This window comes from Xenopus laevis, chromosome 7L (genome assembly GCF_017654675.1).
Source record: "Xenopus laevis strain J_2021 chromosome 7L, Xenopus_laevis_v10.1, whole genome shotgun sequence".
Lineage (NCBI taxonomy): Eukaryota > Metazoa > Chordata > Amphibia > Anura > Pipidae > Xenopus > Xenopus laevis.
Genome location: NC_054383.1, coordinates 37,035,927 through 37,151,650, shown reverse-complemented (window position 1 = coordinate 37,151,650; position 115,724 = coordinate 37,035,927). Strand labels below are relative to the sequence as shown.

The 115,724-nt window shown below is 38.7% G+C and overlaps 2 protein-coding genes across 4 annotated transcripts; both read right to left on the bottom strand.

Moving 5' to 3' along the window:
- Nucleotides 1-8,314: 8,314 nt before the first annotated feature.
- tm9sf3.L (transmembrane 9 superfamily member 3 L homeolog) lies at nucleotides 8,315-47,823 on the bottom strand. Its single transcript, XM_018225371.2, has 15 exons — nucleotides 47,456-47,823; nucleotides 34,147-34,342; nucleotides 31,289-31,411; nucleotides 29,303-29,463; nucleotides 28,160-28,237; nucleotides 24,397-24,528; nucleotides 23,488-23,654; nucleotides 22,770-22,864; nucleotides 19,302-19,432; nucleotides 17,830-17,969; nucleotides 16,918-16,986; nucleotides 16,177-16,323; nucleotides 13,059-13,142; nucleotides 12,450-12,526; nucleotides 8,315-10,733 (listed from the first exon to the last, which is right to left on the bottom strand). Exons 1-15 carry the CDS (start codon nucleotides 47,525-47,527, stop codon nucleotides 10,666-10,668), a joined length of 1,740 nt encoding a protein of 579 aa, XP_018080860.1. The 5' UTR covers nucleotides 47,528-47,823; the 3' UTR covers nucleotides 8,315-10,665.
- Nucleotides 47,824-60,430: 12,607 nt separating this feature from the next.
- pik3ap1.L (phosphoinositide-3-kinase adaptor protein 1 L homeolog) lies at nucleotides 60,431-110,398 on the bottom strand. Of its 3 annotated transcripts, none has more exons than XM_018225369.2 (17): nucleotides 110,068-110,398; nucleotides 98,399-98,803; nucleotides 84,669-84,814; nucleotides 83,373-83,517; nucleotides 82,801-82,943; nucleotides 80,278-80,410; nucleotides 79,588-79,784; nucleotides 78,865-79,057; nucleotides 74,911-74,997; nucleotides 73,587-73,760; nucleotides 72,934-72,999; nucleotides 70,514-70,719; nucleotides 69,577-69,646; nucleotides 66,645-66,797; nucleotides 64,493-64,563; nucleotides 63,226-63,323; nucleotides 60,431-62,864 (listed from the first exon to the last, which is right to left on the bottom strand). In XM_018225369.2, exons 1-17 carry the CDS (start codon nucleotides 110,078-110,080, stop codon nucleotides 62,801-62,803), a joined length of 2,364 nt encoding a protein of 787 aa, XP_018080858.1. In that variant the 5' UTR covers nucleotides 110,081-110,398; the 3' UTR covers nucleotides 60,431-62,800. The 3 variants fall into 3 exon arrangements, with proteins under 3 accessions (XP_018080858.1, XP_018080859.1, XP_041424730.1); XM_018225370.2 differs by having other exon boundaries at nucleotides 84,669-84,790; XM_041568796.1 differs by lacking the exons at nucleotides 98,399-98,803; nucleotides 110,068-110,398 and adding an exon at nucleotides 88,245-88,338.
- Between the last annotated feature and the right edge of the window lie 5,326 nt (nucleotides 110,399-115,724).

The following is a 115,724-nucleotide window of genomic DNA, read 5'->3' as shown; positions in this document are numbered from 1 at the left end:
ATATATATATATATATATATATATATATATATATATTCATTCCCCCACAATCACAGCACTCACGTTTAAGGATCTCTTCTTGGCCTGGGTGCGTGTCCAATGTAAACTGTAGTCCTCCAAAGGACAAAGGCTGGTACGCAGCCGAAACGTTAGTTTTTTCTAATAAAATAATTTATATTCTCATAAGCCCTGAGAGTGCAGTCTCTGCTTTGGAGGACTATATATATATATATATATATATATATATATATATATATATATATATATAAAACCTATTGGCTTTATTTAATGTTTAAATTATTTTTAGTAGACTTATGGGTTTATTTATCAAAAATCCAATTTGTGGGGTTTTGGAGGTCTTTTCTGCTTCAAATTAGGAATGCACCGAATCCACTTTTTTGGATTCCGGCCAAACCCTCGAATCCTTCATGAAAGATTTGTCCGAATACCGAACCCTAATTTGCATATGCAAACAGGCCCAGATTTGTGGAAAGGCCATCTAGGCCCGGGCCTAGGGTGGCAGGATTTTAGGGGGCGGCATGCTACCCAACCACACCCACATTGGTTCAAAAACACTGGGGATGCACAGAAGATAAAATAATTTTGTAAATTTCCCGTGCCCAATCCACATTGCTCCGATTATGAAAATTTGCATGAATAAAGGGGGGGCACGGGCGACCAATGGAAGTTACCCTAGGGGCGCCCGCTATGTACATCCGGCCCTGTATGCACATCAGTGAGGGGGAGGGAATTTTTTTTTTACTTCCTTGTTTTGTGACAAAAAGTCACATTATTCTAAGGATTCGTTTCGGCCAGGCACAAGTATTCGACCGAATCCATGCTGAAAATGGCCGAATACCGAACCGAATCCTGGATTCGGTGCATCCCTACTTCAAATAAACGCCAATGTTTGCTTAGTTATTGATAAAAAATCGAAAGATAAAAACTTGATGAGTTTGCAAGCTCAAAAAAACTCGAATTTGTAAGTTTACAAATTGACAACTCGCACTGACTTCTACATAAACTCAGAAGCTTTTAGATGGCAAAGCTTTACATTCAGGTTTTCTATTGATTATCTATAGGGGAAGCAGACCCCATGGTCCGGGGCTCCCTTTTCCTCAGGCAATCCCTGCAACTACGGGGTGCTGCCTCTATAGTTACACCGCTGATGGTGGAGCTGAACACTGGGAACAAGAGCCTCAGAGGGGGTTTTGCTCTAAATTGGAAATTCCAAGATAGTGCTGTGTTGGCAATCCCTGCTGATTCACACCCTATTCTCCCTTACCCACCTGCACTGCAGTGACCCAGCTACATCCCAGGAGCTTTACATGGGCGTTTTTACAAGCATTCCTGTGTGGTGGGATTTTTTTGTGTTAGTCTGCACCTGAATAAATGACTTAACTAATCCAATTCATTCCTATTGTGCCTGTACCCAAAAAAATGACATCCAATGATCTGGGGTATTTCTGGTCTTTGTGCTGCCCCAAGGTGGCCTTCCCAAAAAGCCCTCTCCCCTTCTTTTTAAGCTTTGGAGTGAATGGGGTAGTGCATTGCAAGTGCAGAGAGCACAATACCCAATTTTGGAGTGGATTTTTGCTGCCCCCATTAACTTATCAAGTGCTGCCACCGAAGGTAAGCTTCTCAACTTGCCTCATGGCTGCAGAGCCCCTGCCTATAATAAGAGTTGTAGGGTAAAAACAGCTGGGGGAATGCAGGTTGCACCTCCTCTTCTGTTAAATTATGATTTTACTAATTATTTCTCCAATTTTCAACCAGCGAATATCATGAATATGAATATGTATTACAATTCTCAAAATCAAATCAAAGCAAAAAAAACTAGAAAGATGTATATTTCCTTATATACGGCAACAGGGTTTGTCCTCGGCACTGTGATAATTACTGTGATTAAATAGGCTTTGCCTGTCCTCCCCAGTGCTCCCCGTCTAACTGTGCCTAACAAGTTAAAGCAAGTTGATTTGCAAGCAGAATAAGCTCTCACAATTACTTTGGATGCCTTCCAGAAACATAAAATGCCCTGCTGAAAGAGTGCTTTTCTTAGAATAAGAAATAATCCTTGCTTGACCTGAGATAACATATAAAATGAAGAATTGCCCTCTAGAATAGACATGCAGTTGTGTCGTTAAATACAAGGGAGATTTAAAAGAGCCGCAGGACCCAAAGAAGCCTTTAATGCAGGTGGAATGCCATTCAGTCAGCATTCTGTGAATCAGATTATTACCAAGGAATCTAATAAAGGGGAAAACGCAGCTTCAGCAGATCAAAGATTGGCTTTGTAAGCCTGACAGGAGCAGAGATTCCTCCTAGCGTTGTGCATTCAAACCCCACTGAATTGCATATGGACTAAAAACTTGTGCATGATGACTAATTAAAGAAAAGAAGATTTATATAATTGGTATAAATATTAGGGATAATATTTGGGCTTATGGAGATGTAAGAATATTTTTTAACTTTGACTAATAAAGTCCAATGCCGGATACCCCTGTTTTTCTTGTACATAAATATTAGAGAGCCAGAATTTTTAGGCACAAACAACCAAACATATTAGGAATTTTCCCAGCCTATTTACTGGTGGGGCTGCATTTATTAGGGATGCACCGAATCCAGGATTCGATTCGGCCAGGATTCGGCCTGTATCAGCAGGATTGGGATTCAGCCTAATCCTTCTGCCCGGCCGAACCAAATCCTAATTTGCATATGCAAATTAGGAGTGGCGAGGGAAATAACGTGACTTATTGTCACAAAACAAGGAAGTTAAAAAAGTTTCCCCTGCCCATGCCTAATTTGCATATTCAAATTAGGATTCTGATTTGGTTCGGTATTCGGCCAAATCTTTTGCGCAAGATTCTAGGGTTCGACCGAAACCAAAATAGTGTATTTGGTGCATCACTAGTATTTATATATAGGCACATGCCTGCTCCTATGGCGTCAACTTAAGCAGATGGCTCTCGGGTACCTATTTATTCACTTTTCTTTTTATTTTTGTAGAAAGATAAAAAACCTGCCCAGCCTAGCTACACAAATCCGGAGGCAGAGATGGGGGCCTGTAGGCCTTCCACAAACGGAGGGGCGCTGTTGCACTGCTTACTGGAAGGGGTTTCTTTAGCTGTGCAAGAAAGGAAATGTAAAGTTTAACCGGGGTCCCCTCCACTGGCCCCCCAACCCATTCACCATCTGTAGCAAAGAAATCTGGAAGAAAGGCTTGTTCCCCCATACCACTCTTGAGAATGCAGGTGTGCAGCAAAGTTGGCAACCACCACGACTGGCCACTCGACTTCGGCCCATCTGCTCTCTGATGGCAATCGCTGACCATTATAGTGCGTGTACATTTGAAGCAATGACAGTTGTTATCCAAGTGTGCACATGTGTCCTGGTTGCACCAGCCAGCAGAGGACACAAGAAAAATGTCTGTCATCAAACTGGTGCCTTACAGTGAATGTAGGTAGTGTATCTCCTGGTACCACCTCATACAGAAGTGATGGGAGTGTTTTTTACTAGATGGCATGCAATGCCATCTAGTGGCTGCAATCTGAAAACAATATATGCTGAGGCGTATAAACGATATTACCATTACATACAAGTAATACAAGAGGTAAAGTGGATCCTGCTCAATAGACAATGGTCAGACACCTGCCTGTCCAACATCTTCTACCCATAGTAAACTTATTAGTATGAAGTTGGCCCTGCCTTTGCTGCTATAACATATTCTTCTCTCCTTAGTTCATTTGGGCAGTGATGAAGCCTTGTTCTCAGTCAGTGCTCTAATTCATCCCACAAGTTGGGTTGAGGTCAGGACTCTGTGCAGGGCAATAAGGTTTCTTTTTATTTCCATCCCATGAAACGGATTCACGTAAAGGCATTGCTTTGTGCATGGGGGCATTATTGTGCTGAAACAAGAAAATGGCCTACCCAAAAGGCATGAGAATGCTCATGTTAGTTGATCATGAGGTTCCAGTAAGGCAGATGCCAACGTGCTTCTTCCCACCCGCCCCTCATCAATGCATTGTTGCAGAATGCAGCCACGTGTCTCTACATTCAGAAACAGGGACCTACAGCAATTTTTGCAACAGTGTTTTTCGCACACTGCCCTGGAGGTTTTCGACTACCTAGTGCTGAGCCAGGCCGACCAGATGTCCCAGTCTGGTCATGTCGCCCCCCCCCCCATGGGCATACGAGAGAGCACGTCGGCACACTTTTGACTTTTCTTTTCAGTGAGTTAACACTTGCCGGATTAGGGGTAGGCGGCAGGCAAGGTATGTGCCTGTTGCCCCGCAAGTGTTGCGCCCTAGGCACAGGCCTCTTCTACCTACCCCTAATTCTGGCCCTGTAGCACTGAATATCTGTGAGAATTCCCCCAGTAGCTCCCCATCTTCTCCTTTTCTGATTCACTGCCATGGGCGAGTATTGCCTTTTGCAAAGCCATGCTTGCACCGGAAGTGGTTTGGGTAGGCTGCATCACTAGCTCAGAGAATGCAACTGAGCTCTTTGCAGTAGAAGAGCCAAATCTCCGGTTTGCTGCAGCTTTGTCAAGCTCTGTTATACTAAAAAATCAAAGGAGTCCACTTGGAGGGAACCCCATAAAGCACTTTTAATTTACTATTCCACTTGCGGGCAGTTTCAGATTTGCTTTCATGCATTTGTTGGCATTTTAGATGACCATTATATACATATTCAGATGGAATCTGAGCCCATGACTTCTTTAGCTCTTCACAGAAGACTGACTGCATGTTCCTCTGACCTTATGGAGAAGTCCACGCTACAAAAGGTAAATAAGAGTTCCAGTGGTGATTGCACTGTTCAGTCCATCAAAGACATTACTCCAACATCCCATCTCTTCCCCAAATAGGTTTGGCATAGCTTAGAAGTGAGCTTTGTATCGTTGTCCTGCTGCAGGATGAAACTGGCACCAGTCAAGTGCTAAACACAAGGAATGGTGTGATACTTTAAAACACATACAGTACAAACTTCCAGCAGATTCCAAACCTGTTACCACTAGGGTATGAAGCTACTGTAAATGATTAGACACCGCAGCACTGTGCACGTAGGCACAATACTAAAAGACCTACAAGTTAGGATCTCTTAACTTTCTCCAGCTTTTCCAAGGTCTCCTGCAAGGGAAAGTTGAGTCTCAGTTTAAAGGTTTGGTGCCACTGAAATCCCAGAAGCCTGAATTGAAGGGATAGAATGACTAACAGTGTTGGTAACTAGGCATTAATGGCAATTAAAGTCCCATTTATCCCACAAAAGTAATAAAATTCTGTGATTTTTTTCCAGCTTTTTGTATCTATAAAACTCCTGCTGCAATCTAGACGTTTGGTTTTTTGACATATTTCTTAAACGCCAGGATTCTTTTCAGGAACTGAATTTGTTCTCTGGCAAAGACTTAGCAAAATCACATTATTTCCTACGAAAACTTGTTTTTTTCTCTCCCCTTTTAACAGTGAAATCGTCAAAAATGTCATGTACATTGATAAATGTTGATTGATAAATTAGATTAAGTTGCCATCTGCCTTAAAGTAATGCCGACACATTATGGGTTTCTACATTACCATAGTGTCACTTTAAAAAGATTATTGGCACTAATCCAGAATGTTAAAACTCTGCCTCCACCCACTTAGCCCCTTATTATTTACATGTATTGGGCTCTGGCATCTCTTCAGTCTTGAGTGCTGCAGCAGTAGTTTAGGATTGGGAATGGAGCAGTCATAAACAGTGACCCAGCCTACTAGATTTTTGCTCCATTACTGTAGTTACTATGGCTGAAAAGTAGGTGCTGGAATTGTTACTTCTAATTCATTAGCATAGTGCCAGCATATTGAAGCAAGCTCCCAGGCAGCTGTACCTACTAGAATTAAAACAAAGGAGAACTTGTATACTAGAAGCCTCTTGACCTCAGTGGTGGTCCAGGTAGGATACATTTACTCCCAGATGCATCAACATGTCACGACACAGAATTACTGTCACCATGTTCCAATGCCTCTCTGTTGCTAGTTAGCAATACAAGCTCCAATCAGCAATTGTAGGTAGGTTTACCACCTTTTTGGGAAAAAGCAGCCTCTCAGAATTAAAGTATCTGACTCACAGAGTGACAAACTATTCCAAAATAACCGTGTTGGATGCAATGTGTGCACCAGATGTATGAATAAAGCCTGCTACATCTGTGTATATTAACATGAGCATTTTTTGAGCATTAGACCCAAAAGTAGTCATAAAAATAAGATGTTTTTTTTCCTGGTAAAAGATTTCTCTTCTGCCCTCTTTAAAAGGGGACATATATAGAAGACTGTGCCGTTGCACAAAAGTAAAAATAGAAGAAATGTGATTAAAATTGTGTTTCAGGTGGCTTTATTGAACATTTCTGCACAAAATCCTACTAGTCTCACTTCCTGCTGCCTCCTTTCCCAGGCTGTGCAGGGGAGCTGGCGGAACTCAGCACACTGCACTGTAGGATAGGAACCAATCAGCAGCTAGGCTGACCTGATAGGGAACTGAAGCCTGTCTTTGCTTGTGTGACTTGTAGAGACTGCTAGAACACGCCCACTCTTAATTTTAAACGGGGAAATGGGGCATAGCGGATATGCGGAGCTCCAATAAAGGGGCCATTTTAAAATAATGGTAATTGTTAGTCTAGAGAATTGGAGGGTAGTTTGGGGTTACCAAATTTACCAAGAAAACCTTAGAATAGTAGTAGAAGAACTTTCTTAACCAAATTTAGATTGGTGCTCTAGATTATATTGTACGCACCACTACAGAGAGGCTAGTCTGTGCCAGTTATCCATAAATGAATAGAATATGTTACTAGTTTGATTCTTATTGTATATTAAGACTAAAAAGGTTAATGTGAAACTGGCTGATAATCACAGGAAGGCTCATGGTACTTGTATGGAATAGCAAGTATAGTGGTGCCGGTAAAGTTGGTCTGTTTGATGCCCAGTCTCAATAGATGCTCCCAGGTGCCCCAGTGAAAGCAACAAAAGGTTTGTAATGTATTCCCCTTGTGGAAACACCTGCTCACAAAGCATTTGTGTTTTGAAATATCATGTACAAGAGTGGGGCCAGAAACACTGCTGTGTTGGGACTAGGGCTGTGGTGACTTTTAATTTGCACCTGTCTCACTATATTAAATAAATCCAGTACTCACAGACTTTTAAAACAGCCATTAATGAGCATCAAATGATCATAAATCTGGCATACCCTCTTGTTGTTCTGGCTACTAGCTGCTTAAAGGAAAACTATACCCCCCAAACAATGTAGGTCTCTATAAAAAGATATTACATTAAACAGCTCATATGTAAAACCCTGCTTCATGTAAATAAACCATTTTCATAATAATATACTTTTTTTCAGTAGTATGTGCCATTGGGTAATCACAAATAAAAATTTTGCCATTTAAAAAAAAAAAAAAAAAAAAAAAAGGGCCGCCCTCTGGGATCGTAAGATTCACGGTGCACACAAACATACCATACGTTAGGTCACATGAACCAATTAACAAACAGAGTTGTGTCTTTTGCAGTTACAGTTAGAGTCATATCTCTGAGGCAGCACACAGACCATCACAAAGTGGTGGTTCAAGGCAAGAGATGTAAATGGGCAATATTTACATGTGGATCTCTTCCCATTACCAGGGAGTAATCAGTCCAAAGCACAGGGAAAGATGATACTACAGGCTGCCCCCTTTACAGCAAAATCAGAAGATCTCAACCATAATTTTGAGTCTAGATTATAGCACAGGGATTCTGTACCATTTCTTAGGAGCCACCAACCTTTTTTTTTTATATGTGAAAATAGTTGGGGAGCAACTGAACCATGAAAAAATTTGTGGATGCCTAATAAGGGTTGTGATTGGCTACTTGGTAGCCCCATGTGTGGACTGAAAGCCTGCAAGAGGCTCTGTTTAGCCTTACCCTTGTTTTTTATTCAACCAAAACTTGTCTTCAAGCTCAGCATTCAATAATAAGCACCTGCTTCAAGGTCCCTGGAAGCAAAATGTTGCTTGCGAACCACTGGTTGGGAATCTTAGATCTAGACTAAGTGGTTATGTTAGGGAGTTAGTTGCTCATTATCAAAATAATGTATAAAATAAATGCATTTTATTTCCTGCTAGAATCCATGGTGCTGGTTTCCTCCTTCAGGGTAGCATTGGAACCTTACTAGGAAAATTAGGTTTTTTCCCTAATAAAGTTAAACTTGAAAATAACCAGTGATCCCATGTATTCCAACAGTGGAAAATAATTATGAACATATCAGGTCATATTGGCGTCAATTGAACTTTAAAAGAAAACCACTAGATACCACATTCAATCACATCCCTTATCTCAGGTTTATTTCTGTAGATAAGCATAATTAGAAATCAACTCAGGTATGGACAGAAACATTCAAATAGGTCAAAATCTTCGGTGTTAATGAGATTTTCTCTTAACTGTACAGAAATAAATGATTAGCGAGAGGTTAAATTGGAGCACAATTTGTCATTTGTCGAGTGTACGTTTTATTCCTTTTCTGTTGGAGGAATGGCCTGAAATAGGGAAATAAATATTACACTGTAACCTTCTGGAAGAGCATAAATGCAAATACGCATTCTTTAGTTGACTGTATCAGGATGGGCCATTAGAAACCTACAGGGACAAATGCAAACAATCTGGAAAATGAACGGTTACAATAGGATTTTAAAGGAGAAGGAAAGGCTAAAACTAAGTAAGCTCTTCAGAAAGGTTTATAAAAACACACCAGTAAACCCTCAAAGTAATGCTGCTCTGAGTCCTCTGTCAAAAGAAACACTTTTCTTTCCTTCTATTGTGTACACATGGGCTTCTGTATCAGACTTCCTGTTTTCAGCTTAAATCTCCAGGGCTAGGGCTTGAGCATGCTCAGTTTGCTCCTCTCTCCCATTCCCTTTCACCCCTCACTCCGCCTCTCCCTGCTGTAATCTGAGCTTAGTCCTATGAGTGAACAGGGAGAGACTCAGGCAGGAAGTGATGTCACACCAAGCTAATATGGCTGCTGCTATCCTAAACAAACAGAGAGAGGTTCTAGAGCTGTTTAATTAGGTATGGTAAAGCATTCTGCAGAATAAATATAGTGTTATAGCTTGCACTATTGTGGCTAATTTATTGGCAATAAACTGCTTCGGTAGCTTTCTCTCTCTCCTTTAATGCAATCAGACCTTCAAAAAAGTGGAGTCTACAAGACTTGCTGTTGGACAACACTGAGCTTGAAGAAAAAAGGTGCAACTGTTAAGAACTTTGATCAAAGTTCTTTCCTTTATGCAGGCCGTGTCTGTGACATAAAACATACAAATGGAAGTACCGACTCCGAGAGTCTTGAAGAAAATATAAAAAGGGTCAAAGAAAGGGTTTGTCTGAAAATTTTATTTCAGCTTTCTGAACACTCCAAAGCCACAGCGCTTCAGATGTTACACAAGTGTCCAGACAAGATTAACAAAAAAAAAAATTCCTAAATTACAAATCTGACCAGCCTTGTGTAAGAGCTTCAGAAGGAAATAGAACAAAAAGAAATGCGACAGACACACATCATGGAAAGTAACAGATGTTTCATGCAAATGGCAGGCAAGATGGAAAAAGCCACCTGACTCCACAGATTTTGTACAATGAATAAAAAAAAAAAAAAAAAAAAAAAAAGGACTTCATAGTAAACCTGTACATCCAAATACATTTGGGATCTAACCCTAAGTTACATTATTTATTGTTATATACACTTATTTCCCCCATTATATTTTAAGGAAAGCCTTCATTAAACCCAAACTAAAAGAAAAATCGTATTTCAAAGTACTGAAACAGGATTAAAGTGAGAAGAAGGATGACGATTACTATAGGAATTCAGTTAAAATGCTTCCTTTTGTAAATCTAGACCTAAAAGGAGTCATAAAAACTAAAAATCTAGTCATTTTACATGGTTTTCTTTTAACTATACAGTAAATTGCAGTGCTGAGAACACCTGTTTTCAGCCCCCCTTTGGATGGATTCTTAAAATGCTGTGTTTTGTTTAATTGTCCATTTCAGTGATAAATACGTTGGGAGATTGGTCCAATTATATGGAAAGCCGTAATATTACATGCACTTTATTGTTTTTTTTATATATATATATAAAAACAGTGCAGATGTATTTGACACTGCAAACCAATGGACAACCACAGTCAAAATATAAACATACAACTTTAAAGTGGAGACAAAACTTAAGAGAAAAGAAGGTTTCCTGGAACAGCATTCCTAGAGCATTGAGAAGGTACCAAGAAGACTACTAATCAACTAGTTTCAGCAGCCAAGTTTCCCTCTTTTTATTTAATGGAACAAATGCTTTAAATAAACTGTTTGTCCTCTTCACTGAAGAGAGCTAGTCTATTCATCTTTAATGAGCTAGGTTTTTTTTTTTTTTTGGGAAGATTAGCCGTGTACTGTATTAATGCTTACTGCGTATAATCCAAGCATTTGCTGTGATGATTGGAAAGAGCAGTCAGTGAGAACCTAGGATCAATGAAAGTGATGCCATTTTTAAGCCTTCCACAAAAACGGAGACCAACACAGTACCCAGTGTTAAAACCCAATCTCTTCTGGCACTAATGTGCATATTTCTCCCCATCCCCAGAAAAAAGTAGTAACTGATCCACAGTTCCCATTTCCAATGGATTTCTCAGTCAATTTTCACATTCGTGTAAATTTTCCGAACAAAGGCACTTGTTCCCATGTAACCGATTGCTCCTAAAAGATATAAAAATAGAATTTGCATGAAAAGTGGTCAGTTCAGTTTAAAATGCATGATTATCAATTCAGTAGGATGCCAATAAAAAGTGTCATCTTAAAGGAGAACTAAACCCCCCAATAAGAATAGCCCCTACCTACTACCCTTAATAGTCCTCCCTCCCTGCTTCACCCTAAAAGTGCCCCTAACACAGTACTCTTGTATGAGTGCAGACTAAGCCTAGCAGAGCTCATGGTTGCCATCTTCTGGCTCTTCGGTGTTCTTCGGGTCGTCTTCCCTTCAGCAATTTCCAGCACTTTTGGCTTATGCACAGTTGCTACAAACTGGAAGACTGCTCCAACTGTGCATGCACCAATATGTAGATCCTATATGTACCCTAATTCCCTTGGACAAACTAATCATTTATGTATTAAGCATTCTGATTGGCTATCCAAAACTCTTCTCTGATCGGTGTGTTATTTAAATATCACTGGTTGTACAGAATATCCCTCGCCTATGACTAAGTGCCCATAAGGCACGAAACGCGTAAGGCCACCCTCTGAGATGTTCCTTTTTGCGTGATAAATAATTTTTATTTTGCATCATATTTTGGAGTGAAATCCAATTTTCAGTGCCAGCCTACAAGTGAACTGAAAATGCACCAATATGGCGTTCACTTAAGGAGCAATACCAAAGAGCCGGAAGATGGCGTCATGAGCTCCGCACTCTGTACTGATATGTAAGAAGGTAAAGCCCAAAATGATATGCTTGAAAATGTCTAGCATAAGGAACAGAACTGTTAATCCATTATATAAATGTACAGCAATACACATGCCACTTTGCCTCTTTTATTGCTATGATGTTGATAGGAAAGCATTTTAACCCATGTATGTATATAAAGAAAGTCTTAAAGGTTATCCATCTAACATGGAAGTCGCCTTCTCCCCCACTATCTTTCTCCTACATCTTTTGTAGTTGTATTATATCCCAAAAGACATTATTAAGCTGCTTTTTAATTCATCATTTTCTGCCTTGAAGACAGAGGAACTACAATATGTATTACAGTTTCCTTATATTGAACTGGCAATGTGTGTTTCCTTAAGGCTTTTTTTTTTTCACCCCCACCGAGTACCTAAAACACCTAGAATGTTGTATTATTCAAGTAGGCTGGGATGTAATGCAGCAATATGGGAGTGAGACAGAGAATTGGCTTTCTTGGGCAAAACCTTCTAATATAAAGAGTTATTCTTAAGGGCCCTGGAAACACAATAGTGTTATGGGATGGTTCATTGCAGAAATGGCAGTATATTGTGAATGGCAGCTATTCCTGTATAAAAAAAAGGTATAGTCAAGGGGCTCTCTTTGGGGATTCACATATTACCCACTATAGCCAGTAATTAAAAGTCCTTTTATATAAACTGATAAGATACAATGGGGTTCATTTATCAACCCTGGGCAAATTTGCCCATGGCAGTTACCTTTAGCAACCAATCAGTGATTAGCTTTTTAAAGCCAGCTGCAAGTAGAACAATGAAAGCAGCAATTTGATTGGGTGCCATGGGTTACTGCCCATGGACAAAGTTGTCCAGTGTTGATAAGTGACCCCCAATGTGTTTGCAGATACTCTTCGCATTTCCACTAATTTAATTTTATCTTGTTATTGTGGGTCACTGACAAATCACACATTCCAACATGATTCCAAGGACAAGGTGAACATTTTTTATACTAATACTTACCACACATAATCCCCAAAGTTGTGCTAAATACTGCCATATATCCAAAGTAAAATGATGTTTGAAACAATCCATACATCCTGATGAAAAGAAAACACACAGGATTAGAAAGTTTCAGAAAGGCCAATGTTATTGTTTACCAGTTATTAATATAATGGGGCCTGTTAATGCACAAGACCTGGCGTTTTCTGGATAAGGGATCTTTCTGTGATTTGGATCACCATACTTTAAGTCTACTAAAAATCATTTAAACATTAAATAACCCCAATAGGATTGTGTTGCCTACAATCATTAATTATATCTTATTTAGGATCAAGTACAATGTACTGTTTTATTTTCAAAGAAAAAGGAAATCATTTTTAAGAATGTGAATTTTTGAATAAAATAGGAGATGGCTTTCCCATAATTTGGATCCCATACCTGTATTTACTATGATAAAGATTAGTATAGAAATAGTAGTAATTATGACCACTTCCTTCAACCACTAAACTACACTAAAAAGCCAAGTTCACAATCACTAAAAAACATATAAACTACATTTGACCTCACTTTCACCTACAATTTATTTAAGTTTATGCCCTAGAAAAATAAAAAGAGCATCAACAAACTTACTTTGTTTTGAAAAAATAGTAGTAAAATGAATACATGTAAACATAGATAGAAGTCGATGCAGCAGAAAGGAAACTTGTCCATTGCCTGCAGAAATAAATACAGAGAGTTACTTGGAGAGGAATCCCAACACACAAGTAGTATAACCTCATGTTCTGGTACTTTCCATAGGGAAAGCACTGTATCCAAGATTCAGCAGAATCCTAAGCACTTTGTGTAGCAAGTAAGAGTTCAGCAAATCAGATGCAGACCCTTTGGGGGGGGGGGGCCTAATCATCACCAGTCTCATTTTCATGTTTTTTGAAACCATGACCAAACGTACAAATTCTAAGAAGGTTATTTATCAAAGTCCAAATTTATCAATATTTTCTGAAAAAGACCAAATCCGCACAGGTTTTTTGGGCTCATTTATTAATACATTGTGGGAGGAAAAAAATCGATATTCCATTGTTAGTAAATGACCACCTTAAATCATGTGACAAGGAAAGCTGTATTCACGGAGCGGCGCCTAAATGTTAGGCATACCCCAGCGAACAGAATAACAAAACGTATTCCCTTGGATGGTACCCCGTAACTGGCTGCAGAGCTACTTTACCTTGCTTACCCAGTTGCTGTCAGACTTTGACACACTTAGATTGGTGCATGCACAGCAGTCCTGAAGACTGGGAAAGCAATTCAAAAATTGATGCAGTTCATTTCCTACCTGGAGCCCCAGCCAGGGGAACAAACTTACATGATTCTGTTCACTGGATGGGGGGGGGGGGGGGTGTTTGCATAACATTCCTTATCCTTTAATGCATTTATGGTTTAGAATGCAGAATGTAAAGTTAGTAGTGATGCGCGAATCTGACCCGTTTCACTGAAAATCCGCAAAACGGAATAGAATGCATTGAAGTCTATGGGCAAAACTATTGTTATTTTTTAACCCATTGGAGTCTATGGGTGCCATTTTCGCAACGAAACTTGGCGACAAATTTCGCTCATTACTAAGGGTCCTATCAGCAGAAAACTGCACCGGCCCGGTGTTATACCAGTGAGCACCACGGAACGATTTGCTTCCGTCTTCCTCTTTCTTCGCGTGGCTGCACATGCGCAGTAGAGGGAAAAGCTGAACTTTAACTTAAAAGTTGCCTATTTAGTTCTACTGCACGAGTCTGCCCCGGGAAATTTGAAGAAAGAAGAAGCCGGAAGAGGATCGCTCCGTGGTGCTCACTGGAATAACCCCGGGCCGGTGCAGTTTTCTGCTAATAGGAGCATCGGCCTGGGGTTTCAGGTAAGTCAATACAATCACTTGGGGGTGCCTAACATTTGGGACCTCCAAGTGTAAGACGACTTTCCTTCTCCTTTAAAGGAGAAATGTTTTTTAATTCGAATGAGCTCAAAATTCAAATAGGTATTCAAGTTTTTTCTTAAATAAGATACTAAAACTCAAACGAATATTACTGACCCAAAAACTCGAATAGAATTGAATTAGACTAAACTATCATCTATTTTTTTCTCCGAAAAAACGTCAAATGTCAGGAAGGCTATTAACATCTTAAATTGGGTCACTGGACCTCTGCCATTGACTTCTTCATGAACTCGGCAGGTTTTAGGTGGTGAATAGTCGAATTAGAGTTGTTCCTAGGGTCCAGGTATGATAAATCTCGAATTTGAGTTTGGATTATTCCCAACTAGAATTTATGAGTTTTGACCAAAAATCCAACTTGAAAAATCGAATTTACAGTTTGAACTTAATAAATCTGCCCCTAAAAGTTAAACACTGCATTTCTAGGTATCTGATCGCTTTCAAAATCAGGGTTTACTAGTCAATGTAAGTCTGGGTTTTGCCTTTCAGGGTGCCAATGAATACAATGGTGCACTATAGATGCACTGACTGTTACAGAGCCAAATAACATGAGATCATACATCTTAAGAATTATTGCAGACTGTGGAGCATTGTAAAGTAAACCAAGTCTAATGCTCACAGCATGTCTAAACTTCATAGCAGTTTTTAGCGCAATGATACACATGGTGGTTTGATTGCTGCGGTGGTGTCTGTTATGGTAGAGAAGAGCGGTGAGAGTCTTAGTGCTTAGGAGCAATCATCTCAGCATTTAAAGGAATAGTAACAAAAAATTACCATTGACCTGCACTGGTAAAACTGATGTGTTTGCTTCAGAAACACTACTATAGTTTATATAAACAAGCTGCTGTGTATCAATGGCAGAAATTGAAAAAAAGGCTATATGGCACACGTTAAATAGTGGATAACAGAGAACACCATTATGTTCTACAGAGCTTATCTGCTGTGTAACCTGAGCCTTTTTGCTGCTACACAGCAGCTTATTTATATAAACAACAGTAGTGTTCGTGAAGCAAACACAACAGTTTTACCAGTGTATTATATAGCATTATATTTTTATTACTTTAAAACATTTTAATTTTTTGATGTTACTGTTCCTTTGAGTGGTTGCAGCCATGTCAGTCATACACAGTGTTTCTATGCTTTCCTCTGGGAAGTGGTGCCAGATGATTAATGGCTCAACATATGCCACATAGCTATGGGTCCTATAACTGATTTTTTTTTTATCCAGCACATATGTTCTATTTACTGATAAATACAGATCCATGAAAGTATGTTTTCAAATCTTCCCCTAAAGTCCACAAAGCTTCAACTGGCAATTGGAACTATAAACGAACATACCTAGCCAGAAGCTGCCCAAGCAAGTTTGAGAATATATGGACTCCATGGTTTGAATAACCAGCCACCGCCTTTAATTAATGGACACTAAATCCAGCCAATCTCCCCTCCCCTTCCTTTTACTTCTTTTAATTGTTAAAATTCAAATAAAAAGCATTTTATGAAAAAAAGTCCACAAAGCTGTAGGATGGGTCTGCTGACCATTGGGCTAGAGACAACGTTCAGGTGAGAATTAAGAAGAGGATGCAGTGCACCCGTGATTAAAAATAAGAGTAATGCAATGTATCAGTTAAAATATTTGGATCATTACATGACACTTAATGCTAACTCAAATGTATCAAACTATTTTTGACACAAAAGGGGTTAGTTGTACCTTGGGTATAAAAAGTGATAAATATTTGGAAAACAGGTCAATGGTTTATAAATAAGGATACTTACCACCTGTAGTCCTCTGCATTTAATAGGAAGTAGGTGCATACTATAGTCACACATACGGTCACAATGCAGAGTATAACCAGAACCAGCATCATAAATCCATAGACGTAATATATTTTGTAAGCCCAGAAGGAGGTGAAAATAAAATACCTGGGTAGAAGAAAAAGAAAGTTCAAATCAGCTGTAGGATATATAAACGTAAGAATGAGAACTTATCCAATAAGGCCCAGAGGCAAAACCAGGCAGTGAAATGTATGGACACACTTGTATAAAGGTGCAGCAGAGTATGAACGTGTGCTCTAATAATAGTCTGTTCCCTGCTGCTACATTCCACCACACGCAAAGTCTTACCGAAGGCTTTATGCAACAAAGGTTTGGCAACTGGGGGGGGGGGGTTCTCAGCTGCCATATTTCAGATGGTGGAGAAGTACAGAAATTTGCTGTTGCCACCACCACTGATTTCAGTGCAAACTTCCCAATACCCCCAGTTCCATCAGCAGATTTATGTTCTAAGTCCACTTTCCACCAGAGAATAAGTGGTGTGGCAGATACATCACCATAAAGGAGGGAGTATCAACCTACAATGATGAATCAGTCTGTACCATATTAACCATGGCTCTTTTTTTACACACTATTCCTTTTACACAATAAAAGGAAGTAAAAGCAAACTAACACAGGCACACAGAGTAAGTAGGGCTGCAACAGGAGTTTTTGACAGGCTATAATATTAAGAAGAATACTTACATTTCAATGAAAATTGATCCAAAAGGTAAAATTCCACCCAAGCAGACAATGACAGCTGGCTCCATGAACCTGTAAAACACAACATTTTGTTAACAATTTTAAATATGTAACTTTACAATTAAAAAAAAATAAATGTTACTAATGACTCCTGTTACAGCTCTTATGTCTTTACAATGGACATTATCAAATAACTTGTTCAAAAATATATGTTCAGCACACACCCTATTCATTGAGTTATGCTGTACAATAGAAGCCTCAGTTAGACAGAACCAGCACATGCTAAACTGAAAGTGGATTGATTTTCCAATCAATCTGCATACATCACTAATTGAAGAGAGACTTAAGGGCAGATTTATGAAGGGTCGAATTGAAATCTTTTTTTTTTTTTTTTTTGTCAAAACTCTCAAATTCGAATTGGGAATTATCCAAACCCGATACAACTTTTAATTAGAATTTCGAGATTTATCATACTCTGGCCCTTTAAGAATTCGCATTTGACTTTTCGTCGCCTTAAATCTGCCGAATTGCTGTTTAAGTCAATAGGAAAGGTCCAGGAATCATTTTGGCGACGATTGCAGGCTGACATTTGAGTTTTTTTCCCGAGAAAAAAACAAATTAATTTTTAAATTCGATAAAGAGTTTTTCTAATTCGAATTTGATTACAGGTTTTCTAATTTGAATCAAATTCGATTAGAGTTTTCAATTCAATTTATCCGAGCTGAGAAAATTCGATTTTATTAATACATTTCGAATTTATGGGAGTTAAAAACTCACATGAATTTGAAGATCGACCCTTGATAAATGTGCCTCTAATAGTACCGGCTTTATCTGTATCCATGTCTTTTTCTATACTCTTTGCATACCAAACAGGAGGGTAAAATATCAATAGCATTAGACCAAGAGTATACTTACCACTTCTTTTCAGGAATGGGCCGTGGAACAGCATTTACACGACAGGGGAAGTTGGGCTGCCCTGCCAAATTTCTCCCAAGAATTGTCCCAACCAGGTTCAGTGGAAGGATTACAAAGAAACAAATAGAACAAACGGCAACCTAAGGGTAACAAAGACTGGTTACTATATAGACAGTTACTTTGTGCTCTTGTTAAGAGCAGATTATTGTAAAACAAATAAGTGAGAATTCTAAATTTTACTTCTACAGCTTTTTGGGATACATTTTATATTGGAGCAAAAGCAGCTGCATGTTACAATGGCTTTGGAAACGTGCAGTAAGAATGCAGGTTACTGCAGTGTTTTCAGAAAATATGATTAACTTTCATGATGCACTGCCTTTTTTTTCAATTGAACTGAACTGAATAGCCACAGGCTCTTCCAGACTTTTCTTTAAATGCCAGAATAGCTGCACTGAATAACAGAACCAAACATCAGCCTCAGTTCAAGATTTTTCTTTTTTGGGACACAATCCTATCATTGCAATACAGCAGTTTTTTTGGAAATTCACATTTTTACATTTATACACAGAGGGCAACATTCATAGTCAAAAAACAGTTGGGCATCCTACAGATAAAGATGGCAGATTAAGTTTAACAGCAGCTAAACTATTTGAGTATTTCAGTTTATTCTAAGAAATAGCTGAGGAACTGAGAAAACATGTATTTTTAACACAAATAAAGGGCATTAATGCACATTAAACTATATGGAGTTGAAATTTTCCTGACTTTGTACTTCATACAAACTCATTTATCACAAAGTCAAGAATTTTGGGTGGCAGTGCCACCTGGTGACTGCAATGAGGCACAAAGAACATATTTTGTAAAAAAAAAAATATATATATATATATATATATATATATATATACATACATACATACACACCATTATTTATATTGCACTTCTAGGATATGCAGCACTGTACAATAAATATTATGCAGTGCTCTTGAATGCACCTAACTGTAACTGTAATAGAACAGGTGATATTATTGACTTTGCAGCAGCCCGGAAACCTTCACTTTGCAGCAATTCTAAAATAACAAGCAGTGACTTTATTCTTTTTCATTAGTCAGTGGTGCTATCAGATTAGAAAACCAAATTCTCTAACAGTTCGCTTATGGAAATTCTGTTTCTGTAGGTTAGTAAGAAGCTCATACACATTACTTGGTAGGAGAAATTAATTTTAAAGGATCAGTAAATGTTTAAAAGGCTGTGTATAAATATAATCTGTGGTTGTGTGGTGCTTGTAAAAACAAATTAAGGCTAATGTCACACCAGGAAGATTCTGTGATGGTGGAGAAATACCTTAAACGGCTGAAACCACCTCCCATATGTTTAATACAAGCTGCTTCTGAAACTTTATGAAACAGTTCAGAACACAGTTGAATCCTTGAAAATATCTGTTTTACTGTTACTTTAACAAGTTGCTGACTTACCATTGTTCCAAATGGTATTGCCCTTGATGCATGATAATAAATTGCAATAAAGTTGATGAAAAATGCAGTTCCGCAAACCATTGCTGGGATTAGAAAAGCTCCAATGAACATTTGCTTTATCCATCGTCGGCCTGAAATGATTTTAAAAATGTTAAATTAGGGGGGGGGAAGCACAAGAAGAAAAAAAAAAAACACATGGAAGTTAGACACGTAACAATACAGTTTTGGTTGACGCCATCCAGCTATGAAAAGAAACAAAGGTGAAACAACATACCTTTATTTTTCATTTAATTCGTCTGATGGGAATATATAGGATGAATGACACGTGCATCTTATTGGTGGCCATACTTGCATCAGAATGGCTGCCCATAGGTATATTTTAACCGTTTATGTTGGCCATTTCATTATGGCATATTTCCCTGTACTTCCATAAGATGGACTTGTCCAGGCTGTCAACCTGATGGCGGTGATCAATCAGATCCCCAGCATACAGATACCCCATATTATCCAACCAATTGCTAAGTAACCACTAATTTAGCTAAGAAAGGCCACCTGTAGTCAGGTTTAATCAGCTACTGCCTCATGCTGTCTGCAGAACCCTTAACTCCCACAGGCCACTTCCCTTAAAGGAGAATTCAATTCAACGTGGGGAAAAAAAACCCCACCCCAGGTAGACCCCCCCCCCCCTCCAGATGAACAACCCCCCCCGGAGAGATGCCCCATACTCCATACTTACCCCTCGCCACAGATTATCCCAGCGGAGTTCCACGCATTCATCTCCCGGCTCCTCGGTAAGCTGACAGAGATCGGCAATTTCCGTGTAATTCCACGCATGCGCAGTTGTCGCATACCGGCAAATTGCTCCAACTGCACATGCACAGAAATACTGATCTCTCAGTCATCTTACAGAGGACACGGAAGATGGATGTGTGGAACTCCGCTGGAAGAATCTGCGGCGAGGGGTAAGTATGGAGTATGGGGCATTTCCCCAGAGGGGGTCTATACCTGGGGGGGTGGTACAGGGTTTTTTCCCCACAGGTTGAAGTCTCCTTTAAGAAGAAGCCAGCAGGTAGGCTGATAAAATTGAAGTCTGTCTGGCAGTGAAATAATTCAGGGATATCTGTCTTTCTGCAAAGGACTGCTAGATGAATGTGTAGCAACAGCTGCCCTTTGTGAACTAATTAGTTCTAACCTTCTTGCATTGTAATATCCAAGTCAATGTTGAGATCATCAGTATGTTTGCAACACAATTTCACTATTTATTGCTTGGCTGCGCACTAAAAATGCTGCAGGGTAGTGATGTGCGGGTCAGATAAAATAAATTCGACCTGCCCTCGACCCTAACCCGCGCCCCGCAGTGCAAGGTGGCGGGCGGGCAGAGCAGGAAGAAGAGCTCAACCTGACAACCGCAAATGGGGGTGCGAGGTCGGCCTGAACCCGACTGGGTATCGGGCCGGCCACACATCACTACTGCAGGGAATCCAAGCAAAAGGCTAAGAACCTGTTATGAGGGCATATAGGTACAAGGGGCAATAATTCATTATAATACACAAAAGCCATGAATATCCTGTAAATTATATCCTTATAAACGGTGAGTTCTGATGTCATCAGTTATAAACGGTGAGTTCTGATGTCATTTCTGTCACATGACTCACTGAAACTTGTGTATTATAATAAATAAAGTACCCCCAGTTGCAAAATATGAGGATATTAGAAGTTACCTCGGAGTTCCATGACCTGTATAAAAACACTCGGCCTTCGGCCTCGTGTTTTTATATGGTCATGAAACTCCTCGGTAACTTATAATATCCTTATATTTTACAAGAGGGGGTACTTTATTCACTATATAATCTACAGTCTGGTCATTTCCCAATAGGACCAGACTGTAAATTATATCCTTTTAAACGGCGCGTTCTGACGTCAGAACGACAAAACGCGCCGTTTATGTGGGTCTGCACTTCCGCCGATGCTCAGTACTTCCGTCTCCCTGCAGCTGTACTGTACCTCCACTCTTGCCCGCACTCCCATCTGACTGCCAGGAATAAATGTTACCGGTACTTAAGCAGCACACGCAGCACAGAACGCTCCTCCTTTCCTGGGAGCTGTGCTGTTAAGACGTGACATCTAAGGAGGCTGGGTTTTCACCTTATATGGCGCAGATTCCCTTCCCCTCCTGTTAGGAGCAGCGCCGCCGCTTGTTTAGTGCAGAATGACTGCTGCAGCCTGACACAGTGCTCGGGCTGCCAAATAGCAGAAAGGCTGGTGCTCCAAAAGAAAATAATTGGGGGAATGATCAGTGCAGAGGTTGTTCCTGGGCACATTTGAGATAGGCTGGGATTAAGGGGGTCTTGCGGAATAGATGGAAGCGAACAAAACAAAGCCCTCTATCCCCTAGGCATGGAACCTTTCTCACTCCTCAGATACTGGCCCTCATTGCTTCAGTCTCATGTCTCACTCTGCCCCCGCACATCCACGTCTGCTCCCTCATCCTATGATGCCTTACTGCTCTCCCTTTCCTATTCCCATTATCTCTCTCGCACCCCGTCTCAAGTTTCGCTACCTGCCTCTCCATTTTCACTCTGTCTAGGCTCCCCTCTTCGAACTCCCTCCCCCTCACATGGTCTCTCTCTGTTCTTGCCCCCCCTTCTTTTCCACAGACCCTCCCAGTTTTTGCATAACCTCTCTCTCTCAACTCTTGTTCCCCCTCCCACCTTCAATCTCCCTCCTTCCCTGGCCTTTCTCCTATGATGTTACCCATGGCAGACAAGAAGGCAAGGAGAGAAAAAACTAGCAATTCAACTACAGGTACTGTTAAACAGGAAATGGGACAGAAGCAAAACAGACTAATTTTATAGTTCATAAAACAAAGCCAGACATCTTTAGGAATCACGACACTGCACCTAGAAATTGTAGATTATAATGCATAATGTACCCCCTGCTATAATTTATAAAGATATTAGAAGTCACCTCGGAGTTATGTGACCTGTATAAAAGCACTCAGCCTTCGGCCTCGTGCTTTTATATGGTCACATAACTCCTCGGTAACAGTAGGGGGTACATTATCCACTATTTGAAAATCTCCATCACATTATGACTAGGGTAGCACTGTGGCACAATGATCAGCATGGCTGCCGCCAAACTGTACAAATAGTGTGTGCCTTGCACAATATGACAGTGTACACACTCAATGCATTCAAGTAGTGATTCATTGAATCCATCATTTTTGAATAATGAATCCTCCAGAAATGGCTTGGCCATGTTTATACTTGAACAAAACCTATTTACCCATTACCTTTATTTGTCCAGAGCTTTAAATTTTAAGGATTTAGATTTAGTTAACCCCCCAAACTGAATCCTGGATTTAATGAATACCTACTTTAAGAAAAAGCATACTAACAAGTCAGCACAAGTGGACAGCATCCAAGGTTTTCACAAGTAAAGCAAAAATAAAAATAAAAAAAAACATACCTCCTTGTCTTGAATAAAGACTTCCTCCAAAATATCCATTCACCGGAGATGTTGCAGCATAGACAAAAATAGCAGTGCTCAACATGGAACCTCTCCTGCAATGTAAATGTATCAGATAAAGATCACAAGCTATAGCTGAATTCCTTTTAAGCTAAACCATAGAATGTCATGTTCTACAGAAATCGTTCAAATGCTCCTTTGAATTTCTTTTTTCGCAAAACAAAGAACAATTGCAGAATAATGGAAATAAATTTTTGAAACAGACAGCAAGGCGTTTGTACATTGTCCCTATGAGTGAATGAATTTTCTCTGTCTATTCCAGTTTCCTTCAACATTCTAAAAACACATACATGCAGGATAATTGACTCCTGATGAAACCTCTACAGGAACGGATGTGAATAATGAACTCTCATGTAAAGCACTGCATAGCATGCTGGTATTTTACCCCCCAATGCCCATCTGAAACTATTATTGACCGCTTTGCACAGCAGACTCAGCAGTACCAGACCTGCTACTAAAATGCCATGGTCGGGTACAAAAACCTATGTGGCAAAGGGATTTTTAAGAAAGAGATCGTGGGCTGTACAAGTATTACCACTAGCATTTTTTTTTTACCAAAAACAAGCCTCTTAGCCATGGGGGTATCCTTGTTGTTCAAAACAGGCGTCATTTATTGTTTTTAAAGCTTTAATTGTTACAGTGTCTCTTGAATACTCACTCTGTGTACAAATCCTCAATCATGGCAACAATAATTACAATGAGAGAGACGGCAAAGATCTGACAGCCAGATCCAATTAGAGATGAAAACATAAGAGGGTGACTTGACGGTCGGAAAACATCTCCATGGACTTGCTTCCAACCATACTCATCTCCCAAATCCCGGTCCTAAAATAAGAATTGAAAAAAAAAGTAAAAAGTAAAATAGGGGGCAGGAAGTACATTTTATTGTTTAGGAAACTAATTAATAATATTTTATCTTACATTAATGTACTATCATGCAGCGGATGTGCAATACCTTTAAAACAAATAGGTTTAAACAGATATAAATTGTTTTGTAGCGTGCTTCCTCAGCAAATTTTCTAGCCAACCATACTGTGTGTGAGTAATGCATTACAAACTACTAATTCATGCTGCAAAACATATATTCAAAACTATTAAATACTTATACAATGAAAAGTTTGTAAAATGTATTCTAGAATATCTTTTTTTTTTTTTTTTTTTTTTTTAAAATAGCAGTTTCCCTTTGAAGTGAGCACATTCCTGCATGTAGAAAGCAGTGTCCAAAAGTGACCTGATACACCAGTAAAACCAGAAGTGACTCGATACATGTAAAGAATGGCAAATGCACTCTCTCTCTAAACAGGCACCGATAGGACATCTTGCTCTATCCCCTGAGACCAAATGTGGATAAACATCAGAGTTTGTAAGCAAACAACTAAATGAATGTCTTTCAGATGCAAAAGAAGGTATACACAGTGCCTGTTAAAAGCAGTCCTACATGACTTGGGTCGCTATAATGGCCTGAATAAACCCATCTAATTAGAATGCATATGATAAATCTGCAGCTTGAGGACATTCCCTGGCATAATGCTACAATATGAGGTTACATTTGAAGGCATCTACTCACCATGTCATCCATTTCCTCCTCTTTACTGTATCGAGCATAATCCTTCCTTAGCGTTCGCATAAGAATCATGGACACCAATCCAACCAGGAATATAACCATCATAAATGAATTGAAAATTGAAAACCAATGTATCTAAAATGGAAAAAAAAAACACAGGTAATATCAGATATTTGAATAAAATAAGAGCAATAAGAGAAAAAAAGACAACACAAATAATCCAAAATATAAACCCAGGTGCAGCTGGAGGATACGGCAGATAATTAAGGCCTTAGTTGCTGAAATATGGCATTTAAAGGGATATCAAGATATACTTATGGCTGTTGCAGTGAACCTGTTGCTGAATAATATATATATATATATATATATATATATATATATATATATATATATATATATATATATATATATATATATATATATATATATATATATATATAATATCAAAACAGGGGGGTTGTGGGAGCACTCTAAAGGCTTTAAAGTATATATATATAAGTATAATAAATGCTATTGCATATGTACCCAAAACAGGGGTTATTTTGTTACAAAGTTATGATCATAAAATTGATAAGCCACCATACCACGTCAAGGTAAACCCCGAATGGCGGTCCCTAACTTGTTTTATATTTTATGTGCATTTTAGCATTACCTGTAATCAATGTCCGTTGAACGCTGTTTTTTCACTGAGGGCTAAATACCCCCCCTTTAAACTAGTGGTGATCCTATGCTTTTAAAATTGGGCGTTTGTTTTGGGAATATCTCTCCTTTAAAAGCCTGATTGCTGGCTGGGGAGGATTTAGCCCTCAGTGAAAAAACAGCGTTCAACGGACATTGATTACAGGTAATGCTAAAATGCACATAAAATATAAAACAAGTTAGGGACCGCCATTCGGGGTTTACCTTGACGTGGTATGGTGGCTTATCAATTTTATGATCATAACTTTGTAACAAAATAACCCCTGTTTTGGGTACATATGCAATAGCATTTATTATACTTATATATACTTTAAAGCCTTTAGAGTGCTCCCACAACCCCCCTGTTTTGATAATATATATATATATATATATATATATATATATATATATATATATATATATATATATATATATATATATATATATATATAGATAGATAATATAAAAGCCATGAATACATTGTAAATTATATCCTTATAAATGGTGAGTTCTGATGTAATTTCTGTCACATGACTCACTGAAACTTGTGTATTATAATAAATAAAGAACCCCCAGTTGCAAAATATGAAGATATTAGAAGTTACTTTGGAGTTCCATGACCTGTATAAAAATATGGTCATGAAACTTCTCGGTCACTTATAATATCCTTATATATTACAAGAGGGGGTACTTTATTCACTAAAATTATAAACATGATGTAATGCCCAGTTGTCCTGTAACACTAGATAGTAGTGACACCTTAGTACATTAATCTGTTACCTGCATAAATGAACTGACTGTAGCTTAATTAATAGATGGCAGAATTTTATTCATACAGGTATGGGATCTGTTATCCAGAATGCTCGGGACCTGGTGTTTTCCGGATAATGGATCTTTCCGTAATTTGGATGCTTATGCCCTAAGTCTACTAGAAAATCATGTAAACATTAAATAAACCCAATTATAATTATATATATATATATTAATTATATCTTAGTTTGGATCAAGTACAAGGTACTATATTATTATTACAGAGAAAAGGGAAAACACTTTCAAAAAATTGATTATTTCGATAAAATAAGAGTTTATGGGAGGTGGCCTTTCTGTAATTTGGCGCTTTCTGGATACCGGGTTTCCAGACAACGGATCCTATACCTGTACTATTTTTATGAACTGCGTTTTCTAGTTCCAGACTGATGGTCAGGTGCCTATGGTGTTAACACTTTCCCTGTACTGTAACAGACACTTTGGCAACCCGTGATATTACAGTTTAATATATAATTTACCAGACAACTGCGGATATATTTAATACAGTTTTATGCAGACTTTTATTTTCCAATAAACATTTTTGCAATTACACCTGGGTGGGTGTGGGTGTGGGTGTGTGTGTGTATATATAGTCCCACAGTACCAGCACTCTGATCATTAAGTTTGTCCATGGTGCACGATCAAATTAGCATAAATAGAGTCAGAAGGATCAGCACTCACTACACTGATGTGAAGAAAAATCGCTTTTTTATTTTTAAGATTTACATCATAATCCGACGTTTCAGTCCCAACTGGGGAACTTTTTCAAGTATATTGTGTAACAGTGATGTGATCATTAAATACCCCCCCCCCATCAGTGAAGAATGGCGCCAAAAATGATGTCATCAGTTCAAACTGAAGTGTCAGAACAACGTTTTTTTTCTTTTTTTGTCTCTCATCACCAAAAGAGACAAAAATAAAGAAAAAAACTTTGTTCTGGCACTTCAGTTTGAACTGATGACGTCACTGTTACACAATATCCTTGAAAAAGTTCCCCAGGTGGGACGGATGAAAGCAATTACCACACCCTGACTTTAGATGATCTCCCAATAGACAATCATTTAAATGAAGACAGCTACATGCATGTCAATCCTTGATGCTATCCAACTGATTGAATATTCAATACTGTGAGAGTGTACAGACACATTCACTGACAAGGAGAATTAACAGAAGACATTTTCATTTTGGAGAGCATTGGCTGGTCTACTAAAGCCAAATCCCAACCAGGCATTGATGCCCTGAAGGTAGGGCCAGACCAAATCTAAGCAGGTATAGCCAGTTTTACAGGAACAGAGGAGACAAAAAAAGTGCCTTATACACAGGATAATGTGCTGGTGTCTTGGAATATCAGTCTTTGGCTCTACTATATATTTCCTAACACCCATCAACTAAAACAAGCTATGATACGCCATTGCAAAATCTCATTTCTCTACACGTTGATGCAAACAATATGTTATACGTTGACAGTTAATTATATTCCACCCACAAAAATATATAACTTGACTGCATGCACTTTAGAAAACCATCTCTGGATGATGAGGTTTTAAAAGAATGTTGCCAATGCAAGTACTATCAACATCTCAAATTATGATGGAGTTTCAAAACAATGCTCCCCCTACAAACAAATCCCTTGCTTGTCATGCTATCTGACATTCTGGAATATAAAGTAGGCCCTACTGCTCTCAATTCAGCTTCAAAATAGTTTTAATAGTACAGGTATGGGACCCGTTATCCAGAATGCTGGGGACCAGGGGTTTTCTGGATAACTGATCTTTCTGTAATTTGGATCTTCATACCTTAAATCTATGAATTACGGAATTCAGTCTCCCATAGACTCCATTTTATCCAAATAATCCAAATTTTAATAAATAATAAAACAGTAGCTTGAACTTGATCCCAACTAAGACATAATTATTCCTTATTGGAAGCAAAACCAGCCTATTGGGTTTATTTAATGTTTAAATGAATTTCTAGTAGACTTAAGGCATAAAGACCCAAATTATGGAAAGATCCATTATCCGGAAAACCCCAGGTCCCGAGCATTCTGCATAACAGGTCCCATACCTGTACAAGGTACTATATCATTACTACAGAGAAAAAGGAAATCAGTTTTTCAAATTCAGATTATTTGGATAAATGGAGTCTATGGGAGATGGCCCTTACTTAATTTTGAGCTTTATGGATAACGGATCCCATACCTGTACTCAATTAAACAAAATCAGCATGTAAAGTGTTTTACGAGTATACACATGGATCTAACATTAACAATGAAATTACATACCCTGTGCTGAAAAAATGAAGGGTCGAGGTACTTGTCAAATCGAACTTCAAAGCGGACATCTGACTTTTTCCATTTCACCTTCAAAGAAATATTAAAATCATATTTACTAGTAGTATACAAAGGAACAACTAATTTTATATAATCAAACAACAAATAAGCAAAATACATGTATCTTTTTAGTACATAACATAAATGGATGGTGCTGGAAATGGTTATATAAATAATTAATATACTGTATGAATGTGTATGTGCAGAACACAGAAGCAAATCATATTAAAGGGGTTGTTCACCTTCCAAACACTTTTTTCAATTTAGTTGTTTTTAGATTGTTCCCTAGAAATAATGACTTTTGCCAATTACTTTCCATTATTTATTTTTTACGTTTTTTCCAAAATCTAAGTTTAAAGTTGAATGTTCCTGTCTCTGGTGTTTGAGTCTGGCAGCTCAGTGATCCAGGTGCAGATTCTGAACTGTTACAATTTTGCAACATTTAGTTGATACATTTCTCAGCAGCATCTCTGGAGTATTAGCAACAATTGTATCAATTCTAACAGCTGCCTGTAATGAAACCCAGAGATTCTGCTCAGCAGGGACAAAGATAAGAAATGTATCAACTAAATGTATCAATTTAGAACAGTTTACAGGATCGGCGACCCCCCTCCCAGAGCTGCTTCAGAAGGAGAGAAATGACACTTTATACTTCAATATTAGAAAAACCGTGACACATAGAAAATAGAAAGTCATTGGAAAAAGTCGTTATTTCTGGTGATCTATCTGATAACAACTAGTTGTTTGAAGGTGAACAACCCCTTTAATAAGGTGCTTAAAGAAGTGAAATTAAGAATAGGCAAAAATGGCCTTATCTTTATGACTTTTATAAACAAATAGCCTTACACTTCAAATGCCTTGACCTAGGAGCAAGTAAATAGCTACAAATCTGTTCTGTGGGGCCTTTGATCTTGAAGCTGGCAAATGATTCAGCTATGGACAACATCCAAATCAGATTTTTCATGTAGCTTTCAGCACATAATACCTATAAATATTTAACCCAAGTTCTAACCTGACACACAACTAAAATACAAATCCCACTCATTTCCCTATTATACGTTCAAGAAAACAAAATGCTTAGCTTAGGCTACTTACAGAGTAGGACATCTGAACTTTAGTGTTAGGGACCAGTTTTACTTTGCCCTCACTGGTAAGGTTCACATCCACAATGCGGTTTCCATTGTAACCAATTTCAAGTTTTTTGTAAGTCCAAAGAAAATAATCCTCTCCATTTTCATCAGCTTCACCTACAATACCTGCAATAAAAAGAATGTTCAACCAGTTATTTGCAAACCTACCAAATACTGAACAGAATCCAGAAACACATCTAATAGGTTAGCTTGCCCTTTCCCATATAAGCAATAAGGCTACATGGTTTTTAAGAAGAAAAAAAACAAACAAAAATCTTTTAAAATGGTGTTATTGTACAGACAGAAGATGGCAATGTATCTATAGCTATGTTTTAGAGAGTACTTTTTACTGTGAAGACCTGAAGGTGAATTTATTTTCACCTTCACTAATGTGGCAACCTAAAGGAGAACTAAAGCTTAACTAAGAAGTAGGGCAGAAATGTTGTACATTATGTTTTGGGCTTCTGTACCAGCCCAAGGCAACCACAGCATCTTAGCAGGGAAGATCTGTATCTCCAAAGATGCCCCAGTAGCTCCCCATCTTCTTTTCTGCGGATTCACTGCACATGCTCTGTGCTGATTTCACAGAGCTTAGGAACCATGTGTATGTATATTTTTAGTTGTATTGTACTCCTTGAGGGCAAAGCCCTATATAATATAAATGTCACAATACAAATCTGATTAGTAATTAATACAGATAATTACTACATAGTAGCACAGAAACCATTGCAACTAGCATCAGAATTTAATAATCAGCCTTGTAGTATCAACTTCTATTACAGGACAACCTCATCTCCTGCTTGATAATTAGTGACGACCCCTAAGATTAGCTTCTCAACAGCTGCTCAGAGCCCACTGAGCATGTGAGTGTCCCAGACACTTTCCAAGATGGTGACTCCCTGTGACAAGTCTGAAATCCTGGATCATTGCTGCTATTGAGAAGCTGAAACTTTAGGCTGGTGCAATAAGTTCATTATATAAAATGTTTTTTTTTTTTAGCCATTCGTTTTTAGGGTTTAGTTCTCCTTTAAGTGTGGCTCCATTCGTGTTAAAACAGCTGACCCACCCTGAGTTTTTCCTACAAGGAAAAACTCCTGAGACTCACAGGAGTCTTAAAGGGGAAGGAAACCTAGTCGGCGCAAGCCCCCCACCCCCCGTCCCATTTGTTGCCCACCCTCCCTCCTCCCCCCTGGGCAAAGCCCCCCACCCCCCTCCCGTTTGTTGCCCACCCTCCCTCCTCGTCCCACTGGGCAAATGCCCCTAACTTGTTACTTACCCTTCTGCGCAGGTCCAGTCCAGGGAGTTCACCGACGACATCTTCTTCCACGCGATCTTCTTCCTGCTTTGAACAGCGCATGCGAAGTAGGATCATTTCGCCGGTACGATCTACTGCGCATGCGCGTGACTTTTGGCGCATGCGCAGTAGATCCGTGCTAGCGAAATGATCCTACTGCGCATGCGCCAAAACGCAGTTCACAGCAGGAAGAAGATCGCGTCGAAGAAGATGTCGTCGGTGAACTCCCTGGACTGGACCTGCGCAGAAGGGCAAGTAACAAGTTAGGGGCATTTGCCCAGCGGGACGGGTAGGCCAGGGGGGAGGAAGGAGGGTGGGCAACAAACGGGAGGGGGGTGGGGGGTTTGCGCCGACTAGATTTCCTTCTCCTTTAAGTAAATATTGTGTCATGCAGTTTTCATGCGAATGGATCTTTTTGATGAGACTTGCTCATCCTGTGGGAAAAGGTTTAAGGGCAAGGGCACATGGAGCAGATAATCCTTCAAGTAGACCCATTGACAGTCATGGTCACTGTTAGCGAGTGTGGAACTTAGAGTGTATCTCGGCTAATAAAGTGAAAGCATTTTCGCACAAAATCCGCTCAATGTAGCCAACACAGGCCGACACCATGCCTTCTAGGAGGCTACATGTCAGCAGATCGGTGTTCTATAAACTTACCCCATATTGGTAAATCATCAATGTACATTTGATACCAATAGTGGTTCTTGATGGCATAAACAAAAGCCTCTTTCTTGCCTTTAGTCAAATCAATTTCACAATAAGAGGTTTGCAGGACATCGTCTGTTTAAAAAAAAAAAAAAGCAAACATGAGATATAAATTAAACAAATCTTCACTGAAATGTCCATAGAAATTATACAAGAAGATACTGAAACATGCATGGACAGGTATATAAGCTGAAAATAGCAACACAGATGCTCAAACAATTCTTTTTGATCAAGTGCTGAGCTAATTAGAGGTTTAAAAAATAAAACCTCAAGCTGTGGAGGGATCCATTTCTTAACATTAACACAGTGCCAGAGCTTTTAACAGTCTGATACTGCATTCAACTGATCAAGATTATATTTGATATAACATTTTGGTTATGAATTTGACCCAACTGTAGCCAGAATGAGTATCTGCTTGAGTGCTACTTAAGGAGAAAGCTCAATTAACTTCTAGAATTTGGAACCTTTAAAACTGTAAAAATTCATAGAGCTGTAAATTAATAGGATTCTGTCATGATTTTTATAATGTAGTTTTTATTTCTAAATTACATTGCAACTAATTGACACTACAAGTTTAACAGCACAGACCGATAATAGATCCTGCCTGTGCAAAACTGAAGCAGCAATCCTTTTAATTTGCTTATTTTTAATTCTAAAATAAACAAACACTAATGTACCCACCCATTGCATAAGTAGGCTTCTCACAGTGTAATATCAGAATATCAAAACTTTTGGGAGTTGTCTTTGCTATTCTTAAAGGGATTCTGTCATGATTTTTATGCTGTCGTTTTTATTTCTAAATTATTCTGTTTATACTGCAAATAATTCACTCGACAATATAAAATTTAATTTCTGAACCAGTAAGTATATATATATTTTTTTATTTTGTAATATTGGTGTGTAGGCAGCCACCTCAAGTCATTTTGCCTGGTCATGTGCTTTAAGAAAGAGCCAGCACTTTAGGGTCGAAGTGCTTTCTGGCACTGTCGCAGTGGGACCTGGATTTTACTTTTGAGTGTTGTTCTTAGATCTACCAGGCAGCTGTTCTTGTGTTAGGGAGCTGCTATCTAGTTACATTCCCATTGATCACTCCAATGTGCAATACAGCAATAAAGAGTGACTGAAGTTTATCAGAACACAAGTCACATAACTGGGGGCAGCTGGGAAACTGACAATATGCCTAGCCCCATGTCAGATTTCAAAATTGAATATAAAAAAACCTGTTTGCTCTTTTAAGAAATGGATTTCAGTGCAGAATTCAGCTGGAGCAGCACTAACTGATGCATTTTGATAAAAAAAAAATTTCCAATGACAAAATCTGTTTAAATATGTAAATGACTGGAAGGGGTAACCATAGGTGGTGTCAATTTTTAACTCTAAAGCACCTGCCTTGAAAGGCAAACAAACAGAAAATTTGTATTATTCTTACTATTTATCAAGATATAGCCCAAAACAGAGAAAAGCTTGAAAACCTTATACTTATAACAGATGCAAGAAAAGACATGTTAGGCTAATGTCACACTGAGCAGAAGAGAAACGTCCAAGTCTTCCATCCTTAACCTGCTCCCATGTGAGCAGATATTGACAGCGATGCTATTTACTCGTCACTGTGCACAAAGGCAGATTTGGCCAGAAAATGCACACATGCAAAAGTGTTTTCTGTCTAAAAGTCAAGCTGTGCGGGCAGTGAAAGGATGATATTGTTCCGGTCAGTGTCTGTACGTATGGGCAGCGAGCAGATAAACGATCTGGTGTGGCATTGGAAACCAGAACTAGTTGCAATTATGTGCAAGGAAAAACTATACAGTAACACATTGAGACACATTTGGTGTGTAAAATATTTTACAAAAAGAAATGGTCAAAAGCCGTGAAAAATTGTGTTAAACTAAGTAGAAGCACCATTAAAATGGCATGTTATTCGGCTATCAACATGAATTTATGCAAGCTTCATGAAAGGGGAACTCCACCCAAATACTAAAGAAAAAATGTAAATCTATACGCCTAAAACAATAATAAGCTGACCTAAAAGACAACTGGCTGTGGCTACATTGGTTCCAGAGTCAGGACCTGACAAGAGGAAGGGATACACAAATACAGCTATGGGACCTGTTATGCAGAATGCTTGGGACCCATTATGCAGAATGCTTGGGACATGGGGTTTTCTGGATAATGGATCTTTCTGTAATTTAGATCTTCATACCTTAAAGTCTACTAGAAAATCATATAAACATTAAACAAACCCAATAAGATGGTTTTGCCTCCAAATTATCTATATTTTTAATTATATCTTAGCTGGCATCAAGTACAAAGTACTGTTATATTATTACAAAGAAAAATGATTATTATTTGGAAAAATGGAATCTATGGAAGATGGCCTTTATGAAATTCGAAGCTTTCTGGATAACGGGTTTCCGGATAACGGATCCCCTGTACTGCTTTCAATAGCAATTACATCACAAATAACTTTAAAAAATTCTAATTACTATCTTACACTAAAAAATATTACTGGTGTGTTTTGGATTAGTGGGATGCAGAGCTTCTGAAAAGTAGATCACATACATGTATTTATAAAAGGTGTGCATTTATTTTACACTAAAATGAGTCATTTAGAACACCTTTTAACTGCCACAATTCCAATCTGGGGGTTATTTCAACACATTTTTTTTCCGGACATTTTTATAATTAATCAAATAAATCTTTAAGGCTACAGCTCTACAAACTTTACATACCTTGTGAACAGTAACTTTGTGTACAGTGATAGGTGAATTATGCCATACAGAATAATCATGACCCACATCTCATATACTCACCCTTAAATTTAATATCTAAGCCACTAAATTCTAGCTCCACCCCTTGCAGGGCTTCTCCTAAGGTTTCATGGTAATGGCTAATACTCTTCTTTGTTCCAACACAGAAAGGCAGTGAAAAGTATTTGTATGTCTCTTGCCGATTGTGATACGGTCCTACTGTGTTCATCCACAAAACAACCTCCTCTTTGTCATCATACTAGGAAGGAAAAGGGAAAAAAAAAGAAACTGTATTGAGTTACTGTGTATAAAATAACATATTTCTATAACACAAGTAGGTAAAGTTCTCTATTTAATAGCACCTGCTTGGAAAAGCTTGTTATAAACAATCAAAGGACAGAGGGAAAGGTGGATAGAAGAGAGAGAAGCACTGGTACTAAGGTACAAATAGCAACAAGTAGAAAAACTGATCTTTTGAGTACCAATAAAATAAAATCTCACTGATCACCTATGTGCAAAGAGAACCAGAAACATGCCAATGTTTGTATAGTGGTGCGTGCTGTAATCATCAACTCCATTTATCTTCAATCCATTAAGTCATCATTTTAGTTACATATTAAATCCCATGACAAGCTCAATGATGATGCAGGGTTGTCCATACCAAGACAATGTGTTTTTGAATTTACATGTTTGTGGACAAGCCCTATGCATAATTTCTGGATTCAGCCCAATACAAATTTGTTTAATAAATCTGTCCCGCTGTATAAATAATTTCATATATTACAGCACAGTACAACTCTGTTCTCCTTCAGCTTTAAAATTGCAGATATATCAGCCGAGAAGTAATCCATAAGGAGAGGATTCTAATGATGGTTTACTCTACATTATCTGTTACTGGCATAAGCATCTGTATTACATCACACAATATACAGAGGGGCTGTGTCCCCACTAACAATTTGCTACTTATGCTCGTATGCAAAAAAAAAAAATTATATATATATATATATATATATATATATATATATATATATATATATATATATATATATATATATATATATATATATATATATTTTATATATAGGGAATGCAAAGATCGAGAATCGCACTCTCAGGTCTTGTATGAATAAAGAAAATTATTTATTATGGAGACTTATGTTTAGGCTAAATTCCAAGCCTTAATCAAAGTAAAGGCTAGTTATCTAGCCGAAATGTTAGTCTCCATAATAAATTATTTTCTTTATTCGTACAAGACCTGCGAGTATGAGTCTCAATCTATGGATTTCCTATACTTACTTTCTTATTTTTCAGTCTGCACCCAGGCAATTTTTACGTGCATGCCAACCTTCACATATACTCAGTGTCAGACTGGGGGGGGGCTGAGACCACCAGGGATGCCTTATGAAGGGTCCCCCAACTCCCCCACCCCGCTAACTACAGTGATGCCCTTTCCACAGCTGCCCGCAACCTCCACCCCATCCAAACCAGAGCTTACCTGCAAATTTCTTCTAATATATTGTAGTGACTTAAGTGACATTAAATATGCTGTGAACAGGATTTGCCTTCTGTTGTGAATCTATAGGAAACTGGGTTTTGACATAGAGTGGTCTGTAAGAGTACCAAGAGCAGAACTTCTCAGATTTCACCCTTTCTGCATTTTTACTGTGCATTTCCCCCCAAAGTGTTTCCATGAGCGATACGTTCATGAATAGTATCTAGTGAGTTCTAATTTAATGTTCACCTAAAACAGAGGACAGATATGTACAGTAAGATTACACTAACTTGCAATGATGGGAAGTGCACATTATATTCACACTAAGAAGAAAGCATTGACTTCTTTAAAAAGACATGGAAACATATGGGCCTCTGAACTGGTATGTCACAGCTACAAATTGTACGAAAAAGGATTCTATGTTTGTTTACAAGTATGCCAACCCCAAAACAAAGACAACAGCTTAAAGGGCACCTGTCAGGCAAAAATTGTTTTCCCCAACAAAGGTTTGGACGAATAGAGCTTAGCAGCTGCAGGGGGCATTTAAAACAAAAATCTACGGTTTCCTTACACACATACATTTGGCGCTGCTGAGCAGAATCCCTGAGTTTCCTTAAAGGTGACATATTATGTAAAAAACAAGAATGTACTAGTGCATTAGATATAGAAGGAATGTGCTTTTTGGTTACTTTATTGAAATTTTCTGCTAAAACCCTACTAGTCCCGCCCATCTGTTCCACTTCCTGCTGCCTCCTTTCCCAGGCTGTGCAGGGGAGCTGACAGCACTCATCACATTGCACTATAGCAGTGGTCCCCAAACAGTAGCTCGCGAGCAACATGTTGCTCTCCAACCCCTTAGATGTTGCTCCCAGTGGCCTCAAAGCAGAAGCTTATTTTTGAATTCCAGGCTTGGAGGCAAGTTTTGGTTGTATAAAAACCAGGTGTACAGCCAAACAGAGCCTCCTGTAGGCTACCAGTTCACATAGGGGGTACCAAACAGCCAATCACAGCCCTTATTTGACATCCCCATGGACTTTCTCATGCTTGAGTTGCTCTCCAACTCTTTTTACATTTAAATGTGGCTCACGAGTAAAAAAGGTTGGGGACCCCTGCACTATAGGATAGGAACCAATCAGCAGCTATGCTGACCTGATAGAGAACTGAACCCTGCCTTTGCTGGTGTGACTGCAGGACTGTGATTGGCTATCCCCCTCCTACTGTGCTTCTGGCAGGGACCATTCGGACACACCAACCCCTCATTTGAAACAGGGACAGGGACTAGTGAACATCTATAGGAAGCTCCAGTAAAGAGTCCATGTTTAAAGACTATTAATTTACACCCAAAAGCAAAACCAGCACCATATAGTATACATCATTGCCTACAAAATTAGTTTTTTTTTAAAATTTACCCTACACATCTCCTTTGAAGGCAGCTGTTACAATTGATACAATAGTTGCTAATATTCAATAGAAGCTGTTGAAAAATGTATCCATAGCAAATTGTAACAGTTCAGAGTCTGCTCATGGATTACTGAGCTGCCAGACAGACACCAGAGAGGAGCATTCATATGTAAACTTCAATTTTAGAGAAATGGTCCAAAACAGGAAGCAGTTGAAAAAGTCTATTTCTGGTTAACTACCCCTTTAACTAAACATTATTAAAGGAACATCCAAAAGTAAAGCCGTTTGTATGCTTCAGAAACACTACTATAATTTATATGAATAAGCTGGTGTAGCTACGAGTTCAGCCAAGCTGAAAAAGGAGAAAAGGCACAGGGTTACATAGTGGGTATTACGGTTTCTTTAACAAAGGATCAACTAAAGAGAAGGTGCAATTAAACAGCAGCATGTGTTACTAGAAACAAAAGGGAAGGCTTGCCTATAACTGTTAAACAGTCCAACTGAAAGTCTAAACTCAGCTGAAATGTTCTCACTTGAGTCATGCAAAAGACTGACATGGCCCTGAAATAAAAACAAAAGTCCATGTTCTACTGAGATCCTATTATTTTGAATGTCTGAAGGAACACACATTCCTATGAAACAAGTAAATACCAAATTCACTGCTAGGGCAGAGTGGAGTTAATGCCCATTTTCTAACCCAATCTTATCCAGAGAAAATATTCCTTAATGTGCTCCATGGGCTAGCTTTGGACAATACTAGCACTGAAATTCTCCTATGGATATTATGATCCATACAGGTATGATGGAGTTTCAAAACAATGCACCCGCCCTCTCCAAACAAATCCAGTGCATGTCTTGCTATCTGACATTCTGGAATATAAACCAAGCATGCTCTACGGCTCTCATTTCAGCTTGGGACCTGTAATCCAGAATTTGCAGGACCTGGAGTTTTTTGGATAACAGATCATTACTTAATTTGGATCTTCCTGACTTAAGTCCACTAGAAAATCACAGAAACACTAAAGGGGTTTTAGTATGATTTTATGAGAATATTTGCAATTGGTTTTAATTTTTTGTTTTTTTGAATTATTTAGCATTTTATTCAGCAGCTCTCCAGATTACAATTTTAGCAATCTGGTTGCTGGGGCAAAATACCCTAGCAACCACATACTGATGTGAATGAGAGACTGAATATGAATAGGAGAGAGCCTAAATAGAAAAATGAGTTATAAAAACTAGCAATAATAATGCCTTTGTAGCCTTAGTATTGTAGCATTTGTTTTTAGAGGGGGTCAGTGACCCCCATTTGAAAGCTAAAAGAGTTAGAAATTGAAGGCAATTAACTTAAAAAAAAACTATGGAAAATAAATAATGAAGACCTGTTTCACAGAAGGTTGAATGTTTAATCATTTGCCCCGGTCGCACAATTTTGATCTATTTTCCTGCCACATACATACACACTGGTCCATGTTACACAAAGTGAATGAAAGGACAAGTAAAGTGTAGGCTGCTGGCACACAAGCCGGCGACCAGCAGCACCTTCTAACCTTGTAAGAAACAAGTTAAAGGGGTTGTGCACCTTTGAGTTAACTTTCAGTATGATGTAGAGAGTGATATTCCATGACAATTTGAAATTGGTTTTATTTTTTAATATGTGGGTTTTTGAGTCATTTAGCTTTTTAGTCAGCAGCATTCCAGTTTGCAATTTCAGCAATCTGGTTGCTAGGGGGTCCACATTTCCCTAGCAACCATGCATTGATTTGAATAAGAAAATGGAATATGAATAGGAGAGGGCCTGAATAGAAAGATGACTAATAAAGTACCGTATATACTCGTGTATAAGCCGAGGTACCTAATTTTACCTACAAAAACTGGGAAAACTTATTGACTCGCGTATAAGCCTAGACACAACTAAGACCCTTTATGCTACAATCACTACAGCGCAAACTAAATCACTGAAAATTTGTCCCCCCCCAGTGGATTTATATTACAGATATTTTTCAGCTGAGACAAAATATACTTTCCACTAGCAATTATACACACATAGACACACATATACTTTACACACACACTCTTCCCACAAAATAATCACACACACATACTATACACACAAACTCCCCACACATATACTATATACACACACACAAACTCTCTACCCACACCATCATACACTATATACACTCACCACACAATAATGAAATTGCGGGGAAACGCGAGGGGTGTCCGGCTGCTGCTCGAGCTGTGGACTTCCAGGGGAGTAGACGGGAGGAGGAGGCTGGGTCACTGGGGAAGGAAAGACTCGTCCCCGGATTAGACACAAGGGACTCGGTGTGAGCAAATAACGAGGCGAATTCCCTGGCTGGATCGGCTGATGATTCATCGCTCCTTCCGCCCAATGCCACACTCATCCGCAGCACGAGCGGCTCCCCCGGGGGAGGAATGGGCTGATCGGGCGGGGGAAGGAGCGGACTGTGGATAAAGGGAGAGTCCATGTGTCCGAGGGAGGAAGGTCGGGTAGAGGGAAGACTCCCGGGGAGCGGATTCCCCACAGGTTGGAGGGACTGGCGGTCAGTTCCGGTTAGAGGAGCCGCTTGTGCCCGGGGTTCGATAATTCCTTATTAGCCCAACACAGACCCCCGGCTCACAGCCAGTTCTTCCGCCCTTTGCGCCTGCTCTTTCCGGATCCTGTCCCCTCCCGGTGCTGGGCGGGTGCTACGGACAGAGGGAGCCCCCTGCAGGCAGCGCGGACACGTCGAGCCCCGGGGAGGGAAGTGTCACATTAGGCAGGAGCCCCTCGCGTATACTTACCCGCGTATAAGCCGAGGTCAATTTTTTCAGCACATTTTGGGTGCTGAAAAACTCGGCTTATACACGAGTATATACGGTAGCCATCACAATAAATGTGTAGCCTTACAAAGCATTTGTTTTTTTAGATTGGACCAGTGACCCCCATTCGAAAGCTGGAAAGAGTCTAAATAGTAATTCTAAAACAATAGAAATTTAATAATGAAGACCAATTCAAATGTTTCTTAGAATTGGCCATTCTATAGCATAAAAAAAGTGAACCAGCCTATGGCACATAGGGGTTTTTCACCACCACTGCTGTCCAGAGAAGAGCATCGGTGCTCATAACAACCCTCTCTAGCCTGTCCATATCACTAATGTTAATGTATTGGAACCTACAATATTTAGAACCTCAGAAGGCAGTGTCATTCCCTACTATGGAAATAACCTGAAATCATATGTAAATACCTTCAGGTGAGGGAGCTGCTTAGAAATGCAGTCACCTGACAAGCAATAGGGGAAAATTTCAGATAATTTTGGGATGCCTCCTGAGCTACTAAAAACTGCAGCTGCCAAAGTCTCTGAAATTGCTCTGAAAAAGGGGGGGGGGTGCAGGTCTTACAGAACCATTTCGTAGTGACAGCATTGCTTGTCAGCCATCATTAAGAACAAACAGTAACTGTGGCAGAAATACTCAAGAGGAGCACAATAGTTAGTTCAGATCTGCCCACGTTTCTACAACTGAAGCACAGAACTGGTAAATCTCATGCTGCCTCGCCAGGCATTTTCAGGCGACTGTTGAAAAGCGCATCGCCTCGTGTGGTTAGCACAGGCGTTTTTACATAGGCGCCCATACAAAACTGTCGCCTGCGCCGGTCGCGGCGACTGGCGCGGCGCTTTGTCGCCGCGACCGCAAACGCAAGGCTATCTCCCCGTGTGGAATAGCCCTTAGGGAGTGGAAGGGAAACTCAGAAATCAATATAGAGAAAAGTTGTTAACACTAAAGATTTATTTGCAAGAGTTTTGCAAAAGAGCGCCATGTAATGGCCCACAGACTGCAACAGGCAAATAGAATTAAGCGAAAAAATAATTTAAACATTAATTAAACTCAATAGGATTGTTTTGCCTCCAATAAGGATGAATTATGTTAGTTTGAATCAAGTACAAGGTACTGTTTTATTATTATAGAGAAAAAATTATTTTTTTTTTCTAATCTAAATTATTTGATTAAAATAGAGTCTATGGGAAGATAGATAACAGGTTTCCGGATAACGGGTCCCATACCTGTACACATAAAGGCACACAGTACGTTTTGTCCACTGGCAGAAACAGCAGCGTACAAAGTGCTCTTTATTGACCCGTCATCGCTCCTGATAGTAGTAAATGAAAACTCCATTACTCACCAGAACCTCATGGATAGCAGGATGAAATGCTTCATGAAAATATACATTAACTCTTGCTGGTTTCAACCAAAGCATAAAATGGTCGTATTTCAAAGGATCTTGTCATTAAAATACATGAGGTTCCTTTATTGTAATTAAGTGATCAACCGCACCAAATCCAGTTCAGCCTGTTTCAGGAGAATTCGGCCGAATCCAAGTGTCTGGCCAAACTGAATCCAAACAATCACATGGCTTTTCATCAAACAAACAAGGTTCTTTTTGCCCTTCATTTCCCTAATTTACATATGCAAATTAGGGTTCGGATTCAGTTCAGTTTTCAGCGAATCTTTCACAAAGGATTCTGCTGAATCCTAAAATAGCGGATTCTGTGCATTCATAATTAATTTTTGTTCAGAAACGTAACAAGAGGGGGGCGGGCCCTGGCGCAGGACGCGCAGCCGGGCCCCCCGCCCCCCTCCGTACACCCGGAACTGGCCGGGAATATGCGGCGCAAAGTGGCGCGCGGACTGCCGGGGGGCCCTGAGGGGGTGCGGGCACCCCCTGCTCCCCCGGTTGTTCCGCCACTGTTTTTGTTAGTTTATCTGGATATATGTGCAGCTTCAATTTAATACAATTAAAGGAAGAGTATAACCCCTTTTTAAACACAATCACCCTTTGCTGAAAAGATTTCTTAATTACAATGGGCCAAAAGTATGAATTTTGGTACTTCTCCACTAAACATGAGTAACAACTGAAATTTGTAAGCATTCCAACGTGTTTTACCAGCTGCAAAAATTAAATCAGCAGTCCACAAAAAGCCCTTCTGTATAGACAAAGCCCATCCTTCCCCCAGCTGTAGCATTTTCTCTTTGAGATAAGAAACAGGAGATCACATAGAGGGTTTCTTAATAGACTAGTGATTTGTTTTAACCAGCTCTTTAAAACAGGACATTAGAATGGGACTTTCTATCAGGTTGCATTTTTGGCCAGTTTAGAGCAGGAAACATTCCACTAAGAAAAATGTAATGCACAGCAAATTTCAAAACAAACCTATACATGAATACAGTTATTTGTAAATGTAATTGTTAATAAGAGCAGCATCTGTCTGTTTATATTCTTATATTGTGTCTGTTTACATAGTTTCAAGACCTAAAGCCATAGAACAGAAAGGGGTAACAAAGCTGCTTTCAATTGCAATTATACTTACAAATAACAATTAAACATTAGTTATTCATGTACAATGCAATGCTGCTTAGAATTCCATTTTAAAAAAATCAATTTTGGGTGGAGGACCCTTGTAATTATGGAACAAAAAGTATGTTTAACCCAAGCCCTGTTCTTTGAGTTAATGTTGAAAAAGACACACTGACAAAGAGGGAAAGGGTGTGTAGGAGTTAGAGGCATTCCTTTGACCTGAAATCCTGAATTACATCATGCAAGGTGACTTAAAATAAACAAGAAAGTCCAATACACACACAGTATATGAACCGCAGTTGTGGTATCTCAAAAAAAGAGCATTTTTAAAAAGATGACATGCAAATTTGACTTTTTCTTTTTTTTACTGAGGCTGTATTCCTTTCTAAGTAAATTAAAGGACATGTAAACCTCCCACACAAAAATTAAAATCACTGAAGAGCCTCTCTGAAATCTCTAAATACCTGCCACTCTGGTTGTTCAAAGGTTAACAATAAGGCTGCAGCATCCCCTTAATCACCCAAGATTCCTTCTACTCCTCTAACCCATTCATCCTCCTCGCTCGGGAATTTCTTTTGGCTGTTGGCTCATGAGCATGCTCAGTTCTTCTCAACTCACATTTATAAACACACCCTTCAGTCTAGCAGCCAATGAAGAGATGGTTCCCATAGAAACTCTGCTCTAGCCGTCTGCTCCTATGTTTAAATAATAGTGCATTACAGTGCTCAATCCAAGCAGGACTTGTCATCATAGTAAATTATGCCTGTGTTAACCTGCCTTCTTCAATTGCATGAACTTTACAACATATATGTGCTGTTGGCAGCCATAAATGCACTGATGATGTGTCAGAGGGAAAATGGCCCCCTGGTGAAAGCTGCTATTTGTTTTAGAAAAATGTGATGGCGCTGGCAAACTTACATGTCCTTTAAGTTGACACAAAATGTATTTATCATAAAATGTTGAATAAAAATTATAAAATTATGGCAGAACAAAATACCTCTAAGCACTGAAGAACTAGATAAAGTCAAGGATTTATACATGTATAATTGTACATTAATGCAAAATATACATAATTTTACACCCTAGCATGGAGCTATATGTAACTCTAAGGTTCGATTTCCGAAGTTGCCTCACGAGGAAACTTCGGACGACTTCGGAAATCGAAGCGCCGCAAGTGAATTAGCGCAGGCGATTCTTCATCAAACAGACGGAGGACAGTTCAGGGGATTGTAGCCACCCAGCAGAACCGATTAATCGCCAGACTAAATCTCCCAGAATCTGCCTGTCTGCCCCAACCCTAAGACTAAAGATTCAATATCCAGTTAGGTAATTTTTAATTTTCCTCAAAATAGACTTTGTGCCAAGTATAATCCTGATTAATAAAACAGATACCGATGGTATGGTTTTCATAAATGTTCACAGTATGACAGTTTTGTAAAATCAGCTATGAACTATGCAGGTCTTACATGTCATACATACATATAGAAAGCTATAGACATAAAACTAGATATGAATCTAAAGTGCCTCGCCTTAGGAGAAAGTTGATAACAGAAATGCCTTGCAAAGCTGAGCATGTGGCGGTTGCTTTACTGATCGAGGAAGTAATCTCACCAGCTCAGGTGTGTAAAGGTGGCAGTGGGATGACTTGGCAAACAAGAATGCTAAGAATACTCAGGCCTGTCACTGAAGGGTTGAACTGTCTGGAAGATTTGGTTATGCTATCCCCATATAGACAGGTATCACCTTACAAACAGGATGAAGTTGAACTATAATGTCAATTAATAATGCAGCTTGTATTAAAGTCTGATCTAAAGCAAATTAAAGATTTGTTATCAGACAGATCATGATTGTTGGAGGAAATTGCAGCATTTTGTTCCAACAAAATACATGTGTGATAGACTTTTGTTTCTCATTAAAATACATAAGCTGGTGATACACTGCCAATATAAGAGGCTGACTCTTAGTGCATGTTCGGCCAAATCAGGATCTCCCAAAAGAGCATATATTAATGTGGATGTTTAGCTTTAGATGAATGAAACCATCTCATCAGATGTTTACATTACAGCAGGGACGAGGATAATATTTTGCATTCATCAAAATCTCGTGCAGATGCATGTAGTTGCATGACAAGATTTTGTGGGACACTTAAGCCTATTAGAATACAAATGTAACACTCACTTGATAAAATTGCATGACGGAAAATTAAATAGTGTATTATACATAAAAATCATTAAATGTCAAGTGCAAACTGGAGTCGAAAACCTTTTAACGGATGTATGCATTGCTAAGAAAACCAAAAAATTTTGCCAAGAAAGAAAACAGTTATCCATTTGTTAGTGTGACAGGACCTCCTAAAGCAAGAACAGTCATGGCAATCGCTCATGAGGCAAAATCAACTATGGTCTAGCAATCTGCGCAATTAATTGGGTATGAGATTTATGTGGAGCATTGTCTGGTTAGTTACATTCATTTCAAGGAATATTCCTAGCCTGAAATGTGCAAAAAAAAGTTATTCTGAAAGACATCATATCTGGAAACATGGCCAGATAATGGTATTAGAGGCCCAGATAATACGTGATTCTGTCTTGGGCTATGTAACTACAGTCTCTAGTCAGGTGCAGTGACTTTCTGTATGTGCCAGCATAAGGACAGTGCACAGTGAACGGACAGTCTATATAAAGAAAGGGTAACAATAGCTGGAATGGATTGTACCTACAGTAAGAACATAGTAACAGCTAATTTGGAATGTATGAGAGCAACAGGCACAGTTAGTGCTCTCAACTGTAGAACTGAATCCATTAGCCAAGCTTTGGGAATGATTCTTAAAAGCAAAGGTTCAGAGCAAATGTCAATATATCACTGTATGTGGCCCATTCCAGAAATAAAATCCTTCTACAACCAATGGGCATCATGGTGAAGCATCAGTACTGCTGCTGAGAAGGACATTTAACCACCAGCTAAAAGGACATTATGTGGAGCAATTCTGTACTTATATACTGCTTTTTGGTTCAGTAGACAGATAGAGATCAGAGGTTGACTACCAATCTAAAAATTTGGGAAATGTCAAAGAGGCACCACAGACCAGTGCTTTATATTGGGCCTTGGTGTACTAGAAATGTGAGGGGGTATTCTGAATCTCAGTTCAGACATAAAATGTACTAGAAATGCCAGGGGGTATTATGAATCTCAGCTCAGAAATAAGGTGTTCTAGAAATGCCAGGGGGTATTATAAATCTCAGTTCAGACATAAAATAAGGTGTACTAGAAATTCCAGGGGGTTTTCTGAATCTCAGTTCAGATATAAAATGTACTAGAAATGCCAGAGGATATTCTGAATATCATTTCAGATATAAAATGTACTAGAAATGCCAGAGGATATTCTGAATATCATTTCAGACATAAAATGTACTAGAAATGCCAGAGGATATTCTGAATATCATTTCAGACATAAAATGTACTAGAAATTCCAGAGGATATTCTGAATATCATTTCAGACATAAAATGTACTAGAAATTCCAGAGGATATTCTGAATATCATTTCAGACATAAAATGTACTAGAAATTCCAGAGGATATTCTGAATATCATTTCAGATATAAAATGTATTAGAAATGCCAGAGGATTTTCTGAATATCATTTCAGATATAAAATGTACTAGAAATGCCAGAGGATATTCTGAATATCATTTCAGACATAAAATGTACTAGAAATTCCAGGGGGTTTTCTGAATCTCAGTTCAGACATAAAATGTACTAGAAATTCCAGGGAGTATTCTGGATATTCAGATATAAAATGTACTAGAAATGCCAGGAGATATTCTGAATCTCATTTCAGATATAAAATTGCTAGAAATGCCAGGGGCTATTCTGAATCTAAATTCAAACATAAAATGTTCTAGAAATGCCAGGGGGTGTTCTGAATCTCAATTCAGACATTAAAAGTACTAGATATGCCAGGGGGTATTCTGAATCTGGCTTGATAAAAAAGATCGATGGCGGTCTGGAACGTTGGCGATTTGTTTGGGTCAGAGCCCATGGCTTAATAAAGGTGTTTTAAAGAAAAAACGATACAAATATTTGAATCTCAGTTCAGACATAACATGTACTAGAAATGCCAGGGGGTATTCTGAATCTAAATTCAAACATAAAAAGTACTAGTAATGCCAGGGGGTATTCTGAATCTCAGTTCAGACTAACTAAATGACTGATTCCTCCTACCATACATTCTACCATTTTCCATGACATATTGGCCACTGGATAGGTAGCTGCAGTGTTTCTGAGTGATTATTCACATCTACTGAGCCATACTCAGTGAGCCCATTACCACAAACCATTAATACATAGTGAAAAAAGTACCCCCTCTTGTAAAATATAAGGATATTATAAGTTACTGAGGAGTTTCGTGACCATATAAAAGTACAAGGCTGAAGGCCGAGTGTTTTTATACAGGTCATGGAAGTCCGAGGTAACTTCTAATATCCTCGTATTTTGCAACTGGGGGTACTTTATTTATTATAATACACAAGTTTCAGTGAGTCATGTGACAGAAATGACATCAGAACTCACCGTTTATAACTGATGACATCAGAACTCACCGTTTATAAGGATATAATTTACAAGATATTCATGGCTTTTGTGTATTATATAGAAATACAATGATAAATAATGCCCCCTGTGTCAGTAGCTTTTTTACTTGTATATAAGAAACTCAAGGCAAACCTACAAGTTTCCTTACAGTCTTCATAGGAAAAACAATAGGTACATTTAAGGGGACATTTTTGCAATCACGGGTCAGAAGTAGAGAGGAATCAAATGGTGTATAATTGTTTGGGATGTAGGGAGACTAAAGCAGTTTTTATATGAGGTCCATGTTAAATGTCCCGCGATGGATATTTCGGAAAGCCTGCGGGGCCAGTAACATGTAGTTAGGCCAGTGTGAAGCTCCCGGCAGCTCCGCCAGTATAAGGCAAAGAGGGAACACTGGGGAAGCGCAAGTAGCAGACTATTAGGCCCAACATTATGGAGACTGGTACTTGGGCCTTCCTCTACCACAGGCCGAGGCTCTCGCAGGATTATAGGCCCCAGACAATCACAATCCACCCCCGGGATTAAGAAACTCACTGTGTGCTCATGTTCATCCGCCCGGGCGTACAGCACGTACAGGCACAGCAGCAGCAGCCTCTGCGGCCTCATCCTAAGCAGGCAGCTCGGCTCACGCACAGCGGCTATGGCTTCGGTAATCCCTCCTCTTCCTCCTACCTCCTGTCACTGCCCCTGCTCCGACACCAGCCGCTTCCTCAGCGGCAACTCAGCCACGTCATCCGGCCACGGAGCTCGCAACCGGAAGTGCCTCACCTCCTGCCAGCATCCCGGAAGTGTACGGTGTGTGCTGAGGGTGTGGAGTTACCTGTACTGTGATGGGACAATGAGAGGACTGTGCAGGAGCGGCCAACCTGTGTTGCTCTCTGTCAGCTGTTATACAGCACCCGGCGCCATGTTTTCAGGGTGTTGTAGCAGCTCAGAGGGCCACTGGCTTTGTTTTTGTTGTTGGAAACAGTACAGTCGCATTGGCCCTCTAGGCTAGCTTGTACCATGTAGTAAATACAAGCCTTTGCTACCCCTAGTCCAGCCATGTGTTCAAACAGGCTTTATTTTCACAATGAAATAAATAATTGTTGTAACACAGGACAAATCAAAATTAAAGTTACTTCTTGTATTAAAAAAAGTATTTTATCTCTTTCTGTTTCCTAGATCTGCCTCTTAAAGCAATTGCCCTGCTAGAGGGAAATTTACAAGAGTGGCATTAAGGGTAGGGTTGCCATCTTTTCCAGAAAAAAATACTGGCCTTCCTATTTATATTTATCTTTTCCCTATTAATAAAATTGGGATCAACTAGGGTTGCCACCTGTTCGGTTTTGACCCGACAGTTCGGGTGCGGGTCTCAAATTTCTGTTCGGTTTCCAGCCTTGTGAAAACCAAACAATAATCTGCCTGCCTCCTATGTCATCACTGCTCCACCCCAATGCTATCTGCCCCGTCCCCTATGATCGGTTTGGTGCTGGCAAAGATGGCAACCCTAGGATCAGCCGTCATTTTTATCGGCCAGATGGCAACCCTAATAATGGCTATCCAAGAAGACACTGGCACTCAAAGGCAAGTAACAGCAGGGTTATACCCTTGCATATTTATTCTGGACGTTTGCAGAATAAATACGCAAGGGTATAACCCTGCTGTTACTTGCCTTTGAGTGCCAGTGTCTTCTTGGATAGTCTGCTGAGGAGGGTGCCGATCCCTCCAACACCGTGCACCAGGCGCTGAACTGCTGAAGGCCAGGGTTGTGCGAGCGGGCTACATCACATTGCAACCCTAATAATGGGACATTGACACAAGGAATTTATTTGGTGTTAAATTGCTGTAAAAATCATGCCAAGCTCTCTAAAGTCATGCACCATTATTTTTATCAACATATTTTTTGAGTGCCAACATATTCTGCAACGTTGTAAAACAGAGATAATCACCCACATAGTAATCAGTAGCAGATACAAACGGGGAAGAGGGCCCTGCCCAAAAGAGCTTGCAATCTAAAATGTCACAGATACCATGTTACTGTACACTTTGACGCATGTACATAGGGTATATGGTTCTACACGTTTCAAGGCTTACTCATAGCCTATGATTAAGTGCAATGGAAGCACTAAATGCGTAAGGCTTTACACTTTATCTATACATAAACAAAAATAATTTGTTACTTTATGCTTGACTACCTGGGACTCTATGGGGGAAATTTACTAAAGGGCAAAGTGGCTAACGTAATTACGCTACCGAAGGAGATAGACTCTAGCGCAACTTCGCACTCTAACGGCAGGTGTATTTTCGCTCTGGGGAAACAGCGTTACTACACAAATTCACTAAGTTTGTGTTTTTACTGAACTTTACCTCTATCGCCAGACTTGCCTTCGCCACCTCAGACTAGACGAAGTGCAATAGAGTAGATAGGACTTAGTCCCAAAAAACTCTGGCGTCTTTTCCTTTTTACAGGGTGATAGGCTGAAAAAGATGGTACATTTTTTTGGAGTACCCTCCTTCCCTCTTACATTTGATAACATATGGCACCTAAACTATACAGTGGGCACATTTTCGCAGGTAAGTAAATTTGCCCCGATGAGTGTCTGCACATTTTTGCTACTATAATATGAGCCCCCTCTGGTCCCTATTGTTTTATATATGTTGGTTATTTAAAGGGAAAAAACATAATAAAGGTTATAGGTCTTTGAAGTGACATTTGGATGTCTTTTTTCCCTATTAATAAAATTGGGATCATCCCTGATTTTCACCAGCTAGGCCAGTAAAATACCAGCCAGGAGGCAACCCTAACCATGACAGATGCTTCTATCTGTGCTGCGCACTCATTGCACCTGTAGTAGCATGAGTTAGTGCTGTTATGGTCATTGTATTTGTTAATTATATAGAATAATATATTCTGTACTAACATTAAATAGGCCTATTATTAAAAGTCAGCTCTCATTTCTGTGGCATGTCTTCGAATAAGCTGACAAGTGACAGTAGAGGGATCCTGTGATATCAGTTTGCTTTCTAAAAATAATTTGTGTATCATGGCCTCCCTCACTTTCTTCGAGCCAGTGTGTTATCCATCCGGTTATGAGTAAACGTACAAGTAAAACTATGAAATATCAGATTCAAAATCAATAAGGGAGCAAATCAGGAAAGGCTTTAGCTAGGTGTACATGGATAGATCTGCTTATATGGCATTAAGTAGTGGGCAAATAGGATAGATCTGCTCCTTTGGTTTTCTGGCCAATGATTAGATCATAATAGGGACTTTCAAAGACCTGTTGGGGAAGACATCAGTTTAATAATTTGATCCTCACAGAGTTATTTTGAGACTTGTCAAACAGATATCTGACTGATTACCAGCCAGATGTAGGTCAGACAGCTAGTCATTTTACCATTAGGAAAGAGCTTTTTCTACTGGGGACCCATATGACTGTATCATGTGGGGACCATAGAGCTTTATGGAACAGTACAAATTGTTGGTTTTCAGAGCCACAGAAATGACTGACCAGTTATGCCCTGTGAACCCCACTGTTTGCTGCCCTGGAACAACAAAGGGCAGTAGACAAAAGGCAAAGGCAGCATACGTAATGGACTGCCTGATGTGTAAGTTACCATTTTCTGCTCTAGTGATAATAGTTTATTGTCAATATTATATCAAGCAAGTTAATAGGTGTGGCTCATACTTTCAGGATATCCTGGCTTTCCTACTGCATGCAATCCCTTAAATGTATTGCTATTAATCTAGCAAAATCTACAGTTCAGCCCAGAAAGAATGCAGTCTTGTAAGCAACAAGGGACAATTTAGGCCATCTGATTAGTGTGGTGAGATAAAGGTAGTTGAATATTATCAGATCAAGACCTGCCCTTTAAATCTTATTAAAAAATTAGAAATTCTCTTGCACCCCCTTAGGGCAGAGACACAGGTGGAGTTGTCGCCCGGTTACAAATCGCCTCTTCTTCGGGCGACTAATCTCCCCGAACTGTCTTCCCATCGCCATTTCTAGGCCAAAGGCACTTTCAGTGGATGTGGCACAGGTAAGGGCAGAGACACACGTGGAGATTCAGGGAGATTAGTCACCCTGTAACAAATTGCCTCTTCTTTGGGCGACTAATCTCCCTGAACTGCCTTCCTGCCAGCTAGAATCTAAATTGCCGGCAGGATAGCACTCAGAGCAATTAATTTTCTGTTCAGAAAAAGAAACATTCTGAGTGCTATTCTGCAGGGGATTGCAATACTAGCTGGCGGGAAGGCAGTTTGGGGAGATTATTAGTCGCCCCGAGAAGAGGTGATTTGTCGCCGGTGACTAATCTCCCTGAATCTCCATGTGTGTCTCTGCCCTTATCTGTGCCACAGTCTCTGAAAGTGCCTTTGGCCTAGAAGTGTAATGCACGTCTAGATAAAGGGGTTTTCTGTAAAAAAAAAACCCAAAAAACAATAGGATTGCTTGGGGGTAAAAATAAACCCTATAGGATTGTTTTGGCACCAGCATGGATTTAAGCAGTTTAGTTACCACAAGGTGTTGTTTTATTGTTACACAGAAAAAGGAAATCATTTAAAATGCTTGAATTTGCTTAAAATTCTCTATAAGAGAGATGGCCATTCTGTAATTCTGCACTTTCTGGTATTGTGTACATTATGGCACAGAGCAATGGAAAGTAAATGAGCCCTAAGAAATAAATGTACACGTTGGGCAGTAAAACATACTTTCTAAGAAATATATTTAGAAGTGCTTGTATTTTATTTATGCTTCAGCAATATCTCTAGGAGTATTTCCATATTACTGATGTTTAAAGGGTGGTTTGTTTTTTTGTTAACGTTTAGTATGTTATAAAAAGGGAAATTTTCTGCAACTTTTCAATTGATCGTCATTTTTTCCTTTTTATAGTTTTTGCTGTTTTTTCGTGCTTCCAAATGGGGGGTCACTGACCTCATCTAAAAAACAAATGCTCTGTAAGGCTACAAATATATTGTTATTGCTACCTTTTATTACTCATCTTTCTATTCAGGCCTCTCCTATTCATATTTCAGTCTCTTATTCAAATCAAAGCAGATTGCTGGAAAGCTGCTCAATAAAAAGCTAAATAACTCAAAAACCAATAATAAAAAATGAAAACCAATTGCAAATTGTCTCAGAATATCTAAAAGTTAACTCAAAGGTCAACACCCCCTTTAAGGAGCATTGTGTATTTATAAATGAACTCAATGAGTAAAGGAAAACTAAAATACTTTAGGAGAGCTTTCTCATGGAGGCAATGTTGCAATTCTAAAACCTGGGGCCACTACCACAATGGTTTATAACTATGAGCTATTTTTGGAAAACAGTTGTGGGTAGTTGTATCCTAGCCAACCAGCACCCATCCTAAAACCAAAGCATTATCATCTGCCTCTAGGCAATTCACAAGTTGTTGCTATGGCAGAAACAAAAGACTTGGGGGCAAATTTATTAAAGGTGGAATTTTCGCTTTGGAAAAATTTGCCATACTTCCGTAAACATTATTTTGCAGCAAATATCAGTATTCATCAAAATACGAAGCTCCAGCAAGTGAACTCTGGTGTACTTTCGCCACCGCAAGCACAAATGTTTCTACGCAAATTTTCTCTAGCATTACTTTCTTCCTAGCTGAAACGTCATTAACATACATACGCTTACGTCAATTTACATATGACGGGTACATATAAGTCAAATATATATGTATTTAATAGAGATGTTGGTGAAATTGCTGGAAGTGGCCACTTATTAAAAGACAAACTAGATCTTCTATTGTCCTAGACATGAGTCCATCCTAAAACAAATGTGCGGAGCTTAAAATGGTTAAAAAAGTGTAAATAACATATTTAACAGTTACAACTTGTAAACATAATTCCAAAATAAAATAAAACCGCATTATGTCTTTTTTTATGACTTTTTTGGCATACAGGATATGATGTCACTGACATAATAATGTTCAGAATGAAGCTTCATCTTATCAATTCACCAGGTAGAACCTAGTGAAGAGGGTAACAGATTGGAAAGTTCACATTATGATAAATTTGCAGAGTAACGATCGTTCACCTGAGCAAAACTTCACAAAAAAATTTTTCTCTAGTGAATTATCCACTTCGCCTTTTAGTTAATTGCCGATGTCCCGGCAAATTGTCATTTTGGCTCAAAAAGCCCACTTTGCCCTTTAATAAATCTGCCTGTAAGAGTGAAGACCCTCCAAACATATGGTGCTGTTAGGTGCTCGACTGATTTTACATTGTATAATTATGAATTCCCATATTTCGTAATGTCTGCAGGGAAAAATGTTTTCTATTGGTCCTATAATGGATCTGCATTAACCGCCACAGTGTCGGACTGGCCCACTGGATACCAGGAAAACTCCCGGTGGGCCCAGGTGTCAGTGGGTCCTCATACTGCTAAACATTTGGCCTATTTCATGGTCATTACCTATTTCTATGAGAACAAAGAGGCTAAATAGATGGAATAATAGATTATATTATTTAAAGAAAAGAGACTAGGAGAATAGAGGTTGAGTGAGAAGAGGAAGAATAATAGTACTGAGAGTGGGCCCCTGGACTAAAGCTTTTGGGTGGGCCCCTAGTGTCCCAGTCCGACACTGAACTGCCATGTGCTCTTGCACACCAAAGTTGTGTCTTTTTTGTAAGAATAGTAAAATACATGTGGCTATCCAGACAGTGGGTGGAACTGGGACAGATCAGAGAATGGTTTGCAGGCCTGGATTTGGTGCCCAGACCTAAGTTTTTAGAACGGCTCACAAACTGCATCTTTGTAAGTAGCTGGTGGCGACCAAACTGAATAGGTGTTTGCTTTGGGAGACGCTGGAACATCTCTGTGGTGCTGATTTTGATTGTAGCCTGGGCACTGTCTACGATTGTGGATTGTGAGCTTCACTGAAACAGGAACCAGTGGGAATGATCAACAATCCCTGTAAAGTGCTGCATTCATTTGTCAGCCCCAGGGTTGCCACCGTCTGATGTTTCACTGACCTAGTCATTAAATTTCCAACTAGAGATAGGCCAGTATTACAAATGTACCTGCAATGTACTTGCCAGGAACAGTGGTGGGCCTCATATTCAATTATTTTTCAGGCCCCCAAAGTATCTAGAGATTGATTTGTTTTACCAATAGCTATTGAAATTGTATATGAATCAGGGCCTCATGTGACCCCTATACCTTCTGGGCCCCCTGCAGCCACAGGGTCTGCTTCCGCTGTAGTTAAGCCCCTGGCCAGGAACTTTGCCAAAACCCATCCAATAATATGCAATCAGAGCACCATCTCCAAGGCAGGTAAGTTCAATCTTTGTCCTGTCCTATAAACTGTCCTATAAACAATTGTATGCAGCTATACAGACAAGTCAGATCATACTAGTGAATTAAGATCTATAGGAATCTTAACTGGAATCAGTGAACAACCAGGAACTCAGAGCACCACAAGTGTAACAATGCCAATTAATCTCATGTCATAATGTTGGCAATGTGAAAACATACTGCCTCAGGGCATGCTAACCTGGATAAATGCAGTCACAGCCTTTAGTGGCAGAGATATTTGAAGCTACCAAGCAGAATAATATCATTTCAGAGTCAGGAAAGGTTTCAAGTGTAACTAAATACTACAAAAACAGGCTGATTTTCTTTCAGAAATGGTTTTATTTTAAAGTAGGTTCTGTACTGGCTTTACAAAAGCTTACTTTAATGGGTAGTTTCAGTATGTAGTAGAATGGCTGATTCTAAGCAAATTTTTAATTGGCCTTTATTTTTGAGTACAGTTTTTGAATTATATACCATCTTCTTCTGACACTTTCCAGCTCTTATATTGGAGTCACTGACCCCAGGTAAAAAAAACAAATGCTCTGCCAGGCTGCAAATTGATTGTTATTGCTACTTTTTATTACTCATCTTTCTATACAGTCCCTCTCCTATTCATATTCCAGTCTCTTAGTCAAATCAATGCATTGTTGTTAGGGTAATTTGGAACCTAGCAACCAGATTGCTGAAACTGCAAACTAGAGAGCTGCTGAATTAAACATTAAATAACTCAAAATCCACAAATAATAAAAAAAAAAAGAAAACCAACTGCCAATTCTCTTAGAATATCACTCTCTACATCATACTAAAAGTTAATTTTAAGGTGAACAGCCACTTTGATTGCCCCTTCTGCTGTTATAGGAACACTGTTTTGCTTCACACTATATCCCCTGTAATCAGTTGAGTTAGTTTAACCATAGATAATAGGAGTAATTTATGAACTCTAAAACTGAAGCAATTAAAGGAGAAGGAAAGTCTTCTTGCACTTGGGGTGCCAAATGTTAGGCAGCCCCAAGTGATTGTATTGACTTACCTGAAACCCTGGGCCGGTGCTCCTATCAGCAGAAAACTGCACCGGCCCTAGGTTATTCCAGTGAGCACCACGGAGCGATCCTCTTCCGGCTTCTTCTTACTTTAAATTTTCCGGGGCAGACTCATGCGCAGCTACAAGAAGAAAGAAGAAGCCGGAAGAGGATCGATCTGTGGTGCTCGCTGGATGAACCTTTGCCCAGAAGTGGCGCATCCCCCACTATGAACAGCCCAATGTATACAAATAATCCCAATGAGATCTGTTATTAAGCAAATGCCACCCAATACTTCCTATTTGTCTTTTAGCAATGACAGGAGTGGCATCCACCTGTCACTAAAACACTAAAACACACAAGAGCATTGGGCTAATATCTGGCCCATATGCCTCATCGTGTGCCATTCACATATTCTTTGCTAGAGGAGCAAATGCTTGGTCTGACATTAGCCTTCCCTTCATTGTTGTGACTGTTTTGGATCATAAATTAGCAGAAGTATATTATGCAGGGGGTGTATCTGTGCAATACAAATCCGATTAATTACCTCCTAAGAACTAGGAAGCTGGAATCATGAAGTAGGTTCTTTTTCGCTGTATGGTGCAAAAAATAAATCATAAAATATTCTTAATTAAAACAGTAGGCAAAAAGTATATTTAGCACAAGCCCTATTATTTGCACTTCCTGTATATTGTACAAGGAGATGGACTGCCTGTTGAACACCCAGTGTTTCTGCCACTATAATGGCATTTTTCGATCTTAGTGACATGGAGTTCAGAAAAATTACACTGGCGATAGGAAGGAGAAGATCCTTTGTAACTTCTTATATTGATCAGTATTTGTAAGTAGCTTGTAAATTTGATATATGCACCCTTTTATAGTACAGCGTTATGGAATATATTGAAGCTTTATAAATACATGATAATAATACAGCAAAACCTTTTTTCCCCACAATGTTTTTAGAAAGGAAGATGCGACCACTAGATGGCACATGGACCTTAGAATTTATCCAGTTATGAACTGGAGCTATGACTGCTGAGCGTTCTGAGGTCATTGGTTTGTGACTGCAGGGTTTGAATTGGGGGCCCCTGACCCTGTTGCAAAGATAAATTAGGCACCTCAGGCCCCCCCCCCACCCCTGCTCTTACACCTACTTTTTTTCCTGGAGATCGGGGGGCAGTGCCAATAGCTGGTCTGGGCCATTGGGGCCCACAGGGTTTTTTCCTGGTGTTCCGCAGGCCCAATCCAACCCTATGTGACTGAGTTGACATGTCTGGTGAAGTTATAAGTAATAAAAGAACAACTGGGTTATGGGTGAAAGGGGAAGACAGATGCCAAATATATTGCCAGTGCTAGATCAGCAAGCAAATACACAAAGGACCCTGGGTATCAAAAGGCTGGCAAGTTTGGACCCCAGGAAGAAAAGGTACAATAAAAATAGATAAATAAGATCATGGTTAGCAATAGTTATATCATATACAAGGAACACCTTTGTGTATGCCCTGCTCAAAAATGTACAAAGACAAGCATATAAAACGCATTCCTCCAGAATTGCAGTGTAGCTGCCAATGCCCACTATGTAGCTTGCTTTGCATGTTGTGCAACATTTAACCATTCCCATCTACTCTAGTAACTCAACATTTAGGGAAAGGCGTTAGCATGCAAATCATTAGGCGCAAGTCAGTTGTGTGGGCACATATTGCACATTAAGGAATGGGGGGTAGTTTGACAGACTGTCCTGGTAACTGTGGAAGTGCAATAATTCCCTCCAAACTGCACATCTGAATACAGTTCAAATGTACTCGACTATAAACATACAGATATTGTTGTTGAATAGTTGAATACAAACTTTCAGCTAATTTTGGGGATGTGTCTCTCGAAACAACGATAATCATGATAAGGATAGAATAACTGTCTCAAAGGATGGATGAAGAAGACTGGCAGTGGTTTCCTGGCATTGTTACATCCATTAGCAGTCAGCCAATCTTTTTTATGAAGCCTCTTAGTTCCAAGTTGTTGCTCTTTATGGTAATGCTTAATTGTCTTCTTTACCAAACAATTGATCTTACAACTGTTTATCATTAAGATGATCCTATCTCTGTGTGTATAGCCAACTTCATACAGTATATAATATATAAAGTATCTGAAATCTTCATCTACTAAACATTATATTTATGTGAGTGATCATAAGGCGGCTCTCTGCTAACACATGATTCCCAAAAGCCTTACACTCTTTGAGGAACATCACTTAAGGTGGCCTTAGATGTTACAATAACGATCTTTCCTGGAAAAGATCTTTCTAGGAAAGATTGTTTGTTTCAATACACACGTGTAGAGCTGAATCATCAGATATACAGGTAGAAACAATAGAATTCTACCTGTATCTGATGATTCAGCACTAACAATGGCCAATGTTCTGGTGCTTTCAAAGGCAAAATTTTACGATCGTCGAGCCGACTGATATCCAAGTCTTCTGCCAATATCGGTCAGCTTGTCTCCCCCGGGGCGTATTTATATTAAGGCCCCAGTGGGGTGCCTATTTTTTATGTAGGACATCCAGTGATGGAGCCAGGGGGTGTGAGGGGTAGGGGGGCCCGAGGAATTGAGCAGAAGTCACATCACATGCACGGCGCTGTCACTTCCGCAGTGTGACTGCACATGCACAACACACGCATGATGTAAGATGCCAGCATCAGACCTAAATGCAGCCCTGTGTCTCCCACCATACACATACCGAATATCATATGTACATTTGTTTTGTACTATATTATCGTACTGTATATTACACTATATTCGTACTGTTTTGTACTATATTATCAGTGCGTCTATGGTCACCTTTAGTCCACAAACATTAGAGACAATAAAAAGGATAAAGCAATTACGTTTCCCCTATTGTACCAGTTGCTACCATCAATATTACCATTGTGAGTAGGGCAAGGTAAGGTGCAGAGGTGGCATGTAACTGTAAGAGAATGCCTATGTCCCACAATGACACTGCTTCAGGTTGCAAGAGATTGAGAATCGCATTGTTTTAAATTAAATGCCTGACCACAAAGAGGGGCTTAAACCAAACAGTCTGAAAGTCACTGCTATTAGGGTTGGGGCAGACGGGCAGATTCGGGGGGATTTACTCGCCTGGTGACTAATCGCCTCTTCTGCGGGGCAACAATCTCCCCTGCTAGAACGAAGAATCGCCTGCGCTAATGCACTCGCATCGCTTTGATTTCCGAAGTCGCCCGAAGTTTCCTCGTGAGGCAACTTCGGGTTACTTCTGAAATCGAAGCACTGCGAGTGCATTAGCACAGGCATTTCTTCAGTGGTTCAGTGGTTCCTTCAATCTTCAACTTCAATGGTTCAGGGTACTATGAAATTAAAGAACATGTACCAGTATTCTGTCCAATTCTTGTAATGTTTTCTTCGAAGTGAAAAAACTGATGGGTAAGCTTCACTCTGCTCCTCATGTTGGAGACACCTACATTCCTCCTCCATTCTGCCCCTTCAGCAATACAGTGTTTACTATCATTGACAAGCAGCAGGTCTCTGCACTCCAAAAATGAGCAAAGTGATGTGGCGATAAGAAAGAGTGCAGTGTGTCAATTGCAAACAAAAATGGCAAATCGTGACCTTTTTGCTCTGTACACGCGGAGTTCTGCGTGGTAAATGATCCCTGATGTATTTGCTAATCTTTTCCCCTTGGCACACATCTTTATATGTTGCATAAGCTGTATCTTTGCATTGAGGTCTGACTGTCTCTGCTCCAGAAGCTTCAGTATTGGCAGCAGCGAGTCGCAGCTAGAGGAATTTTTACTGGTGCTTTTCTTGGCTGGAGCACAGCGGAAGTCAAATACAAATGTGCCATAGACATTAGGAGTATTTTGTTGAGAACCATCTTTTCATCTTCAAAAAATAAATGCTGTGTGTAAATTGGTGTTACTGGTCTTTATTTTGATAATCCCAGGTTGTGCTAATGCTTTTTACAGGAAATGTCACTAGGGCGCACATTAACATAACACTGACTGCACTGTGAACCTACATGCTGAAGAATCAGTAATACAGTAGAAATGTAGGGAAGGGGTCTGGCTTGAGACTCATGGGCCCCTGTGAAAATTTGGTGCAGGACATCTTGTCACATCCAAACAACTATGTGACAGTTAGTACTATATTAACTTAGTGCAACCTATGGAGTGATACAGGACCATTTCTAAAGGCTTTTGTACTTGAATGTAGAGTATTTATTTTTAAATTATTATTTATTAATGCAACATGAACATGTTTCATTATTAAAGGTGTTTGGCAGGAATATTCTACCTCAATGTCCCTTTCTGCTCTTTGGACAAATGTTTTGTGTGGAATACTGGGAGGAGGTGCAGCTACAAGGATTGCAGGATGTGCAATTTATGTTGATCCAATGGTTGCATTGCAAGGGGCTCTATGACCCCATTAAAATCACAGAACAAGAAAAATACCAGACCAGGGAGGCTACTCAAAGCTGCCATAAACTGTTTGGGTTTTTTAACACTTGTATTACAGTATACCCGGGAAGACACTATAGGGATTTTTATAAAAATAAATTCTTACAATAAAGACACAATGGGAAGACACAATGGAGCAGATTTACTAAAGGGCGAAGTGACTAATGCTAGCGAAAATTCACTAGCGAAGTCAACCTACTCTACCGCTACTTCGCACCCTTACGCCAGGCGAAGTTGCGCTATGGCGAAGGGACATGACTACGCTAATTCACTAACTTGTGCATTTTACTGAACATTACCTCTTGCGCCAGATGTGCCTTCGCCACCTCAGACCAGGCGAAGTGCAGTAGAGTAGATAGGGATTGCTTCAAAAAAAGTTTACATTTTTTCTAAGTTCCAAAAAACGCTGGCGTCTTTTCCTTTTTTAAGGGTTATAGGCTGAAAAAGATCGTAAATTTTTTTGGGGATACCCTCCTTCCCCCCTACATTTCCTAACACATGGCACCTAAACTATACAGTGGGCACATGTATAGGGCAAAATAACAACTCTATTTTATTTTATGAAGCTTTCCCAGGCTTGTGAAGTGTAATGTATTTGCTGCTACATATACGTCCATTCAACTTTAATTTGGCGCCGTATGCAAATTAGGCATCACTAGCGTAAATTCGCTACCGTTCGCCTCCCTGAGCGCAACTTTGGATTTTAGTGAATTAGCGGCGCCCTGGCGAAGTGCGGCAAAGGCGTCGCTAGCGCATTTTCGCTGCTTAGTGAATTTGCCCCTATATGTAGAGGGATATGGGTGGATAGTTTTCTCCAACCTAGGGGAACCATTACCATGATGAGCTCCATAAAAAAATATTGGCACTATTTTCCACAGAGAAAGGCACTAGACAGCACCAGCCTTCACTGAGACCACCCTGAAAGCGGAGAAAGATTTCTGTGGGTCAGTTATTGTAACATAAATGTTACAGTTTATAAACAAATTTCAGACATAAAACAATATAATATTAGCACATTCTGACAGCAGCTTTTTAGGAACAGATTAAAAATCAAAGCAAATGATAACAGGAGTATTAGACAGTTGATGTAAGATACAGTTCGAATTAATAAGCAACAGTCTATACATGAAAAGAGAGGGTAAAAGATACAATAACACCCATGCAGAGTATTTTCTAAGCAATTTCAGTTATTTTTCTTCAGCGCCTCATGGAACTTTGGCAGCACCCAGGTCTTACCCGCATCAAAATTATAATTAAGTTTACAAGTGTCAACATTACAGGTATTTACAAAAAACAGTTGTAACCAGGACAATTACAGCACAATGCTTTATGATGGAAACACAAAAATGTTGTGGACCCTGTATTCTGGTACAGAATCTTGGGCAAAGAGTTATTTTGTTGAATTAAAAGACGACAATTGCATTGATGTTCTGTGTATGTATGAACAACAAGAAGCTGTTCACTTCCTGGCAAATTTATGTTCCAGCTCAGCCCTATGCTTACCCCTCCTGCTGTAGGACTGGGGCAGGAATAGAGGGGTCACCAGTGCAGAGAGTGCATTTGTAGTTGCCTATACTTAAAGAGGTGAGGTTTATGGCAGAAGCCACACTGACAAGAAGTCCATTTGGCCCTTAAAAGTGACCCTGATCCTGACCAGGGACTTAACTACAGAGGAAGCAGACCCTGTGGTTGCAGGGGGGGGCAGTATGTATATGGGGGCCCACGAGGCCCTAAATAATGAGCAATTTCAACATGTATTGGTAAAATGACAACCTCTGGATATGTTGGGGGCCTCAAAGTTAATTAGCTGTGGGGCCCAGTAACATCTAGTTATGCCACTGATCCTGACTTCACAGCCTAAGTAACACTGATCTAAATTACCTGGAGGAATTACCAGAGGAAGGCAAGGCTTGGAAAAAAAAAACTTGCGTACGTGTATAGATTTTTACATGTTATATAGATTTTAACTGTTTTGAGAATCGGACTGGGCTGGTGGGCCCTGGCCCTACCAGGCCCACACCCGTCTACTGCCCGTACAGGCTTGCGCTGCCCCCAATTTCTCCCCTCAGCCCGAAGGTGGCTGCAACTAGAGGACAGGTACGCCTAGGGAATCTGGAGCGGGGTTGTGGCTGGGGCAAGGGGCCTGGAGGGGGGTTATAGCTGAGTTGGGGGCCTGGAGGGGGGGTTGTGGCTAAGGCACAGAGGGGGTTGGGGCCTGTGTAGTGGAAGCTCTGTTGGGCCTTGGACCCTCCAGTTTGACGGTGCCTGTTTTATCCAAAAGGAGTAAGCTACATTGTATATTCCTCAGGGAAAATATTTGATTTCCTTTTAAACCATATAGTAAAAAAATCTCCACTGTACCCCCGCTGTTGTGCATACAAAAGCAAGATGGTGTCAGTGACACCTGATGTCAGCTTGAGCCAGCCTTTAGCCTTCAGCTGTAGTTCCACTTAAACTCCCAGTGCTGGAATAGCAATTAAAGGTCTGCAGGCTGGATTACTGATGGGCCTGTTGGGACTATTTTGCATTGTTTTTTCTGATGAGCTCCAAAGGCAGCTATATCTTCCTTTACTGTAATATTATGCTGCTGTTGTGTACAGGTAGAGTATTATTCCTGTAGACATTGTCCCACATACAAGTGCAGACCCACAAAGCAGATATCACTTCAGAACATTCCCTTTCTTGTTCAACTTGTTACTACAGATAATGACCCTGTTCTTTAGTATCACACGAGAGTAAGAAAAGCAAGAATAGTGCAGTAAATCATAGGACTTTGGACATAATATTTAGAGCAATTTTTAGACTCCATAGTCAAGGGCAATTATTGTTACTCTTAAGACCACATGTGCCATGTAGGTCCCTTCTTATTGAACATCTGACTTGCTCCAGATATAAGTTTATGATTGGTAACAACTGCCTTCTGAAAACTGTCGCGTTTTTATATTAATTCTGCACCTCCAGCCTGATGTGCCTCTTCTGTTTAACTTGAGTGGAGAGAGAACTGTCTTCACGGAGTGTGAGAGCAAGCCATTGTCAAAGGGTTTTAAATAAAGTTAAGTGTTAACGTCACTTGTGGAGCAAAATGTTTCATCGACCTCTAGGTGGCACAGGAGGTGGATGAGTTCTTGGGCCTGGAGGAGGGGGAATTGGCCTAGAATAAAAATGTAGAAAAATATAATAATTACATGCATGCATTCAAAAATTCATTCATTAAGTCTCTTTCTAAAGGTGTGTATTTCCTTTAAGTTGCTAAGTTTTTACTTGGTTTTTATCAAGTTAACACCTTTTTATATGCCACAGTTTTACAATCAGCTATTCATTTCCATTACATCATTACTCGACTTCATAAATCCTCATGATTTTACTCAGCATGCAGAGGCATTTAATTGGTAAAGGTTTTACTCACCTTTATAAATATTACCCTATGCCCGATAGCACACAATGTAGAAGAGCCTAAAAGTGCACCTACTGCCTCCCTTTTACTTAAATGGGAACTACAAGGGTTATGTTACCTTCTATTTGGAATTGTGGGTGGTCTGGCTGGTGGTCGTTCTTCTTCTGCAGGCTGCATGGGGCTATGCTGTGTGAGAGTATCCACATATTCGTTATCCTAGAATTTAAAAGAAAGAAAGAACTAAAATATGTTTTAAAAATGTATATGCTCTACTGTTTACACAATGTTTCTGTCAGTTCTGCGTTGACCAGAGAAGCAGGAATCGCAAAGAACTTACTAGCAAAAATACTTGCAGGAACATGAGGGAGAAGGAAGTGCTAATGGGAAGTAAACGAATGAAGGAAACTGGCAATGATTTAAGTTGAAGACAGCAGGAGAATGACAAAATAATATTAGAAAATAGATCTAGCTGAAGATAGAAAATTTGTCAAAAAAGGCAGAGCAAGTCAGTGGCAAAGATGAAGGAATGTAGTGTGATGATCAATGATCATTGGAGATGGATTGGCAAGTTGAAATGGGGTAGGTGTAAAAGGAACAGAGGAAAGAACGAATGTGCACATTTGTATTGTGCATAGACATGGAATAGACATGGTGCTGGCACTCATTGCTCTAAATAAAACAAAATGTTCCCTTAATTATTACATCATAAGCAATGACAGGTGGACAGGCACAATTTGCTATTTTCCACCAGACAGCAGCAGCAGTCAAAACATCCGTGTGCCATAGGACTTGATGAATGGTGTGCCACGCACCACATGACAAAATAAAGTCTGCTCTGTCTGCGCATGCTTTTCTTTGCACCACACCAATGCACTAGAATCCTGCAATAACTACTGATACTAATTGTGTTAGCTTGGTGAAGAGGCCAATATAAAACAAATGATGGTATGCACAGAGTATTTTGTATTAAGCATATAGGGGACCATTTTCTAGTCCAGCCAGTGTCACACTAAGGCACCTGAAGCCAACTAGAGTACCTGACTTTAAGGGGCCCCAACCTAGCATGTAAGATTTGGTGGTGGGTGGTGCCTGGTTGCTGTGCACCTCTCATTATTGTACAGTGCTAAGTGCATCAACAACAGCACTGCTAGGCACACAATAGTTCCAGGGTACAGGGCCACTATCTTACTGGACTTACAGCTTTTTGCTGCTCCATATAAATAGTTTTTTTTTCTCGTTTCCCTTCTATTTCTTAAGTATTCCTTTGCCATCCATTTTTGACTTCATTCAAGAATGTTCTGTGTCTCTCTTATGTCATTTTTATTAAAATTAGAATTATCTGACTTGGTCAAGGTTTTAAAAAAAAAATAATTCATTACAATTACCTCATTGTCTCCTTCCATGCCGCTGCTTGTGCTCATTATGCTTCTGGTGCTAGATCGGTTGCTGCCACTGCCTGAATAGTAAATAAAACATACTTTATTGCAGGGTACATACAAAACATAGCATTGCGATTGAGTTATAGCTTATAAACTTAGGGCTTGCAGGCTATAAGTTAATAATTGTATTTGCTTCAAAAGCATGGCCCCAGATCTGACTTGCAATCAAATGCAAACTGCATAGCAAGTTAGACGAGTTTTACTAAAATATGCAGACAAAAAATGTACAACTTATAAATGCTACAAAACCACATGGCCAAAATACCATACAAATTCTTACTGCAGAAACTAGACTTCAAACATTTCAAAACAGGCTTGCTTGCATGCATTCACATTTGTTTGCTATTTAGTGAGTGATTTGGAGCTATAAGGTGAGCACCTGATTGGGTATCAAGGGTCGGACTGGGCCAGTGCAACACTGGTAAAAAACACGATGTGGAGCTTGGCCCTGCTGACCCAGGCCCGCTCCCTGATAGCAACCTCCCTAATGCTTTCGCAAGTAAAAGGACCAGTACCTGGCTGATGTGGTGTATGCATCATTGGAGGAGGTTGTGGTAGTGGAAGCATGCCAGCGGATGGAGAAGTTCACAACGGGTGGGGGCCTGAGTTTGCAGCCCCGGTGGCCACTCACACCCCAGTTCAACACTGGATTAAACACTCCAGCTTGTGTAGCATTTCTGCTTATGGACCCTCCATTTGGTCCTATACATTTGAATACTTAATTTATGTAGGGAGGAAACCTTATTTCCAGTAGGAGGAATGGGGTACTGCTTTAATCATATAGAGGACAACTTGCCACAATCAGCTGGGCTTAGGACCCACAAGGAGGGTGATCTGAAGCCACTCTAGATGCAGGATCAGAACAGCTAATCAGGCCTTGATTTGTGGGAAAGCCACAAAGGCCTGGGCCTAGGGTGACAGGATTTTAGGAGTGGCATACCACCCAACTGCATCCACATTGCTTCTGAAGCACTGGGGAAATGCAGGAGATTTTATAGTTTTTTTAAATTTCCCATGCACCTTCAGTGTTCTGGACTTGTAAAAGGAAATTTGCAATTGCGCACATGTCAAGGGGAGGGTGGGCGACATGCATCGGTGGGCCTAGGGGCACCCCATGAATAAATCCAGCACTGCAGATAATGCTTGTCACTCACAACGGCAATGTATTTAATTTGGGTACATGGAATGCAGGCCATTGGATGTATCTCCTTATTGACTTTCTTTTATTATTGACTTTTCTTTTATTGGGAGACTCGTTTGTGAGGAAATTCAGTGTTTTTGGGGGTGTTTTGGGAGGGTTATCCCCCAAAACATTGAATTCCATCACAACGCCTTAAATGTATGTGAAAGCATTTCCTGTTGTTACTCAAGGTAATGCTACGTGGGGATTCCTAGGCAGACATCCAGGGGTACCACTGATCTTTTGCATAAACAAAGTGCAGGTGATTTTCTTCTATAGCCTATCTGAGCTGTAAACACCTGTACCTGTAGAAGTATTTATACGGCACAATGAGTGACCCACGAAAAAAGGGAGGTTAAGTACACACAGTATGCTGCACTGCGGCTGGCTAAATAAATAATGTTTGTCTTTGTGATTGCTTAGCCTCACAGTTTTTGTTGCCTTTATTAAGAACATGATGTGTGTAGCACCTGGGATACTAAAAGTGTTCCCATTCCTAATTGCTTCGTTGATGAAACTCCCAACTCATTGTTCCAAATGGGTTACATTTATAAAAACAACCATTTAGCCACTTCCAGGTAATTGACAATATAATGCTTTCAAATAATGGCAACATACAAGTCAGGATAAGCAGACTGTACTTAATAGGAGCCTTATATTATGAGAAATCATCATCCAAGCAAATTGTTTTAAAATCTAACTGATATTCAGGAACAGAACAAGCCTATGACCATAATGTGAATGATGTATATTCTCTGTAAAGTGATGTATATAATATGTTGGTGCTATACAGTATGAATACTAAATAATAATAATAATAATGTAGTACCCATGCTTTATTGCTTATTGTTTATCCCTATCAGCTCTGCTTATAAAGTTAATTGGAAACAAGGCAGTGAGCACAAACACAAGACTTACTTGCAGTACTGGAGGTGCTGTCAGTCTTCCAGTTCCGTCGTGTGATATCTTTTTTTGGAGGAGCATGCAGCATAGGACCTGAATTATAGATACCATATTGTAGGTTTGTATCTGTATTCTTGCCACGTCGGATGGGCTCAGTGATGTTGAACTCTAAATCAAAATAAATATACATTAGGGATTTGGGCCCTTGAAAAGACAAAGGTACTCTGATCAGAATGCCTGCAAAAGTAAATTAGCAATACACATGCACATGCAATTATGTATAAGATTACTTGCAGCCTTATTTGGGCAAAAGTCATTGCACCCAGTCAGTTTGTTTGGAACACCCCCTGATAGAGGCTTCAGGGTTCTCACTGCAGCCTGCATCAATATGAACATTAAACTTTCACCTGAAGAAGCATGTGCAGATGCCAGTGTAATGCCAGTGTAATGCTGAATTGTGCGGAACTGTGTCCAATTGGTGTTAAAATCAAGTACAATTGCTTGCATTTGGACATTTGACTGCAATAACATTGGAATTGCGAAGGGGGTGATGATGTATTTTGTATAAAAAACATGCAGAATTGCACTTTGCATTAATGGGGTGCTTCACCTTTATGTTAACTTTTAGTATGTTAAAGAATGGCTAACTCTAAGCAATTTTCAATTGGCCTTCAGTTTTCTTTTTTTTATTGATTGTTAAAGGGATACTGTCATGGGGAAAAAATGTTTTCAAATGAATCAGTTAATAGTGCTGCTCCAGCAGAATTCTGCACTGAAATCCATTTCTCAAAAGAGCAAACAGATTTTTTTTATATTCAGTTTTGAAATCTGACATGGGGCTAGACATATTGTCAATTTCCCAGCTGCCCCAAGTCATGTGACTTGTGCTCTGATATACTTCAATCACTCTTTACTGCTGTACAGCAAGTTAGAGTGAGATCACCCCCCTCCCTTTTTCCCCCCAGCAGCCAAACAAAAGAACAATGGGAAGGTAACAAGATAGCAGCTCCCTAAAGCTCCCCATAGACGCGACGATTTTTCTTGCCTAACGACCGATTTTAGGGAAGCCCGACCAATCCTTCGAAATTATCGTGCGGTTAGTGGGATTCGAACGATCATACATCTTACGATTTTTCGGCCGACATCTGTCAGGAAATTTATCGGCCAGGTCAAAAAATCTTTGTCAGTCCCACTGCAATCTATCTATGTTTGCAGGGCCAAGCATGCAGCTCCCCTTTGTTTTCCTGGCAAATTGGTCTTTTTAGTTGATGGTAAATTCGTACGATCGTACGATCGTTCTGAGAGGATCGTGGTCTCACGATCAGGATCTGATCTTTTAAAAATCTCAACATCTATGGCCAGCTTAACACAAGATAACAGCTGCCTGGTAGATCTAAGAACAGCACTCAATAGTAAAAACCCATGCCCCACTAAGACACATTCAGTTACATTGAGAAAGAAAAACAGCAGCCTGCCAGAAAGCATTTCTCTCCTAAAGTGCAGGTACAAGTCACATGACTGGGGGCAGCTGGGAAATTGACAAAATGTCTAGCCCCATATCAGATTTCAAAATTGAATATAAAAAAAATCTGTTTGCTCTTTTGAGAAATGGATTTCAGTGCAGAATTCTGCTGGAGTAGCACTATTAACTGATGCGTTTTGAAAAAAACATGTTTTCCGATGACAGAATCCCTTTAATTATTTTCTGGCTCTCAAATGGGGGCCACTGACCCCATCTAAAACACATTCTCTGTAAGGCTACACATTTACAAATGAAAAATGACAAAAAATGAAAACCGATTTGAACTTGTCTCAGGATATCACTCTCTACATCATTCTAAAAGTTAATTTAGTATGATGTAGACGAGAGTGGTACAACTCCTTTGAGTAAATGGCCCTTTAAGTTATGTGACTTGCATGTAAAATAACAATCTCTTAAAGAAAGTTAGTTGTCTGTGACCAGACAGGTTCTGCAGCGATTAGTAGAGAGATCTGTTGAACACTGAAAAAACAGGCATTATGTGAGAACTTGCCAAGGTGCATTCTACACATATTTTGTTGTAGTTTTAGTGCATGACCTTTTGGTTCTGTGAACCTTGGTCAGGATTCCAAAAATAATTCATATAATGTTCATGAGTTGCAATATGGCTTATTTCCTCACTGCTAGATTATTTTTATGCATATATGTATTTACACCAATGATAATAACTAATAGTATCTCTTTGTTTGGCTGATAAGATAAAAACTAAGGGTGGTAGCAGACAGGGAGATTAGTTGCCCAACGACAAAACTACTCTACTTCAGGCGACTAATCTCCCCAAATCCCTCCCCTTTGGCAAGAATGCGAATCGCCGACGGGATGGCATACGTAGTTCTTCATTTTAGTTTTTGTTTATACAGTGACTTCCACTGGAACTTACTTTATTACCTTACTCAGGGTTGCCAACTGGCCGGTATTTTACAGACCTGGCCAGTAAAAACGATGGCTGATCGCAATGTTAGTAATAGGGAAAAAAGATAAATATATAGAAAAGGTGGCAACCCTACTCAAGATCTGAAGCAATGTCTTGCATCATTTTTATAATATTAGACTAATAGAAAATAAATGCATTTGTAAATTCATTTGCCATGAAACAAGTCTAACTTGCTTAAAGGGGTGGTTAACCTTTGAGTTAACTTTTAGTGCTTTATAGAATGGCTAATTCTACGCAGCTTTTCAACTGGCCTTCTTTTTATTTTAATGACTTTTAAACTATATCCTAAGTGGAGATCAGTCTGGTCACCGGTACTTGTGTTTCAGGCACCCCTAATGCAATATTACTTTGGGAAGTGGTGACAGATGACTATAGGTGTTTTTAATGCCTAATGATAACAAGTAGCCCTATTCGTGACTCTACCCAAGTTCAGTAGATAAATACACTGGATCCATTTTAAAGAAGAGTTTTACCTGTGGTTTTCTTTTTTTTATGTTCGTTTCTTCTGCGGTTTATACTGTCCCGTAATTTTTTCAGATTTTCCTGAAACAATATTACATGGATTATATTTATGTGTTCTGTCTATAATCAGATAATATTTTATATCACATATGATATTTCAGAAAAACAAATCAGCCGATGGAGACCTACCTTAACCTACTTCTTTTGCAGTACAGAAAGACTATTTTTATAAAGGTGCAAATACACACACAAATAAGATTGTTTTAAATGTTTATCTGTGTGTGCATGGGGGACCACTATCCATGTAGAAATGTAAAACCATTAAGGGCTAGTCCACACGAGGAGATTCGGGGAGATTTTGTCACCTGGTGACTAATCGCCTAGTCTTTTGAGCGACTATCTCCCCTGAACTGCCTCGCCGTTTTTCCCCATAGGTTACAATGCAAAGTCGTCTGCGCTAATACACACGTGCGATGCGTTTTCAATTGTCACCCAAAGTTGCCTCACTAGAAAACGCATCGCCGCGTGTGCATTAGCGCAGGCGACTTTGCATTGTAACCTATGGGGAAAAACGCTGAGGCAATTCGGGGAGATAGTCGCTCAAAAGACGAGGCGATTAGTCGCCAGGCGACAAAATCTCCCTGAATCTCCTCGTGTGGCCTTACCCTTAGAAGCTTTCGGATTGCTCCCAAGCTAATTTAGCAATCTTGTAGCTCACTTTTTCTAAAACACAAAGGTACCTGCAGATTAAAGCCGTTGGGTCTAATTTACTAACACAGGTGCTAAATATCACCTGTGCATGTGTTGTATTAAATAGCAACCAAACAGCAATTAGCTTTTTCAGTCCTCTACAAGTTATGAAATGCATGCAAAGATCTGATAGGTTGCTAGGGTTGACCTTAGTCAATCATCCCTATAATTACTGTTGTGTACGGAGAGAAAGCTTACCTGCTGAAATCTAAATGAGTCAGACCTTTTCTTCTGATTTAATTGCCATTCTTTAAACTGTTGCAAAGCTTCATCCACAGAGATCATCCCACATTTTACTTGTTCTTGCAGTGTTATTAATTCACGCTGACCCGGGGTTTTCATGCCAACAAAGGGATCATACACACTTGATTGTGGCCTGTCTCTTCCTAGCTTCACACTTTTGCCTTGTAAAATAAAACAGAGTTAGTTAATCCCAGAACACCAATTTATCTATAGGATTTCAGATAAATAAACCCACATTATTTCAGATAAATAAACCCACATTATTGGCCCATTTTGGCCCACTCTTGTAATACGATAGCAAATGTACATGGCATAGATAAGGTATATGTAACCAGGTGAGGATTGGCCCAACAGGATACCGGAAAAAATCTTGGTGGGTCCTAGTCCTTCTGACCCCCATCCCCGCTAGTACTGCCGTTTGTCTGTGACCTGCAACCAAGGCCTTGCCAAAAAGCAACGATTGTTGGGAGGGTGTTAGGCTTGGGGCAGAGTGTTTTGAGAGGGAGATCTACAGCAGGTGGCCAGGGGAGTGGGTGGTGTGAAGTATTTTATTAGCAGGTGATATTTTGTGGTTTTGAAGCTAGTTTCCCAGTGGGCCCACAGTAAATAAGTTTGCCACAGTACGCAACCAACAGCAGTCCAAAACATCAGGACCTATGCACCTTTGCTTCACTAGCAGTGTCAGAATGGGAGATGCTTGAGTTCTAGCTCACATTACATCAGGGCCAGTTTAATGAGGGGCTGATGAAGCTTCAGCTATCAGAATAAATGTTAAAATGTTATCAGTTAAAATAAATGCAAAGCAAAGATTGCTGCCAAAGAAAAAACTTGTATCTTTTTTTCATAGACAATATTCTTTGACATAGCCATGTTAAAGGGCCAATAACACTAGCAAATTACCTAAATGCATTTAGGTTCTAACATATCATCATTCTTTCAAAAAAAAATAATTTACTTGCTAGGTGTAGATATAATTCAATAATTATATTTTATGTTAACAGTTGTTTTTACTTTTCCAGTCACTACAATGTTAGGCAGGGAATCCCCTTGAGGAGGCTGTAGAACAGGTTCTCCTCAGGAGGGAATTTACATAGGTCATCTATATAAAGCTGAGAGTAGCAGGCCACTTCTTCTTCGGTTCATGTAAAGAGGATAAGAGTGGATGATGCCAGCGAGGCTGAGGTCTGTTACCCCAGATATGTGCCAACACAAGCCAAGTAGCTAGGTTAGTTAGTGGTAAGCCAGATTTGTGGAGCTCACTGTAGGTGGTGAAAGATAGAGGTAGACCAACTAGCCTAGCAGCTGAGGTTAGAAGGTAATGAGGAAGGAAGTGGTCAATACCCTGGCTGTACCTTGCCAGTCAAGGACCCAGAATATAGTGACCTAGGGCTAGGTAAGTCCTGTTGCTGGATAGAGGGCAGCCCTAATTGTAAACAGTATGTGTGCAGAAACCAGGAGCTGTATAGCCACCTGATTTGAAGGAAGAGTATGAAGGAAGGATGGTTGGTAGCAGGAAAGGGCTAAGCAGCCTGGAAATCCTTGTGCTACATTTAATGATATGTGAACTACTGAGACAGGAGAAGCTGTGTTGGTTTCAATAAAGCAGTTACTGTCTGTGTTCATCTGCAAGATCGTATGGACCTCCAGTTGAATCCTTTCTTGTAATGGTGGTGTAACAATTTATTCTGCCATTGATACAAAAATTATTGAATCCATACAGTTGAAATGCCAGGGTATTGGTTTGGGCTTGCTTCTAATATCAATAGATAAATACAATTATATGCTGGGATATAAATGGCCAGTCAAAAAAGCCATAGTTGCTGGGATACAGCCCCCAGCTCCAAGGGCACATAAATCAAGAACCAAAAAAGTATCCCATAACTCAATAATATAATAAAAACCTAGTTTTTATTTAAAAAAATCATGTTAAAAGAATAGACATACACACAACCTGGTATTCCACCTTACATATTTTAATTTCCCTCTGGTATAGGCATATGCCTATGATTAAGTACAATAGGGTAGGAAATGCGTAAGGCAGAATACCAGGTGGTCTGTATGTCTATTCTTTTAACATGATTTTTTTCTTATAAAAACTTTCTTTTTATGATATTATGGCGTTATGTGATAATTTTTGGTGCTTGCTTCTAATAGCAGAAAACTGAGCAGTGTCAGTCCTTAATATTTGTCAGAAACTGATGTACATATCAGTTATATTGGAGACATTGCTGCTTTGTCTTGCAAAATATTGTCTACATTTAGCAAGAGAATATCACACAGTGCAAACCAGTACGCCATAAGTGCGACACTTTTAATTTGAATATAAGAATACTGCTTGATACAACAAACTTTCTGCTGAACAAAAATACACTCACCTCTCACCATACGATGCTGAGTTACATAAATATTTTCACTTCTTGTTGGTGTTTGTTCTTTGAATACTACAATAAATACAGAATGTTTTTGTAAAAATGCTCACTTAAATCATGAACTATGAATTATCCCATCTCAAATACAGTATAATCTCAGTCTCTTAATTTGATTAATTTCACCCTAAACTACTTTATTTGACATTTTTACTACATTTCTGATGTTAATTTGTTTTGTTCTTCTTCCCTTTGAATGATTTGCCAGGTAATGGTATCTAAAATAAAAGGCTCAAGTCCATCAATCCTTTAGATCCATAGACAGGTCAGCTAAGCCCATTTAGTGGCTCAACATCACAAAAGTTAATATGTTTGGAGTATATTTGATATAGAGTTTGATGTACTTTAAAGGAACTGATTTAAATATTAAATTAAATGTTTTATGAATCTCTGCATAATAAATATGCTCAGTTGTTTTAAGGAGCCCCTATAGTGTTGATAATAAATCCAGTATGTCATGCGTAATATGGTAAGGTAATATTGTATGTATTATTGTGTATTATTATTATGTATGTGTTTTACGTTTACTTCACTTGTCAGGTAGGATCTGTAGAACTATAAGGTTGTTCATGAAAACAGAAACAGCTTATGATTAAACTTACCCTGCGAAATGTAACGTTTAGTTTCTGGAGGTTGGTTAGGTCTTGGAACGGGGAGAGGGGGCCTGCATACAGGCTCATTGTATGATGTGGCTTCCTCTACTGTATCATATACATCTTCTTGCATACACAGATGGTAAGGGTCTTCACTTTCATTTGTTAAATCCAAATTGCCTCCTAGAAAATGACAAGGTAGGTATATTTATTATAAACATTTTTAATAAATATATATTTATTATACATGGTCCTAGAACTTGGTTATTGGTTCCAATGTTTTCGAGACTATTGGGTTAATAACAGACTGCAAACTTCCAGTCTGAGAATAAGGGAGTTTAAGTTTGAGTGACTGAATCTGTGTGCTGAGATAGTAACTAGCAGGAAATCATGCATTCACACCTCATATTACCAATATATCCTTATATATCCCATAAATGCAAATAAACCATTACAGGGGGAATTCCAAAACTGTAATAACGGTCATATTGCAAATACCTTCCTCAAAGTGTGCAAAGTACAATTTCATATGCAATCACCATGTTTTTTTTTTTACCCACACTGCTGCAGTATTGCAGTATGTACCCACACTGCTGCAGTATTTTTACCCACACTGCTGGGGCAGTATTGCAGTAGTTAGGGGGAGTGATGCAAATGTATGCAGTTGCGATTGGACTTCAATGCTAATTGTGACACTGCTCAAAATTATGAAAAAGGAGGCCTGGATATGTGGAAAGGCCACAAAGGCCCAAGCCCAGTGCAACACAAACTAAGGGCATACATTTCAAAGACGGAAAGAGGGACAAATAGATCTGCCACAAAAACAATGTTTGACCAAGCCAATTTTATGAGCACACTGCCTAAATACCATGTCCATTTTACAAATTTTGGCACGTTCTGGAAACTTTGAACACTTTTCTGGGAGTTTTAGGGCCATGTTTTATGTGTTTTTACAGTTTTTCTAATAAAGGTGAATTGCCCTTTAAGTTGTAGGCCTCAGTTCTCCCAAAAGACCTGCTTATCTTAAATTTTTACAATTGTATCTTTGCTTATCTTAAATTGTTACAAAATGTATCAAAGCGCAGGTGCTGAGTGTTCTGGGCTCTCTGCAGGCTTAGCTGTCAAAATTGGGACTGTCCTGCGAAAAACAGGACAGTTGAGAGGAATGCGAGGAAGCATGCTGCCAAACATCTTCTACATTTTATACCAACATTGTAGAATTGGGCATGCACAAGATTTAAATCTCAAAACTGGAGGAGCACACATGTGCTAACGAGGGGGTGGATTTATAAGCAAGCAAACTGAGGGGGAGCAGAAGAGATCAATATCTTACCTTCCAAAATTTTACGTATTACTGAATCTTTAGCAGTAATGACCTGTTCTGAAGATGCATGGGCCCCTTTCTTTTCCATATCGACATCTAGAAGGAAATTAAAATAAACTGTATTAGTCTTATTTAGGTGGACCTATAATCAAATTAATAAATGTGATTTCTCCCATATTACATAAGGCTGATAGAGAGTAAATATGCTTTACATCTGTTAGGGTCAATTGCCAGTTCTGCAGTTGAAATTGCTATAAATTTAATATATATCACTCAGGTACATTACAGCACAGTTCATCAGGAACCAATTAACCTGCCTGTATGTTTTTGTAGTTATGTCCCCATGAATCAGTTTGACCCAGACAGCACTTCTCCTGTCATGGTTTATGATGAAAATGGCAAAGAAATGGAGAAGATTTGTACTTCAAAATCTAAATCCATGAGACATATGACTGCATCCAGACACATTTTGACAAAAAACTTAGTAGCAGATTTTTCAAAGGTTGAATTGAAAATTCGAATTTTTAAATTCGAGTTTATTTTAGTGTAATTCGACTAGGAAATAGTCCAAATTCGATTAGAGTTTGCCGGTCGATCCTATTCACCCGAATAGGTGAATTCACCTAAAGGTGGCCATACAAGGGCCGATAAAAGCTGCCGACGGCCGCATCTGTTTGTTGATGCGGTCCCTCGATCCAACCGCCCTTTAGCCATCATTAGGATCCGATCGTTAGGCCCTAGGGCCCACGATCGGATCAGCCCAATACTGCCCATCTCAAGGTGGGCATATCGGGAGAGATCCGCTCGTTTGGCGACATTGCCAAACGAGCGTATCTCTCCATGTATGGCCACCTTAAGTCATAGGTTGATCCTATTCATCCGAAAATTTAAATTTTTTAATAAATTTAAATTGGTCATTTTTTTTTCCAATTTCAAGTTTATGGGAGTTTTTATAAACTCTCATAAACTTTAAATTTGACCCTTGATAAATATGCCCCTTAGTGTGTATAGAACAGAAATTCTCATAACTTGCTTGGTGAGCCAATGTGAATGCCAGTTCAGTTGTTCATACATGTACCAATCATATTATATGAAACTAAATTATGTACAGTTATGGGACGTGTATGGTGGCCCATTGTTCTCGACTGATTTTCATGTACAATGGACAATGCTTGGTCCTAAAATTAGTCAAATTCATGGTGCACAGGCAGATGAGGAAGTGAGGCCCTATACCTGCGTATGTGTGTTCAGTCCTTGCATGGCTCCTTTAGAGCAAGATTTGTGGAGTATGTCTATACTCTTTCTACTAGATACCCATGGAAACCCAGTCTGAAGGTAAGTTAGGGTGATATGTTTTGTTAAAACTTATATGGTGCACTAGATGTTCCCATAACCATTTACATGTCTGCAACCTTCTGTGAACTAGGGTGGCGACTGACCAGGTGCTGAACTGAAACTTGAACCAAAAAAATATGGAAACCTTTTCCAGGCATTTCCACACACAACCAATACTATGTTTTCTGTCTATTTGCGACTTATTGACTTATTCTGGCTGTATAAGGGTAGGACTACATGGACATTTTCGGCACGATCCAACGCGCTGCAACAAATCATCTGACGCTGCATCGGTATCCGATAGTCGTGCCGCGTCAGATCAATGCTGCGACACCATGCGACAATGCATTCACTTACCTTATTTTTATTGCAAGCGTTTTGTCGCAGCACGTCGGATCGCGCCGAAAACATCCATGTAGTCCTACCCTTATACAAACTAAAATAAAGAATTAAAAAGAAATATTCCATAACATGAAGTTAAAAAAAAAAAAGTGTTTCTTCAAGCTTAGGTGTATCATGGAAAGAAGGAATGAAACATGATATTTTCTATTACTAGGACTGATTTGTGAAATGCAATAGAACTGTTGCACATAGGATTATTTAAAATAATTCCCTGGTAATGTATTAAAGGGTAAAAAGTTTTCCCTGGTCTAGTACACCATTATAACCAATCAGATGTTTGCTTTCAAGCCGTTAACAAGTAACTGCTGATTGCTATATGTTACTAGTCTTCACTATTTATTGCCTTTTCAATTTTGTATCCATAATAGATTTGATTTTTATTTGCATATGGGTCATTTGTGATTACAGGTAGTTCAACTTTACTTCCTCTATCCATCCACTGTGGTAGAATCAATTGTTTTCTTTTATCAGAGTTTATTTCCCTACTGATAATCATATGTTATTCTAAAAGAGAGACAATCACATTTCTGTTTGTCTAGCTATCCAGTCATATCATACCAGCTGTAGCAGAACATTTGTCTACATGATGGCTATAGCAATATGATTATGCCAATATAAAGGGCTACTTCTAGTCCATAGCACCCTTTTTGACAATGACCTAAACAGTTGCGAAGGAGACCCTATTAAAGAGCTAATATTATTTGCTTTATCTAGAGCTAAAATACATTAAGATACATTCTCCTGACTTAAATTAAGAGCTAATTATGTTAGTTCAGAGCTACTGTTTTATAATTTCTAGATGCACTTCTTAGGTTAAAAAACTGATTTAGACAAGAAGTTCGGAACATACAATTTCATGTGCTGTCTCTTTTGGTACACAATATTATTCAAGATACAAACTAGTTATGAAGTGCTATATATGAAAGAGGATGTATGCGTTCTATCCCTTTGAACCTCTATTTGCATACTAAATGTTCATTTAAATAGCATGAAACAACAGAGAGGAAGCTTTGCAAAAACACAGAAACTCCCTATATTTTATTTTTATCGCTTCCTTTAATACCAATGAAGCAATGTGAGATGACAGAGTTTGCAGCACCAGTGAAGAGCCAGCAGGTCTGGTCAGGGAAGATGAATGGTGCAGGTGTACCTAAATATCATTATAAATGTCTGCACACTGAATCAGAATTGGGAGCTGAAAAGCCAGAATTTCACAGTGGCTCTTACCTTAAACTCACTTAAAGCTAATGTTATATCTAGCTTTTTTTCCACTGGTATAAAAAAAGAAACCCTTGATTAATTTTACACACAGGGATTGATCTCAGGTACTCTGAGATCCAAACAGACCTCCACATTCCCAAACTAAATCATATGTCTATGTTAACTTACAATATACTATTGCCTCTGGCATTTGCCAAGATATTACATGCCTGACACTAGCAAGTAATCTAGCTGAAAGGCCAAACTGCTGGCTACCAGTTATTTTATTCAGTGCTGTCATCTTATATTTTAGGTTCTACTAGTGATGGGCAAATACAAAGATTTGTGGCGGATTCCACCACCCACGAATAAATTTGCGAAACTGCGGCGAAAATTCTGCCGAAAAAAAAAAATTGGCGAGCATCAAAATTATTTGGACGCCCATTGACTGTAATGCATTTGGGCAAAACAGTTGCAGTCACGTCGAAATTAGAATTATTTTGACGCCTATTTACATCAATATGGTTTGTGAAATGTTTCTCGGTTTTGCACAGATTGGCCCATCACTAGGTTCTACCTCTGTGCCAAGGACTACAACACCAACTTGGACAATGCTATGCATGCAGGCAACCTGAAAAGGTCAATAATCATGTCAATTACAGATGTAAAATTACGCTGTACTCACATTCTATTTCCTACAGTTCTCTGCTAATCCTACCCTTTTCTTCTTTCTTCCAGCATTTTTGTTCTTTTCTGTGCACCTTACATATATCAAATTATGTATACATAATGTGTTGGGCGTGATGCTGAAACTGGAATCAGCAGATGCAAAGTAGCTGGTAAACCCATCAAATTCATCTACCAACTATTTCTGCTGCCATGCTATTAGTGTACAAGTTAAAACCAATGCTCCAACACAAAGACTAGATCACATAATGCATTCACTTAATCTAACAGTGTTTATATATATATATATATATATATATATATATTATTATTTATATTAATTATTTTGAGCATGCTTACAAATCTCTTCTTCGATAGGAAGCCCCATGCCAGCCATTGATTCATACAGGTCATCATCACAGCCAGGATTCAAAGAGCATTTCATAAACAGATCAGTGGAGATATGGGCCATGGACTCATATGTACAGTCATCGTCATCTTCTCTTTCCATTAATTCCTCTTTGATATGGGTCCTTAACATATCCGCAGTTTCCTTTGAAAGGAATACACAATCAGTTATATACACCTCTTTTCTGAAAACCATCACAGTGCTTTGATTTATCCATACAACCTAACCCATAATGTATATGTAGGAACAAGGTGTATAGAATTAACTATGGTTAATGTGTTCAAAATACAAAAAGGGAAAAAAATGTCTCCATTCCCTGAGTTTTATAACCTGCAGAGATAATCATGAGACTGGTGCACTTTACACTTCTACATTTGTCAGTATCTGAAAACTTGAATTTACAATATTATTTTTGCTTTTTCAGGTTCTGTGATTACAAAATGGCCAGCAGTTTTTAATATAATTTAATTTAGGCCCTATTTCTGAAACTTTCTGATTTTCACTTTTTTAAAGGCAAATGCCTGTTGCTGATTTTTTTCTAACAGATTACGTTTATCCCTATCCCTTAACATACATACATTTCTAAATGCAATTTTTTGTTAAATATATGCTTACAATAAATATATACTCGCTACCTTTATAAACTGCTACAAGTTTGTTGTTAGCACACTTACAACATATTCGTCGATAAACTGACGGAGGTCTTTGAAACCATGTTTCTCTGCCATTTTATTTGGAAAATCTCCATTTTTATTTGACACACTATATGCCTGAAGGGCTCCCGGACAAGTTAGTAGAAGAGCAGTCAAATTTTTTAGCCCATATTTTGCAGAAAAATGAAGAAGAGTTGGTAGTTCTTCATCTCTGTGATCTAGAACAAATGAAAGAAATATGCAGTTAGTGAAGGAATCCAAGGCAGTCATTCTTACAGGAAAATAATGGGCAGATCTCAGTTATGGTAAGTGTAAGTCAGTTTAGATATTGCTAATATATATGCTTAAACTCACAGTGGAATATGAATATGAATACAGCAATACCAGGGAAATCTACTAAAAAGCCACCAGACATTTTGGGCTACAACTCCCACCAACCCCTACAACTATCAGATGGCAGTGAGAGCTGAGGTCTAACAAAGAGTTGTAATTAACACCACTAATGCCTAAATCTGTATATTAACACCGTATTCAAAAAGCTGCATCGGTAAGCACATGATACAAGTGGGAGAATGAATACTGTAGCTTGTCTATTGCGCCCTCCAAGATGGAATCACTATTTTTTTGACCAGTCCATCATTTTAGTTTCATAGTGTGAACCAGGCCTAATTTCTAAAACTGTGCAGGTGCTATACATAAAAATCTACTCACTTGCACTTAAATTTTCCTCCTCAATTTGATTTATGCCAAACAAATGGAGTCCGCTTGATGGAATGTTGTTCTTTAATGATTCTGTCAGCAACTTGTCCAATACCTCTATGCTGTAGGGCACAATTTTAAATGCCTGCAAAGAATTAAGCATTATCCACAAAGCATACTGTACATTTTTTATTACAAACATTTAAAATGTAAGATGCCATTATACCATGAGGATATTGTATTGCTCAATAAATATCTTTGATAAAGGAAGACATACTGTATTTGTTCTACTGAAAAAAGTATTTGTGACAAAAAAAGATCCATCTTGAGATTGAGGCTCAAAATAAAACACCGACACAATGTCCATTTTGGTAGACTGAACAAGTGCTCAGTTTGGCTCTCATGACTATATATAATATATATAATATACAGTATATATAATGAGCTGCACATCCGAGTAAGCTGATTCTGCATAGCTATATAAGTGATTCCCCTAAGTAGCTGCAGAGGAAGGTCAAAAAATGTAAAACCAATAAAATAAATGTCGCATCAAACTAAACATTCCTCAAAGCACCCTGTTATAGTTTATGCTACACCAATTACTGAAAATGGAAAGCAATTTCAAAACGTCTTTATTTCTGGCGAACAATCTGAAAACAACTAAACAAAGTGTTTGGAAGGTGGACAACCCCTTTAAACTACTATTATTTGGTTATTGAAATAATAGAAGTGAATCTTTTAGGTGTAGATACTGCAGTTAATCTCATCATTACTAGAATATTGTAATTCCTTGAACAAAGTCCTCTTTGGCTCATAAATGATTTACCAAGCACAGTGACTCTAATAAGGAATTTTATACATGGACACCTTATTTATTTATTTCCTGGTATTTATATGGTGATGCCATTTTTACGCAACTCTTTACAGAGCTTCAATTTTTATAGGGGCTGATTTATTATTCCATAGAAATAATTGTCCAAAAAGTCTCCCAACATATAGGGGCACATTTACTAAGGGGCAGATTTATCAAGGGTCAAAGTGAATTCAAGGGAATTTTCGAAGTAAAAAAACTATTGAATAGGATACTACGACTTCGAATTTACTTCGACTTCGATTCGACATAAAAATCGTTCGAATATTCGACCATTCGATAATCGAAGTACTGTCTCTTTAAAAAAACTTCGACTTCAATATTTCTCCAAATTAAACCTGCCGAAGTGCTATGTTAGCCTATGGGGACCTTCTACAAACATTTTCTAAGTCTTAAGAGGTCGAAGGAAAATCCTTCGATCGATCGCTAAAATCGTTCGAATCGTTCGATTTTTATTGGACCGCAGGATTGCAAAATTTGTTGAAAAAACTTCGAATTCTAAGTTCTAAGACTTTGCTTTTAATTCGATGGTCGAATTTCGAAGTTTGTACTTCGAAATTCGACCCTTGATAAATCTGCCCCTAAGAGTCGAAGTGAATTTGAAGTGAATTTTCGAATTTAAAAACTTCGAATTTCAAAGTAATTTTTGGGTACTTCGATCATCAAATAGGCTAAATTCGACTTTGATTCGAATTGGAAATACTTTGAATATTCGACCACTCGAAAATCGAAAGAACTGTCTCCTTAAACCTGCCGAATTAGTATGTTAGCCTATGGGGGCCTCCTTAACCTATAGCCAAAATTGGGCTAAGTTTTAAAAAGTCAAAGTATGTTTTTTTGAAAATCATTCGATGGATCGATTAAATCATTCGAATCTTAGATTCGAATGATTTCTACGATCGATCGAACGATTTTATTTCAACCGAAAATGGCCAAAAAAATGTGGCCAATTCGATGGTCGAATTTCGAAGTTTTTTAACTTCGAAATTCGACTCTTGATAAATGTGCCCCGTAATGTACATTAGGGAGCAAGGTTTTGTTCAATGAATAACTCCCAGAACTTCTGGAAAGCAGTGCTCCACAGAACAGGAGAATGGCATTTCACTGCTCAAATCAACACATGCTGACATACTGACATAGGTATCAAGTTTCATAAATGTGTCAAATTCTTAACTGTCATGAAAATGTTCCTATCAGTGAGGGAAGTTTTGATGAATGTTAAAAAATACAGGTATGGGGACCTGTTATCGAGAATGCTCAGGCAAAAAATAGCACCAGGGAGCGCCCTGTTAATCGCTCCAAGTGTGCTGCACGTATGAAGCTGCTCCGGTTAACATCTAATCCAAGTGTTTCTGTGTGTAGAATGGAGCACCACTTGGAGTCAAACATTAAAATTCCATATTTATTTCATCCTTTAAAACCAATGTCCAAAATACATAAGCAGAGTATTGCCTGTAATGCTCGCAACAATTATCGAGAATGCTCAGGACCTGGGGTTTTCCACATAAGGGGTATTTTAGTAATTTGGATAATCTACTAAAAAATCACTTAAACATTAAATAGATCCAATATGATTGGTCTGTTTCAGAACATATAGATATCTATCAGCATTTGCTGTTGAAATATATTTTTTTCTAAAAAAACTAAAGCATCAAACTACTCACCTGACACATAAATTCAACTGGACTTGTTGCATTTTGTAGCAAGTAACTTAACTCCTCCATGTCAGTGTAATAACTTATTTTAGCCTCACATATTTGTAAATCACCAGAGAAAACATTTAGAAATACTAGTCCGGCTGGTAAGTCTGTGTAGAAGAGAAAAGCTGTTTAGGTTACGCTCAAACCCCCACTTAACTATTATGAAATATTTGCTGCCAAGCATGTCTGGCCTGGAATTTAAACTAGACCCTGGTTTTCTATATAGAGCAGTAGTGATGTGCGGGCCGGCCCAATACCCAAGGGACCCGGCGGATATATACTGACGGGTCGGGCAGGTTGGGGCAGACAGATTGCTAGGCAATTCTATTGTCCTTTCTCCTTGTATTCTAAAATCTAAAAATATTTTATACTGTAATTCTATGGTCCCTACTGTATACTAAATAGTGACGTACATTAGCACAATTTCACAAATTCTTGGGTATTATGTAAAACGGGCATATTATATTATGCCCACCTGTCACTGGTTTGAGAAACCCATTAAATCACTTTTAATATACAGTATTAGTGTTGCTTACCAGGGGCTTCCACAGTAAGAATATATTCATTTTGTAATGTTGCATGCAGCCGAACAGATTGTCCATTTTGAGGATTGAAATATACTTCATTTTTAACTCGACAATCAAGTTTACATTTGAAAATTAAATAAATTTGTGTTTTCACCTGTAAAAGACAAACCAGAACCAGAATTATCACTGTATTCAGAATTAATTATAGCTTTTTTTTATTATAAGAGCGTCAATACTTTGCACTGTTTCTAAAGTTTGTATGGTGTAATTGTAGCATGCTGAGACTACATAGGAACAGCTTTGTTTGGTTTCAGTTAAAATGGACATGATTACCTACAGTTTCTGAAGATGTTTCTCCTTATAACTAAATAGAAAATACTCCTGTGATTTCTGTGAGTCATCTGTACTGTACAAACTCCAAAAATGGACACGTGAGAGTTGAAAGTGTCCAAACTAAAAAACGATGTGACTGATTATATAATGTTATTCATGTCAACCAATCAGAAAATTGTTTTGATCATCTTAACATGAAAGATTATGCCTAATTAGATATATGTAATGAACCACTTGCAAGTACTAATCTGTGATCGTGGTAAAAATGCACCACCCACTTATCCTGGTTATAATGTTTTTGGGGAGTTCCTTGCAACCATGTCTATGAATTATGTCTATTTTACTTATCCAGGTCATGATATACATTATCTTTCCAAGTGACTTCTTCAATTGCTCCAGTAACACTCAGTTGAACTTAAGAAGCTGCTCAGATGAGCGATAAAACATTTTCAATATTGCTCAGAAAGTCCAGATAAGACCTATTTCTATTAGACCCTAGCAATTTCTTAATCTCCATCCAATGAGTCCTGGGCATGAGTGGCGGTATATGGCCCAAATACTGTTGGGATATTACAATGAGTAATTGTTTAGACTCCCCTAGGAAATGCTACTTATAATATTTGTTTAATTAAATATCCTCATTATCCTGATTATCTATTGCATTTAATTACAACAAGCCAAGTGCAGGAACCTTTGCCGATCCAACTTCTGTCTTATACAACTATAAGCCAGAAAGTTCCAAAAGAGACAACCTTGATCATTTGCAATCACAAACAACCAGAGGAACCTATCTATTAAACCACAGTGCTAAAACCTTAATCGAATATAAGAACAGTGCAAACTTTTCTAAATTAATTTATTATTATTATAGAGTTAATTTAGTTTAGGTGCAAAATGGCGCCATCCTATATTCCAATGCAACCATCATCATTTGGCTTTGATTAATTCAGTATTTGAAATAAGGTTACAAACCCCACAGTGGATCCTCTCTGGTTGTACACAAATAAGATTTCTGTGGTTTTCCTGGAATGAAGTTGGTTGCAGCTTTTCAACGTGAGATGCAGAGCTTCTTTTAGCCTTGTCATCTTCTGAATCTGTGACAGAATCAAACCCAGAATCTGATAAAAAATTATACAAAGAATATACTTACTTATTTTATCTCTCTTAAGGTTGCATTCATATCATTATAACATGAAAGTTTTAGCAGTTTTGAACATGTCCAAATTCTGTTGAGCAGATGACGGTAATATTTAAGGCTTCAAGGGGCCAGTATACCAAGAAAATATGCATTTTCTGCTGTGATTAAATCATAGTCTTTATATTCCAGTATGCAAGGGGTTATCTGTACATTTGTAATCTAATTACATACCTTGCAAGAGCCTTAAATTGAGTATTTTCAGTTTCTAATTTCTATTTCTTTTTTTAAGACAATAGCAAAAAATATGTACAATCCCTATTCTTTGCACTTGTGTTGCACAAGGTGTGCTGGCAATTTTGGTAGATCTCATAAGGGTACACTTCCCGTAACAATGACATCTGAAGAGAGGAACCAAACAACCCACACCAGTAAAGTCATGGGGAAGTGGTCATGCTAAAAGGAGCCAAAAAGCTTTAAACTTGTTTAAAGTAAAACCATGTTAAAGAAAATACAATTCTTTCTGTATCTAAAGGATTGTCTCATAAACCACAAAGTGGTAACCCACACTTAAAAGTGAGTGGAGACATGCAAATCACCACTTAAGTGTCACTCCAGCTAACTATGTTCCATTGTTTATTACAAGAAATCAGAGCCATTTTAACTTGTAGTGGACAATAGAGGACTTTGCATGTAGGACATTGCGTAATCACAGGGAATAACCAGGAATTTAACAACTCTTTACATGTCACTATAAAAGTTACACAATATATACCTATTTCCACTATAAGTCAAATAAATAGGGTTTGTGTGTTAATAATGTGTTTAGTCTTTTCTTTTCATTTAAACAAAGCTGTATTAGCTTCCAGTTCTAAAGTAGTAATAGATCATTGTTTTGTATTACAGGTGTGAGATTCGTTATCTGGAAACCCGTTATCCGGAAAGATCCAAAATACGGAACGACTGTCTCCCATAGACTCCATTTTATCCAAATTTTTTAAAATTATTTCCTTTTTCTCTGTAATAATAAAACAGTAGCTTATACTTGATCCAAACTAAAACAAACAAAGCAAAACCAGCTTATGGGCTTTATTTAATGTTAACATGGTTTTCTAGTAGACTTAAGGTATGAAGATCCAAATTATGGAAAGATCCATTATCTGGAAAAAAAACCCCAGGCCCAAGCATTCTGGATAACAGGTCCCATAACTTGAATACCTTCCCTCAGAGTATGAGCTCTGTGTACATGAATTTGTGCCCAAATTGATGCCTGTGTCTCAAGTTTCCAGATATGAACTGGGAATGGAAAAAAAAAGAAGGTACACTGGCACACAAAGCAAATACCAGCAGGTCGAGCTGCTGCAAAAACTCTAAAAATCTAAGGAGGCAGTATCAACCGTAAGATTAAAGTTTTCTATCTTTACTGTTCCGTATGGTTTAGTGCAAAAAATAAATACCATAGATGTTTCTAGTTAAACTGTAGGAAGAATGCATGTCCAATATAAGCCCCATTAATTGGATTTACTGATGAACATTGTACATAATTTCATTTTTCCGATGGCACTAATTCATTTTCTTAATGCTACTTGATCATACTGTGTAATATGATTAACGCTAGTGTAAAAAGCTGTGTAAAATAAAAGGAATTTATCAATTATTTTATTTTAAGCTACATTTTAAGCAGCATAATTGTACACCACTTGAGATCTTGCATAATCTGTTATAGTCAATTGGAAAAATATAAGCTGCAATTAAGTTCTATAAGGTCACAAAACATTTTCATTTTTACACAGTGGTACCCAGTTGTTGAAAATCATCCACAGCTTAATACGTATGCCACTTTTTTATGTGGCAGTTATAACACCATGATAAATAGGCCCCTTGCAAACAACTCCTTTAGAAGTACTGGATGTCATGCATAGGCAAGAAGAAGTTTAAGCCTGTAGTACTTTGTCTAACTTCACTGCACCCAGTGGTTGGCATTGGAAGGCCACTAACAGTAGAGGAAGCACCCCACCCCAAAGGGAGCCAGAGCAATGAGGGGGTTACAGGTGACCCACCATTTTTGCACACGCCCAACAATGCAGAAAGAATTTGCAGGTGACCCACTATGTTACAGGGGGAAGGGAAGTCGAAGAATCTCTTTGCAGGGGAGGGGATCTGGGCCCACAAAGTTACACCACTGCAGGGAACACTGTTAATTCTCCTGGAGGGTTATTACAATCCTAGAAGTATGAAATAAAAGGGGAAAAAAGTACTGGCAGCAGAACAATTCTGTTTCTATATACTTCTTTGATAGATCACACCTTGATTATGGAGTACAACTTTCATAAAATTTAAATGAACCAACAGAGACAGGCTAGGAAAGCAAATGGCAAAAACCCAATAATCACTGAACTGTTTAACTTAGATAAGAGGCACCAAACTTGTGATACTATACAGTACAGATACTGTAAGTCAAGGTCAGAATATAAATGAACTAATTGTTTTTTTTTTTAATACTTACAGTACAAGGTAGAAAAGAGAACATTTAGAAATCCACTAAATCTAATCAACAGCATAAGAAAGGTTTCTTTATTGTAGCAGAAGTGGAATTGTAAGCAGAGGGAGGGAGTGAGTGGCGATTGTAATGATTTCGGTTTAGGCTTGGATGCCTTTCAAGCAAGAAAAGTGAATCCAATGAAAGGGTTTGATTATTAAAGGAGAAGGCTGTCTTTGGCATTTTTTAATTATATGTCTTCTGTTTTGTCTTTCTCCAATATGGCATCTGTTTCTACGGTCAATTGTTACTTCAGCAAGCAGTAAGTTGATTCATTTAAAGCCTCCCCCCAGACTTTTTTTTCTTTCATTTTAATTGATTTTCAGGCATTTTCCTGTTTAACAGTCATTACATTCAAACAAATGGTTGCTAGGAACTGCCAACCTAGCAACTCTATAGCAGTTTATAATGCTTCACCACTTAAGATCTGCAAAACTAAAAATAAAATAATGAATTCACTATGGAAAGAGGGCAATATTCATACTGCCATTACGGAAATGGCTTTATCTTACAGAAACTAAACAGTAGCAGTTCCAGTAATGGGGCATGAAAGGGACTCTTAACGGTGTCCATTGCAACTTTGTTCCTTTTTGCTTATAAAGTCTTGCATAGTCTATACGGGGTTTTTGTGAGCATTGGGTCAGTGTTAATAAAAGCCCCCTCCTGTCCATGACAAATGATAGATCTGAGATATTATTTTACCTTTATGTTTTTGTCTTACGTCTTTCATGTGCTGTTGGGTTGGTGTGCCACTAGTACTTTGCCTGGCTCTGATCCTTGGCACTTCCTTGCTAATAGATTTCAGTCATTTGTGCTCTTGAATCTTCTTGGGTTAATCGCTATTGGCTAGTTGCATAGGTTAGCCCTCACTTACCTCCCACCTTTGCATTCTGTTCTGAGTGATGGGTTTGCATTGCCAGTAGTTCACTCAGTGTTTCCCCCGTGAGACACTGCCACTCTGCTCTTTGCCTCCCAGCAGCTCTGCCTGATAGTCTCAGAATTTATGGCTGCTAGGAATACTTTATCACTTTATTTCGCCCCAGGTTAAAGCTTTACTAACTGCCATTTAATAACCAGACTTTGGCTCCAGTTAACTCTGGCTGTTCTGGCTGTATTTTAGCTGGTAGCTTAGATTCTGTTAAAGCATACCACTGTTATGATATAACCTAAAAAGTGCTTTACAAATGTAAACTGTAAATTATATCTATAATGGAATTTGTACACAATGTAACAGCTGCTGGCAAAAAAATTGTCAACTGAAAAAGGAGGGGGCAGTCCTGAAATGCATTGTTGCACTGACCTGGATCCTTTTTTTGGAGCAGTGTAAAACTTAATAGAGGTACCAGGTTGCAAGACTGATTTAAACCATATACAAATAAGGTTACATATACAGGGGTGCTTTGCCAATGAGGCGAGTTGAGGCTGTCGCCTCAGGCGGCAGCGCCCCAATAGGTACCAGGGGCAGCAAAGATGCTGCTCCTGGTAATTTAAGAGCGATTTTCCGGGGGAGGGGGGGCAGCAGCAACTGCTGCTGCCTCAGGCGGTAGAGGGGCCAGCACCGCCCCTGTACATATATATATATATATAGGAATTTGGGGTTGACGAGACCCAGGCAAGTGATACATAGGCATTGTGTTATTGTGTGCACAATTTACAAACACGAATAAAAAGTACTAGAAATGAAGCAAAATTGTGCATGCTCTAACATTATTTATCTATACACATGACTTAGCATCTTGGGACAAATGCCAACATCCTTGTTCAGAACTTAGTGCAAGGGTTAACACAGCAGACCCTCTGCTTACCTCCGCCTGCATTTTTTGGAGAGAGGATCCACTGTAATGCGTTCCTTCCTGAAGTTCCATTGACAAGCCCTGCGTTGGCCTGCGTGTGTGTGGAGCTACTCTAAGCAGATGTTTCCAATATCCCATATCAGCTTAGTTTAGCTAAACAAAGGCCAAAGCCACCATGTATCCATATTAACTGGTATAAATTGGACACCAATTTGAGATGCATGATGCCATTCACAAAGTCCACACAAGCCTGCTATTACACACAATAGCATGAATTGACACAAGAGAACCCTGCGATTACTGACAGCTAGGAAGTGGCAGTAGGTTCAGAGATCCACTCAGAGTTCCATCTACTGCTTAGCTTTTTTTTACTCTGTAATTACTGGAAAAGGGAATCAAAGCATTGTTAGTAAAAATGATGGCAATTTACATGTGAAAATTGCAGTTTGCACTATGCATTGGATATGTAAATGGGGCCTTGTACTTCTGAGATAAGCTTTTCACCGACTTTACTGACGTATTACAGTGGGGGTAATGAGATGGTTGGCCATAATGATTATGTCCCAGTCATATAAACAAGCAGAAGCTGAGACATATTTCTGAAAAAGTACAATTAGGCTGGCAGATACACATCTGACGATTAATTACATCATACACTGGTTGTCTTTGGGGTTATTATCATATTGACTGTTCAATGGCCATCTACTGTATATAACCAGTCAAAAGTCCCATCAAGTCCAAAATAAACAAACAAATCAAAAGTTTGTGCTCACATTGGCACGCTTCAGTCTTCTTAACCACCATAGTCCTTGTAATTATGCACCACAAAAGTGCCAATGGTTGTTACAGATGTTGCAGTACCAGCTGCAGTACATGTCTCTTCTCATGGGAACTTCCGAAACTCTAATGTAGGTTTCGTGACAGTGTTTCCTAGCTCTTATGAAACAATAGTCGAGATCCTTAATTATGGGTATTAAAGAGGAAATGAAACCAAAGTCTGCTGAATATCATATGAGATGCACAAAGGAAATTACAACAGATATTTAATATGCAGAGTAAGCCCTTGTTCAATCCCAGATTTCTGAGTAAATCTCTCAGACAGAAGAAAAGAAAGCACTGATACTGGAAATTTTACTAAGGTAATTAGAGAATTTCGACATCTTTGTTAGACAATAGCAGCACGTTATGCACAGGTTTGCAACATTTGTGAGCTACTGAGGTTCGACGCATGCAGCATTCTTTTTCCGTTCAGGCAGAGTGAAACCTCAGTCTTTCAACTTCTTGAGCAAGGGAAACTATTCTCTTTGTTCCATGCTGTCTGTGGCTGTATATACATAGGCATATGAAGCACAATGAATGCAAGAAAACAGTGAGGACAGGCATGAATCCATATGCTGCCTTTCCCAATAGGTAGAATACAGCTAACACACCTCATTCTTTGTCTTTAGCCACAGTTAGTGCAAAGGGCAAATGTATCACATTTCTCTGAATTCCTTTACCTGAAGACAATGTACAGTCAATCACCCCAACTAGGTGTCTTTCTGACATTTCAACTTGTAAGCCACATCCTCAACCTAAAACTATTTTCAGCAAGTCCCCTTTGCTTATCATACTTAACATCTTAACATCTTAGTGATACCCCACTATGCGTTTAAACGGTAAGCTCTTTTCACCAAGAATACCTTTTGAGGGAATCTGGCATGAATATGTTGGTGCTCTAAAAAGACATGTTAATAATAATAATAATAATAATAATAAAAATAATAGTGTTAGGTTGAAAAAAAGACACGTCCATAAAGTCCATAAAGTTTAAGTCTATACTTAACTTGCCTAACTGCTAGTTGATCCAGAGGAAGGCAAAAACACAGTTTGAAGCCCCTCCAATTTGTCTCAGAGGGGGAAAAATTCCTTCCTAACCCCAAGATGTCAATCTGACCAGTCCTTGGATCAACTTGTACTATGAGCTATCTCCCATAACCCTGTATTCACTCACTTGCTAAAAAGCCATCCAACCTCTTCTCAAAGCTATCTAATGTATCAGCCAGTAAAATCGATTCAGTCTTCTCATGGGAATGGGTGCCTACTTGTCATCTGGAAGGACCTACTAGTAAATAAAGCATTAGAGTGATTATTATAGGATCCCCTTTATATATTTACACATAGTTATATCACCCCTCAAGTGCTTCTTCTTCAGGGACGACAACCCAAGCTTGGCCAGTCTTTCCTCATAGCTAAGATTTTCCATACCTTTTATCAGCTTAGTTACCCTTCTCTGGACCCTCTCTAATTCAATAATGTCCAGTTTGAGTGTTGGATTTCCAACTGGGATTTAACGCTGGAGGTAAAAAAAAACCTTGTCTGTCATTGCCAGGAACATACGAAAGAATGGTGTCACAGTAGAGTAGATATTTCACATTCATAAAGCACATACCAAGGTTTTGGAGCTTCAACTCTCAGAAACTGACTGCCAAAGTACGTTATACAGGTCTATATGGTTCTACAACCTGCTGGCTCTGCTTTGCTCTGGATCATACTGTTTTGACATGACTGGCTCTAATAGATGTATATCTCTTTTAGCATACAGTTGTATGTCAACAAGAGCTGGAGGGGTAAAAGCTGGGCATATTAGCCTCAAACTGGGGCCAGGGTTCTTGCAAAGCCTATGACTCTGCCTTTTCTATATCTGATACTGATGCACTTGAATGTAAATTACTTTCACAGTTGATAGAAAGCACAATAAAACATATCTTGTATGTTATTCTGTTTATCTGTATACTCCTGAGTTGTTCCATCACCATGGCATTTTATTAAATCAACTGGACTTGCTGTGTTTTTCTTGAAGATGTTTTTCTTGAAGATGTTTCACCAGTCATCCAACTGGCTTTCTCAATTCAGAATAACTTGTACATAGGATCTTTTTTCAGGAATACTGTATATCCTCTGGAATGTTGCTCCAATCAGCATAATCTGTATATCATAATCAGCAAGGATGTGATGAAGTTAGGTGTTGATTGTATTAGCATGATTGGAGCTTTGAGGTGTTATTAAGCCTTCCAGCCGCATGACAAAAGTTTTTTGACACCCATAGACTTTAATGGGCGTTGGCAACATTTCGCCGGAGGTGAATTTTTGGCGAAACTAAACGGGTCAAATTCGCCTATCCCTATCTGAAACTATTACAGTTAATTTCTGTGCCTATGCAAGGAAATACATCTCTAGATGTTGTTATCGCTACTTCCTTTCTGGCAATAAAGCAGCAGACCTGTCTTGCTTTGTGGTAGGGATTCCACATATACAATACAAAACAGCACATTCTTATAATCTCATACATATGATGGGTGAAGTACATCTTCAGACATGAAATGTATAAAGCTTTAACTACAAGATGATTTTTTTAGCTTTCACTTTTGCAGCAATTGATTTCAACTAAAGACCTTCACCTCTACCCTGTTGTTGGTCCTGAGGTTAGGAGACCTTTCTGCTTAGTTTGGATAGTGCTACCCATATTAGTAATAGGCAACCTATCTGTATGCTATTGATACAAAATATTACTTAAGAAATGAACAGCGTCAGGGACCCCTGGGTCCTGCTTTTGACAGCTCAACCCGCTGTCACGGATTTGTACTGATAAATCTCTGGTTTCTCTTTGATCTGCTGCACTGAACAGCCAGAAACAGATACAACGATCTAACTTAATTGTGTCTTGGCAGAATAGATACTTGACATACTTTTGTAACAGTTTGATAAGATAAGAACTTAGACTCATAGCTTAAAGGGCAATTCACCTTCATTTGCAAAACTGTAATAACATATAAAAACCACAGAAATGTGTTCAAACTTTCATAACCTGCCAAATTATGTAAAATGAACATGGTAATTAGGGGGTGTGGCCACAAAATATTTTTGACCCGCTACATGCCAAATCTTTTTGTCCCTCTTCCAGTTTCCAAAATGTTGGGAGGTATGCACTCCCCCCCCCCCAGCACGCACCTCTTTCTACCGTGTCGACAAGTCAGCGCGACCGAGTTCAGGAAAGTAAAGTGCAGGGAGTGGGTCTCGGCCGGCGAGGCGAAAAAAAGCCGGGGCCCATTGGGTTTTTTTCTCTGTGTCCCACCAACCCAGTCCGACCCTGTCCATAAATCACACCTCAGACCTCATTTTCAATCTACAGAGCAGGATGAAAAGTGCAAAAAAAATGGATATAAACTGCCATGTTTTTTGCAATTTTGCACCCTGCCCTGCACTTTAAAGAATAACCACAAGGCTTTGCACTGCAAAATGGGGCTCAATGACCTGCATCTGCCCCATGCATCCAGTGCTGTCTGTGTTCAACTGTGCTGTATTCATGAGGGGCAGGTGGAAGGAGGCACCTATATGTCTTCCTTCCCGCCCCATGCATCTTTAGCTTGTATGTCTGAATGCACAGTGCATCAGTGCACCGTCCACCGTGCCACAAGTCCATTGTGAATAAGCACTAAGGTAGTGCTATTTTGCACCTCTTAGGAGTCTGCACCTGCTACAGGGGCAGAAGTAAACACCCTTTATGTTTTTTTTCAGTTTTGGTTCGTTCAAGGGGGTTATTTATTAAAGGTCCCGTTGTGTTTTCCCAAACAATTGGAGTTTTTCGACAGCATTTTCACTAAAAAACTCTGGGATAAAAAAACTAAATTTTTTCAAGATTTATTATGATCTGAAGCTGTTAAAAGTCCGAATCCGAAACAAAAATCCAGCATAACCTGCCAAGCCCATGTAAAAGTCAATGGCAGAGGTCATTTTACATTTGGATTTTATCATAAATAAGGAAACATTCAAGTTGTGATTTTATTCGAGGTAGAAAAAACCCCTAAGTGGACATTGTCGTCATTGCCATAGTTCCTAAAATACCCTACCCGAAGCAAACTATGACTGGCAAAAGATTACATTAACTATATATTATAATGTTATCAGTAAACTTACAATTAAAAAGCATCTCCATCCAAATCAGCTTTTTGCACAATGAGAGGAAATGTCATTCTAAGCACCTTTCCAATATACATTAATACATGTTTACATGTTTAAAATTACAAGTGAGTGCAACGCATAAAAAGGGTTAAACAAATCTGTCGCTCTCAGTTCCTTTATTTAAATTGTACTGACTAGTTTATACAGTGCTTGTTTCAGTTAATCATAATTTGCATCAGTCCTTGCTTTAGTGGAGCTTACAGTTTAAACGTCCTTTCACATTTACACAGCACATCCTATGGTCCACTCCATCTGGAGCCAGTTAATTTATCTGTATTGTTTGGAATGCAGGAGGCAGTGGCGGAACTACCGGGGAGCAGGGGGTGCGAGCGGGCCAGGGCCCTCCGGCAGCGCCGCGTGCCACTGAAATCCCCCCGGCAGCGCTGTGCGCCACTGAAATTCGGGCTGTATGGAGGGGGACGGGGCCCGGCTGCGCGTCACGCACCAGGGCCTGCCCCCCTCTAGTTACGGTACTGGCAGGAGGAAACCCCTACATACACATATGGAACATGCAAACTTCTTTAAATAGTACCCAGGTTTGAAACAGAACCACAATGCTGCTCTGATTGCTTCTACCTCTAATAATGTATGCTGCTTAAAACCATGAATGAATTCCTATAAATGGCACCTGAAATAGTTGTGTAGTTATCCTTAAAGGGCTCACCTTTAGTATGTTACAGAATGGCTAATTCTATGCAAATTTTCAATTGGCCTTCATCTTTTTGTTTTTATAGTTTTCAGAATTATTTGGCTTTTTCTGACGACTCTTTCCAGCTTTCACATGGGGATTCACTGACCCTATCTAAAAACAAATGCTCAGTAAGGTTAAAAATGTATTGTTATTGCTAATTTTTATTACTCATATTTATATGCGGGCCCCCTCCTATTAAAGTTTTAGTCTCTTTATTTAAATCAGTGCGTGGTTGCTAGGGTATTTTGGAGAGCTGTTGAATAAAAAACAATATAAACTACGCAATATGTTGGCGCTATATACATACATGTTAATAATAATAATAATAATAACTCAAAACAACAAATAAAAAATGAATTCTGGCCCCACAAAGATATTAGCATACTTGTGACTTGATATATGATAACAAGGGTAAAATACTAATTTGCATGCTCTTGACTTCACTGGTTTCACTATGAATTAGAAATTTCACTTCCTCAGAGGATGAGAATGCGGAAATGTTACTGTAACACCTCTAAACAAAGAGCCCAGCATTCATTTTAAAGAAAGATGATGTCTCTTACAATACACCTAAGCTTTGTGGGGCCACTGTAAACATAGATCTATAAAAGGCATCAATTGTTTTACCCTAGTATGCAAACTATTATGTTGACAATACTCTGAGAAAATCATTTCTTCCAGTGTACAAACTGCACATTTCTGCACAGAGAGGAATTTGTGTGCATTCTTTAGGCACAGAATGTTATCAATGTTGTGCGTCCAAATGTCCTCTGCTAATATTGATTGCCATTGATTTCTGTATCAATGGAATTATTTGATATTTACTTTGGAAGAAATTACACACACTCATATTATGTAACAATCATACCAATCCTAGGGTGCATGGGGTGTTCCATCAACAATAATAGATGTGGCAGTTAAATGAAATCTGGATGCCCATAGGTTGCTTATTCCTAATATAAGCAGCACTGTCCAAACTATCCAGTCAGAAAGTTGGGAGTGGACTAGGCTATGTAGTATCCTGGATAGAACTGGGCTCTTGATTACAGCTGTACAGAGAAGCATTGCCAACTACTATACAACAAACTTATTTGTAGGATCAGTGTTATAACTGAGATCATCAATAGGAAGGATAGTAAGATTGGCGGAATAGGCAATATAGTGCCCTAGATAAAACTGACCCTATGACTACAGAACTACAGAAAAGCATTGCTACCTAATACAGATATGGAACCTGTTATCCAGAATACTTAGAATCTGGGGTTTTCCAGATAAGGGGCCTTTCCATACCTTTAGTCTATTAACATGAATTAAACCCAATATAATTGTTTTGCCTCCAATAATTAATTAATTATGTCTTAGTTGGGATCAAGCATAAGGTTATATTTTATTATTACATAGAATTTTTTCAAAGTCAGAATTATTTGATTAAAATGGAGTCTATGGGGCAAATTCCCTAACCGGCGAAAATTCGCCAGTGACGGCTTAGCAGCCATCACAACACTTTGCCAGGCGTAAATTCACTAGGACAACACTAATTCACTAAAGGGTCATTAAAGAAGTTGCGTCCAGGGCAGCAAACGCTGGTGAATTTTCACTAGCGTAACTTCGTCAATCAAAGCGAAGATGAGCTAGTGTTACCTAATTTGCACACGGCGGGAAATGATAAAGGTACCTGGACGTATATGTTGCAGAAAATACAAAATCCACCTGGCGTTATAGTGCAAAGCAACGCTAGCGTTAATCTCCTTCGCTAGCGAAGTGACGCCTGCGCCCGTTAGGAAATCGGTGAAGTTCCGAAATGACGTCATGCTGGCGAATTTTCGCTAGCGTTAGTCACTTCGCCCTTTAGGGAATTTGCCCCTTTGGGAGATGGCCTTTCCGATAATTCAGAGCCTTCTGGAGAGCGGGTTTCTGGATAATGGGTTATTGGATAACGGGTTTCTGGATAATGGATCCCATTCCTGTATACTACAAACTCTGTAGGGTCAATACAGTATGTATTTATAAAGCACCAACATATTCCACAGCGCTGTACAATACAAGTATTATACAGAGAACATACAGAATTACATACAAAGAAACCTATAAACGATACAAGAGGTGATGCAGGCGGCAGTGCACTCATTTTAAACAAACATATAAACAAGCATAGTCACTAGAGGGCTGAATATGCATTGTGGGTAAAAAAATGGCAAATTGTTCTGATTTTTTGAAACTTGGCACTAGTTTAGTAATGAATGGGCTTATGTGATAAAAATTACCTGCAGTAACCAATCAGCATGTAGTATTTACTTATTGGCTTCAATGGGTTACTGCACCTGGGCAAATTTTGTATTTTTATATATGTGGGGTTCAATAGGTTTAGTGCGTTATTAATATCAACTGTGAATCAAGGGGGAAAGACAGTAGGATCACAGGGCTCTTACACAACCTTCTTACTTAATAACATGGGTTTTTCTTGATTTGTTAACTGCAAGAAAAACGGTGTTTACCTCAAAACACGCATGAGGAATATTGTGTTTTTTAAATGGTTAATATGAGAACTGAAAACTGTATGAGAAATTATTGAAGCCTATATGAGTAACATACTAGGAACATTGTGGTACTAGGAACAACATGGTAAATTGCACGAACATTTTTGTGTATAGCTCTCTGACCCTCCTGGAAAATTAGGCCCAATAAATTATAAATACTACTAAAACTCTTTTTTTTCTGGTCAGACATTTTGGGGCAAAAACTAGAATTTGAAAAAAAACTCAAATTTTTTGAGATTTATTATACCCCAATGCTGCAAAAAGTCAAATACAAAAACCCGCCATCTCAAACCTGTCGAGGTAAAGTACAGTATAAGTCAATGGGAGATGTCCCTATCCCAATTTGAAGATATTGTGGTCTGTGCTGGGTTTAGCCCAATAATCCGGAAAATTCAGGGTTTCTGGGAAAAAAACCCAAAAAAATCAAGCGATTCAGGAAAAAAAAGTCTCAAAAAAATATGATTCTGGTTTCTCACTTGATTTTATCAAGTTTTTTCCTAATTTATTCGAGTTATTTCATTGATAAATAAGCCAAAATTGGGATTTGATAGAGCCTTTTTTAATTAAAATTAGGGATGCACCGAATCCACTATTTTGAATTTGGCCGAATCCCCGAATCCATCTTGAAGGATTCGGCCGAATACCGAACCGAATCTGAATGCTGATTTGCATATGCAAATTACGGGCGGGAAAGGGAAAAGTGGAAAAAAATTGGTTTACTTCCATGTTTTGTAACAAAAAGTCATGTGAAATCCCGCCCTCCCCACAATTTGCATATGCAAATTAGGATTCAGATTTGGTTTGGCCAGGCACAAGGAATCCGAATGTTGTTGAAAAAGGCCAAACCAAATCCTGGATTCGGTGCATCCCTAATTAAAATAAATAGATAAAATCAGATTGTCAGGAAGCAGTAACTTTTGAGATTCATTTACACTGTGTGTGTCCTTACTACAAGACTGTACAAATTGTATTTCCCAATGAATTATCAAATGACAAAATTACTTACCATGATAGATTTTCTCCGTAACTGCTTCAATATACAGGTTAGGTTCATCATCACAGGAAAGCTTCTTCCATTGTGACCAGTCTTTGAAAAAGCAAGAGAAATCCTCATCATTTGTTACTCCACAAAAGAGAACGACTATTTTCGCTGTGGGGCTCAGAACTCTCTGCAAATCAGCCAGGACAAGTTGGTTGTCAAAACTTTCTGCCAATTCTCCGGATAAGAGAATCACTATACATTTGCTTTTCCGGAATTTGAAAAAATCTTCTTGTTCTATTGGATCCTCGTTTATTTCATAGCTTTCAGTCTGTAGATGTTTGAGTTCATAGCTTGTTTCAAAGAGCTCCTTAAGATACTGGCACCAGGATAAGGCATCACTGCCATGGACTACTAGCACATCACAATGACCTACAATTCCAAAAGAAAAGAAAATATAACTTCCTATGTATGCAACATTTGGGCATGGTAATTTTTAACATATAACACAGTAACAATGTCCCATGTTCCATTTCCCTTCTGAAGTAGACAATCGCATTAGTATATATTTAATTGTTATGGTTACAAACCGTAACCAATACATTTAACACAATAATTACATGGTGCTTGCTAAGTATCAGAAAGATAGTATGCATTGTTGGTGACATTTTGTTAAATATGAGGATAATCACAGATGTCTTTTCCATTTACTATTTTTGGCAAATAGGATAGCGAGGGGAATCCCACAGTAAGGTCACAGTAATCACATGCCAATGAGAAGGAAGCAATTGCTGCGTAAGTGTTAGTGTATGTGTAGGAGGAAAGCCTAACTGACCTAACTGTGGTTGTTGACTTTAGTAAATTGCCGTGGGTAAGCTTTTTACATTGCGTGACAGCTTTTCAAATGTATCATGCCATATACAAACACTCCAAGGAAGGAAAAGTAATTGCTGCTGTAAATGTAGGTAGAACAGTATAGTGATTATCAGCCAACCCAAAAGAAGCTGATGCTTCTCACGTTGCATATAAAATTTTCTAATAGGACTCAAAAGCCAGTTTGGAATGGTCTGGCCATTACAAAGAAAAAGAGCCCCTCCATAATTATTATTTAAAGGGATTCTGTCATGATTTTTATGGTGTAGTTTTTATTTCTTAATTACACTATTTACACTGCAAATAATTAATTCTACCATATACCATATACCATTCCTGTACCACTAAGTGTATTTTTTTGTTGTAATATTGATATGGAGGCAGCCATCTCAGGTCACTTTGCCTGGTCATGTGCTTTCAAAAAGAGCCAGTGCTGCACTATGCAACTTCTTTCTGACTGGCGGTTGTACTCAATTTTACTATTGAGAGCTGTTCTTATATCTATCAGGCAGCTGTTATCTTGTGTTAGGGAGCTGCTATCTGGTTACCTTCCCATCGTTCTGTTTTTAAACTGCTGAGGGGAAGGATGATATCACTCAAATATGTAGTACAGCAGTAAAGAGTGACTGAAGTTTATCAGAGCACAAGTCAAATGACTGGGAGCTCCTGGGAAACTGACAATATGTCTAGCCCCATGTCAGACTTCATAATTAAATATGAAAAAATGTAAATTTTGAAAAATGTATTTCAGTAATTCAATCTGTATTCAGTAATAGAGGGACTGAGAGTAAACCACGCCTGGTTTACTCTCACTCCCTCTACTATTAAATTTTAAACAGATCTCTTATCCTCATTCTTTTAAATTAATTACAGGAGTTATCGGTTAGCAAACGCCTTTTATTCTTTCTTCTATTTCACAAGACGTGGGGAATTTGTGTTTTTTTAGGAAAGATAGAAAACAATTCAAGTTAGAAAAGGTATTATTGAGACCACAGTTCCCTACGTTCTGCCTTCTTTAATTGTGGTAATCCCAGGGTCTAGATAGCAAAATGACCAGACAGTAACAAACGGGATGACTCCACCACTATCTCTTTCTTCCAATTCTAATCTTAATTTATTACAAGTGTGAATGTGATACTGAATCAGTTGTTACATTGTATATCCTGCCAATCAACTGATAAGGTTGATACAATTTATCCTTCACAGGAAGTCATGTGAAAGGAGCTTGTGTTTTTCAATAATTTTTACTTTAGCTATTGTGGAACTTAGGCACTGAATTAATTGGTAATTGGTACAATTTATTTATTCTAATTTTTTAGTTAATTAAATCCCCTAGGGGTTATCACGGAGGTCAATAAATTAGCACGAAGCACTTTAGAGGTTAGTCTCTATCTTAACAACCATGTATTATAACAGGCCATAGGAGAACCAATTTAATTATATAGTGAATAACTTTAAAATTGATCTTATTAATTTAATTCATTTGGTGTTTTTTATAACAAGTATCTCTATAAATAATAATTAAAATTGATGTATTAGAATGTTTAATGAATTGCAGTTTAATTACTTTGACCGTATAATATAACTTAGCACATAGCACTTTGGTGATCTTCATATAGACAAGCACATGCACTTTAGAAGTTTTTAATTAATTATTGGCAGCAGAGTAAATTATTTTAAGTGATTCTAGAACACAAAGACATACGGGGTTTTACTTTTCCTTTCTCTTTTTAAATTGATAAAATATAGTAAATTGGTGATTGTACCCCACTGTGTCTTTTTTAAGGTGATAAATTGCTGAGAATATACAACCTTTTTGTTATATCACTCTCTACATTTAGGGGCATATTTACTAAGGGTCGAATACCGAGGGTTAATTAACCCTCGATATTCGACCGTCGAAGGAAAATCCTTCGACTTCGAATATCGAAGTATTTACCGCAATTACTTTGATCGAACGATCGAAGGAAAAATCATTAGATCGAACGATTAAATCCTTCTAATCGAACGATTCGAAGGATTTTAATCCATTGATCGAATTATTTTCCTTCGATCAGAAATTGCTTTGAAAGCTTATGGGGAAGGTCCCCATAGGCTAACATTGGTCCTCCGTAGGTTTTAGGTGGCAAAGTAGGTAGTCTAAGTTTTTTTTAAAGAGACAGTACTTCGACTATCGAATGGTCGAATAGTCGAATGTTTTTTTAGTTCGAATCGTTCGATTCGAAGTCGTGGTCGAAGTAGTCAATTCGATGGTCGAAGTAGCCAAAAAAAAAACTTCGAAAATTCAAACTTTTTTTCATTCGAATCCTTCGAATATCGAAGTCGAAGGATTTACCGCAAATAGTTAGATCGAATGATCGAACGAAAAATCGTTCGATCAAACGATTAAATCCTTTGAATCGTTCGATTTGAAGGATTTTAATCCATCGATCGAATGATTTTTCTTCGACCAAAAAAACATTAGAAAGCCTATGGGGACCTTCCCCATACGTTAACATTGCACCTCGGTAGGTTTTAGGTGGCGAAGTAGGGGGTCGAATTTTTTTTGAAAGAGACAGTACTTCGACTATCGAATGGTCGAATAGTCAAATGTTTTTTTAGTTCGAATCGTTCGATTCGAAGTCGTGGTCGAAGTAGTCAATTCGATGGTCGAAGTAGCCAAAAAAAAAACTTAGAAAATTCAAACTTTTTTTCATTCGAATCCTTCACTCGAGCTTAGTAAATGTGCCCCTTAAAGTTAACTCAAAGATGAACAACCCCTTTAAAACAATAACCTATAAGTAAGCCAGGGGTGCCCAAAAGGTACCAGTACCAGTAGACCTTTAGCTGGTGATGAGTAGATCGCAAGACACTGTCAACAAACAGCTCGTCTAAATCACCCTCCTGTTTTATTCTTTTCATTCAGATAATTATTATGTTAAGGTTACATAAGAAACAGATGTATGTTAAATATAGCAATAAACATTTTCTCATAAATCGGTATTTAAGTAATTTTTTAAAGTAATATTTTCCATGGAACAGAATGCTAACAATGCTTTTATGGATGTCGATCATGGTCTTGAGTTGCTTCTTATGAATATTAGCATGCAGTAAATATGTGAAGAAACTCCCAATGTGTTTCTATCTATTTGTGGCTCTGCATACTTTACAGAATCAAATAAGGAATAAGGTCACTAAAATCATCCCTTGGGGTTTTACATCTTCCATCACAATTGTTTTCACAAAGGGAAAAATTTAATCAAGGGGAAGCAAACAACCTATGCAAAAATCAAATATATATTTAAGAGAAAACTATCTGAATTTAGGAACCAGCTCACAATATACTGTATATATAGAATATAAATGTCCCAATACAAGTCTGATAAATAATTCAAATTCATATGTTTCCTAAGCTTAGCTTCTCAGCAGCTTCCAGAGTACACTGAGCAGTTTCACTGACACTCCAGACAAAATCCAACATGAGGTGCTCCTGTGACAGCTTTGAAGTCCGGAATTGTTACATTTATAGCTATGTTAAAGGAGAAGGAAAGGTTTGACATGGTAATGTATTCAAAATGTTTACCCCACATGTGCCTCCTGAACCGCTATATTTCCGCTTCTGCATTGCCATCCATTACTTAGTAATCTGCCTCACAAGCTCTACCTTTCTTCATGCGTTAGCCGGCGCCATTTTAGAAGCGCCGACGTCACTTCCCCCGCGGCTGCCCACACACTGCGCATGCGCCAATTTTTTTCCCCCTCTTCACTTGACCCCGCGCGTCATCAACGCTCAGCGCTCAGCGCATGCTCAGCAGTACTACAGAGAGGAACTGCGCATGATCCAGGTCGTGAGTCGCAATGGGAAGATAGGCATGCTGGGAAAAACGCTTCTCCTACTCTACACTATCAGAGGAAACGGATCAACAGAGCAGCTACAAGAAAGCACACAGAGGTAAATGTAACACACCAGCAGACTTTTAGTAACACGGCTGCTTTTTTAAAGATAATTCATGTTTGGGCTTTACAGGTCCTTTAAACCTTTACACTGGTGTATTAATCTCAGTTTATAAAATATGGCATTTCTAGCCATATTTTTTTTTTTTGGTGGGGGGATTCAGCTCTCCTTTAAAACCCTTTAAAATAGACTTCTAATAAAAAACACATTTAAAAAAATATATCAGTTCCCATTCCCTTGTCCTAAAGAAAACATAATTTTATCAACAAGATTTCAGCCTGAGACTGATAGTGATTATTATTATTAATTACATACTGATACTGTAAATCATTACAGGAGGTTTGAGAAACACTGATAAACAAAATTCTGCTGCTAGGCAACCAAGATAATTACATTGTTTGCAGTTAACATTAATACATTTTAATATTTTCGAATAGTATGGTACAAACAATGACAATTTACTGTTTTTCTCAAAGGTAAGTTTTATAAATGAATGTGTTGACACGTTGCTCAGCAGATGCCACTACTGCTTTCAACCCCTATTGAGCATGCTCCCCAGCTTAACTCAAGTCTATCAGAAAGCAACTGGTACAGGTATGGGATCTATTATCTGGAAACCCATTATCCAGAAAGCTCCAAATGATGGAAAGGCTGTATTCCATAGACTCCATTATATCCAGATAATCTGAATTTTTTTCCTTTTTCACTGTAATAATAAAACAGTACCTTAAACTTGATCCAAACAAAGATATAATTAATCCTTATTGGAAGCAAAACCCGTCTATTGGGGTTAGTTAAGGTTTACATGATTTTCTAGTAGACTTAAGGTATAAAGATCCAAATTACTGAAAGATCCAGGCCCAGGGCATTCTGGATAACAGGTCCCATACCTGTACAATTGAAACATTAGTTGCTGACATTTCTTTGATGCTGCTAGGAAATGTATTAACTAATGTATGTGTCTGACAACAAGCACCCCTACTGGTACAGACTGCATAATTGGACCCTAACAAGTGCCGAAACAGCAGTATAACAAAAAAATGGACTGTACAGTGCAGCCAATGGAAACACACTATGTCAATTTCACATAAATTCTTTCAGAGGCAAAAGTAATAATTAACTACTTGAAAAGGATGCCTGAGAACTTCAGCCCTTCCCTATTTGGGCTCTCTGTACACACAGAACCCAACTCAGGCACTGGGTCTGTAACTCTATTGTTATGCCACCTGGTATGTTCTTTATATTATTTCCCAACATACAGTATATAGGAATTAACATTGATACTAGCGCTAGCTTAGATACTAAGATGCAAAAGTTTTATCATTCAGATTGCAGCAAGCAGTTCCTGCACATCTTTCCTTTCTACATTAAGGTAGCATATAAAATGCTAAATGGAAATACTGTATTGTGTAATCATTTTATTTACAGGTTATTGGGTTTCATTGTATGCCAATAAGATGAAACTCCAGCACACAGATGCTTAAGGGTTCATAACCCGTGTTTATTGTCAATGCCAAACAGGAAACAACGTTTCGGGGACGTACCCCTTCGTCAGGGGGTACGAAAACGTTGTTTCCTGTTTGGCATTGACAATAAACACGGGTTATGAACCCTTAAGCATCTGTGTGCTGGAGTTTCATCTTATTGATCTATTGTTGGAGGTGCCGTCCTCCTTTAACCCCAAGCACCGGTGAGGATACTGAGAGACCAGGTGTGCTACTGCTTCTATTTGTTTGAGTTTCATTGTATGCACCAGTTTAACACTATGGTTTCAGTTGGGAATGGTTCGTGACTAACGGTTCACACCTTGTTTGATAGTTGCAAGGCTGCTGTTTCTGGAGCTGGTAACGCCTTTGCAACACATACCATATACTGTAAATGATAAAGTTATCATACATTTCTATTTGAAAGGGAAGACCGTCAAATAATCAATAAGCGATGTTTAACCTTGGCATAAACAACTCTAACATATTAGTGTGGTGTTGCACTTGTGGATTATCTATACTACTACAATAAGACCTGTGTGTAATACAAAAATGCTCACGCTCTATACGCCAGACAGTAGAGTACTAGGACTAAATTGGATAAACCCCTTTAAGGTGGCCCTTTCTCCACTTGCTCATGCTCCCATATGGGATGGCAGCTTCTCAGTATAGGGACTACTCTATTCCTCTGTCAGCTTGGCAACTTCACATCCAAGGTGGATATAATATGTAACCATGTATGCACTTTCAGGTACAATCATATTGTTGTTAGGTGCCATAAATAACGAATAACAAATTCGCCAGGCGTTATAGAGTGAAGTATTGCTAGAGTCTATCTCCTTCGCCAGCGAAGTTATGCCGGTGACAGTTAGTAAATCGGCTAATTACCGAAATGACGTCACGCTGGCAAATTTTTGCCCACATTAGTCACTTTGCCCTTTAGTAAATTTGCCCCTATAAGTGATGCCTCTGTGGCACCCCCAAATGAGAAGAGACTTACAGGAACATTTTTCTTAGCCTGTCAACAGCAGGCATAAATCTGAATAATTTCATTAGATAAGTGCTGCACCATATACTGTATATATAGTAAATATGTATGTATATAATTATATATATATAATTGTTTTTAATCTTGTTTAATAAGAATGTTCCCAGCTTTCTTGGCTGAGACAAGCACTATGGTATCACTAACGTTTTTTCCCAAACAATCCAACACAACAGATTTGAGGCTCCACAAACAATTCTATATGGGCACATCAAAAATGAGCAGTGTTTCCAAAGAAGTATGAACCATAATGCATAGTAGTGTGCACTTATGTTGAACTGTTACTTAAAAGTTGAACAAAAGAACATTTTTGACCACACAGTATACCATGACTTAGATCAGGGGTCCCCAACCTTTTTTACCTGTGAGCCACATTAAAATGTAAAAAGAGTTGGGGAGCAACACAAGTAAGAAAAAGTCCCTTAGGGTGCCAAGTAATCTTGACAGCACTATATAAATAAATGATGATGAAGTAAGGACTGTGATTGGCTATTTGGTAGTCCCTATGTCGACTGGCAGCCTATAAGAGGCTCTACTTGGCACTATACTTAGTTTTTATGCAATTAAAACTTGCTTTCAAGCTTGGAATTAAAAAAAAAGCCCCTGCTTTGAGGACACTGAGAGCAACATCCAAGGGGTCGGAGAGCAACATGTTGCTCACGAGCTTCTGGTTGGGGATCACTGACTTAGATGAATGAGAATCCTTATAGTCATGCTACCTGGGCTAGTTTCCTTAGAAAAATACTAGGCTTTTTGAAAACTCTTACATTCCTGCAGCCACATAGCTTTACAAATTACTGTCATCAACTAAAGAAGTTGACTTTAACCTTTGTTTGCCAGTAACCCTGCAAGAAAGATTGATAAGCCGGTAAGGGCACTAGGCACTAACAAAGTTGAGCCTTTTGTTCTTCTGACAGAAAGTTGCTATAAGTGAGAGCTGACTCATACTAACTGTCTAGATTTGGATGTTTTTATTATTATTATCGTCAAACATAAAGTACAACCCCCATTTACAAATTTGATTAAACTGGAGTCTATGGGGGAAATTTACTAAAGGGCGAAGTGGCTAGAGATTGACTCTGTCGCAACTTCGCACTTTAATGCCAGGCAAATTTTCGCTCTGGTGAAAGAGCGTTACTACGCAAATTCACTAAGTTTTTAATTTTACTGTTACCTCTATCGGCAGACTTGCCTTCACCACCTCAGACCAGGCGAAGTGCAATAGAGTAGATAGGAGTTCCTCAAAAAAAAGTTGAAAATCTTTCTAAGTCCCATAAAACGCTGGCGTCTTTTCCTTTTTACAGGGTGATAGGCTGAAAGAGATTGGAAATTTTTTTTGGGGTACCCTCCTCCCCCCCCCCCTACATTTGATAACATATGGCACCTAAACTAAACTGTGGGCACATGTGTAGGGCATTATAACAACTTTATATAATTTTATTAAGGTTCCCTGGCCTTGTGTCTTGTAATGTATTTGCTGCAGCATATACGTCCATTGTATTTTAACTGCACGCCGTATGCAAATTAGCCAACGCTAGCGTAACTTAGAACTGCTGAGCGTATATTTGCCAGTGCAACTTCCCCAGCGTTCGTTACCCTGTGCGCAACTTCGGATCTTCGTGAATTAGCGTTGTCCAGGCGAATTTACACCTGGCGAAGTGTTGCGATGTGCGCAAAGCCAGCGCAGGCGAATTTTCGCCGGTTAGTGAATTTGCCCCTATGGGAGATGGCCTTACCCTAATTTGAAACCTTCTGGATAATGGGTTTCCAGATAACGGATCCCATACCTATGCACAAAACATTCTGCAAGTTTTTTGAAATATGGGAAACCTTTTTTGATATTGTTATTCCTCAAACAATAAAAAAAAAATGTATATATGCTTTCAAATGGTGATTGGTATATATTACCAGCCATGATCGGTGACCCACCTATATGTACAGTATCACTGCATATGAGGTGAAATGTAGTCTATAAACTGCATTTTAGCCAGAGGGAACTTCCATACATTGACCACAGAGAGTCCGCAGTAACTGTTTTTCCTTTTTATAATTATTGACATTACTACTGTTTATGATTTGAGGTTAAAAGCAAACAAAGAATAATATAAAAATGTATGCACTTAATTGATTGAAATTCACACCTCCTCTCTCTCCTAAATTACTAAGGCAAATGTTATCCTTTATAATGTCACAAATTGAAAATGTACCATAAATATCTGTGTATTATTAATCTGCCTCTATAATACTATTGTGATGACACTTCTCCATGGAGAGGAATAACATTGTACAGGTATGGGAACTGTTATCCAGAATGCTCGGGACCTGGGGTTATCTGGACAATGAATCTTTCTGTAATTTGGATCTTCATACCTTAAATCTACTAGAAAATCATTTAAACATTTAAAATAAGCCAGATAGGCTGGGTTTGTTTCCAATAAGAATTAATTATGTCTTAGTTTGGATCAGGTACAAGGTACAGCGGGGCCGGCTGAGCGTGCGCATGCGCAAGTTGATGCCGGTGCACACGTGCAAGTTGACGCTATCGCATGCGCGTGTTAATGCCGCATGCATGTGCAGAAGCGTCAATCGGCGTGCAGGAAGACGGGGAGTGAGGGGACCGGACAAGGTTGGTGCTCACTGCAGGGATATCCCTCATCACTCATATGTGAAAAATTTAAGTCATGTTAAAACATACCCTTAAAGGAGAATTCAACCCCCACAGTCAAAAGTCCCCACTGCCCCCCCTCTACTGGCCCCCTCCCCGACTCTCCCCCTGCACATATTAATAGGAATCGGCCTGAATAGAAATAAGATGAGTAGTAACAAGTAGGCATAACAATAAATTTGTAGCCTTAGCCTTTTTTTTAGATGGGTCAGTGACCCCCCAATTAAAAGCTGTAAGGAATCAGAAGAAAAAGGCAAATAATTCAAAAACTATAAAAAAAAAAAAGAAGGAAGCCCAATGAAGTTGCTTAGAATTAGACATTCTATAGTATACTATAGAAGTGAACCACCCCTTTAAGTTCAAGTGGATTTTGTCTTTTGCAGATAGCAGGTCTTTTGTGAGTTATGTTAGAGCAGTTTCTGTAGAATGTTCTGACCTTAAAAGATATAATCACTGGCAGGTACCAAACTCCCCGTAATTATAATCGCTTACCTGAGACCTCAGGCCATTCTCCTGTTTGCTGAACACTGTAGTGTAGGAGAGGGGAATCTCCCTTCCACTCAGCTCTGGTGCCAAATTTAGTAATAAATGTACAGATATAGTCACCCAAGGGCCACCCTGAAGCTGCAAAACTGGGCAGAAAATAGTGCCACCGGAATTTTTTTGTTGATGCCAATTTTACAAATGATATAAATAATAGCATAGAGGTAGTAGGGTAGCAAACATACAGGTAATAAGTGCACTTTTATTCTGCAGGTCTGTGTGCTCATTCATACCCACAAATTAAGGAGTCAGACCCCAGATGCAACTGCATAGTAAATTACCCCCATGAAGTCATGAAAGCCAAATAGATATTAATCAGTGTAGTTTAAGTAAGCAAAACATGCAGTCAGACCAGATCTAAAATCATATTGTATAAAAACTTGGCAAATTTCCCGATAATGTACATTTTGGCCCTTTAGGCAAAATGGTTCAATGTTTAGCTGAATTCCAAAATTACTGATCATAGAAGACATTATTTATTCTAGATTATGTAATTTACATTATACAGTATAGTCTAGATTATGTAATGTATTTCCACTTTAAAAGGCACACTTTTTTCTACATTTACTCTAGAGAATAAAATTTCGGAAAAAAATACAAGGTGCTCTAAAAAAATTTCTGTAAGTAAACCAACAGCTGAGACTCTATTTAACCCAGTATTCCTTCCTCCAACACATCATGAAAACAAGATAATATTATCATCTGTTATGTTTATAACCCCAACAAGTTTACTTTAGCAGAATTGTTCATCATTCAGTCCCACCCAGTGGAGCTTACACTCTAATGTCCCTATTATATTCATCAGTTTTGTAACAAACTACAGTAATCTTTAGTGAAAATGAGAACAAGAAAACAGCATTATCACCACACATTTTATAGTCTCAAAGCTCTGATCAGCTATGAGCAAAAATGACTCTAACAAATAGTATGTTAATCACTTTTATTTTGTTGAGATAACATTTATTTAAATGCATTTGCAATTTATCCTTCACAAAATAAAAGCAACAAAGTAGCGGGAGAGACTGATCTTTGGACTGTTTAGCCAGTGTTTTGCTGTGCTGAAATATAGAAAGGGGAACTCCACTAAAGGAAATGTCTCCATTTTATTCTGTCTTTATTTTAGAAAAGAAAGAAAAGGAATGCAGTACATACCTCGCCTTGCCATTCTTTCCACAAGCAGTTATTCTTTCCACCAGATGATTTCTACAGGAGCCTTTTTATGCCTCTCTCCCTTGAGGTAGGTTTCCCCATTTTAAGGTGCACATTTAGTCCCAAATTATGTTTTCTTTAAGGTGTCCCTCACAGCTGTGCCAAAATAAAGCAGTTTCCAAGCTCTCGTGCCTGAATGCCCCAAGAGGAAAATCTATGCTGTAAAATTCCAGACACAAAGTCACCTGCCTGTGTCCTAACGCAAGAGCAGATAGTGATAGCAAACCTACATATACAGTACTTTACTTCCTGATTTCTCGAAATGCTCGACTTCCTGCATTGTGCTTAAAGTGGCTTGTGACACAGACAAGTGTGCTGTCCAGCCCCCCTGTCATTGGTGAATGAAAACCTGGTGTCACGCTCAACCAATTTACAGGAATACAAGGGGAAAAAAAATCTCTTTTCTGAGCAGCCATGTCTCCATTTAAGCTTTATAGGCAAACTCCATACAGTGACCTAACTATCCATTCAAAAAATAAATAAGCCTGTATTTCATATAAGGCCTGTTACCCCAAAGTAAGCATAAGGGGTATATTTTGTAACACCCCAGAATCTATCTTTGATAGTAGAGACAGTTGAAGAGGTATTCTAGGCAGAGGATATCATTTTAAACAAGGAAACAGCAACAATAAGAATAAAAAAATAAATAGATATGTTTTGTTTTATTCAATAATAATTAGGTTAATAGACTAATGCAATCCATTACTGGGCCTAGTTTTAGATGAAACACCAGAGGCGGTGGACATTCAGTGGTGGGTCTATATCATTGAATACAAGACTGCAGGACTGTTTAAAGGAAAACTAAAGCTTAACTAAAGAAGTAGGCAAGAAATGGTGTACATTATATTTTTGGCTTCTGTACCAGCCCAAAGCATCCACAGCGGTTTAGCAGTAAAGAACTGTGATTAGGGTTGCCACCTGGCCAGTATTTTACTGGCCTGGCCGGTAAAAATGATGGTTGATCCCAATGTTATTAATATGCAAAAAAGATAAATATAGAGGAAGGCCGGTATTTTTTTCTAGAAAAGGTGGAAACCCTATCTGTGATTCCAAAGATGCCCCAATAGCTCCCCATCTTCTTTTCTGCTGATTCACTGCACATTCTCTGTGCTGCTGTCACTTACTGAGCTTAGGGACTCACTCACAATATACAGTACACATAGAATATGAATGTCAGAATATAAGGCTGATTAGTAATTAATACAGATAATTACTACATGACAGCCCAGAAGCCAGCCTTGTAGCATCAGCTTCAATTACAGACAAACCTAATTTTTTGCTTGATGATTTGCGATGGCCCTAAGCTTAGATTCTCAACAGCTGTTCAGAGCCTACTGAGCATGTGAGTGTCGCAGACACTTTCCAAGATGGTGACCCCCTGTGACAAGTTTAAAGTTCTGGATCATTGCTGCTATTGACAAGCTGAAACTTTAGGCTGATGCAATAAGTTCAGTATAAAAAATATAGCATTTTTAGCCATATTCATTCTTAACTTTTAGTTCTTCTTTAACAGTTATGGAATATGTTAAGAAAATATGATAGATACCATATTCATATAGTTACATAGTTAAAGGGGTTGTTCACCTTTTATTTAACTTTTGGCAAGATTTAGAGTGTAAAGACAATTTTTTATTATTTGTGTTTTTTTCAGTTATTTAGCATTTTATTCAGCAACTCTCCAATTTGAAATCTCAGCCATCTGGTTGCTAGGGTCCAAAATACCCTAGCAATCATGCACTGCTTTGAACAAGAAACTGGAATATGAATAGGAGAGGGCCTGAATAGAAAGATTAATAATAAAAAGTAGCAATAACAATTAGGGGCCCATTTACTAAGCTCGAGTGAAGGATTCGAAGTAAAAAAACTTCGAATTTCAAAGGTTTTTTTTGGGTACTTCAACCATCGAATAGGCTACTACGATTCGACTTCGACTACGACTTCGATTCGAACGATTCGAACGATTCGAACTAAAAATCGTTCGACTATTCGACCATTCGATAGTCAAAGTACTGTCTCTTTAAAAAAAACTTTGACTACATACTTCGGTAGTTTAAACCTACAGAGGTACAATGTTAGCCTATGGGGACCTTCCCCATTACTTTGCTAAGGTTTTTTGATCAAAAGAAAATCCTTCAATCGATGGATTAAAATCCTCGATTCGAAAGATTTCATCGTTCGATCGAACGGTTTTTCCTTCGATCATTCGATCGTAGGATTTGCGGTAAATCCTTCGACTTCGATATTCGAAGGATTTTACCTTGAGGATCGAATTCGAGGGTTAATTAACCCTCGATATTCGACCCTTAGTAAATGTGCCCATAAATGTGTAGCCTTACAGAGCATTTGTTATTGGATGGGGGTTAGTGACCTCCATTGGAAAGCTGGAAAGAGTAAGAAGAACAAGGCAAATTATTTAAAAACTATACAAAATTAATAATGATGATCAATTGAAAAATTGCTTAGAATTGGCCATTCTAGAACGTACGAACCACGAGATGGGGTAAAACAACAAATTAACTATGTGACTATCACATAGCGCACATACTAAGGTTAATTTCATCAAAAGCCAGTTAATTAGCTAAATGTTTTTGTAGTGTGGAAAGAAAGGATAATGCAAAGGTTGGAATCAACCTCAGGACTATAGCAACCACTGTGCCACCATTATTTAAATGCAAAAGTTATCTACTATGATAAATGGAAGTAGAACATTTTGTATTGTGATATGTTGAAGTAGATGGAAAAATATGTCAGGTTCAACTCTTCCAAAACCATTATTACACAGACAATGTTCAACTATACCTATAGAAACATTTATTGCAATATTATAACTGCAATGATCTAGTTTCCAGGTTTACTGGACATTATATAGGGATAGAGATTGTGTAAATTCCACTAGGACAGGGGCTGAAGCCAATAAGGAACAATTTATATAAAACTTTGTATAAATTGTGTTTATGCTTTATAAATAAAGGCTTATACAGAGACTAACAAGTAAAACAAAAAAGATGAAGGAAGCCTTAAAGCAGAACTGGGTCCATAAGTGTTGTGTGGGGTAGTCTCTAAATGAGCCCTGAGAAGTACTGCTTTTTGTTTTTGGATAATGGACAGTTAATAAGAAACTCTGCCTACGGACTGTGCATGTTCCAATGGACACTTTGCAAGGTGGGTTTTCTACAGACTCGAGCTATTCGTATCTGTCTAAAGTTCTGTCTTGCATCAACTCAAGGGATGAACACATAATTATGCCTCTTTATAGGTCCCTGGTAAGGCCTCATCTGGAGTATGCAGTGCAGTTTTGGACACCAGTCCTTAAGAGGGATATAAATGAGCTGGAGAGAGTGCAGAGACGGGCAACTAAATTGGTTGGAGGGACGGAGGACTGTCAAGGTTGGGGTTGTTTTCTCTGGAAAAAAGGTGCTTGCGAGGGGACATGATTACACTTTACAAGTACATTAGAGGACATTATAGACAAATAGCAGGGGACCTTTTTACCCATAAAGTGGATCACGTACCAGAGGCCACCCCTTTAGACTAGAAGAAAAGAACTTTCATTTGAAGCAATGTAGGGGGTTCTTCACAGTCAGGACAGTGAGGTTGTGGAACGCACTGCCGGGTGATGTTGTGATGGCTGATTCAGTTAATGCCTTTAAGAGTGGCTTGGATGATTTTTTGGACAGACATAATATCAAAGGCTATTGTGATACTAAACTCTATAGTTAGTATAGGTATGGGTATATAGAATTTAATTAAAAGTAGGGAGGGGTGTGTGTATGGATGCTGGGTTTTCATTTGGAGGGGTTTTTCAACCCAATTTAACTATGTAACTATGTAACTCAATACATTTAATTGCAGAAAAGTTCTGCTTTAAAGGAGAAGGAAAGCTACGGAGGCATTTTATTGCCAATAGATTAGCTGCAATAGTGCAAGCTAGAATGCTATATTTATTCTGTAGAATATTTTACCATACCTGAGTAAAAAGCTCTAGAAACTCTGTTTGTTTAGAATAGGAGCTGCAGTATTAATGTGGTGTGACATCACTTCCTGTCTGAGTCTCTCCCTGCTCTGGGCTCAGATTACAGTAGAGAAGGGGGGAGAGGAGCAAACTGAGCATGCTCTTGCCCAGGGCAATGAGGTTTAAGCTGAAGGCAGGAAGTCTGATACAGAAGCCCATGTGTACACAATAGAAGGAAAGAAATGCAGTGTTTCTTTTGACAGGGGACTCAGAGCAACATTACGTTGGGGGTTTACTGGTATATTTAAATGGACCTTTCTGATAAGGCTTACTTAGTTTTAACCTTTCCTTCTCCTTTAAGGCTTCCTTCATCTTTTACGTTTTACTTGTTACAAGAAGTATGTGTGTCGTCAGGAGCACGTGGTGGAGCCAGCCTAAGATTTATTAGCCAAATTGAAATACTGGATAACTCTGAGTTGTTATACAGAGACTACACATTCTTTGATAAAAGCAAACCAATAGAAGGAACAATACACTCTAGAAGCCCTTCAGCTAGATACAGTATACAATATATGGTCCAGGAAAAAAATGTTGAAACAGAATATTTCCAATAGTTACAGATTTTCCATCAGAAATAACCAACATAAATCTTTAATAGCCTTTACAATTACAATGCAGAATAATTCAGTTTCTAGGGTTATTACTAAACTGATTCCCTAAAATTGCAAAATATGCACCAACAGATTCGAGATGCTAGATCTTTACATGTTTCTACAGGGAGTTTCACTTTCACCCTATCTTGGATATTAAATATCCCAACTAAAGTCTTTTCTATATAAGAAACATTTTATAAGAAACATCATAAGCAGCACATGTAGTTTTAGCTTTCTGCAACACTGCTTTTTAAACGCAGCAGCTTCAAAGCAAGACAACCAGCATGATTTGTTTTTAGAGTAATGTTCACAGGACTTATTTAAATATAGGATTCCTGTTTCACTTCAGAAAACACATTATAAGGTTCTTCATAAAAGGCATAACAATTTAGACACAAAGCGGTGTGTATTTTGCACACAGTTAACCTTGCCACCCTCATTTGCACCTGATGCTCACAGATGCAATGCTTTGTGATCGCTGAATTGAGGACATTTTCTCCCATCTGTGTATACTGGTGCTGCATACAATTGGACAGCACACGGGATGCAAAGCTTTTACATAGGGCAGGCTTTCAGTAAAGGACTTCTTTAATCGAGGTGCAGCATTAAAGGTACAACCAGTACAAAGCAGTAGTTCGCAACTTTTCTGCACTAGTGCCAGATGCAAGTCCTATTTGTACTTTGTGCAGTTGGATCAAGTTGCTGCTTTTTGCATTCATAATGATGTTATTAAACAAGCCCTGTTATGTCTACAACAAATATAATGGAGAAATATAGATTTGTTAAAGCCAAGAAGACAACTAAATAAATCACATATAACTTTGTGCACTTGGATAAAGTAGCCATGAAGAATTATAAAAAATTAAAAGTGGTTTGTTAAGTTGTACATTTTTGTCTTTTAAGTCTCCTTTTACCTCTCTCACCTATGTTATAATGAAGAGAGGCAAAAGGAAACTAAGAGACAAAAATGTATTGGGCAGGAGGGCACTGACAAA

Excerpts from the sequence above, each read along its gene's own strand:
- tm9sf3.L (XM_018225371.2), bottom strand. The coding sequence starts at position 47,527 with ATGAGGCCGCAGAGGCTGCTGCTGCTGTGCCTGTACGTGCTGTACGCC. Across the intron at positions 31,412-34,146 it reads CTTAGATATTAAATTTAAGG|ACGATGTCCTGCAAACCTCT; the intron begins GTGAGTATATGA and ends TTTTTTAAACAG. Across the intron at positions 16,324-16,917 it reads GGATCAATTTTCATTGAAAT|GTATTTTATTTTCACCTCCT; the intron begins GTAAGTATTCTT and ends TCTTCTACCCAG.
- pik3ap1.L (XM_018225369.2), bottom strand. Across the intron at positions 82,944-83,372 it reads TCTTACTGTGGAAGCCCCTG|ACTTACCAGCCGGACTAGTA; the intron begins GTAAGCAACACT and ends TCTTCTACACAG. Across the intron at positions 69,647-70,513 it reads ACTCATTTAGATTTCAGCAG|GAAAATCTGAAAAAATTACG; the intron begins GTAAGCTTTCTC and ends ATATTGTTTCAG.